A 144,179-nucleotide genomic window follows, 5' to 3' on the forward strand; every position below is an offset into this window, starting at 1 on the left:
TCATAATCACACTAGGACTAACTTGTTTTGAATTCCCTTCTTCCACTAATGACTATGTTTTGTAGGTTATCCCATCTTTTTGGAAAGAATATGAGTTCTTTTCTCATTGTCGTGTGCTTTCCTATCAAATTGCAAAGTCCTTCCAAGAAATATTTGGCAACACCCATTAAAAAAAAATCTCATAAAATTATGCCCTTATAGGCTCCTATATTGAATTCTACCCAAGTTTGTCCATTGACCAACACATGTTGCCCTTTATTCAACCAAGACACCTTATAGGAAAGCCTATGAGGAATTATTTCCAATTTTAATTTATTTGCAACTTCTAAAGATACCACATTATTAGTAGATCCTAAATCATTTGTGACTTTAAAAAGCTTACCATGTATCTTCCAATTAATTATGAATAATGCTCCTCCATTGGAGTGGGTCATTCTTGGTCAAATCCTTGAGTATGTTTCTTCCAATCATTAAGCTTTCTCCTTCTTTTGAAGTTCATTTACTTTGGGTAAGCCTGTACTCCTTGAGTCTCCTTGCACCAAATTAGTTCTCCTCTCTCCACCTTCAGAAGTTGAGGCTTTCTCTCGACACCTATTAGCAGAATGTCCCACTTGGTTGGAGTAGTAACACATAAAAGGATTAGACATTCTTCCCAATCCACCAAAGCTTCCTCTTCCATCAGGCCTCCTCCCTTGGTTGTTTCTTGTGCTACTTGAGTCTCCCACTTGTTCTCTATGGCTAGAGTCCCCCTGAAACCTTTTGCTTGGATTCCTCCATCATAGTTACCTATGCACTTGAATTTCTTCCTCATCTTCTTTGTTGTTTTGTTCACTCTTTCTATTCAATTTCTCTGCCCCTAGGGTTAATTTGTAGACATTTTGATATTGTAGTTGGTGCTAGTATCCCAATTTCGTCTTGGATACTCATACTTAGTCCATTCATATACTTAGGTACCTTTTTTGGTTCTCCTTCTTATCTCCTTGATTTGAGACTTAATTTATGCAATTCCTCAGTATAAGAACTTACATCAAGATCCTTTTGTTTGAGGTTTTGCAACTTCTTGTATATCTCAACTTTATGGTCCACTGGTAAATATTGAGCTTTGACCTTTGTGGTCAGCCTCCCCCAAGAGGATATCATATTCTTTCTCTCGTTTACCCTTTCTCCTTGTATCGAGTTCCACCATGTGAGGGCAAATCCCTTTAACCTTGCTTTAGCCAACTTAGCCCTCACATCATTTGGTACTTCCTTGTATTCAAAATAATTGGTTAGGGCCTCTATCCAATCTATTATCTCTTTTGCATTCATACTCCCATTGTACATTGATACACTAGCTTTGGAAACAAAATCTTATTCTTAGAATAAATCAAGTTGCTAACAAAATCCTTCGTGTTACTTGTGTGTATCATTCTTCATGTTGAATGTCATAAAACCATGGATATGAAGAATTAAACAAAATAATTTGCAAATTCTTGTTGGCAAAATGGGTCCTTGGAATTATATCTTGTTATAGAGAAAAGGGGTCAATTGATTGCAAGGATCTTGTCAATTATAGATCCTTGAAATTATAGATCCCAAAACCCAAAGAATATGTCTAGCTACTAAATGGATTACTAGATACATATGATACTTGGAAAATCTTAGTTTGACATCAATTATTGAGGCCACATTTAGAAAGAAATGATGAAATGTCAATTGCTTAGAGAAATTACTTTTCTCCTTCCTTTATAGTCAAGGTCTCATTGTTAGAGTGGGGTAGTCATTGCACCAAAAGACCGATCTGTCAATGCCTGATACAACCACACAACTTATAGTACATAGGAGACGGTTAAGCCCTTGTCACAAATCTTGAGGGAAGTGCTGAAAAAATTTCCAACAATCTCTCTACCGCCCCCCCCCCCCCAAAGCGTTACCAAAGGATCTAAGGATTTGACTCTGTCACCAAGCTCTGATACCACTTGTTAGATTGGGGTTGGCATTGCACCAAACAACCAATCCATCAATGTCTGATACAACCACTCAACTTATAGTACATAGGAGGCAGTTAAACCCTTGTCACAAATCCCAAGGGGAGCGCTAAACAAATTTTCAACACTCATTTCCTTTCCATTCAATATGGAAGGCTTGGTAGAAAGCTTGTAGGTTCTTGAATTGGAATGGCTCTTGTTTACATGGGTTTTAGTTTTGATTCACCCCCAATATGGTGGATTAAACTCATCACATATCATAATCAACCTCAATATTTGTTTTCCAAAACATACTTCTTATTTATACAAGAAATGAGTTGAGAAATTTAAGGATTTATAGAATTTTAATGCATTCAATTGAGTCTCTTGTGAGGTTATCAAATTAGATTAGGGGATAAACAATAAATATAAATATTTTGTGATATCTCTCAGGTCTCTAGCTCCTCTTGAATTATCTATGAAGATATGCACCCCAAAAGGATTGAAGTTTCTTTAACAATTGCAATGGTTGTCATTCAACTATTTAAATCACATTCCCTCAAAAAGGTAATGTATGTATACTCTTCCTAAATTGTCCTCCACTCCTTGGCTTAATTGTAAATGGAAGTACAGATTTAAGTCTAGGTTTTGGAATAGGTCAAATGCCCAGGTTTGAAAATCTAAAACAGATTTTATTACTCGAGTGTTGGCTTGGAAAATAATACATTGCAAACTACCTATTGGGGGAGAATGAAATGTATCAAGGTTCATCCAGCTATCTGTCCATCTTGCAAAGATGTTGAAAGTATGAAACATGTGTTTTGGGACTACTCATATTAAGTGTCCAGGTTTAAAAATCTAAAACTGATTTTATTACTCAACTGTTGGCTTGGACAATAATACATCGCAAACTACCTATTGGGGGAGATTGAAATGTATTAAGAAAATATACATTGCAAACTACCTATTAGGGGAGATGTTGACAGTACGATATATATGTTTTGGGATTACTCAGATGCTAAAATCACTGGATTGTTTTGCTTGGGGAATTTTGTGCAATTTCTCATCATGATCTGGGTTTGGAAGAAGCAGCCATTTTGGGTTTTGAATACATATTAGCTTTGGTTGAAGACTCTATTAGATGAATAATTTTTAAATATATATGGCATAATAGATGTACAGTCGTGTTTTCTAATAATTATCACCATGGAATTGATATACTAAGACTTTAACATACTCTTTCAGGTAGTATTTGTTTTTTCCTAGTCATAGAAGTTTTGCTAGAAGAATCCTCAGATTTTGGAGCAGCTTTAGCAAATCAAGTATCAATTTTTGCAATCCAAGCATGAATATAGGTCATCCCAATGTAAATGTGCTCTAAAATGCATGTAAATATATCTCAATCTATATTCACTCGTTATTAAAGTGTCTTGTACTCATATAACAATTATGTAATCAGTTGCAGCTAAGTACTTGTATCAATTGTGTAATCAGTTGTAGATAGTTATGTAGTATTTTTTATTTCTTTTGTCGACTATAGATAACTATTTTGATCATTCTATTTTTGGGCAACTAGTTGCCTCATTATATGTAAATTAATTTTTCGTATCTACATTAAAAAAAGGTATGCCTCGATATATTCTCCTACTTATCACCTCAATACATATCCACTTCAATCCAGAGGAAGAGTGGGCAGATAGAACATGTTTATTTTGTAATATGGGAATAGTTGAGACAGAGCAGCACTTTGTCAAGGACTGCCTGGCTTACAATGACATCAGATCTGGTTATACAAAAATACTGCAGAACAAGGACTTCAACTATTTATTCGAGGAAGATCAAGTGAAGAGAGCAGCGGATTTGATTACCAAACTTCAAAGAAGGAGAGACAAGTTAACCAAAACTTTACAGCTGACTAGTTCCGCTCCTGACTCGGGAGGGTGATTGCATGGGTCCCATAGACTACTTTAGTCTCGTGGACGTCATTAAAATCTATCATATCATATCATATCATCCAAATATTTATTTGAATAGTTTATCTGTAACGGTGACATAGTATCCCACCTTCCATTTCCCAGTACATAGTTTTATTGTTTCCTCTAACCCAAGATACTAATATATTTATTCAATTTTATAACTATTTCAATTAAGCATTGTTAGAACTAGTAATTGCACCTAAGGAGGTTCAACAGATAAGGCTACAGGAAATTATACATAGACGGATAAACTTAAAATGTATTTTATTTCTATCTCTATGTGGAAAATAAAAGATTTGATTTCTATATAAAAATATAAATTTCAATTAATGGTTATAATATTAATAAGACTTCTTGTGGAATCAAATGGCAATGACAAGGCTCTACATGGTCTCTCATGGCTTGGGCATCCATGCCCTAACTGAGTCTTATTCTTGTTTCAGTGTAGATGGGGGTTTATTGCCTGTGTGCACCCAAGGGAAGTTGGATTCGTGAGTGCAGAGACTAGGAGAATAGTGGTGTTTTCGTGTTTGGATAGTGGCACTTGGAGGAGAATCGACTGTTTCCCTTTTTTTACTCATTTTATGTGTGTTCCTGTGTCTGGACAGTAGTGTTCAGAGGTGGCATTTGAAACATATTCTATGTTTTTATTCAAGCTTTGATCACTTTCTCTCCTTCGCTGGGGTTTGTATGCCCTTGGTTGTAGGATTAGAATGTGGGAGTGGTCTACTCAAATTCCTGTCCATTGTCCTTCCTCCATTGCATCCAGCCTTATTATAATCCCTTTCAATATATCTGACATGTCAGCTGCCCTTAGCATCCTCTGCCTTTCTCCATGTGCCATGTCTCCTAAGCTCTTTTCTGTTGGTCATTTTCCTCACTCACCCACAACAAATTTATTAGAGCCTCTGTTGATAGAACTCAACAATTGTTACCACTTAGTGCAGATCTAGGCTAGGGGAGCTTGTTTCAAACTGCCCAGTTTAACATCTTGTAAAATATAAACACTCTTACAAGTTTTAAACAATTTGGAGGCCATATTGAATTGGCAACTTCATTCGAATTTTTCGTAGCTTCTTGCATTTGACAAAAATACTTCTGTGGAATACAAATTTACCCGTCACAGCTCTTTCACATGCACAATGCATCCAAGAAGACTAAAATTCAGACAAATATATAACTTTGTTTTCTTATAATTATTTGCCAATATCTTCTAGTAACTTCCTGCTTAAAGGTCATATTTATCCATCATGAGAAGTTCCTACAACCGTCACAAACTATGATTTGATTTATCTCGTATGCTTCTTCTTCTTTATTGTTCTCTTCAGGTTTTGCCCTCTGTTATCTGCCTTCTCGATCTTACATTCATTCATTCTCTTCATTGTTCCCTCCTATATATTTGTTCACTACTCTCTCTCAATATGTTTTCCTTCACTTTTCAGCATACAACTGTTTGCATACAATCTCTCCTTGTCATTGATCCTCAACGAATGCACGATGCCATTAGCAACAACAAAAAACCTTTTCTTAATATATCAAAACCAATCATTTCCCAATGTTGCTAACAGAGAAAACATGGCCTCCAAATCAATTTCAACAGCCAAGAGATGACATCAGTATCCTAATGTTTTGACCAAGAAACCGTTTTTCTGTTCATCAAGGTCAAAAAAAACAGTACACATGGCACGACTCTACAGAAAAAAGTTACGGTCAAGGAAAAGATAATTTGTTCAGAATGGACAATCAGTATTTTGCAGCAAACAAGCAAAGAAAACTGCGACCAGACAAGAAAAGAAAAATATAGGTAGTGTCTCAATTGCCATTGGTTGGCTTGAATAGATAGGAAAAAGAAAAATATTAGTTCCTTCAGAATTGAATTACCGCTGGCAAGAACTGAAGACTCAAATTCCTATACTTCTGACCGTCAAATTTAGTGATGCAATAAGCAATAACCCTATCATATTCTGGCCCTGCACATAGAAGATTGAAATGGCAATATGCATTATTTTCCCATACTGTTGATAAAGATGGAGGCTTTAGGCAGTGTAACGATTGATTAAAAGGTCAAAGCAGCTCCTAATGCCCTTCAAAGCATTTCAAATATGCATTTCTAACACCACTACAGATGCTTAAGATTCTTCCTGAAGTGCTTCACAAAACTCCAAAGCCACTAACACCCCATATCAAATTCATATAACAGAACAGGAAACTCGATAAAACTCATAAAATGTTTTTAGTTGTGCAGGATTGCATTCGATCCTGGATGCTCCTGCATTGCTTAACATGCCTTTTTGGATCCATTTACCATTATACTATTATAGAATATATTTCTCAGACATGGTGCAAAAGCACTATCTTCATTCTTCAAAGAAAACCAAAACATACACAACCACCATTCTCTACTATGCACCTTCTTGTTTATAAAGACATAAACCTTGGAACTAATGCAATGTGCACACAGTACTGATTTCAATAGAACCTTTTTCTACTTGTGAACAAGTATTTGTTGTTAGTTATTTTTAAAAACAATCAGCAAACCTGGAAAAGAAATCATTTTGCATTGAAAGATTGTTCAATCAAATTGTATATCATAGACTAATATATAATCTAATAAACAAAACTATATACAATTTGATGCATTAGAGCCACAAGTCTGGTAAAGATGATAAAAAAGGCAACATGATCCTCATTATAATTTCAAGTGTCGAATCATGAATGAAATTATTGGACACTTGTAATTAACGTTTTCTATCCTAACCAACAACATATAGTTATTACTTTTGTAGGTAGACAACTACACAGAGGAGTCAAACCTCTGAAATGTATGTCAGAGAAGTCTATCTATCAATTGGATTTCTCACATAATTTTATTGTATGTACAATATGTCAATATGTAAAGGAAAAAATCAGCCAGTCACTGCTGTTGATTTGCATTGCGTCTTTGAAGAACAAATGATCCAATGATGATTGCGATTCCTGTGATTGCCAAAGTGAAAAGAAATTTGCGATGTGAAACATCCCGTGGTCCTTGTGGTCTATCCCTAGGGATTCTTTGAGATAGTTCTGATGAACTATGGCCATTTTCTGCATTCTGATCTCTGATGACACAATGAGCGCTCTCAGTATTTGGAATCAAATTGTAGATGATTAATGCTTAGCATGCATTTTACTAAATCACTTGCATCATTAAATTTATAAACTCATACACAGAGAAGCTACTTTTGCTCAGATGGAAATCAATTAACTATGAATGGCTGTCTCATTAATTTTAATATTCCTATTTTGGTATTTCTTTTATTATACTGTATTAAATAATTCTTCAATCTAGTGCAAACCACTTCAAGGAAAATGTTGACCTGCAAACCAGAAATTTATCAACCAGAAATTTACGGTAAAAATTCACAACTAGATTTTCTTCTCTAAGGTATACACAAAATAATGAGCAATAAAAATAATAGTTCAACTTCAAGAAGTGTTAGAATGTTCATTCCTAAGTTTGTTGTGGAAACCAGCACGAAACAAAACTGTAACATTATAAGAGATGCATGCAAAAATACAGAGTAAGCAGCATAAATTCACCTAAATAGCAAGGTATATTGTCAATAATTTAAATACCATGAGTACCAAAAATTGTTCATTTTTCTCTGATTTGACATACAACTCATATCAGGACAGGTCCAGCATATCAGATAATTTTACAGAGAAAATGTGTTTACACTTTACACATCTGAAAGAACTGCTACATTGTCATATTTTATAGGTAGGAGTCAAAATAAGTGTTTGTGTTTTCATGTGCTTGATATAAAATTCAAATAGCTTTGTAAATAAATAAATCCGTAAACAAAAATTGTATGTATTTTTATCATTAGGAACATTTCTATGTTCATTAAGGGCACAAAAAAAGTAAATTGCTTTATAGAAAAAATCACCACTCCAGCTATCAAGATTATAACTTTTCATTTTTCTAGGGATGGATCTTTAAGATGTGACAACAGAATGTGATTTTGTATTAAGATTCGTTAAAGGTACATCTTAAAAACTAATTAATCACCTTCCACAATGACATTCTAAGGACAAATACAGTAAACGCCAGTGTAACTTATACTGAACAATCAGGTGTGAATTTCTGTTTGGGCAAGTATTTAATTTTAGTTCCAACTATAGTAAAGCTATACTAGAAAGGGGCGCAAGGCATCCTTCTTTTAAGCGAACTTCCAACCCTACAATAATATAAAATCATATTCATTAGCTTTGGTGGGTGATGTAACACTCACTAGTTCTTTGTGAGCATAAGGCTTATATGGGCTAAAAGCTTTATAGCTATTATCTAAATTTAAAAATTGATTGGAATACACAAGTGCACAAACTTTAGGTTGCAGCACAATAGTCAGGAACATTTCAAAGATAGATCCCATCATAGTATAATTTGCAATGCCAATGTAGTCTGCATATTGGAGATAACTGCTAATGATAGACAGCATTTGTACCAAGTACTTCTCAGTGGCTCTTTTATATGAAATAGATCTTACATGTACAGAGAGCGATCTTGAAGGCAGACCTTTTATCACAGTTAATGACTGCATAAATGTAAAGGCCAAGGCCCATTTCTCCAATAGTTTCAGGACCCTATTTGGAGCAAGAACAATGCTAAAGGTCATTTACTTCATAAATGTCCATTTTCAAATTCTTGGTCCAACTAGAGGAAGTGAGGAACAACATTGGTTTCGAAGGTGATTTTGGGAACAATGCTAAAAGCCTTGATATTGACACAAGGGCATGCATTTGTATTACATTTACAAACATATAACATCTATTCAAATCCTTGTAATCTTTCCTGATTCATCAACTCTGGCTGGTCTCAATGGGTTGATAAATGTATCATTTATATCTCTCTCGAACTTTGCCAACAATTGACAAATGATGAAATTATGTTCTACCTAGTTAGTTTCTAGACATCGATCCATCACTCTTAAACTCCTGATAGGGAAAACTACCTAATCTTCCCCATCACCTCTAGGACGATAACACACAACTACTTAAATCAGATTCCCTAGCAAATTTGTCTTCATGTCAGGCAAAATCAAATGTAACAAAGTTTGAAAATACCCATATACTTGATATGTGTCACGAACATAAACAAGGGTATCCCAAATGAATAAACTTTTTGCAACAAATCTCCAGGCATTTACAATAGGAACATTTAAATGTAGGATGCAGGAGACAAAAATGCAGATCTTAGAGATATACTGCTAGTTTTTTAAGTCAGAAGATACAAGGAGCAAATGTTGATGAGGGAATCTCTGATTCGGAAAAGAAAGATACTTCACATGAAGCTAACTTCCAAAAAGATATCAGAACACAATGTGAATATCCATGAAGGAACAATCTACAGATAGAAGAGAATAGAAAGCTTTGGCAAAACATATTTCAGATTCAAGTTCTAGGCAAAAAAAGATAAAGAGATCATTCCAGTCAATATGGAACTGCCCAGAAAAAAATTTGAAAGGAAAATTTTCGCATATTTGGTCAAAATTCTGGATGAAATCTTTGATTCTAGACTACCTTTCATCCTTTACTATAGGCAGTTTGCCTAGCCTTCAATATTTTACCCCTAAACCTGGAAATTGAATCCACAGCTGCATGGATGTTTTAATTTTTTTACTTCCTAAATATTTCCTTTTAAATATAAGGAATGAATCAAAGCACCAAAAATATGATTCTAAACAACTGGTTTACCTCGACAAAACCCCACTGGCTTCAGAATTCTCTTCGTGAAATTGTAGATCATGGGCAAGCTTCTCACATAATCTGACATATTTGCCGCAAGGGTGACATAACTCTGTCCTATTCCCACATATTTCCTGTAATAAACTAAGGAGTGCTGAGTTCATTGAGCCCTTATAGGTTATAAACACATTTTCCTAAGTTAAACCTATTCTTTTGTACCAGTTACAATGGATCTTACCAGATGTGTATTCAAATCTACTGCTGGAAGAGGGAAATCACAAAACCCACATACAACAAGCCGCTGAAGACACTTATCACGTTCATGGATGAGCAATAATTCACGTTCTATGGACTCGCCACACTTTGAGCAAGTTACCTACAAATATTGATCATGAAGATTAGCTCAACAGATGCCACTAGAAGTTATAACATAGGATGTATCAAAATGCTATTGGTAAAGCCAGGTAAGTGTTTGATGATTCTCACTTTAATCAAGTCTATATAAAGTCTACAAGATAATAAAGCTATGACAAATCATAAGTGAAAACATCAACACCTTCATATTTCAAATAATAAACTGTTGCTTCTTAAGAGGAAAATCATCATTTGACAACATAGTCTTACAAATGCACCAACTGCTTCTTAGGAACAAGAAATGCAAAAATGTTTATCACCGCAAAAAACAAACTAATAAATAGCCACTAATGTACCATAGTCAACTCACACGATGAGCTCAACCTATTACTTTTCCCAAATGTTTTACCTGCTTTTGTCTTTCCAAATCAAGAGAATAATTGCAATTTGCAAAGAACTATGCCAATTTTGAGTTATTTCATGTTGTTATTTCATCTTTCCTAAAAAAAAGTGTAAGTTTTACGCCTTATGAAATCTAGCTTATCCCAAGCATTTACCTTGAACAGCCAAGCATTTGTTTATGTGCTGCCAAGTATGTAGACAAGACCTCAAAAACAAACAATAGAAACCATAATCTTCTTTAGGTTAGAAGTGAGAACCATTGAAGAAGGTAGTTCAAGAAGAATATACTAAAAACGACTCAATTTAACTCCCCGAAAAATGGACCAAATATATCCATATCCATACATTTTCCTCTCTAAATGGTTGCAAACATACCAGCATAATCTGGGACTGCGTCCCCTGCCTGATTTCCCCTGCCTGATTTCCCCCATCCCCATACCAGGGATATTTCCTGGATGGTCAGAGGATGTCCCCACCCCATCCCCGAAATGTGAAAATCAACAGGTGATGTCCCAGAAACTTGGGGACGTCACCCTAATCTTTTGGGGCCGGATGGCAGCCCCAGGATGATCGGAGATGCCATAGCTATCCCCCAACCATCCTAGGGGTGGCCATCCATCCCCAACGTCAAAGCCATGAAAAAAGTTAAAAAGAAAAATTGTTAGTTGGTGTGGCTTACTGGGGGGTCGTTTTGTGGGCCCCTCCTCCTTCCTTGCCCTAAAAAGCCAAAAAAATGGCATATAATTGCAATTTCTCACTTGTTTTTACATTCATAAAATTTCTAAGTTTCTTACTTCTATTCTATAATTCAAAGCAGCAGCAAGAGTTTGAAGTTTTCAGTTGAAGAAGCAGCAGGGTCTTTTGGAGTGATTTTATCATCTTAGAATGCAAGAGCATGGACGAGGTAAGTTTAAACATCCTTCCATACTTGTATTTTCATTTTTCTTCAAAGGTTAAGCTTTAACAAGTCTGAACCTTTTTTGCATTGTTTCAGTCTTCAATCTCAAAAAAATTAAAAACCAAAATGAGCAGCAGTGAGAGTAGTTGTAGTAAGGAAGAATTTGAGGGTGGTCAAACTCTAATTCAAAGTCATGATGTTGAAGCTAGTAGTGGGCAGCGACAACCTGATTTGTGTAAGTACCCATCAACAATCTTGAACAAACACATGCAAAGGGCCTTTTCAAGGGAAAAAAAAGTCTCGTCTCCAATATGTTACTCCTAGGGGACAAAAGAAAAAAATGCAAGAGGGACTAGGGGGTGGACTTGTCATGATTGTAAGGGTGACTCTAGTAGCAGCTATACAAGGATGAAGTCAAATTTCTTGGATAATGCATGCCATGGGGTTATAGCTTGTCCATATTTAACTAATGTTTATCAAGTGCTATGGTTTTGGATCATTACTATGATGTTTAAATATTGCTGTTACTAGTAGATATTGTAACACATCTATTTTGAAGAGAAAATATCAAAAATCAAACACCAAACTTCTGCACTTCTGTCTACTCTGTAAGAACACTTAAAAATTGCAGGAGAATTCTATTTATTTAAATAAAATTACAGCAGATCAGTGAATCAGTCTGCTAGGGATATTTCATTTATTTGCAACCACCACACCTCATTTTCCCTTTTTAGATCCTTCTTAAAGTAGTTCCACAAAACAGCTATTGATAGAATGTGATGGAGCTCAAAAGTTTTTGACCTCCATTTGAGAGATAATGCTGGAGACTTGATGAAGTCTTACCACCTACAGGTGTAATGGATGAGAATATTAAGATGGACAGAGTGGGTGTGATCATAGACCACGTATCAATTCCAATGTCATCAATACTTACACAGTTGGATAAGCAGAAAAATCAGTACATAAAGAACAAAGGACTAGATAGCTCTTGCATTAAGATGTTTTCTTTTGCTGGGGTAGACAATTATGAAATACACCAGGAATGCATCATGAATCAGATCAATTAATTCTGAAATGAATGTGCAGAGCAACTCATTTCAGAAATATTTTAGTAGCTGATGGACACTATAAACAAACCCTATGGCAGGAGTTTTCATCATAATCTTATGCAATCATTTGATTGAAGAAAGATGTGCATTTCAGTATTTCATAGAATTTATCAAAAGCATCTGTGCAAAGATTTGAATAAATAATTTATTCTGAAGCAATAAGATCTGTATATAGGAATTCAGAATGTGCATCTCTATTCTCAAAACATAAAACCGATGATCTACAACTAGATAGAATAAGCACAGACTATATCAACGATGATTTATTACAGCAATACCAAGCTCCAGTTAACAAGAGCTAATGATATTAACAAAGAGTGACCACATGGTGACAGTTCTGAAATCAATTCCCATACATAATATGCAGAAATGGTCAGTGATAAATATAAGAAGTCCTGTTATTATGTCAACAATGGTGAATAGATATCCCATGCACATCAACTATATATATTCTATGCAGAGACAAACTATACAGAAGCCTTGAAAGTGATGACTATGGTAGAGGGGAATGGTCTGTCTGCCCTATATCAGGAACAGGGACAATCTAATACACATAAGCTGCAACTTTGAAATATCATGTGAGAAGTATTTCACTCACACTCTGCCAGAGATCCAATTATTATACATAAGATAAGAGGTTTAAAGATTATAGATGGACGGAGAGAAATATGATCAAGTTTGTATTCAGGAAAGCCAATACTATATTCCTACAGATTTCCAGTCAGTGATATAAAAGTCTAGTCGATAAATGAGCCACTAAACCTCAGATATGTGCCCAGCCTCAAAATTAACCAGCAGAAGAGATTGTAATGGATATATATATATCGATTATGATAAAAAAATACAACTGCAATTGCTTGGCACCTCGACGCCTTTGTTTGTTGGTAGTGTATGAGTCCATAATGCTCAGATCGACAAAGCAAGTGCCATGTCATGGTCAATGAAAAAGAATCATGTTATACAACGATAAGCACCCAGAACTGGAGCCATTAATGTTGTGGGTTTGGAATGTTGAGAAGTATTTGCATAGAACATGTGGACCCGATAAGGATCAAATTTTTCATGCTGTAAATGAACAAAGTTGCAAAGTTTGGAGGATTTGTCTCCCAGTCTTCGTAGGGCCTCTTGAGCGGGAGAGATATGTTGTCTACTACCAAGAATTTTTCTTAATAGTTTATTCCTAATGTGAGTTTGTGTTTTGTTACATATCTGTGAGCATATTTGGAAAAGTCACTGGTAACGTCTGCAAGTTGGAGACAAGAAGTCAAGCAATTCCAACAGCAATCACAGAGATCAACTCAATGCACAAAGGTGGCATCTCCATTTGAAGCACGTGCATATGACCAATGGATTTGGAAAAGACCAAGAATCAAGGAGATTTGATTTCCATGCCAGTCAACTTCACAAAGGGTGCACAAACAGAATATGCAAAAACAGTACAATGGTGTTGGCAACAATTATTGGAAAATTGATCCATATCCACACATGAGCTGCACTTAGGAAAAACATCATCACATGAATAGTGTGGAAATAGAAGATGGATGATAATCTTTGAGATTGATGTTTAAAGAAAATCCTCATGCGGATATGACCTCTTTGGAGCAGGAGTTCGCAGGAATGGACAGGGGCATACCCAGATGTCCCTATTTGTTTATATCATATAAACCAATTAGTGCCCCGCTAACATGGGAATTTAGTATTTTGAGTAATTGCATAAGGAATTATTGATTAGTTAATAGCTGCGAAGGGGTGTGTATTTTTGAGGAGGGATTCGCATCCTTTGGTTTGTTATAAATATGTAATGAAAAACCAAAGGATGGACAATAGAGACAATTCATATTCCTAGAAGTTTTAATACGAAAGCAATATATGCACTATGATATATTGGTTTTTCATTAGCAAAGAGATGGATTTTTAAATTAACCCTGTGGATTTGGATCATTGAGTACGATTTTTCTATGCTATTTTCGAATCTAATTGCATTGGATGGATCATCTGTAAGGGATGGATCATCTATAAGGAGTGTCTTCATTGCAATTTTAATTCCGGCACAACCAATGAGCATATTTATTTTAATTATTTGCATAAAGGTTTTAGAATTTAGATTATTATTAAGTTGTGTCCTTTATAAATATTTTTATTTATTTTATAAGTATTTGAATATTCGGACAAGTGGATTGGATCGTTATTGCATTTTAAACTTGATAAACATAGATATTGTGAAATATTTAATTGTTTCCGTATTTATGTCTAGTTTGTCTCCATATCACAGGAGTTAAAATGCATTCTAGACTAGTTTAAAATTGCATTTGTATAATTGGTCCATCACGTCTGGATTATAATCTGTTTATATTTTACATACATTGAACTTTATAAAGTTGTACATTTCAACTTATAATATTGACTTTGTTTATCCATTTAATTAAGCACTGGTCTTTATATTACTCTTGATTCATAATCCATATGCTGGCAATTGTTTCATATCTTTCCTTTGAAGAATTAATATATTTATTTGTTGCATTAATCCATACTTATTTAAAAAACATTCATATATTCATTTATTATTCTCAGTCCATAATTTGCAAGTTAAAAGATTTATATAATTCTTGCCATTTTGGAAGCTTTCATTATGTTTGTATTCTAACCAATCTACTATAAAGCTCATGGATCTAAGTTGTTGTCCAGGATCAGGTGCACCCACCTTGGCCTTGCAAAGCCAAAGGTGCAGGGAACTCAGACTACAATGTTCAGTTCCATCAAGTTGGCCATAACTAGTTGGATATCCCAGCATCGAGTTGGCAAGACTCATAGGATTCCAATCTGCAGTTTTGGGAACCAACAGAATGTTTTCAAAACAGGAGGCTTCCATACTTCGCGTACAGTTCCTTGACTTCACAAACCTTTATGGCCCAAGATTGAGTAAACCATAGGCGAGGTTTGACAAAATCATATTGGCACAGAAAGATCCTATTGAGTGTTGGACATGGCATGGGAGAGATACACCATAGTTGAAGGTGCTTTCCACTCACCTCCTTGCACAGGTTGCTAGTTTCTCTATTACAAAGGGGAATTAGTCTACATATGGCTTTATCCACTCCCTCATCAGGAATAAACTTACCTCTACACGAGAAGAAGCTAGTGGTGGTGCATAGTGCTCTTCAACTTCAAGATCATCATAATCTAGAGTATCGGCAGACTTCAGCTTTATGATGGGATGTTGATCCTAAAGATGTGGCCCAAGTTGATGAGGAGACACCACCAAGATTCTTAGGGTTCCATTAGATAAGGTTGTACTTGCAGTGGACCACGACAGTGACGATTCAAATGAATCTAATTCTGATGCAAAGTTGGCAGGAATTGGAATAGGAACAGCATTGTGTTTTGCTTTTATGTATTTTGATTTTTATATTGAACATGAAGCTATATGGCAGCACTTTAACCTTTGGGCATTTTGATTTTGTATATTAATCTTATTTAAATATTTTTTTGTTATCACATGCATTTATGATATAACCAATGAAGTCTGATTTCTAAATTATGAATGCATACTGAGTAATAAAACAATGAAATGGTGTAAACTTGTACATTAAAGTTCTGTGATATTTAAATGGCATGCTTTATCCATATTTTCATGAGTGACATATATTTGCAAATTTCTCTTTGTCATCCCTTTGCCATCCCCAAACTCGGGAAAAAAAATATCGTCCCAAAAACTTGTCCCCCCATCCCCATCTTCGAATCTTGAGGTAATACTAAAACTTACAACAAATAAATACTGCATATTAACACATCTGTTCTGAAAATCCATATGCATTACCAAAGTGCTATTTCTACAATAAGGGATAACCAATAAAGCACGACACAGAAGTCACTTGTCTTTTGTATTGTCAATTGTGAAAGGCATGTTTAAAAAGCTTATCACAATTGAGGAGAATAGTGGGTCAAAAAAGATTGTAAGCTTCAATTGGGCAGCACTTCTCTTCCATGGCATCACCTATTGATCGTGTCTTTAAGATGTGAAAAGCCTTGAAGTCTTGATACACTTTGTTACAAGTGCCTCGTGTTAGCCCACCATTTATAACTAATCTAAGAGATTCCAAGTAGGTTTTCCCTTTGTCAAAATATGTTGTGCCCTTTGTCATCCTTTTTGTGCTTATCAATGTGTTGGAGGTTGTATAATCTTGAAAAGCTTAAGTGAAATGGATTGTACTAATCAAATTCTTAAGCTCGTGCAAAGTTGTCTAACTTTCAATCTTTCAATCTTTAACTTAAATAGAGTACCATTTCTACATCACCCTTTGTCTCCAAACCCCTTGTTATTTACCTTGAGTTCCTTCTAGCACCAGCATTTCAGATATTCCCTTCCCTTGCTACCAAGCACGCCTTTCAATCCTAGAAACCACAACTATTTTTCCTTAAAATCTTTTATAAGCTAGATTTTCAGATATTTGGTTGCCAAAGTACCATTTTCATGATTTCAGCCCTCCCCTAATCTCTAAAATTCTAACCCCTTACAAAATTTCCTTGCAAAATTTCCTTGCCACGTTTCGAGCTTATCCATATTCGAGTACCATTCCCATGTTTCCCCAAAACTCCAAAGACAACCACTTTTTCAGGTTCGATTTTCTTTTGTTTGAGTAATGTTGTGACCTTTTCATACCATTGCCCCATTGTAAAGGGGGACCCCCTGTTTTTGCTTTAGCAGTAGGATAGGGGTCTTATGTGGCCCTAGGTGGTAGCAAGTTCTGACTCTCAAAGTCTGAAAGATGAGATTGGGCAATTTTGGTCTGCAAGGAGGTCAAGTCTATCTGGGATGTGACTGAGAGCAGGGCTAAGCTAGTCAAGGATAGGGACTTGAAACCAAGTGATTTCTGATGAAATGAGTTAGAATCATTCAAGAATCCTTGTTTCAATTTCAATTTGAGCTTAGAAAGTCAAGTAAGGTGGGATGTAATACTATTGAAGGCTAGTTGAATCCTGAAATTTGGCTAAGTCTAGAATTTTTTGAGAACTCCCGAAATCTAGAATCTTTATTATAACTCCTACAAAGCTAAACCTATCTCAAATATTCTGACAATATTTATATAAAATATGACTTAAAAGTATAAGCTTGTAACTTAAATGTTATAATTTATATAAGTACTCTCACTCTCTAAGCTGAAGAAACTAACTTGCAGAAACTAACTTGCAGAATTTGGGAGTTTACTTGCAAATGAAAAATTCTGGCACTAAGTCAGAATCCAACCATGTCCTAGGATTCATAATCCTCACAACCCCCAAATTCTGCCCTTTTAAGTGAGTTTAAAGGGTGAATCATGGAAAAAACTGAAAGAAAATGTAAAAATGTTTTTTTAGGTGATGTTGTAAACCAAAGATGAACCCTCAAGAGGTGCCAGAAACCACCTACCTATTAGAATTCCCAAACCTTTGAGGGGTGAGATTTCTGCTCCTTAGAATATGATCAGATACAAATCAGCCTCAATCACAGTCAAGACAAGATCAAACAAGGGTGAAGTTATAGAGTTTGAAGGGCTGGAAGAGGTGTGAAAAGACAAAATTTTGAAACAAAACAAAAATCCTTTGGAGATAGCAGACTCCACCATCCTCCAAGGATTAATAATCCTCTCACCCTCATGCATGAATGATGAGAACACTAAGGCATGAGGCTCTAATTTGCATTATCGATACGGAATGAAGAATAAGAACATGGAATGACAATTGAAATCGGGTATGGACTGAATGCCTTAAATAATGACAAGAAGTTATTCACAATCCTCTAGCAACATCAAATTCTGCCTTAGGATAATTGAGTTCAAAGCTTGTCTTAGTCCTCCAAACGTATAAAATGAGAATGATAAACAAAAACAGTCTTCGCAGAAATCAATTAGAAAGTCATTGAGCTTGAGGAAATCAAAATCAAAGATCTACAATTCTTTAGTATATCCAAATTCCGCCTAGCTTATGAGGACTAAAACAAATATGTACAGCCCCCAAGTTCACATGGAAAGAGAAGAAATAAATGCTGAATGACATGATGGTTGAAAGTGAATTCAACCAAATGATCAAAGAAAATCCTTAAAGGGCGCCTTGAGGGCATCGTCCCAATTAAGGCTTAAGGGTGTGATCTGTAAACTTTGAGGGAGAGCCTATTGGGGATTGACATCCAAGCAATCTGATTTTATCCAAAGCACCCTTCTTAAACTAAGATAATAATAAGGTTAGCATGAATTTAATGATAATGGATAGTAAGCTACCTAATCAGTGTTAATTTGGACTAAACCCAATCAAGAGATATTACAAATGGTATTGCTATTGATAACTAAGTCAGAATTATATAGATATATGTATTGATACTCAATCTATTGCTATTTGAATAAGAAGGGAAGGTTGTGATGTTACCAAGGAGGGGATTGTATGAATTCAAAGCAATGGACCTTTATCCCAAGGTAAGGTGGGGATCAATGACCCTGAGCCTTGTAGGCGTCAACCTAAGAAAGGCTTAAGGGCTTGGATCTATAAACTTTGAGGGAATTCATTGATTTTGGAGTCTAGGCAAACTTGGATAACATCAACTCCTTTCTTTTTGAGCTGAATTAGTTATAAGGTTGGTTATGAGTGTTAAAGATGAACAACTAATCCTCTCAGGGAGCATTACAATTGGTATTAAGTCGGAGAAAAGAGAACAAAGGTGTATTCAAGGAGACGCAAGTGTAGATCCAACCAATGAGTTATTCCCAAGATAGGGTAGGGATCAACGACCTCGAGTGCCTTATGGGCAAGTCTAAGAAAGGCTTGAGGGCTTGGATCTATACACTTTGAGGGAAACTGTTTAGTTTGGTGCCTAAGCAATCTATTTACATCTTGTCTCATCTTGGAATGGAAGCACCCATCATTTAAGAACTTTTAGCTCCCGCCCTTCAACAATTTTATTGACCATGCGTGCATTTGTGTTCAATCAACTCTTTCTCCCACTCAATTCCTTCTTTTCCGATTTCATTTGTGTAGTTTCTGAGACCTTTGGTTAATAAGCATTTTTTGGTCCTGGGGCCAATTTTGTCTCAAGGATTCAAATTGGAAAATCGAGTGACATCATTGGCTTGCTTTGTTTTCACGCCTGAAAACTAATATAAAAGGAAGCCTAGGCACCAAATTTTCACATCCAAGGACATCACAAGCCATCAATACATACATGAAGGACATTTAGGCTAGCAAATTTAAGGCATTCATAAAGCTTTCAATGCAATTTTTAAGCTTTTATTAACATTTAAGGATACTCTATGAGTGTTTCCTCTTCAAGTTCTAGCATTTTGTTGGCCCTCAAGGTAGGAGATTTACATTGTGGCATTCATCTTCTTTTTCTTCCCTTGTGCACATCTGCATCCATGGCTCCATGATTTGGTATTGGTGAAATTCATTGCATTTGTGGAGATTTCTTACATCCTTCATTGAAGATTCAACATCAACAACATTTAACCATTTCAAAATCCTTATTGACAAGGGTTTCATCAAGTAAGATGAATATTTACATTTGTCTTACTTCTTTACATGCTTTTACAAACTTGTCTCTTTCAAGGTTAGTTCCTAAGTGGGGGCTTTAACCAAGGCAAGCCCCTCCCCCCAACAGAAATCATTTTTTCTTGTGTGCAAGAACAAGTTATCGAAATTGCGACTTCTGATATGAAAACTACTAGCCGATGGCTTTCGGGAAAGTTTGGGTAGACTCTATTACAGTGCCCCAAGAACATGTTTGTCATCCTGTAAACCTACTAGTAGACATTACCCAAATTGACTTGTACCTAGAGATCGGGATTTTTGGGGGTTTTCTTATCTAATTGTAAATCTGTAGTCAAATTCTCAATCACAATTGGTTGGTTGGTAAAGTGCAAGGCACTATTGGTTGGTGTATTAGAATAGTTTTTACAAGTACTTTTGGGATTACCTCTATCAGTTATTTAGATCTGAAGTACTTATTTCTTAATTTCTTTCCAAGTGTATTTAAATATTTCCTAATCTATATTTTGTCGGTATTATCATTTCCCAATTCAAAATTACAAATTTAGCAAAAGACCATTGTTCCATTCATCGCTTAGGTCATCACTTGAGCCTAGTGGGACATCTTCCTTCCAAATGTGCAGTAAGGAGAGTTGATCTCTGAATTTGCATTGTTTCCCTTTTCATATTGTACACAACTAAGCCTAAGTATCATTAGGAACAAAGAAACTCAACTGCTACATCAATGAAGGTATGATTCTTCTTCTTCATTGTTGATAGTGTTGGGTGGATATTTTGCAACCGACAATTTTGGGTAAAAATCCAGTCGCAAAATAGGATGACCAGCCACAACGTGTGAGACAGAGTCTCTCCTATCTTAAAGGGAAGGCTCCCCCTTCTCACCATTCCTTGGTTCAACTCAAGGTAAGCAAGAAGTTAAGAGATTTTATAAACAAAGTGTTACTAATATCCTTTCTTCTTAACTTTAAAGAAAAGATCCACTTACTCATAGAGCGAATAATGGAGCAAATAATGGGCGAGGTGAGTCTCTAACTACACTTCTATCAAGAGCTGGAAACAATGATACCGATAAACTTTAACTAACTCAAAGGTTAGCCAAAATGTACCAATTTGGCTCTGTCCGGTCGTACTTCTATATGGAAAAAACTTTACAATTAGGGCACAAAGACTCCTAAAAGTAAGAATAATGAACTATTTTGTGAATTAAGAAAGAAGTATAAGCTATAGACAAAGCTTGTAGTTATATATTTCCACAACCGCTCCTAGTCAAAGCTTCGGCTCCGATTGCTTCTTAAATCACTATGCTCTTTTATTGAACACACAATAATAACATGAATCAAGACAATAGGCACAAATTACAGTCAAAGCTTCTAATTTGCTCTATCACAATTGTTTCTAGTCAAAGCTTCGAATCCAATTGCTTCTTTTATTCACTTTTCTCCCAAATTTGTACTACATAATCAAAGTTATGCTTGCACAAATGTGGCAAAGCTTTCTTGCATACAAAAAAAGATGATTTTTACAATGAGGGAGCATTCCTTTATATAGGCACAGGAGTTGAGAAAAAGATGGAGGAAAAAGTGAGAGCAACTCAACCAACTTTGACCTAGTCTAACTACAGGAGAAAATATAGGGTTACATGCAACTGCACATGCAACTCGCATTACATCCTTTTACATACATGTAACTCCCATTACATGTAATTACACTTTTTCATGTAATGCATCCTCTCCAACTACAAATATGAAAGAAGACGGAAGAGAAGAAAACAATTTTGAAAGGCCTTGTACTTGATGATGCAATTCAGGATGATCACAGGATCGAGAGTTCCTGTACTTTGTACCACTGCATTCATCTTGATAACCATTGTGTTGCATCTTTTGATAACCTCTAACTTTGATGAATTGTCCGCTGTCATTTGAAAACTTGATGTGATCAAACTTTTCTCATTCAAGTTGTCGTGAATTCTCCTTTGTAGATCAGCACAAACTGGAGTCTTTGACACTTTGAAAACCTTCTTGACAATGTCTGGATGTACACTCGGAACAACTTTCCGTCAGCACCTTTAATTCTTTTTTTTTTTTTCCTATAAAGTGCTTGATGCATGGGAATGCGTGCAAATGGAGATTGCTGATTTCCAAAATGTGACTTGGGCTTTCAAGATGTCATTGCACGGAAAATGGATTACATGTAAATGCAACATGTAACAAGGGATAAAGGATGAGATGGAAAGTATGGAAAGATGCGGAAACATGGGAAAGAATGTATTTGCTCGTGGAGGTGTGAATGCATATGGAGAGGCGAAAATGGAAGCGAAAAATGGGATTACATGCATATGCGGATGGTGAATGAGATGAAAAACATGTAATCGCATTTGTCGGATGAGATGTGAAGTGCTGTGACATGGAAAATGGAAGTGGAATGTGATGATGCTTTCACATGAAATGGAAAGTGGAGTGAAGTGAAATGTGCTCAAGTTCTTGAGAAAGAACTTACAATTTCTTCCAAAATGGAGAAAAAACCGAAATGCAAACAAACAAGACACAAAAACAAGCACATGCCTTTGGCAAAAGACTCAAATATGTCAAGATGCAATGCACTTCAACATGTAATTTCGAATTTGGAGTTTGGGGAAATTCCAAAAGTGTGAAAATGAGTTTTCATCATTTTTAAAGGCAAAATGCACTTTTCATGGCATATATATGGACAAGTGGCAATCATCAAGTAATAATATGCATGGAAATAGCAAGATAAGCATGAATTGATGAGCAAGTTAGAAAGATTCCACTTAAATGAAGATTAAGTGCCAAAAATGAAGGAGAAAGAGCCAAAATAGCAAGTGTTATAGACTTAAGACCAATTCTCCTTTAAATCCAAATTTTCAAACAACCTTTTGACTTTTTCTGCACATGTATGTAATGGACATTCGATGGTCGAATTTGACATGAAAGTGCCAAATAAATGATCTCCAAAGACAATATCATGCATTTAAAACTCAAAAACAATCCCTCTTGATCAAAGGTATGGGCTGGAAATGCATTTTTTTGAGTTTTTTGAACAAAAACATGACTTTTTAATACAAAAATCTAAGCCGTTTTTTCAAAAACGTGGCCAAAAAATGCATGTTTTTTAGTCGATTTTGACTTGTGAATGCAAAAATGAATTCCCCAAATGCATATACATGGATCAAAATGCAAAAAAGTGGCTTCAAAATGCATACAAGTGGATTTAAACCCCAATTTTCAGGGCATTTTAAGCAAAAACGTGATTCATCATTAAAGTTTCAAAAACATTTTTGAGGCAAATGAATCCATTTTAGAAGCAAGGAAACTCATTGCCATGCAAAAACGTTTCACATGGAACAAATCTCATGCAAATCCATTGAGTAAAACTCAAGTTATGAGCAAAAATGAAGAAATTTGAAATTTTTCTTCAAAAACGTGCCCTAGATTTGGACTCCCAAAAATGTTTTTCAGCTCATGAAACTCATTTTTTATGAGGGCAAAATGATCACCACTCCAAAACGTTTTGAATGCAAGTGATTTCATCCAAATCCATGGAGAAAATCTCTAGTTATGATCAAAATCGGAGGTTTTTGGAGCAAGAACATGTTTTCCTCACAAAATAGGACATTTTTATGTTCATTACATATTTTAAAACATGTTGCAAGGCAAAATCAGACCTTTTGGAGTCCATTGCATGTTTTAAAATATGTCTTCATGCATAATCTCACTTTTTGAAGCTCATTGCATATTTTAAAATGTGTAAGACTCCAAAATCAGACCTTTTGGAGTCACTTACATGTTTTAAAAACATGTCTCACCTTTTTGATGCACAAGCACAAAAACTCAACTTTTCATGTCATTGCATCAAAAAGGTCCACTTTAACAAGCTTTTGATGTAATGGCATGAAAACTATCCTCAAAGTGAGTTTTTATATGCAATAACATGAAAAGTTTCTACTTTTCATAGATTTTTACATGCATTTGCACATAAAAAGTCCACTTTGAAGCTTTTAAGTTATGTATTTCACTTAAGTTTATAAAAATGTCATCAATATGGGTCAAAATAACATTTATGCATCATATTATTCAATATAATACATAAACATTATGTTAAAGTGACATTTAGATAAGTATTTAATTTTAAAATCAAAAATTTAAAATGCAACTATATAGTTCTATAGTCACTTTAAGTGAAAAATTAAAGAGTAACTCAACTTAAAATTATAACATAAAGTGCACTATAGTCACTTTAACTTATAATTTCAAAGATAAAGTAACTTAAAAACATAACAAAAAGTGAGTAAAATGTTATATTTTCAAAAAGTGAATGTCAAAATGAAAATATAACATCATTTTTTTAATTTGTGATATTGCACCTAAAATGTCCACTTTTGAGCACTAAAATGATCATATCTCTTGATTGACAACTCCGATTGACCTCTAGGTTAGACCGAAACGATGGGAAAAACAAAAGGCATGACATGAGAAAATCCAAAGGACTAAAAACAAGCAAACACAAACTCAAAAGCAAAGAACAAACTGTGAAGGCTTCAAAAATCAAGCAAAGGCTTGACAAAAGCAAAACGAAAACGACTTGACGAAGGCCTTCAATAAAACAATTTGATATTCGAATTGAAATGAATTGATTGATCAACACTAAGCAATTGAATATCAAATTTAAGGTTAGAGAAATGCGAAACTAGCTTGAAAAAGTTTCGTGCTGTTACCAACATTTTGTGGTGACAAAATGCAGGACAATAGATAGTCCAAGAAGAATTGTACCTTCAGATTGTATAATTTCTTTTAAGCAACATTAATCTGTTCTAACAGTTATAGGATCAAGTTGGGTCATTAGAAGCACTTTGACATAAGTAGGAAGTTAGTGAGAGAAAACTTTAAAATGTGCAAGTTTTAAAGTATTATGGATTGGGGATTGAGTATACCTCATCCATCAGCCTTGTTGAGGATCAAGGTTTAACAGTGTTGCATACTTGGTAACATGCTGAAGATTTCCAAACCTCCAACTTTAATAAGAGTTATGTAGAAATTTATTGGATGTCGAGAATTAGAGATGCCAAGGAGAACGTACTCAAATAAGAGAATGAGAAAAATCCCAAATCTGAAATCGTATACGAGGAAAATGACATAAGTCAGCCTTTAGGGATGAGAAGGAACAAGTACCCATGTAGAAGTAAGCTTGAAAGATCAACTCTAATAGAGTAACATGTGAAACTATTGAGTTAGGAGTCACAAGTCGAGTTAGGAGTCACAAGTCGTAGATGACCCTTATGAGGTACTCATTGATGTGAGCTTTGTTCCACTACAACATATAGAATTGAATAATAAATATCTTAGGATGAAACACCAAATCTTCAACTCTCTCTTGAATAAGGATGCTCATATGCTAAGCAATGCAAATGAATTGTGTGATCAAATGAGACAACCTCAATGTTCCTTCTTAAATGTGGGCTTCACTTAGTTTTATGATCTGATATATTGGTTATTACAAAAGGACTTACATTGTTCAATCAATGGATATCAACTTGACTTTAACTTCTTTAGTCATTTCCAACTAAGTAAACTACGACAAATTAAAAGCTAACTCTAAGAGAAAGACAATGTTGATGTTGGGGTGAGCCTCTAACCAATCTTTGCTTCATTGTATCAAATAGACATAGGACAGTGATGTCTTCTATGGATACAGAAGTGATCTTCACATTGTCGATATTCATCCAAATACCCTATGAATGTGAAATCTAAATAAACATCTCCAATAGAAGTTAAACACTTGCAATTTAGGCCCAGATCTAACCTTGCACTGTTACTTACAATCAACAAGTACCTAAAGGTATGGGCAATAGCTCTACCATTAATAACCATTCAACAATATCCGACACTCATCTGCTTCTACTTAGTAAGCAATAAATTCTTAAATGAAGAATTAAAGAAACCATGCAACACTTCAAAGCAACATGCAGTAAGCCACCATGAAGACCAAAAATGAATCATCAATTACTTTGATAGCATTATGGAAACAATTTCACGAAGTCTCCTCTCCTACTCTTCTACTACTAGCTAACTATTTGTTACAAATGAGAAGGCCTTGGCCTTTTATATGTGTTCAATTACAATGAAGGACCAAGATCAATTCAAGATTTATCCATTACAAACCCTAATTAGGGTTGCCAAAATATTGTCCAGTTACATGAAGGTGACACCTTGTAGGCTAATAAGAAAAATACGATGCTTCTAAGAGCCAATGAGAAAATTGTACAGTTGGCATATTATGATTTGGTGTGCTTGAACTGGTGCAGCTAGAATTTTCTGATTGGTAGAAGACAAGTGGGCACCACCTCAACTTCCTTATCTTGTAGACAATGTCTCTTGATACTCAACATTGGCAAACCTTTACTTGTGATGAAATATTCCCAAATTGCTTCTTCTTCTCAATTTTCTCCGTCTTCTTTCATGGAATTTTTTCTCATTGCCATGATTTGAACTTGATTGTTTTTGCAAACTTGAATCTTGAACTTCTTGAAGTGATGAAGTCCTTCATGTAGCTAGACCCTTCAGAATGAACTTGGATTTCCGGAGGAAATTCAAGTTGGTGATAAATTTTCTTTGATTTTCTCTCTTCTTGTTCTTTGTTTTCTTAAACACCATCTCGATCTTGCCTCGAATCCTTAAACTTGGCAATCTGATTTTGAACCTCCTCATTTGAAGTCTTTGAGCTTGAGCTTGTTCCCTTCTTGCTTGAAGACTTGAATTTTCATGTTTACCTTTCCAAGCCTCTCATTGCTCCATATTTACCTTGCAAAACAAAGGAAAGATTTCATTAAGCTTACCCAATTGGTAAGAAATAAACAAATTCAAGGAAATATGAGATGAAAGTGCATCTAAATTCCACTTTCTTCCACATCAAAACAAGGAGGCAAAAGGCGTTTGACCAAATTTCTCTTTCTTCATGCGAAGTTTGAAATGATATCATGTTAAAATCTGGAAAAGAAAACAAATGAATTTCACAAGATCGTGTACCCAGAGCAGATTTGGAAAAAATCTGCTCTTAATGTGCAAAATTGATGTTTTGAGGTCTCCAAATGGTTGGTGTTGGTGAAAGATGCAATTTTTGCCAATATCAGAATAAAATCACTGCTAACTGCCCCCTTTCAAGCTAACCTACTCGCTCTTCTTAGATATTCCACTTCCCTTTATGATAGTTCACTACTTCCATGAGGAGAATTTCTACTAAATCAAGAGGAGTTCACTTCTAATTATGGAGTTTGCTCCAGAAGAGATAGATCTGCTTCCCATGTGACATTAAAATGATTTCTGTTCCTCCTTAAACAGGTGATGATTATCAACTTGAAAGGGCATGTCTCCAATGAAGGCTGACCTGGTCCTTTTAGTAATCAAAACATTTAATTAGATCAGCTTTTCTTCTCCCTAAGGCTGAAATGTACAGGGAATCAAAGACATGATTCCATCCCTAAACATTAAGAAACTCACACCTCTTCCCATTCATCTATTCTCCTTTCATCATAGGCGGAATTCAAGCATGGTAGAGGATTATTAATCCTTGGGGGATGGCAGATTCAAGGAGTTTTCCCATTATCTTCACACTCAAATCTTTTTCATTTGCTTCTCATCTCCTTTTCTTGGCTTTAACTTAATCAGATTTTTTTCCCTTTTGTCAACTTTTATCATCTCATTTCCCTTTACTTCCTCATTGAATTCGACCCCAACCTATTTGATTCTCCACTCTTTTCTCCATCAGATCAACTGGAGAGCTTAAATGCTTTTCAACCCTTATGAGGATATGGTGGAAATTAGGGGGGTGAGAAGATCTTGATCCTTTACTTTGTTCCAACTTAACTTCTCTAATTTGCCTCTTATTATGCATGTTTTAACCTCTATTAACCATGGTTACCAGGAGACCCATCTCCTACACCTGGAGACGCGTCTCGGAGACCCCCAGTACCGGAGACACGTCTCTAGGTACCGGAGACGTCCCCAAAAATGTTTGGATGCAAAAGGTTTTGGTTGCCATCTCCAAAGTCCCCCAACCAACAATTGATGTCTCCCACCAAAAATATTGAGCATAAGGCATCATAAAACTCCTAAATCTTATCCTCTATCATCACCCCTTAAAAAATTGTTATTACTCATGGTTTCCAGGAGACCCGTCTCCTACACCTAGAGACGCGTCTCGGAGACCCCCACTCCGGAGACACGTCTCTAGGTACCGGAGACGTCCCCAAAAATGTTTGGATGCAAAAGGTTTTGGTTGCCATCTCCAAAGTCCCCCAACCAACAATTGATGTCTCCCACCAAAAATATTGAGCATAAGGCATCATAAAACTCCTAAATCTTATCCTCTATCATCACCCCTTAAAAAATTGTTATTACTTATATCATATATGTTAGTAAATATAATGATAGCCACTATAGTTTTCCAATCAATTTGCTTAATTGCCTCTAGAAAGACTTGTCAATTATGTATAATTATTTCTTTATTAAACAAATTAACGTCTCCAAGTACCCCCGTCTCCTATTTTTGAAAATTAGCCATACCAGTACCAGTACCAGTACCAGTCTCCAAGTACCCCAGTCTCCTGGTAACCTTGCTATTAACCCTTTTATGTGCTGATTGATGCTCAATGACTGTTGACAGCACCAGTGCAGGCAATTCCTTAGCACAATATTTTATGTGGAATCTCTCTGTATCCTTGATTGCATTCAGCCCCTTGTTGTATGTCACTTGTTTTTTACTACCTATATCCGCAATGAATCCCTTTACAAATGTTTTATCTTATTTGAAAATGATGAGATAAGCTGTATAAATCTCTTAGGTTTAATTTCTCATGTCATACTGATATTTTGGATCGATCTCCTTTAATAAATTGGAATTCTACTGCTTGATCTGCTCCCAAAAGCCGAATAATACACTTTGTTGTACCCAAATTACTTTGATGTAATACAATAAGCCTAGTTGCAGTTGAGTGTTAACAGCAACAGCTTCTTCCCGAACTGACTTAGTACAACATTCATAAGGTCACTGGGATTGTTATTATCTTCTATAGGTCTTCAACAGTCAATATATGAATCAAAAAAAATTAAAGAAGAGTCTTTTTATGTACCAAATCCTGATAGTGTAGACACTGCTGAAGTGGTGATTGTGTCAGGTTATAATAGTCTCCTACGTAACTCAACCGATCCTATCATCCACCCCAACAGCATAAACTTGAGCTTGGCTCCTTCCAATAATAATATTTTTTGCTCCTCAAGTTATTATTGCTCCAGTATAACCCTATACTGCAGACTTAGGCATCCAGGTACGATATGCTCTCTATTTTCTGGTAGCGAATGTATCATATTCATATTCACTGCTCCGTTTAGTTGTAGCCTCCATCCTTCTATATTACTGTATAATCCACAGAATAGACCATGTTCCATGCTTATTAATTAATAATTATTTTCCAACTATCTACCGCTAACTGGATTTCATTTGTTTTCTTTCACTGACTCCTTCAGACGGTTGCTGCTTGCTGACTGTACAAATATTGCTAGATAATAATGTCTTTGATAACTCTATTTTGTGCTTCCTTAATTAATATAATAACCTGCAGCTATATTTCTCCTTTTTTCCTCCTTTCTTGATGTCAATGTCTTTGTCTTTTTCCCTGAGGATGGCAGGATCAGGTTCTGATACCACTCATAATGTCCCCAATTGGGTACTCCATATTTTATGTTTTATTTTTCTTTTGGGTAAAATGCAAATTATGTTCAAATGATTACCTCCTCTCTCTCTAGTGATTTATTACAATATATCTTTTCTTTTCTAGAGTCACGCCTTTTGGAAGAAGGTACGATATTGTTTTATTAATAATACATTTATATTGATATTATTGTTAAGTAATAATTAATTAATCAATCAACAAATCTGTTTATTTACTATTTTATTCTATATTCCATATTATGGTTACTATTATACATAGTTACACCACCTTGTGGGACAGGGGGACAAGTTTCCGGGACATGTAGAGAGAGGGGGCTTAATTTGGGGACAGCGGGGGAACGGTGGAGGAGAACCGAGGGGGTTGTATATACTATACATATGGTACTTAAAATGCTAGTTATGAAAAGATGTATTGTAATAGAAGATATAAAGATGTAAAATACTTGAACATCGCATTGAATTGAAACATCGAACATTAAACATAAATAGTCAAATCAACAAATAGTCAACACCGAGACGGCCCCCCATCCTCAACGAATGATGGTGGAACCTAGTGGCGCTACTAAGGACAGGGGAACAGAGTCCCCAAGTCCCTGTCTCCAAGACGTAGGGCAAAAAAAAAGCAGGGGGAAGGGGGGGCACGTCCCCATGTTACTGTGCTATTATATATTATAATATTATTATGTATGTATAGTATTATTTATAACACATTATACTTATATCTAAAATAACAATAATATTATTATACATGATAATACAGTGTAACCTAGGTGTGTGACACACCCAGGCTAAAACCCGAGCACACCAAGTGAGGGTACATCGTGCTCCGCCTCCGCTACCTGGGCGACACCGCACTGATCGGAGCACCCGTAGGGGACACAAGGACGCAGGTGCGTCCTATTAGTTTTTAGAGGATCATTGTACTATAATCTCTAATAGCACTGCCATAATGTCTAATATGTACTTTCCAAATGGCAACTTCCTCTTGTATTTGTATGAGGAATAAACCAAGAGAAGAGACATGTCCCTTCATGGGACATGTCTATTCATCAATATAATTAATGTAATGACAAACTTATACATACATACATACATATATATATGAATCATTATTGTTATACTAATTTCTCTTTGATCTCACAGTTTTATCCTACTAAAGCTGCCAAAACATCAACACTCCCTCTTAGCTAGGGAGGATAAACACGGGACACATATTACACCATAATAATATTAGGAATGGAAAATTTTAAAGATATCTTTGATTACAAGATATCCACCATTTTGATATCACATATGATATCACAAGTATTGACATTCAGAATATCAACATAAGATATTCACCAAAACTCTAAGTAATCGTCTCCAGAATATCAACACTTGATATTCACCACATACTCAATAAGGTAATGGTCTCTAGAATATCAACATATGATATTCACCATTTTGATATCGCATTTGAATATTGGTCTCCAGAATAACAATATATGATATTCACCAAATACTCTTTGAATAATGGCCTTCCAAATGTTGAGATGCAAGATATTCACAAAGTACTATGAGTAATGGTCTCCAAAACATCAATTTGCATTACATTCACCATGTACTCAAAAAATGTTTATAAAGTATGTGCACACACATTCTCATAATGCTTACCATATAAACATCTACCATGCAAAGTATAATCTATCATGATCTCCATAGACATCATAAGATATTCATCACAATAGAATATTAAGCTATTGTAAAATCATCACCTTTCAATAACTTTTGCAAATACAAGTGACATCATTTGGAACTCATCATTTCCCAATGATGTATATAGGGGGTAGGCCCATTAAAATCACATAGTCACGAGGTATATTCATGAGTCGCAATCCTTTTGATTGCTACAATTCATTGATCACTGGAGAATCCATCTCAACATGGTGTGCTCCCTCTGAATCAATATGATCAAGATCACCGAAAGTTGACTAAGTCAGACTCCCTCTGAAAATCAATCTTCTGAGCCCCTTTACCTTTGAAGAAGTGTCAAACTCCCTCTGAATATCAGTCTCCCTTTTCCTGCAATAACAATCTTGGAGGAAAAGACAAAGGTACATGAGCCTTATCAAAAATAAAAATAAGAGACGGAGGCTACAATAATAAATAGTTTGCATAAGGTCATTTCAATAACATAGATAAGTATAATATATATTCAATATTTTAATGTCTCCTATTTATTATTTTCTGATTAATAAATATGTCCTTGATGCTTTCTCAATATACCAATATTCATTAAAAATATATTTTACTTCATATAATGTTTGTTACCACCTATATTTTCAGTTATACTATCTCATATAAATAACTACAAAAATAATTATTAATAATGATACATACTTATACTTAGCAGATTAGTGCCCAATGTCTCTTTCTTTTATTTTACAGATGTTTAGAATTTTTTGCCTAGCCTCTTTTGGTTAAGAACCAAGGACTAAAGGGTATCTATTCTGCCAAATTTGCCCGAAGCACAATCCTGGCCTCATCCTTTTTAGATGTCAGGGGCCTTGCACTTAGCAACACATGATCCTTGGTGGGCTCTTTGTGAGCCATGATGTGGGCACACAAAAACCCTTTTTTTTCAATACTTCTTAGCATCTATAATCACTACTAGGTCAAATAGGTACTTATAAAGCTCCAAGGTTTGGCTAACCGAACACTGAACAGTTGTGTTTGGTTACAACTGCCACTGTTCCCAACATGTCCTTTCAGCTGCTAACTTCCGCAACTTCTCTAGTTTTAATTTTTGTTTTGTGGAAATCACAGACCAAAGGATATATTATATTTATTTAGAAATGCTGACATCTGCAGATTCAGTTCTCATTGATATGAACAAACTACTCACATGAACTCTGTTGAAGTCATGTCCTCCAAAATAACTGTTAAACACAAAACAGGTCAACTGAATTCAAACCATTTTGTAATGCTGAGTCAGTACTTATTGTGGTGGAACAGCCAAATATACAACCCGACAAACATAGACAATATGTTGAATATCACGATGCTAAGAATACAGATGATTTAATGTCCTTCGCTTTTCCATTGTCTAATGCAATGACACCGCCATCTATTAGTTTGCAGACCTGTCACTATTCTGGAAACTACAAATATTTTGTATTCAATTAACCATGATCAGATTTGAAGATAATTACTGATATTGGCCAATATGGGCTGATCTCTCTCTCCTACACTGATTTTAGTTTTATCTCCATGTGTACATGGGCTGATCTCTCTCTCCTACACTGTCTGGATATTTGCAGGAGAACCAATCCGTTTCACATGAGGTCTGTTTGGGTGCTAAATCAATTGTATCATAGTCAATAGTATGTTCTCCCTCCACAATCCATGACTCTCTGCTATTCTTTTCATATCATTGTTCTGGGAATTCCTGTATTTAGATTATTTTCTCCTAATCAGTGATTATCAACCTCCCAAAATGGAGTTCCCTGGCTATACATTTATAAGTCATTATTCCTTCCATTGGTTCTATGTTCTTCAGTCTGCCAGTCTACTATTGATAATTGAGATGCTTTGCCAACCCTTTCTGCCAATCTCTGTTGGAATATAGTTCAAGAACTGATAAAATGTTGTGTCCAGTTATGTTGGTGTCTCCATATATTGATGTACACATAGCTGGCTTATTTGTTACATAGATATTATTCTCCCCTCAAAATTCTGCGCTCCAGATCTACCTTCCAATTGGTAATACTAATATGAAGGAACTTGCCCTGATACCTATTGTGAGGTTTCCACACCATCGCCCCAAAAAAAAATTTGGGGACCCCCTTTTTTTTAATCGCCTTGGCAAATTTTTGAGTTGTCCAAAAAAAATTTTGATTTGATTAAGTGATAGGACACCTTCAAGGCCAGTGGGGAGAGGGTTGGATTTATTTTCACCCAGTTTCAACTTAATTTTCCAGAACGACCAATTTCATCCTTAGGCCAGACAATTTCAAAGAACGACACTTGGCAAGATAAAATTGTAAATTTTGTACTTGGACGATTTGTTCGAAAATTTGGATGTAATTGTATAAATTTGGATAATTTTCAAAAAATGAAATTTTGTTAGATTTGAGTTTTTTGGAAAATCTTCAAATTCTTTGGTGAGAAAAAAAAATTCTTTTGTGAAGATGAAATCAAATGGCAAGATCGATTTTAGACTCTAGAAATGATTTTATTTTTGTCAAAAACTAAAATTGCTTGGAAAAATTGATTTGAATTGAATTGCAAAAAATTGGCTTTAAATGGATTAAAATTGTCTGGAAAAATTTTAAGCCTTTAATGAAATTGGTAATTTAATATTGAAAAATGACTTTTGGCTAGCCAAAATCCGATTTTAATGACATATTAATTGCTAAATCATCATTAAATGGAAATATTTAGCATCTCCAAGGCATTATATACTTTATTTTTGCAATTTTGGTCTAATTGGAAATTTAAAAAAGTAAATTTCATCTTGGCAAAGTTAATTTTGGGCTAAGCATTTAATTGGGGGCCATCTCTTGTGTTCTAATTTATTTATTTTTGCTCCCAGGGTCCCAATCGGCCACCTAGGGAGGATGAGCAAGTAGGGTATAAGAGGAAACTCTTTCCCCTCATTTCCTCATTCCTCACTCCTCTTGGGTGCTTAGGCGAATTTTTAACTTGGAGCAGATTTAAGCGATTTTGAAAGGGCATATTGGCATTCTTTTTCGTGATTTTCCTTCATGGTAGAGATCTCCTATGCTTGGCAATTTTCTTTGTGGAGCAGATCTGCACTTTATATTGGTGATTTTTCATGATTAAAGGGCAAAGTTCTCATGCATGGCAGCTTCTCTAGGGCAGATCTGAAACTTTCCATTGCTAGGCATTTTTTTTGCAAAGTCTGATTTTGCCAAGAAGCTGCGATTTCTGCCCTAATTTAGGAGATTTTATTTGGAAAAGGTGATTGTGATCAAAGGTCTAATTTTTTGGGGCAAATGGTGGGCAATTCCGAGAGAATTCTAATTTTTCCAGCTAGGGCATCAAGGTTTGCAAGGGATTTGAAATTCTCAAGTTTGATCCTAAATTCCAAAAAGAAGACCTGACTATTGGTAAAGGTAATTTCAAATCATTTAGAGTTGAAAGGGGTACTTAAGCGGATTTCTCTCTTTCGTTCTTGTCTAGACATTGTCTCCCTTGGTTCTTCTCGCATTCATCATCCACCACTTCACCATCCCATCATAGGTTGACAAGATGGTAGATGTTAGTGCAAGTAAGAACCCTAAGGGAACAAACACTAAAAAAGACAAAGAGGATACGATGCCCAAAACAACTTCTCGAAAATGAGGCGAATAACCGATACCAATGTCGGTACAGTAAACATGATACAAGTAAAGGATAGACTAAAGGAAGGACAATCCCCATTGGCAAAGAGGGGATACAGAAGGCAGTTGCACATCACAGCCCAGGCGTCGACACTTCCATTACAACTATGATGAGCGACATCAAAGCAGCACTTGATTTTGAAGATATCAGAGAAAAGGACATCAATGAAACAAAGCTTGGATCAAGACTGGATGAGCTAGGAAAGGCTACTATCAAGAAGAAACATTTGGGCACCCTTTCCTCTCTCAACACCTTTATTGGATACACAAAAGAATATGAGAAGGAACATGAGAAGACGCTACAAGTAGCAAGCAGCATGGTGAAATCAACTAAACTCAAGATGAAGTATACACCTTGTCCTCCCATGAAGGAAGTCAATGAGAAGTTAGTTAGGTTCATTGCCTTAGCTAAAAGAATGAAAGAAAAAGGGAGATTTATATTAGAAGATCGTTTGATGTAAGCCCAAGTGGCAATTTCCCTTTCTTCTAGGATAGGACAAGTGTCTATTTCTGATTGGCTACCATTTTGGTGCCTTCTCATTGGTTGCCACTTTTCCACTTTTTCCATTGGTCCATTGACGAGGTGGCATCTTCTCATTGGCCGATGAGGTGGCAACCCTAATTAGGATTCCTAGGATTCAATCTGGATCATTGATTTTTCTTTTGATCTCTACCGTCAGTTGTAATTTTGGCCTCTATATAAGGCCATTTTGCTCTCATTTGTGAAGGAGTTATGTTGGAGAGTTGCCAAAATACTATCAAAATTGTTCTCTATTCATTGTTGTGGCTTGCATGGTGGATATACATAATCATTTTGGTGTATTGCATGGTTCTTCTCATCTCTCAAATTAAAGTAGGATTTCATTTCATGTTGTTAGAGTAGAAGTAGATGGCTAATTGTATGGTGATGTTAGTGAATGTTTGATAGGGATCTACAACTAGGCCACTAGCATCTTAGCCGTTGGTTAGGGAGCCTTGTGTGGTAAACTAGTTCTCTTTTCCTTTGAATCATTACATCTATGGAGGTGGAGCTGCTGGTTAGCTTTCATTATATTCGATCCCCATCCATTTGCTAATCTTTCCATTCGTAGGAGTAGGAGTAGAATAGCAAGTAGTTGAGTAGTCGGAATTCACTCTAAGAAAGTTAGGAAGGTAGAAGTCATTAGAGGCATTATTGCCTCCTCGCACAATCAACATTATCTGGCGCTACACCCTCCACCATCACTGTCACCATCAACATCACTTGGCACTCATACAAAATCATCGCCATCTCACCAAAAACCCAAGTCATCCTCGAATGAATAGCGTAAGGCCGCCTATGTGATTACCAGCAAATCACATTGATATACTGAGTTAGTATCCACAGGTGTAAGGAACATTGGAGATATTCTCATTTCCCATGAGTATTAACTTTTCAAGAGAGGAATTGTGTGTTTGATACTCCGTATCAGATATTCAATTGCTAATATGTTGTGGTATAAAAACTGACATCAACATTATCTGGCGCTAGAAGGAGGGCTGAATGACTTTCATTCTCGGATCAACTTGGAAATTCAGAGTAGAGATTGAGGAGGGATGAGCTTTCAAAGTTAGATTTAAGATGAGAGATCTCTTTTAAAGTGAAAATTAAAAAGTAAAAAACCAAAAAATTCAAAAGAAAGAAAGGTTTCTCAATGGTAGGCAAGTAGACGTTCTTCCCATTTGGTTTGATTTGAACAAAAGGTTACCTCCATTAGACTTGTCTCAACTTGCAGCATCAAGGAAGTGTAGGATACATGGTACTACGGATCATGAGGAGCTGGATTGTTTGGTGTTTCTCTTAAGAGTGGATTTGGCATTAAGAGGAAAAATTTCTTTTTCACAAATACATGAGCCTGCGGTCTTTGTCAATTCAGAGGAAGATTTTCATGATTACAAAGAAGATATCAATAGGGAACCAAAAAACATATATGGAAGAAGTTCTTGGTGCAAGGTACACGGTGTCTCACATTCAGAGTCTACTTGGCCATCTTGCCAAGACACCATTGACTTGGTCAAGTTTCAATTGGGTTGGTATGAGGAAATATCAGTGGGGGGTGGTAAGGATTTCTTTCAAGTTTTAAGTTGGACACCAAAGAATGAAGAGGGTGAGATATATCAAGATGATATGGTTGATTCTAACGTTCAAGATAACCAAGTGGATGAACCTTCACACATTATATCACGAGGTGGAGAGGTTGACAAGAAAATTGAGAAAACAATTGAATTTATCCAAGAGAGAGACAAGATGGTAGGCAAAGGTCAACATGTGAGGGCACAGGAAGAACTACAAATGGAACATCAAAAGGTGGACAAAAATGACATCTTTGGTAAGCCTTCACGCATAATTCAAGGGGTGACTCTTGAGGATGCGTTGCAAGAAGTTTCAAATATCCTTAAAGAAGAAGATAATCAAGTGGGTGAGTTGAACAAGGAATTACAAGATATCACAAGAGAGTTCAAATATGAGGAAAATATCTCCACTACATTCTTTGGGGGGATGCTTGAAGATCCTATAGAAGAAATACAAAAGGAGTCATTGCCCAAAGCCTTTCAAGGTGATCAAGTTGTTGCAAGTGGCATGATTCACCATCAACTTCAACCTCCAGAAATTTTGCCACTTGAAATGGAAGTTGATGGGCAACTCACAAAGACGTATGATGGTTCTCCTACCAGTCTTGAAGGTGCTATGTTTGGTAAGAGTCTATATAAAGGATGGCAAGATGTTCGTAAAGAGAGTTCAAAAGGAAATTACATGCTAGATGATGAAGCTTCTATTGACGAGGATATGCAAGGATTGTTGAGTGATGATCAAGTTGTTCCCATGGAAAAGGAAAATAAAGAACAGTTTGGGTTGATGCTACAGTTGGATATTGTGTTCGAGCAACTTGGAGTGGTGTTCGATGGGGAGAATATCAAACAATCCTTGATTTTTGAGGATACACTTGAAGAGATTCACAATCGTGGTTCACTGTTCACAGGGACAAGCCCCCAAAGACAATATTTCATGAGCTTGATTCCAAGATTGATCCTGCCTGGACTACCAATGAGTTTGGTGTTGATGTTATTGGGATGGTTCACCACCAACTTCGACTTCCTGAGGCCGTGGAGAATTTGTAGGTTCCATTTGAATGAGTCATGCCAAGTTGTTTCTTTTCCTACTCTTAAAGATGAAAGGTTTGAAAGTTTTTATTTTGATTATGGAAATTTTGGATAAACAACTTGCATTTGGACTAATCATGGACCCAATGAGTTGCCTCAATTGTTGGTCTTGCATGATAATTTTCTAGAGTTTGAGCTCGAGGTGACAATTTTTTTTCAGAGTATAAGGATGAGTTTGCAAGATTGAGAACTATCACCCAAACCTTGTTACTTTTGAACATCTTGAGAAACCATGTTAGATCTAGTGTATATATTAGATCAGTTACTGTTGTCCCTTTAGAGTCTTGTACATAGTTAGGGTAGGTTTGTCTTGGACCATTTGGTTCAGGAGAGTAGTTTAGTTTCCTTTCAGTTGGCTAGATTAAAGTTTCCCTTTCAATTCGTTAGAGTAGATTTCTTTTAGTTGTTTAGTCTAGGTGTTGTAAGGGAGCTTGAGCTTGATTTGCATCAAGTCATTTGACTTGAACTTTTTTTTTTTAGGTTTCCCTCAGTTGGGAAGTAGATTTTGGTTTTGGGCCTTTGCAAGTGCAAAAGGGGCTCCATGTTATCACTCATGGGTGAGGTGTGTAGGTTTTTCATTTCTTGAGTATATTTAACAAGGTTCAAGGATTAAAGGACGTGTTTAGTCGTTGGTCTATGGTAGGACTTGTACTAAATTTGGGTCAAATTCGATAAAAGTTATTGAGTTATCTCTAGCAAGGTTACAACATTCTACTCACACTTAATTGCTCTAAGTTCTTGATGTTTTGAAGTGAAATTGGACCTAGTAAAAATCATACAACTGCTTCAGCACCACTGTGGTCTTCCAAACCCTTCACAAGCTTCATTGCCTACAAACCAAACAAAAGGATTGAAAAGAAAAGAAAGAAAATGAGAAAATATCATGAGAAAAGAGAAAAGGCAGAATCAAAGCGAAAATAAAAATGAAATTTGGTTCGAGGGTGTGCAATCATCTCTACCAATGCTATTAAAAAATCACTAAAGGCAGAACCATGATTGTGGTGCCACAACAATAACTCCATCAGGGCTATAAAGGCCTGACTGGCAGCGAGGCTCTATCCAGGTTGCTTTTGAAGTGAGACTATTATAATAAGCTAAGTTTGATGGATCTGAGAGATTATCAAGTTCTTGCCGAGTGGGAAATAAATCATTTGCACACACATGGGTAACTTATGGTCAGGATGCTTAGGTTCAACTTGAGAGTTCTTTTCCTTGTTGAGTGCTCATCCTTAAGTAGATTTTCGGATAGGTCATCCTGAGATTTTTGTTCTAAGTTACTTATTTCTTGAAATGTTCATGAACATTTCTTTCTTTGAGTTGATGCTAGATGTTGTGAGGTTTTCACGCCATCGCCCCAAAAAATAATTTGGGGAGCTCCTTTTTTTTAATCGCCTTGGCAAATTTTTGAGTTGTCCAAAAAAAAAATTTGATTTGATTAAGTGATAGGACACCTTCAAGGCCAGTGGGGAGAGGGTTAGATTTATTTTCAACCGATTTCAACTTAATTTTCCCGAACGACCAATTTCATCCTTAGGCCATACAATTTCAAAAAACAACACCTGAAATTGTAAATTTTGTACTTAGACGATTTGTTTGAAAATTTGGATGTAATTATATATAAATTTGGATAATTTTCAAAAAATGAAATTTTGTTAGATTTGAGTTTTTTGGAAAATCTTGAATTTCTTTGGTGAGAAAAAAAAAAATCTTTTGTGAAAATGAAATCAAATGGCAAGATCAATTTTAGACTCTATAAATGATTTTATTTTTGTCAAAAACTAAATTTGCTTGGCAAAATCAATTTGAATTGAATTGCAAAAAATTGGCTTTAAATGGATTAAAATTGTCTTGAAAATTTTTAAGCCTTTAATGAAATTGGTAATTTAATATTGAAAAATGACTTTGGGCTAGCCAAAATCCGATTTTAATGACATATTAATTGCTAAATCATCATTAAATGAAAACATTTAACATCTCCAAAGCATTATTCACTTTCTTTTTGCAATTTTGGTCTAATTGGCAATTTAAAAAAGTAAATTTCATCTTGACAAAATTAATTTTGGGCTAAGCATTTAATTGGGGGCCATGTCTTGTGTTCTAATTAATTTTTTTTTGCTCCCAGGGTCTCAGTTGGCCAGCTAGGGAGGATGAGCAAGTAGAGTATAAGAGGAAACTCTTTCCCCTCATTTCCTCATTCCTCACTCCTCATCTTGGGTGCTTAAGCGATTTTTAACTTGGAGCAGATTTAAGTGATTTTGAAATGGCAGATTGGCATTATTTTTAGTGATTTTCCTTCATGGTAGAGATCTCCTATGCTTGGCGATTTTCTTTGTGGAGCAGATCTGCACTTTATATTGGTAATTTTTCATGATTAAAGGGCAAAGTTCTCATGCATGGCGTCTTCTCTAGGGCAGATCTGAAACTTTCCATTGCTAGGCATTTTTTGTACAAAGTCTGATTTTGCCAAGGAGCTGCGATTTCTGCCCTAATTTGGGCGATTTTATTTGGAGAAGGTGATTGTGATCAAAGGTCTAATTTTTTGGAACAAATGGTGGGCAATTCCAAGAGCACTGAATTCTGATTTTTCCAGTGAGGGCATCAAGGTTTGCAAGGGATTTGAAATTCTCAAGTTTGATCATAAATTCCAAAAAGAAGACCCGGCTATTGGTAAAGGTAATTTCAAATCATTTAGAGTTGAAAGGGGTACTTAAGCGGATTTCTCTCTTTCGCTCTTGTCTAGACATTGTCTCCTTTGGTACTTCTCGCATTCATCATCCACCACTTCACCATCCCATCATAGGTTGACAAGATGGTAGATGTTAGTGCAAGCAAGAACCCTAAAGGAACAAACACTAAGAAAGACAAAGAGGATATGATGCCCAAAACAACTTTCTTCTCGAAAATAAGGTGAATAACTGATACCAATGTCGATACAGTAAACATGATACAGGTAAATGATAGACTAAAAGAAGGACAATCCCCATTGACAAAGAGGAGATATAGAAGGCGGTTGCACATCACAACCCAGGCGTCGACACTTCCATTACAACCATGACACAAGGTCGGAGGTTCAGCCCTCCTTCTAGCACCAAATAATGCTGATGTGAGTTTTTGTATCACTACATAGCATATTAGCAATTGTGTATCAGATACACAATTGCTAATATGTTATGTAGTGATACAAAAACTCACATCAGCATTACCATGGTAGCTTTTAGAGAATCGTTGTAATGTAATAGCACTGCCATAATGTGTGGTATGTACTTTCCAAATGGCAATGTCCTCTTGTATTTGTATAAAGAATAAACCAAGAGAAGAGTCATGTCTCTTCATGGGACATGTCTATTCATCAATATAATTATTATAATGGCAAACTTATATATATATATGAATCGATATATATATATATGAATCGTTGTAATTATATTAATTTCTCTTTGATCTCACAATTTTATCCTACTAAAGCTCCAAAACATCGACACCTCCCGGGTGCACGTGGGGTGCGCCCAAGGGGCGCATGGAGTGCGTCTGACACCCAAGTAAAAAAGTCATAAAATTTAAAGTTTTTTAATATTCTTTTTTTATTGTTGTTTTTACATGGGAATCCTAATTGGGTGTGGGTCCCATGAGGTCTCTTTCAAGTCTTAATAATTGAGTGTGGGTCCCATGGCATTTTGTAGTTAGTACTCACTTTGATATGGCCATGATACATTATTTCATTTCACTATTACATGCTACTCTTATCATTGTAATCATGAGCATCTTTAAGAAATACTATATTTGAACAATGAATTTTGAATCTTTCATATTTGTCATTTGATAGTCAATGGTTAACTTACATGGTACTATGTATGATTTATTTTTTTCATTTATCATTATGCTTAATGTTATTAATGTTACAACTTACTATAAGTATGTTACTAACTTCACTGGTCATTGGCAATGGTTATGAAGTTTCAAGTTTCAAGTTTGAACTTATGATTCGTAAATCGTGTATCAATTTTCTATATTCAACTATATTTGGTATGTTATATTGAAGTATCATTTAATAATTAGCATTTCAAGTCATATATGTCATTGGGGATTTATTAATGTTAAATTTAGGATCGTTCCAAATGTAATAGCACTGCATGTATTTTTATGTGTTTTTCAGATGCAGCAATCTCTCTTGCATTTATATTGAGGATGAGGCAAGGAGAGACATGTCTATTCATTATTAAGCAGTGTAACATGACTTGCCGCGAGTCACATGAGTCAGGCGAGTCAGCGAGCCGCGCTGACCTCGCCGAGTCACAATGACTCGTGACTCGCGAGCGGCGAGTCACGAGGCGTGACTCACGTGACCCGGCCTTCTTGACTCGACTGCGACGGGCAAGAAACCGGGCCATAAAAATATTATTTTTTGCATTTTTTTTTATGTTTTTTTTTTACATATCTCACTCATATAACCCTAAAAGGGCTCCCATAACAATCTATAGTGAAAAGAAAAAAGAGAGAGAGAGGTAGAAGAGAAATAGAGGTTTCTTGTTTTGCAACCAGCTGAAAGGAGGAGGAGAAAAGCTTGCATTTGTGAAATTGGAGCTTGCATTTAGATCATCAAGGAGTTTATAGGAGCTCTTCTCAACACTTCCCAAAGCATTTGAAAGAGGTAAGAGTTGATTGTTTAAATTTTGATGATTTTTTTGTCTATGCTTATGGGTTTTTTGCATGAATTTTTTTTGTTTGTTTATGAGTTTTTTTTTTACTTTAGATCTTCATAAAATGCAATGCTGAAATGGTAATATTTGGTCTAAAATGTCTTATTGCAGCAACCTTTACATTGTTCCTTAATTAAGTCATAATGGCTTCTGGAGGTAAAAATCCCAAGCTCTCTAAAGGCAACAAAAAAGATGAGTGTTGGAAGTTCACCATAGATTTTCCGGGTAGAAAGAGAACTCAAACAAAATGCCTATTTTGCAAAACCATTAATAGTGGGGGGATAAATAGATTAAAATACCATATTGCTGGCTTACGTGGTCATGATATTGAGCCTTGTGGAGTTGCATCTGTTGAGGCTCAACGTTTTTGTTATGTAGCCTTGGAAAAATATGAACAAGAAAAAGAATTTAAAAAAAAAAAATAGAAGAGTTAGCTTTGATTGGTTCTAGTTCCTTTCCACACTCATCTGCAAATGTTTCTGAGTCAGTAGGCTGTGTTGGAAAAGGTTCTTCCCGTCCCCCCTATCGTCCTAGTGCTTCTGTTGCTCGTGCTTCTTCTACATCTATTCCTTGCACTTCTAGTGATGCTACTGCTGCTGCCCCTTCTAGTAGTGCTGCTCTTCTTCGTCCTAGAGTCAAAAAATCTAGTAAGTTGGACAACTTTTTTGTACCGCGTACCACTCCTGGTGCACAACCCTCACTTGAGAGCATGGGCTGGAATAGGGAGATACATGAAGCTGGAGTAAGAGCAATTTGCAAGTTTTGATTTTTCTGCGACATTCCATTTATAGCAGCCAGGTACTTCAAGTTTTCAACTTCATTTATATTTGATTGTTTTACGTTCTAAGTTTTAAAATTTATATTCAATTTTATACTTTTAACTTGATGTTGAAAATTTGAAATATGCTAATTAAAATGTTTTTATAAATGTAATAGGACTCTTTATTGGCAGGGGATGATTGATGCAGTTTCCATCTGTGGTGCGGGGTTCAAAGCCCCCACTGAAGATGAGTTGAGTGGCCCCCTCTTGATAGATATAGTTGAGGAGATGAAACTTGAGTTGGAAGACCACAAAAAGATTTGAAGCCAAAAAGGGTGTACCATCATGACAGATGTATGGACAGATAGGAGGTCTAGAACCCTCCTAAATTTTCTTGTTTCTAGCGGAGGCAATTCATCATGCTCTACTTCTTGAAGTCTAAAATTTAATGTATACTATTATTGAATAACGAAAATTTTGTTTTATTGAGTATTGATTCTTGATTCTTGAATGATAATTATTTTGTTTAATTTTCACTTTCAGGATCCACCATGTTTTTGAGGTCCATAGATGCTTCCTCATGTGTGAAAAATGCAAAATTCTTATGTGAGACTATTGAGGAGGTCATAAGGGAGGTGGAGGAAGACAATGTTGTCCAAGTGGTGACAGATAATGCAGCTAATTATGTTGCTGCAGGTAAAATTTGAACTTCTAACTTTCTAAGTTCTACTTCTAAAAAATTTGTTTTAGTTTTTCATTAAATTTTGAAAATTAAAAGTTTTTTAATACATCAAAAATTTTCATTGTTTACTAACTAATTTAAAATTGCTGCAGGAAAACTATTGATGGAGAGACACCCAAAAATCTTTTGGACTCCATGTGCGGCCCATTGCATCGACCTCATGTTAGAGGATATTGGCAAGCTTGTATGGGTGAAATCATGTGTTACCAAGGCCAAAAATCTTTGTAAGTTGATCTATAATCATGCCTTGGTCCTCAGCACTATGAGGAAATACACGAAGGGAAAGGAGTTGGCTCGTCCTGGTATCACAAAATTTGCCTCTAACTTTATCACACTAAAATCCTTGCTGAGTTCAAGGTTAGAGTTGAGGTGCATGTTTGTTGGTCCAGAATGAAGTTCCTCCTCCTTTGCGAGTAGCCCTGCAAGGATAGATGCAACAAAATGCATTTATGATGATGATGATTTTTGGGAGCCATGTTCGAAGATTGTGGAGGTAATTTAAAATTTAAATTTTAAATTTTAAAAGCTTAAGTCTTAAAATTTTATAAATTAATTTGTCTCATACATATTTTTGATTTATATTCATTGTGCAACTTTGCAAAGTTTCATCATTCACTAAATTGTTTTTTTGTTTAATTGTTTTGTAGATCACCGAGCCCCTTGTAGCCCTCCTACGAGTTGCTGATGGCGAGAAGCCCTCTATGGGCTACATTTATGAGGGCATGGATAGGGTCAAGGAGACTATTAAGGCCAAATATGTAGGAGTTGAGGAAAACTATGGCCCTATTTGGGACATAATTGATAGGAGATGGCAAAATCAGCTTCATAAGCCCATCCACGCAGCAGCCTATTACCTCAATCCGGCATACCGTTTCCTTGATGATTTCAAGGCAGATGAGGAGGTTCTTAGTGGCCTATACACAGTGGTATCGAAGATGTCTCCTAATCCCACAGATATATTGCTTGAGATGGATGCCTATAATAATGCATCAGGGCCCATTTTTTCAAGTCAAATTTGCAAAGAAGGTCATACAAAATTGCAACCAGGTAAAGATTGCAGCTTAAGCCTTATACAATCTAGTTTATAAATTTCTAGCTTTAAACTTAAAGCTCAAATTTTGAAATGAGACTAATATTTTTTTGTTTTTCTTTTTTCAAAATTCAGATAGATGGTGGCAAATGTTTGGGCCTTCAACCAAAAACCTTCAGCAAATCGCCATCCGCATTTTGAGCCAGCCAAGTAGCGCTTCTGGATGTGAGCGCAACTGGAGCATGTTCGAGCACATCCACTCGAAGAGGCGTAACAGGTTGTCTGTGCAGAAAATGAATAGTCTAGTCTTTGTGCACTACAACCTGCGCATTAGGATCAGGGAGATTTTGGATAGTGACACCTCTTCGATTACTCTAGAGGAGGTTGATCCAGAGTCTGATTGGATCACTGAGGCTACTGATCTTGTCTTTGATGATGAGGACCTACAGTGGCTTGACCAGGCAGATAGAGAGGGCCAGGCTGAGGCTGTGGCTATGGTAGCAGAGGACCAGAGAGCTCCAATTGTTCCTAGTGGCAGCTCACAGAGATTGGCAGAGCCAGAGGCAGAGAGTACAGTTGATCCTAGAGGCACCTCACGAGCTGATGCTATGGCTACTGAGACATCCAGGACCTACCTTAGACGCCTTACTAAGAGGCATTTTGTAGATTATACTGAGCCTGAGCCTGAGGTTGAGGCTGAGGTTATGGATGAGGATGAGGATGAAGATGATGATGAGGATGACGATGAGGATGAGGATGATGATGAGGACTCCGACTAGGAGCCATAGCTGTAGACTTATAGTCTTGTTTTAACTTTTTGTTTAACAGTTTAACAGTAACTTAATATATGATCAGCATTTGGAACATCTGAATTTGATGATGACTATTGAATCTTGATGTGTTGGATTTCATAATGCATAAATGATAATACATATACATTTTGATGGTTTGCATGGATTTATCTTAGTTTGACTTTAATTACTAGTAATATAGTATTTACTTTTAGCAATTTACCTTTGTAAGCTTGTAACTTTGTAGTTTGTAGTATTGTACATATGTAATCGATGTTTGACTTTTAAGTTCTAAGTTTTTAACTTTAAGTATGTGGCATGTGCATTATAATTTATGATCAAATTATCTTCTATTTAATGATGTTATTGTGTCTTTATGCTTTATTCAATAATGGGTGCATGGAATGTTCTTTAAATCTTAAAAAATCTCAAAATTTCGAGGTTTTTTCACTTTGCCGAGTCACCGCCGAGCCGGGTCACGAGTCAGAGCCCGGTCACGAGTCAAGTTACCCTTGCCGAGTCCGAGCCGAGTCCGAGTCTCGTTACACTGTTATTAAGCGATTAATATAATGACGATTATGTAACTACATAAATATACATATATAAAATTTTTTGAATCATTATTATATTAATTTTTCTTAATAATATTTTAGACATATATCTATAATATTATATCTCACATAATAAAATATATATTAATGTATATATATGTATATGTGTATATATGTGTGTGTGTGTGTGTGTGTGTGTATCTTCAATACTTTGGTCTCATAGGATTTTTATGACTTAGCTACAAAACATCAACACTCCCTCTTAGCTAGAGAGGTTAAACACAGGATATGATATTACCTTGGCATAATATCAAGAATGACATGTTTAAAAATGTCTTTGATTAAAAAATATTCACCATTAGATATCATCTCATGATCTCAAGAGTAATGGCCTCAGAATATCAACTCGCATGACATTCACCAACTACTCTAAGTAATGGCCTCCTAAATATCAAGTTGCATGATATTCACCAAATACTCAAAATGTCCATCAAGTATGTGCACACATATCCTCAATAATGTTTATCATAGGAACATTATATTCATGAAAATTAATCCACCATGCAAGTTATAATCTATATAATAATCTTCTTAGACATCATAAGATATCCATCATAATAGAAGATTTAAGTTATTGTAAGATCGTCACCTTTCCATAACTTCTACAAATACAAGTGGTAGTCATTTGGAAGTCATCACTTCCTCATGATGTACACAGGGGGCAAGCCCATTAAAATGATGGAGTCGCACACATGAGATTGAAAGTTGACATGAAATCACCACAGGTACTCTCATGTGGTGGTGTCATGACATCCACCATGAACCATATCAAAGAATAAGGGTTTTCACCTCAAACTTCTCTATCATAGAGAAGAATGCATTAAGAAGATATGAATTTCATCCAAGATTGCTTATGATAAACTATCATACTCCCTCTGAATCTGATATCAATCTTTTGAGCTCCTCGTTCAAAGTTACCTCTTGATGAAGTGTCAAACTCCCTCTAAATCTAATATCAATTTCTTTTTCCTGCAAGAACATCCTCGAAGAGAACGAAAAAGGTCAAGGCAAATAGCTCTTATAGTACATATAGAAATACAAATAAGAGAGAGACTACACTAAGTGGATAGATGTAATACATAAAGATAATGAATACTTATCTGTGCATCCTTGATACAAGTTGCTCCAATGAGGGTCCTTATGCAACAAATCAGAAATGTCTACATATGAGCATTTGTCAAACAATGGGAATGGAACATTGGTTATCATTCCCCCCACAATGTTAAATGCCAATTCTTATATCTTTAACAATTTTGACTCATATCAAATATGGCAAAATTCTTATGAACTATTCCATCCTTCCTTTGGATTAATATGCATTTTATGATTACCTTCTTCTACTTCAACTTTGTATGCCTGAACGCAGTTGTGCTGAATAAGAACAAGCAAGCAATTCTTAAACTGGGCAAGCCTAAGCTTAGTGAAGCAAGCAATTTCCTATAATGTGAGGTTTCCTTTGTAAACAAGGAAATTGCATGCTTTCCCAACAAGCTCACCAAATTAGGTTGTAATAAGGTCATAGGAGAGCATTTCGGCATGCCGAGAAACCATTTTGAGTTTGCTCCGTTTGAACTTAATCAAAATAAGACCTCTGTCTCAAACTGCAAATCACACAAGCATGCGGTGCTTAAACCTACTTTCTCAAGCAAGTTAATATAGGTCGGAGACATACTGTTAAGATCGCATCCAGGTGTTTTCCTTGTACCACATCTTGCAAGTGACTGGTAATGCTTATTGCAGAGTTTGAAGCCTCAATATAGACATTACACATCAAATGAGAAGCTCACCTTTATCTCCTGTCCTAAATGCTACACGAGTCCAACCGAATACCTCCATCAAAAATGTTGAATTCCCAGAAACCTTGGGAAATATGATGTTCATAAATGGCCAATACCAGTCCAATCATATATCAATATTTGCTTATGTATTTGGAGTCAGTCATCAATCATGGCATTTATAAATTACTATATTTTTCGACCAAGGGGAACGGGTGGAAGCATGTCTATGCCACCTTCTATGCAGGCAATGTCACATCGGGAACAATGGTATGTAGACAGTTATAAATTGTTAAAGATGTGATGATTATGCCCAAGAAAGAAATTATCCTTTCTTTGTGTCCAGTCCTTCAGTTGCTAGTATTTTTTTTCATAAATTTGTTCCTTTATATGGCTATCATGGCACAATCTTCTCATCTCTGGCACTTCAATTGACTCAACTTTTGTTATTAGAAGGTGGGAATATTGTGCTGAATAAGCATCACGTCTATTGATAACGAATGGTGATCTCATGCTATAGTAAATAATGTAGTGATCACAAGCACCAACATCTATTTTTCTCTGCAAAATATCCATGGCAATGGTTCCAACAATTTCTGGAAGTGTGAACTACATAGCCTTTTTGGTGGAGATTTGACAAGAATCCCACATGACCATTAGGAATTGCTTATATGTTCTCCCACACAAAAGTATACGATATATAAAATAATGCTCGATCCTACAAATGTAGGGACAAAAGATTGTTCTCAAGGCCTTCATCACAAGCAACTCTTAACTATATTTTCTTTTTGTTCACTATAAATGTCATGGCGGAATAGCTAAATTAAGCTTCATAGGCTAGTTGGAACCTAGCTCTGATCCCATGTTAAATTTAGGATTGCTGCAAATGTAATAGCATTGCTTGTATTTTTATGTGTTTTTAAGATGCAACAATCTCTCTTGCATTTATATTGAGGATGAGGCAAGGAGAGACATGTCCCTTCATGGAGATGTCTATTCATCATTAAGTGATTAATATAATGACAATTGATTATGTAACTAAATAAATATATATATATATATATATATATATAATATTTTGAATCATTATTATATTAATTTCTATTAATAGTATTTTAGAGATATATCTATATATATTATATCTCACATTATATATATATATATATATATATATATATATATATATATATATATATATATATATATATATATATATATATATATATATATATATACATCTTCAATACTTTAGTTTCATAGGATTTATTTGACTGAAGCTATAAAACATCAACAATTAACATCTATCATCACCCACCATTCACTAGAACTGATTATTGTGAATCCCTAATTTGTTATGATCAAGCACTCTCGTGTAATGTAAACATTGAACGATAATAATTAAATAAAAAATAAATAAAAGAATTTTAAAAAATTAGATTAAAATATAATATAATTAAAATTTAGTTAAGTTTTTATGAATGGCCAAAAGGCGTGAAATGAAAAGTTGACTCCCTCAAACATGAGATATTAAAGGGAGAAGAGAACTTCGTTTCAAAGGGTTATGGAGGAAGGAAAAAAATGGAAAATAATAACTATGGAAGGATTAATGTAAGAAGAAAGGAATGAAAAGAAAATAAGGAATTGACTCTTTCAAAGGACAGCAATGTGCCAATGACAAATGGTTGTGACTCTTTCAAAGGATGGTACTTATGAAAGCTTGCGACTCTCTCAAAAAGCAAAAATGATGAAGGGCTGTGACTGTTTCAAAGGGTGGTAATTGTGAAAGGTTGTGACCATTCAAAAGACAGACATGATGAAGAGGTGTGACACTCTCTCACATTGGAAGATATAACGGGGAGAAGGTTTCATTGGAGGAGGATATCCAAGGGGCATCAAATTGGGGGATAATATATTAATCTCAAAGGTAACAATGAAAAGTGGGGACTCAATTTTTATGAAAGGTGGCAACTCTTTCACCATAAAGAAGAATTCATTCCAAGCATTGAAGCATTTATCAATCATCACTCATTATTCCATCCAAACAAGTCCCTTATTTGTCCATCAATCATCAATCCTTCAAGAAATCAAGAAAGCAATCAATCCACAAGATCAAGCAAACAATCATCAAATCCACATCAATCATCACTTCATCTTGAAATAAACAATTCAGAAATCAATCATCTCTCTATCAAATCAACATGCATTCAATCATCACTCCCTAATGTAATAAATCCAGAATTCAAGCATCATTACTCATCAAATTAATCAATAATCAGGTATTCATCACTCATCCATACCTCAAATCATACAATCAAAATGAATTCATTCAATCAATCAATTATTCAGAGAAATATCAATCATTGAACAACAATCAAACAATCAAGTCTGATTTGAATATAATTCAGAAAAAGTAGATCAAGGTAAAATATTAAGGAAAGTGATTAGTATGCAATATTATTGTATTCACTATTTATTTACATAATCTGTTAGGAAGATATGGCAATGGTGGTCTTCCCTCAATTATGTAGACACCCATTCAGTTGGTTGCTTGTGGGCTCTCATTGAGTTGATGCTTGATTAAGGAAGATAATCTCCTAGCATCCTAACAAGAAATATAAAATTCTTAATTATTTACCTGATTGCCGTCAACCAATCACATCTCAAATTAGTGAGGGAAAAAATTAAAGGGATGGAGTTCAGGTCCCATCCATTAGGTAGACGCCCATTGAGTTGGCTACTAGTGGGCACCCGTTGAGTTGGTTGCTTGTGGGACCCCATTGAGTTGGTTTCTTGTGAGCCAAGGGGTCAGATTGAGTGGGTTGCTTCTTCAGCACTCTTGGGCTTCAATGTGGAGGATAGTCTCCCAGCATCCTATGGTGTATTCCCCTCAAATTTCTAAAAATGGTTGAAGATATAGTGTGCATGTTTACAAATAAGAATCTTCATTACCATTTTGTTTAATTATTTATTGACTATTCTCCTAAATTCAATTGCTATTGTGTAATTTAGTGAAAGTGGCGCTCCTGTAAATAAGCTGTATTTTTTATTTGTTATTCTTTTGGGCAATATTTGGTGTATCTAAAAGGGGGGCATTACATCCCAAGACCCATGGGAATGTTATAGTGGGCATCCATTTTAAGTTTTGAGGATGAGTTGGGGACATTACACAGTTCATGGGCCCATGCTGCATGCTTAATATCCGTCAACCAACCTCTTTATCATTTCATCATTTCTTACAGTAAAATAGACATTGATATTCATATCAAAAGCCATGATAGAAACAAACTCCTTGCATAACAATTTGGTAGTCATGCCCATTTATAAATTGGATTGAATAAGAATTCATGATTGGTACACTAACATGGAATAATCAATTCCAATCATATTAGATGCTAGGAAAACACTGAATCATCAGATAGTCAATTTTACATTGTCTGCTACAGAGCTACATGTCATCTATAGAATTATGTGTCACATGCTTGCCAACAGCTTAGATTCCAAAGTTCTGCTAACAAGAAAACTTTGTTTAGGGCACAACTTAAGGCTCACCGAAGATGGCCTTATAAATAGACATATGTATAACTCGGCTATGCTGATGTTCTTCCAAAATAAATTTTCCTCGCCAGTAAGGGGTATCACCCTTATAATCTACGAGAGAATCAAAATTCTCAAGCATCTTTGTGCTATTTTTCCTGAAGCTATTGTTTTATCCTGACTATCTTCAAAGGTTAACAATATGCAAGGAATGGACAGGATATATGAATGATGATTGTGTGCTCCTGTAGTTACTAAACTGTCTTCTGCTACCATTAGTTTTAGTGTAACTACAGATATTATACAATTAATGGCATTTTGTCTCTAAGCTTTGGCCACTTTTAGTATGCGAGTTGGAGTTTACCAATTTGCCAATAGTCACTTTTGAATAAACATATCCCAAATGACAGATCTCAGTTTATGTGATTATAAAAGAATTTACTAATAGCCAGTGCTTTATTAATATGCAGCTAATTGAAAACAAATCTAATTGCAATTGAGGCTTCCAGTTCCAATATATTAATTTCTTGATAGACAAAGCCCAAGATGATCTGTCTCTGTGTTTGACTTGACTCTCCAAGATTCTTGGTTATCCTTGTTATTCTATGTAACAGGTGGAATATTTTTTTCCTTGCACTCTATACAAACAAATCTGAGCATTGGAATCAGATGTGATAAAGCTCATGTAGCAAAGCATCATATTTTAATGAGAGTGCCCACAATTAGTATCACAATAGATGATAAAGTGTTAACACCCAGATTTGTCAGATGCAAAATAACCCAACTACAAGATCATATCTGAGTTCTGGATCTGACAGAAGATAATACACCTTGGTAGAGGCAACTAAGCTTAAGGTTGCCTCCACAGAAGGAGAATTTATCAAATCAAGAAAGATACAGATTGGATCATACAAGTCTACAGGAATAATACGCCATGAGGCTGTAAGTGCAGTGTAAACAAGTTAAATGATGAAATTCAATCTTGGAGAAAAAAAAGGTTAATTTTCACAGGCAATGCCAATAGTCAATGACATAATAAAATCTAGACATACACATGATCACCTATGCTCTCAAAACTACATTGCTTTGTTGGATTGTCTTAGATCATGAACTCCTTCCGATGTAGCTAGAATTGTTTCCCGTGAACAGAAGCATCAGAAAGATTTCAATTTCCTAATTATTGTCAAATATATATGAAAACTTGAGTTTTTCTACTATAGTTTACAATCAGTGACTGGGATTCTACTAGCATTTCTTCATTATCATGCTGCTGTATTAAACTGCAATATCTGTTCCAAGGAAAGATATGTGTGCTTCTGGAATGTTCTAACAAATGCTTAAAAGATAAGAATGGGGAATCTCACCTCCTTAGAATTGCAATGTTCAAATATGTACCAAAAAATACAAGTAGAGTCAAACTTAGAAAGGAAAATAGCTAAAACATATCTGCATCTCAAACAATGCAACTACTACCAAAGTAGCTTTCAAAATAATAATAATCCAGTGGAGAATAACTTTCTAAAGCAGTATGGGAACATACTGGAGCGTGAGTATCCTGGTAGTGTTCCTTTGCACGAGATTTTGGAATCATGTCTCCACAAACAGTGCAGCGCTCCAAATTTCGTATACAGTGAGCATGGTGAAGGTCAAAATTTGAAGTTGGCACATCTCTTTCACTGCATTGAGATTTACAATGTCAAAAAATGTGATACTTATGAAGCTTTGAATCTAGTTATTTAAGGTAGAAAATATTACCCATTATCTTCTATTTTTTACAAGATGCCACAAAATCTATTGTTAATAATGTGCCTAAATAATATTGCAGATTTCCAATGCCCCTGGTCAACTACCTACAAATCTACATACTTGGACAGACTATTGTTTTATTCGGCACATAGGTATTCAATGCACAAATCCCATTATATATTACTTTATCATAGAGTTCAATAACGTTTTACACTTATATCAATTGGGGATTTGATGTGAAGACACTGAACTTCATATGATTTAATGTGTTGAAGTCCACATCATTGATTGGCATCTCCAATGTTCTTGCCTTCTGGGTCTTCTAATCACCTACATTTGATAATATGATATACACTAGAAAAGTCAAGTTTCACATTCATTTGACATGTCACCATTAAGGCCACTATGCAAATTAATCAAGTTAACATGCATGTAAACATATTGCTAAGGAGCATCCTTTCTCCAAGGCTGATATAAGCAATTGCATATTGAGACACACCTTAAAAGATATATTGCTTGGTTAAATAATACAGATCGAGTCTCCTTGCTGATTAGCATTTGATTCCATTCTATATATTTTGCACTTTCAAATAAAATAAATATATTTTTTATTTTTTATTATAAGCTTCTATTGGGTGAAGGCAAGCAACATTTATGTTAGTGGTTTACTCATAAAATATCGAGTTCTAATCCATTTCAGCATTTAATTCCATTCTACATATTTTACACTTTCAAATAAAGTACATATTTTTTTATTTTTAATTATGACCTTTTATTGGATGATGGCAAGTAACGTTAGTGTTTGTGGTTTACTCATACAACATCAAGTTCTAATCTGGTTTAGCCAAACACACTACCAGTCTGAGCCAACCAGGACACACCATTTGCAAACATTAACATCCAATTGACTGCTCTCACCCAAACTACTCAATTTGCTTAAATTACATGAAGCTTCACTATTATGCAATAACTACAACTATATTCAGCTTTCATCATTCTAACAATTAAAATATACGAGCTGATATAAACAAATATTCACGAGTTCTTGCCCAGTTGCTACCCTTAATTTGGCATCATAGAGAATAATTGAATTTGTAGCTATCTACTTATTCATCAAAGGATGGTCTCCAGAGGTAGGAAAATAAAGCTTTGGGATATAATAACCATGTTTCTTCATGGTTCTAACTCCTAAGTGTCAGCTTTGTCAGCTTTCTCTATACTTACAGCACAAAAAATAAGCATTAATCTATTCAATACAAACAATAGTCAGGTCTCAAAGGCTCTAAAAATGAATTTGTGATATAATTGTTGTGTGATAAGATGAGGTTACTGTAACTCTAGTCATGTCATGATAGTAATTCACAATTGAAAAGATTTAATGACCACCGTAAACTCAACCAAGATAATTTTTTCCTGAAATATCAAAATTATAAAATGTGGCATTTGATTGCTGCAATACCCAAAGGAGGTTCTCTCTTCCAGATTCTAACACGCACAAGCCAAGTACAGATCTGGAAGTTCAAAATCGGTCTAATCAATTTCAAATAAAATGCACAAGCTTCTACAGACTCCAGTGAGGGCATGCATTTAGGATCGAATCCCACAATTTAGCAAAACATAAGCCACAATTTTTCATCTCTAAATGAGTTTAAATTATTTGCAGAAAGAAAACTAACACCTTAAATATGTTTCAAGTGAACCTGAACTGTAACAAAAAAATGGTCTGAAACTAAATCTATATCAAAGTCTCCAATTTGGCGAACTCAAATTGTGACAATCAAATCCAAAAAAATGATTAAGCCATCCAAATGGAAAAGTTAAATCAATTAATCTTTAACATGTGTCACTTGTTCATAAGAATTTTTATGGCATAAATCAAGCATGAACATAGAATTGAAACAAACTAAAAATAGATCCTTGTTCCAAATTGCAAGTTGGCATTTGCCTGAGCTTGCTGCAGAGCACGTAAACATAAAGGAATGTTGAACATTCTCAAGACACCATAAATGATAGACACTAGAGCAGCTAAAATACCTTTAAATAACAGTTACAGCCCTCTGCTTCACGGCAATATAAAAACTTGGAAGTTTTCATAAAAACTGACAAAATAAGTGGTTGATGTTATAGCTGTCGGAGATATCTTTTCTCTCCTGTATTCGAAATAAATAAATATATTGTTGAAGCCAACTCAACACATAATATCCTCTTCATTGTAGCATCAAGGAAATGAAGGCTCAAGACATCAAAGTGTCTACACTTTGTAATGGCAAGACAATGAAGGGTCAAGACAATTTTATATATTCTTCTAGGAGCAATTTGTATAAAGATAGATTGATATCTTTTATTTTCTGCAAGATTGCTACTAAAGGATTTATTATGATCTACATATTAATAGATGCTATGATCATCTTAGCCTAGTATTTGGGCAAATTGTAAAGTTGCCTTCTGCTATTTCATTATATATAAGTGGCGCAGGAGCACCCCTAGGATGAATACCAATCCTAATGCCACTTTTTATTTGAAGACTCAGGAGTGAGTCAAGGGTACAATAAGGCCTATTGAGAGCCTAATTGTGTGTTTTACATGTTTTTGGAAGTACTTTCAATGTTGTCTTCATCATCTAGAGTTTGGGAATCATTGATGCCAAAAGTGGCCAAGGAAGCCAAACTTGGTCAACAAGTCAAACCTTAGGACAAAGGTCTAGATTGGTCTCAAATATGTCAAAATAGTCTTAATTTATCGTTTGGCATCATTTTGTATCACATCTAGGCAAGGAAGCCAAAATTTGCTTGAAAATGTAAAAAGTTGCAAAAGTTGTCAATTTGACAACTTTGCAACATTGCAACTTTGTGACAACTTTTTGCAAAAAGATGCAATTTGTGTCTTGGAAGTTGCCACCCACCAAGAATCGATTGGGCCACTTAGAGGAGAACTATTTAACACCATCCCAAGCCATTGGCAAGGTTGGATGGTCAGAATTGCTTATGGTGTACGGCATTTGCAGTATTGTATGTATTTTGGATTGAATAAGTATAGTTTTGTCTGAAGTAGTTAGATAAGATTGTTTTGAAGTTTTCTACATAGTTTAGGTGTTCACTGATCAGTTTGAAGTGTTCCAAGAAATTCTTTCAATCACTGCCAGTTTCTGGCCATAACTGGACAGTGTCTTGAAAATGGGTTATAGCTTCCATTGCCACGGTTGAAAATTACTGAAACTAGGGGTGATGGAGCTATACTCAATGTATTATAGTCCTAAGAAGATTGGAGGTAAAAACATGCTGTTTGCCATTTTTGCTAGCAAGCCCTAGGCAAGCCAGAGCAAAGCCCGGCTAGGTTGCAGAGTTGAGAATTTGACCAAACTAGCAAAATTTGATGAATGGATTCGAGTTTGGTGTTGCAGGAGGAGTGTTGAAGAGGTGAGAAGTTTCCATGATGAGCTTGCGTTCCTAGCAATCCATTGGGTAAGGTTTTGAAGGTAGACAATACTGACAGGCTGGTGAACACCTAAAAACCTTTAAAACCCTAGGTATTTGGTTCAGTACTGTATGGATGTGACGAGGGAAGGCCTTGAGAATCTTTTGAGTTTTTCAAAAGGGCATTAGGAAGTGGAGTTTATTTGGTAGGTCATTAAGGGAAGTTTGGAGAAAAAGCCCAAAATCTGCTTTAGGAGGCCTAATTAGGGGCTAATAGCGCTACTAGGTGTTCAAGAGCAAATCTTGAAATCGGTAAGAGAGGAGTCTTGGAATGGATTCAAGTTGCCATCCAAGTCAGTCTTGGCTCAATTTTGGTCACCCTAAGTGCTCACAAACCCACCAAGGACAGAAGAGACATCAAGTCCAATGAAGGCCTAATGCAAATAAAAGCAAAGTAAGGAGTGAGGAACATTTTGGAGAGTTTTACTTAGTAAATGGATAAGTAGAGTTGGGAAGTCAGCCAACTAATCATAAGTGATCTTAGGGGACCCTTCTAAGGTTCTTTCTCAAGTTTAAGTGCAAGTGCCAAGTTTAGGGCTTTTCCCATGAATAAGTGATATATTTGTGGCTGGGTTTTTCTCCTTCAAGTTGGATGGTTTTCCCAGGATAAATCGTTGTGTACATTATTGTATATATTGTGTCTTATTGTTCATTATTTTTATTTACAATTTATCTTCATTTCTGATATGAAACATTAACAATAAAAACCCTTAGAGTTCCACAGAAAAATAAAAAGCTTTAATAACAGTAGAAATATCACAGAAATATCACAGGCAACACACTCAAAAGATGCCATAAGGTAGCAGATACAATGGCATCAACGATTAACCTATTATACTCAACCTCACAATAATCAGCAGATTACAGAATCCCAATGTCACTGGAATCATAAAGCGGGTTAGACATATAATCTAAAATGCTGCTCCACTAGCTTCCACAACAATAGGAATGTCAACAAAAGATAAGATAATGATATTGATGTCGAACAAAAGACCAAAAAGAGATCTCTGGGACTGAAAGATTACAACAGTTAGGCTAACACCAGTAGGAGCACACAAAGTGACAAAAGTGTCCGAAAATAAACGAATACAACCAAAGCAATAACAACCAACAAAGAACAAAGAGAGCGCTAAGAGTCATTCATGGGCGAGAAGAAATCAGTCACTGAATGATACACATGCCAATGTGTAGAGGCACTGGACTGTCTCTGGCTACTCACAGAAGAGTGTCGCTGGTGCAAATATCCAGAACGGGATCTGACACATCTGGAAAGCCCATAAGAACGAACAAAGCTGGAAGGCCTTTTTACACCCCGCAAAGGAGATAATGGTGTAAAAAAGGCAATGATGAGCCGAGTAGACGAGTGCTAGTGAGGAAGCAGTGACTGGATCGTGCTATCGTGGAGTGTGGTGGCCTCACAAAGATAAAGTGCAAGGCATCTCTGATCATAGTACCTAAAAATTTGTAGAGAGAAAAGCACTCCCAGAACAAATAGAAGAATCTCTCTCTGATCTCATAGTAAATAGGGCATCGAAAAAGGAAATGAGCCTCATTCTCCACTTCCCCTAAAGTACAGAGCATACAAATCCGCTCCCCACTAACAATATGATGATCAGTCTGTGCTCGAAGACAGTGGGAACCAACTCTGAAAGAACCTAAAGAGATTCGTAGGGCATGATACCACCTCCGTGAAAGGTAGCTAGGACGGACAATGATCCCATCAGAAATCTCCAAAAACTACTCCGCACAAAAAGACATCCACAAGCGTAACCCGCCAAGAGGGTTAACAAAGGTAGTTGTAATGTAGCATCTACAGATATCAAGACGAACATGCTCATTCAACTCCTGCCGTAAGGGGAGAAGATGAGCAGGAGCATCCAAAGAGAACTGAAAAGGGGGTAGATGCTCAATGTCAATCCCAATCAAACACAATAAGAAAGAAACCTATGAATACCAACATCGTGCATGAGAACGAGACTCAGCATTCGCAGTAGAAACAAAAGAACAGAAAGCTAAGTAGGAGTAGCAGTTCCGGCCCCTAGTAGAATCCGCAAACCCACGAAGACGATGAAGGAACCAAACCAAATCAAAAATGGTCGCGAGTCTGAAAGGATGAGCACCAAACTCAGCAAAAATGATATTATGAGGAGTGAACCTATGACATCTGATGATGCACCTCAAGAATAGAGTCTAAACCCTCTCAATTGAGGCCCAATCAGAGCTAAGAAGAGAAGGGCCCCAGACCACAAATCCATAAAGAACAGTCGGCCGCACAAGAGCATCTAAGAGAGATAGCTTAGATGGGGTATCCTAGAAGTGATGCCTGAAACACTGTTTCTTGAGCAAAGCAAGAGAACCCATACCCTTATTAATTCTAGGTTGAATAGCTGGTCTCATACTAAACCGCTGACTGGAAAACATAACCCCTAGATATGCGTAGGATGAAGTGATCTCAATCTCCTAGCCTTGAAAAATGAAGTGAAGATGAGAACTCTTTAAGCCATTGAAGACCATGACCCGAGTCTTACCCAAGTTAACCACAAGTTGTCGCTGATCACAAAATAAAGCTAAGCCATCAAGAATTCTCTGTAACCTGTTAGGAGAGGAAGCAAGAAGAACCACATCATCTGCAAAAAGAAGGATAGAGATCAAAACCTGATGAAGATAACAACCATCTCCCGAAAGTGAAGACTTCAAGAGGAAATCCTCAAGCTTGTTTACCGTATGAGGTAAATAGATTAATGTACACTAACAATAGACAAGAATAGTAGTACTCCTTTTATTATTCGCATATGCCAAAGAGATTACATAATGCTTGGAATGATGATCACAATGATGATCCAAAGTTGTACATATACCATCCCGAAGAACCTTCCCAAAGGGGTCCGTCAGCTACATAACAATTACTGACGACATCAACCCGTCGGCTACATAACAATTACCGACGACATCAACCCGTCGGCTACATAGCATTTACTGACAACATCATCCCCCCCAAAAGAAAAAAGTCATCTCTGGACAACAATTACAAAATATTCGAGACAGATTAACAAAACAGGATACATTAATTGACTAACTATAACAAGATAGATTTGTTTCTGTCACACAACTTTCACATTCGTCTTGTGCTTGCACCAAACTGGTCTCCAAACCACATTGCATCTGTAGCCTCTGCTAACACAACATTGTCTCCTTAATCAAGTTGACCTTGATAGCCACCCGTGCTGCTTTCTCTGCTTTCAACTCCTAGGTACCCTGAGCCAAGCGTCGCGGTACTGCCTTCAACTGGATGATCGGCTCCTCCTGAGCTCTCTATGCATCCACCAAGATAGCTTCACGTCTGTTATACTCATATTTTTCTTCAGCCTTAAAGTCAAACATTTAAGTCATGGGAGTGCCCAAGTTGAAGTTGAAGTTGAACCTTCAGGTCAGTTCAACTTCAAGTTCAGTGATTTCATAATATACTTTCGAGTGTCAAAGTCGAAGTTGAATCTTCCAGCCAGTTCAACTTCAACTTCAAGTTCTGTCATTAGCACAAAATGTTAAAAATAGGCCAGTCATTCTCCTATTTGTCAGTATTCCTATTCACATATGGGAAGGTTGAAGTTGAAGTTGAAGTTTCAGGTCAATTCAACTTCAAGTTCATGTTGGAATCGGTGCAAAATGCAATGTTCAATTTGAAGTTTCAGTTTCAGCCTTGGCAATCAGAAGTTCAAGAATCATTACGATTCAATCAAGATTGGGAGCTTCAAAATTGTATTTGAAATGGTGAAGCCTGAAAAGAATCCACCATTCTTAAGTTCAAAGCTCATGGACAGTTTCAAGTATGCAGTTCACAGATAAATGGCCCAAATTCAATAGTTGGAATTTGTGGCTCAAATTCAAAATCAAGCTCAGATCCTATTTCAAGGTTCCAAGTCTAAGACCCAAGGCCAGAAGAGGATGGTGGATAATGAGATGAGATGGAAGTCAAAGGAAATCATTGTTATTTGCCATGAAAGATGCATTGATGATAATGGAGGATATGAATTTGAAATCGAGCCTTATTTCATTATAAGTAATATGTTTTGGCTTTCCAGGCGCTTGATAAATTCGTAAATGAATATGGGCATTTACGGTGGAGACATAATAGGCAGGCTAACACAAATCTATATATGCTAGTGACTGTGAGGTCATAGATCTTTGCGTGAGCTTGAAGATGCTCCAAACCTGACAATAAGAGAGGCAGCACTGGAGATTATTCAGCTAATAAAAGATGCAATTGAAGTTGATTATCCTGAAGTTGTGTCAAGCACGGGCATCTTAGCATTAGCAGGCTCTCATGCAACTTACAATTATATTCCAACATGTGATTTATGTTTAGATATTGGTGTATATACTATTATAAATTTTAATACAGCATGTAACCACAGATTTCTGACAGCATTAAAATAACAGTAACAATGTGGGGGGCATAACTTTTAGCTCCACCATTGGATCTGATTAAATTTTGGATATGTTGCCCAAAATCAAGTTTTCTAAATCTTCACCGAAGCGATCTTCAAAATTTGACCAAGGTCAAAAGTTACAATGGACTGTATGCAGGTCTGTCAACGTACCAGCCAATGCAAATATTCTGCAGTCAGAAAAACAATCATGTTGTGGGGCCCACAACTTTTAATCCGACCATTGGATTGAGCTGAATTCCGGATATGTTTGAGGAAACCTAACTATCTAAATTCTCTCCAAGCCGTTTTGCAAGATTGATTGCAATCTGTAACCAGCACATGCCATCTGTCCAAGAATGCACAAGGGATTCATTTTAAATTTGGTAAAAAGATTTGTTATAATTTATGAAACTTTAAAGTGGCTCAGCTATTAAAATTTCAAAGGGGTAGGAAGAAGATGAGTCATGAGAATGATTAAACTGATTTTTCAATAAACGGTTATGGAAACCAAAAGACAACCCAAAATGTTATTTATTGCAAGATTCAGATGTAGTGAGGGTTCTTCTCTTCACCGGCAGTTCTACAGCTACAGGAGAGGGAGAATACATTTTTTATGTGCAGTGATTGTAACAGGGAGGGGAATAGCAGTTTTATTTCTATTTTTCTGCAACTTGATTGTAATGACAGAGATAAAATAATATTGTTATTGTTTTGTTATGCATCTAAAATAAAAGAGAGTTTCATACATCAGATTCTGAAGTCTGAATATGGTTTTCTTGGATTGAAAATGATTTTACAATCATTTCTTTCATGTTTTAGGTGCAGTTTTGCATTATCATTCATATTCAATAAAATAAAATAATGCTTCTTTGTACTTCCCCTGAGATATGAGAAACTGGATAGGTAGTCCTATGGCTATTTGTTCATTTTCTTTCTTCATTGTACAGCTTTTAAATCTTATAATCGTATTTATCCCATAGTGATGGGTAAATGCTAGAAAACCTTTATGTTAACCAGTTATTTAAATTCTCTGAATATCTTTCTAAGAGGGAGCTATACCTCTCAATTCAGAGGAAAGCTATCAATCTCATGATAGTATTTCCAATTGTTAGTGGCAATTGTTCTTCTATTTGGGCGTCTTGAGTCATTCTTTGTATTTAATTTCGGAAGGACAAAACTGTTTACTAACAACGTCCAACACCTACTCCAAGTGCCTCAAAGCGTATCACCCCTCACGAAAGGCTTGCTCTAGTGCTCTCTCTACCTTTGGTACATAGACACTCTATGCCTACAATAGCTCCAAGTCTCATCAACCAGTCACACTTTCCACGACTGATAACTGCACCGGCTGGGGACCTACAGGGCATCACCCCCAGTGGAGTCGAGGGGTAGTGCCCTCGCGGGGTCCTGGAGTAGCGCCAAGACCAAATTAGCACTCTCAAAGCCACACAAAACTCCCTAGAACACACCATTTTTGTGATTTTCTTTCAATTTTTTCAGCCAACCACTTACATTTTACTACCTTTTATGTCTTTCCCTTCCCTTCGATATCATACGTTACTCATTCTAAACTGTTTCAATTTGTCATTTTTTTTTTTTAGAAAACCTCCTATCACCCTTCTGTATCTGTACAATAGTCTCTCTCTGTTATGTTACGACCTCGCTGCCAATGTACAACTACACGATGGATTGCTTCTGCCATAGCCGTACCGTCTTCCCACTACCGTACGGTATGGTTCTCCTACTACCGATCTCTATACGAGTAAGCCGTACAGTCTTTCTCCTCCGTCGTACAGTCACCCAACCTCCAAGCAACCTGATCGTACGGTGCTCTTACCTTTTCTGCAACTTTCCCAACCATGGCCGTACGATGTGTCCTAATTTATTCCCCTATGCTCCAAGTTCGTATGACATATCCTAGACTGGATGGTCATATGACGTACCCTCCTTTCTGCTTTCCTTAAGCCATACTCGTATGACTGTCGTACGGTGTAATGCTTAGACATGGCTTCCCCTTCATCTATTTGTCGTACGTTACACCTCTTTGGCCGTACAATACTTATGTCCATACGGTAGGCATTTACATGGCCAAACAGTGGTGGCTCCTTGTCCATATTGTATCATACAATATCTTAGCTGGTTCATACAGTCCTTTCCTAAATTCATACGGTTGCCTTGTCTAGGTCGTATGGTACTTCCTTGCCTACTTCCAAAAGGTTGTACGATGGTAGCTCCTTGTCTGTACGGAGCCTCCAATCTGAACAGTATTTCTCCCTTATCCTATGCTTGCCGTATGGTGCACCTCCAAGTCTATTCCTGCAAATTTCCAGCCGTACGGTGTATTCTTCTCTTTTCCACATGGGTCAAAGCTCTCTCTTCTCCCACCAGTATGTTTTTTGGTTCAATATCATCTCCGAGGTTCATGGTTTGTACTGTGGCCTCTTCATATTTTATCGGCTTATCTTCACTGAACGTATGGGCTGGTGTTTCATCCACCTACACTTCTCCTTCCTTTAGTTCACTATATTCCTCTGGGAACTCGTTTCTTCCTTTTTCTTATTCAACGCCCAACATGTTGCAGCTCGGGAAGAGTTCGTAATCCTCCATCTGCCAGTGAAATAGTTCATTCACCGAATCTAGGTCATCCTCATTTGACCCTCCTTCTAGTCTCAATACTACCTCTTCCTCAAGTTCCATTTTCTTCTTCCCCTTGTCATCCCCTCCACCTTCGCCTTCGAAATCCAACGACACTGCCTCCTCGCCTACCATTTGTGTGTGTAGATCAATTATGAATCTTCTTCCTCTGCACTCCATTGATAGGGTATTTTGTTTCCAGTCATGTTTTACTTTTGCTTGTACCAACCAACTTCGTCTAAGAATAGCGTCATACCCTCTTCTTTTCAATGGAATGACCACGAAATCTAATAAAAATGGCTGCGTTCCAATAGTTACTGGTTGTGCCATCAGGACGTCGAGAGGTTTAATGCCATGTTGGTCCGCCATCAGTAACTGGAATGTTAGTGGCCACAGTGTATGTTGTCCTAATTTTTCCCATACATCTTCTGGTAACACATTCACGCCTGACCCTCCGTCCACAATTGTGTCTATCAGAACAGTTCCCAAAATGCCCATTTCGACTACTGTCGGATGCTTTCCCGTCATAAGCGCCAGTAGCATTGAGTCTGTTGTCATCATATCACTACTGTCCCTTCCTGTTTCCTCCGTCGCTTTCAAAAACGATGTCATATTCAGAATGGTCATCCATAACTGGGGCATTGTGAGAAGGTTACTTAATTTGATCGGGACTTCCATTTGCATCACCTACCTTGTTATGTTTTGCTCAGCGCAGTTCCTCATTGAGGTACCAATAGTGTCCTTCAATTGTGATTTCTCTGCCTGCGTTGCTTTCTCAATTTCCACCCGTGCTTCTTCCAATCTCTTCTTTTCTTTCGTCGAGGTACAGTTTTGCTTGTTTACGGGTGATTGCCAAGACTTCTTCGTCTGCATCGATTCTGATCAAATTCACTCCTGATTTTGGGCACTTGGCATCTTCATGATCTCCAGGATCGCACCATCTGCATAACAACTTTGGTGCGTTTCTTGATGTACAGTTCCGTGCAAAGTAGCCCCACAAATTGCATGCTCGACATTGAACCATCGGGCGGCCGTTCGCATCGTACTGAATTCGGCTGCGGCCCCCATTATTATTGTTGGTATTGTTGTTGGTACTATTGTTTTCCCCTCTGCTATTATCTTTGTACCCACCCGAAGTGGCATCATCAATGTTTGTGTTTTCGTTCCCTCCTGACGTGGAAGCTACCTGTGTCAGGAGCACTTGTTGATGTCCTCTTGTCTTCATATTGAACGGGCATTCCTTTGTGGAATGTCCCATAATTTGGCAAATCTCATAGAACTGGTTCTTCGAACAGGATCCCTTCGTGTGACCTTCTGTCTTGCATTCTATGCACCATAGCTCGTTTCCCTTCGTCTTTTTCTACATATTTTTAAATTACTACATCATTTTGATCATATCCTTCTGGAGAGCTCGAACCTTCTTGCTGCCCTTTTCGTCATCACTACTATCTTCTTCCGAAGACGCGTCATCTGAGTTGAATGAGCTACTTTTCTTCTTCTTTTTCGTTTTTTGTTCACTCTTTAAGTCCATCGCCCGATTGTATGCTTCGGTGTATGATGATGGCAACACAATCTTCATTTTCTTCCTTAACTCTGGGCGTAGTCCCTCAATGAACCATCGCTTTTTCAGCTCATTTGCCGGCTTACTTTCCATTTTATTTATTAATTTTTTGAGCTTTCTGGCATATACATGGACGGTTTCATTTTTCCTTGCTTTGTGGTGTAGATTTCTGCTACGATTTCATTGTTGTCGCGCAACAATTGAAACTCGGTGATAAACTCCTTTTTAACATTCACCCATATAGTTAATTTCTAGGGATCCACGTCGGCAAACCAATCAACTGCTACACCCCTTAGGGTTGCTGGAAATTGTCGGACCCATTCATCTGTGTCAATTATGTCATTTGCCGTCCAAATTGTTTCGCATGTCTTACAATGTCTGATTGGATCGGTCGTTCCATCACCATCAAACATTGGCAACTTCTCCTTTGATCCTACCATTATTACTTGACTTTGTGTACAAGCATTGTTCAGTGCTACGACACTAGCGTTGTTCGGCACTACAACACCAACGTTCTGCACTCTGATACCAACACTTTGCACTCCAACGCCGACGCTCTACACTCCGACACCAACGCTTTGCACTCCGACACCGGCGCTGTTTTGGGCAGTCATCTTATTTCCAACAGCTACTTTCTTTGGTGGAGAAGGGTCTTCGTTAAGCAAGATTGTTCATTCCGGAAGTGTATCACGGACGAAGAGTTCACTCCACGCTCGTGCTCCCTCGACACTCCGAGCCATGCGAGTTAATTCCCTTCCATCTGGATTCTCTTTCCTCGGCATATACAGGTTCAAAAATTCCTCCCTTGCTTATTCCACCAAATCCAATCGCTATCGAGTCTCTTCTAACAATTCTTCAGTGCTTCGATGTCCATCGGCAATCTGCTGAAACCTCCGTCTGCGCTCGGCCTGTTGTGCCAAAATTAAATTTTCTCATGCGGTGCATATTCCATCTTTTCTCTTTATCTTATTTCTATCCTTGTTAAGCTAATTTGGCATTAGTCTTCATTTCTCTGCCTTCATTCCAGGTCCATTAGGCAACGATGCCAAATGTTTACCGTATGGGGTAAATAGATTAATGCACACAGACAATAGACAAGAACAGCAGTACTCCTTTTATTATTCGCATATGCCAAAGAGAATAAATAATGCTTGCAAGGATGATTACAATGATGATCCAAAGTTCTACATATACCATCACGAAGAACCTTCTCGAAGGGGTCCGTCGGCTACATAACAATTACCAACGACATCAACCCGTCGACTACATAACAATTACCGACAACATCAACCCGTCGGCTACATAGCATTTACTGACAACAAAGCTCATTGATATATAACCCAAATAAAGTAGGAGAGAGAGGACAACCCTGCTTAACCCCAATGGTACTATGGATCGGACCCGATAAGCCCTTAAGAGTCCAAAATCTGCCAACCATAGTCTCATACAATCTCATAATAGGGATACGTAGCATCTCAGAAATGCCAATCTCCCTAAGTCTCTCAAACAGAGCCACCCTAGGAACTGAATCAAAAGCTTTGCGGAAATCAACAAAGCAACAATAAACTTTCTCTGATATGTGTCTGGCCTCCTCAATAATAGCTTGCAGTGTGAAGATGTGATCCATAGTTTGATAATCCGCCCAAAAACCAGCCTGCCCTCTAGCCCTACAACCATTTCTGTCAAGCTCTGCAGATAGCATAGCATTAAGAGTTGTCGCATACAGTTTGGCAAAAGTGTGCCCAATCATGATGGTTATGTAGTTCCCCAGATCCGAGTCTATAGTTCCCCAGATCCGAGATAGGGCTGGTCTTGTGAATGGGATAAATCAAATTCCTAGACCAGGAAGTCAAAAACCCAGTGTGAATCACTCTATTAAAAAGAATAGAGAGATAGGGACCCAGAACTAAGGCACCAAACTTGAAAAGTTTAGTCTGGAAACCCTCTTCATTAGCAACTCTACTACACTTCATGGATCTTATTGCCTCATAAATATGGGAAGGGGTGAAAAGGCATACATAAGGAGGCAAAGAGGGATGAATGGAAGGCTGCCCAGGAATGTCATAAAGAGCCATGGTGTGTAAGGTAAGGGAGCAGATGTCGAGGGTGGAAGATGGAGGGGAATTACGAGGGAAAAGAGTGCGCTAAAAGAGTTGGGGATTGCGGATCAGCGTGGAGCAAAGAGATTTGCACTTAGACGCGGCAAAGATATGCTTCTTACTCCGAAGAAAGCGGAGATAAGACGAGTGAATACTGACAAAGTCAGTCGAGTGAGCCTCAAAAGCAGAGCACATAAAACAATGAAAAAATTTGCAGTCCAAATCAAACCACTGGTTCATGGGGCAAGTATTACGACGAGTGCTGCAAAGGAGCAATGGAGGACAATGAGGAATGGAAAGGGAAGCAGACTTAAAGATAGCAGACGCAAGTAAATCAAACATGAAGGCGGCCTCGCACGAGTCTGAGAAGCACAACGGACTAAAGAGTCTCGAAAGATGAGCGGAAAAGAGCTCACAATCACCATCGAGAAAATGGAAGCGAATGGGCGAGTGAGCCGTGACAGATGAGAGATGAAGCAACATGAGAGGGGTGAGGCAAAAATGAATGTTGAGAAGAGCATGATCAGCCAAAGGAAGGTGCAAAATGGTAAAACTATGAATGCAAGGGATGAAGGAAGGACAAGCAAAAGCATAATCAACAACACTAGCACCACCACAATGAGGCCAACAAGTGAAGAACTCAGAACTAGGGAACCAGGAAAGGTCGTTCAAAATCACCAAGCCAGAAGACTCACAAAACCGTGGTAAATGTCTACCATAAACGGATAACGGCCCAGATACATCCTTGAAACACCTCTGAAGCCTTAAAAAAGTTGGATCAATCTCAGTGGAGCATATGGAATCTTAACTGCGATCATATAGTGGAGTCTGGAGTATTCTAGTTCTGGCATTGAAATCCCCGAGGATAATAATGTCTCCAAGAACAACAAACTAAGAAATAGTCTCACAAAGATCGATAAAAGAGTCCCCGTCATCGGTAGCATGAATAGCATAGTGACAAGAAGCCAATGGAAAGTAGCAAGCAGCCAAACAAAAATCTCTGACGATGACACTTACAATCAATGCGGACCCACATAAATTTGGCAAATGAGTCTAAGTGTATAATAGAAGTGCTACTGAAAATATCATCCTTAATCAAACAAGCAACACCACCAGATCCCTGTACACCGCCAAAAACACAAACCTCCTCTCTGCAAATAGACAGCCACTGAAAACCGATAGCACCTGGGAGAGGAGGAACAAGACTCTCGTGAGTCTCAATTATGACAAGAATATCTGCAGATCCCACAGCATCACGGAGCAAACCAGGTAATGACCATAAAGATCCATTACCATTCCAGCAATTAACAAGAAGGGAGCAAGTGGGGTTCTCCCCCTCTTGTCAGACTATTGGCGGGGCCATCATTTGGCCTTAGGGGCCTGTCTCTCTATCCAACCACTGAGGGGTGAATCTCTAATAACTACTTTCAGATTCCTGATAATTGCCCATTTACCATCTCGTCTAGCATTTGCAACAACACTGCGAGCATGTTTGAGCTCTACAACCTGAGCCTTCGTGAGATCTTCATCTAAGAAGATCTTGGAAGCAAGAGAAAAAAGCTTCCTCTTAGCACGGAGAGCTTGGAGCCTATCAGCAAGTGAAAGGAATCTAATAAAATAGGACATCCCCATGTCCAAACCAGCACCTATCCAATGTGATGTCAGTAAGACCAAGTTGGTCACAAAGAAAGGAGCGTCCAGCTACGAGAGGATCATGAGAAGAGGAAAGTCCACAAACCCGCAGGTTAAGCTCACGAACACGTCTCACCCTCTTATTCTCGATCTTACCTTGTACCATTTTGTCAATATTAGCCAGAGGTTGAGAGTCTGTGTTACCACAAAGAGAGGCCCAATATTTGACCTTCAATTCAGTTTCAGAAACAAGAGAGGAGTGTTTAGCTGCAATGATGGATTGTTGTTCTTTGATGGAATCAAGTCCTTCTAGTTGTGAAATAATAGAGCTGATACTAGTTTGTAGTCCAGCTGTTTCAGTAGTGAAAGTATCTGAGAAACTTTGGAATCGAGCCATATTGGAGGTTGTGACATTCTTAAGTTCAGTAATGGTATCATTTAGAGAGGTAACCTGCTCTCTCAGTTGCAAATTGTCTAATTCAAACTTGGAAATCCTGTCGCATAACCTCTGATAAGTGAGAATTTGTTGTCCATTGGTTGAAATTGAGTCAACACTGTCTGCCATATCCAAAGAGCAAGAAATACTGAAGCAAAGCCCACCAAAGAACCAACAAGGGACATAGAACTGTAGACCAACCAGCAGAAGAGGGGCAGAATCAAATTGTACCCGGCAAAAGTCACACCAAACCAAGAACTTAAGCACGACAAAAATAGCAGTAACTGAAGTCGTAGACCCGCAGTTACATGTAGAAACCCCGTTCTCCAATGGTCATAACAGTTACAAACTCGGCAGAAGAAACAACTGGCCACTAAAATAAACCAGCCCTACATGCGACCAACACAGCAGATGACTACACATAGTGCAGGAGGAGCACGACAAGACGAAGAAGATAAATCAACACCCCACGCAGCAGATCGAAAACAAAATCGTGAATAGGCGAGTTGAAAAATTGCAAATTGAAACTGAAACCAAAACCCACGAAAATGAATATGCGGAAGGGAAAAGAAAAATCGGGGAAGGCAATCACCCAATAACCAAAAGGCTCAAATTGAAGCTTACAATCGCAACCTCCTAGTGAGATCATCCTACCAAGTAAAAGTGGTTGTTTCATCCTCGAGCTTGTAAATCAACAAGTCTTTGATCTTTGGTTCTCTACAAATCTGAAGGTTTTTGGCCTCAAATCTAGAATTCTAAACAATGTGCGATCTAAGCAGCATTTGCTAGGGTTTAATGCATGGACAACAATTCACCGGCACATCCAAGTAGAAATATTATGAAGACCCATGACTAATATGAGATTCCATCAAAACAACAGCTAAGATGTTAGTTGTTGGGTTAACAAGTCTCAGGCCCTAGTACTGGTCAAGTTCAAACCAGGCAACGTTCGACTTTGGATCCAACCAAGGTTCGCACCCGAGCAGCCCAGTTTGTCTGGGACAAACCTAGGACGAACCTATGACAAACTGGGGCATGCCTGAGTGGATCCACAGAGAATCAAGGCAAACCGACCGACACAGATAGGCATGGAATACAATTCTTTTTTGCAATTTTAACTTTTGGAGGAAGCCGTGAACCCTCTTTGCTTTTCTTGAATACTGTTTTCATGGAATTCATAAACACAGACCATTTAAATAAGTTGTTAAATGTAAGCAATTGTCTATGGAACTAGGTCTACTCGAGCATTTCGTAAAAAAGCTCCAATGTTTTATTTTGGAGCTTCATATTGTCATTATTTTTATCTAACAATTAATTATGTAGGAAACCACTCCTTGTCCACCACGCATAATCGTTACAATTCACTGCCAAAAAAATTAACAGTACCAAAGATCTAAGAATTATTTATGATGTGATTTTACCATCTTCCTCGTTTCTTCCCTCACAAGAGACATTGATTTTAGGTAATTAGTTTCTGATAAAGTTTATCTAAGAATTGTGAAAGATGGATGGTCAAAATTATAACTGGTATAAACTATAGATGTCTTGAATGTGTATATGAATATCTGAAAAATGATGGGAGATGCCAGTCCAGGCTAACTCTAAGATTTTAGACAACTTCTCTAGAGTTTGCTCATGTGTGATGTAACAATAACCACAGTACTTAACCCTTCTCCAATAGCATTGGATTTAATTATCTCTACCTTGTCACTTGCTAAATGGTCCAATATTTGAAGTATGTGATACTATGATGGTATGATCATGATGCTAGGATTACAAGTGTATGGTGTTTTTGTTGTTTATATGATACTATGTGACATTATAATTGTAATTCATGCTTCTAGGCTACTAATTTTTACATTGTTTTTGTACTATGAACCCAAACTCCATTTCAAATTTTGCTGTACTGGTGAATGGTTTCTTGAACCCAAACCAATACTAACAACTTCAACTAAGATCTATGCTACGACCATGGGTGGCTGGTCGAGCAATGCAAGCAAACGGCTCCCTTTTCCACAATCAAGATTTATTTCACCTTCATCTTTGGTTTGAATTTATGAGAGTATGGACCCTAGAAACTTAGGTGAGGTAAACAATGCGGAAAAAGTTGAAAAAATTGAAGATCAGAGGCTTAAGATCTTGTGTGACTCATGCCATTGGTTTGGTCAGAGTTTACAAAAGGTATGCCATAAAGAAAGCTTCGATACTCTGACTAGAATAAAGGAAAAAGGCAAAGTTGTGCAGAAAAGCACACAAGGATGGTAAGTTTGATATGTCGATAGCTTGCATGCACTTAGGAGATTAGTCATGCTTCCACAGTTTATGACCTTTGAGAGCTTAGATAAGTATATGGGGGATGAAGAAGGGTTGAACTTGTGTAATTCTTGGCCAAGGAAGTCACGAAAAGTAGGAATTATGCCTTTGGTCTACAAACATAAATTAATTGAAAAGGGGACATTGAAAAGGCTGATTTGATAGGGTATAGGGTGTAATGTTCCCTTTTTGGACATTAGAAAGATTGAAGTCTCATTATATTTAATGTTAGATTTGACTAGGAGAGCATAGAATCAAATTATAAAAAGGTCAATTTAATGTTATAAAGAGGGCAAAAGGTCAAGGAGGAATAAGACGAAAAGCCAAAGGGAAGTTGAAGAGTCACAAGGAAATAAGATGAAAGTTGGGGAGTCAAAGAGTCTTAGTTTGTGTATAAAAAGGAAAATAGGTTCATTCCTAGGTATGCTTGAATTATTGATTCAATTTCAATTTTCTCTCTTGTGAGAGTTATTCAGGAACCTTCATCTTTCAACTAGTATGAGGACGTAGCCCCTCATGCCGGCAGACAGTGGACGCAAACCCATTGTCTAGGGAGACATCGGTTCAGGTGTTTCACATGCACTTATAGGTTCTTATTCTAGTATTCCAATCTGACTGTTACTCTGTATTTAGGATTGGATTTGTTAGTATTAGTTTTGTTAGGGTTGGATTTGTTAGGATCTGGAAAAACCTAGTGCTCACATTTGCACTTTTAGAACTGAGATTCAGATTGATACATCGATCTGCAGAAGGTGGGAGTTCCACATCAAGAAGAAGAATAGTGACTGAAGAGTCTTAGCTATTTGTAACCCAAGGAAGTAGTGCATCGAACAAGTATTAACAATTCATGAGATTCTGGTAAAAATAGGAGTCAGCATCAAGTATACTCGTTCTCAATTGGTAGAACAGACCCGTCATTTATCACCATAGTTACATGGGTACCAATACCGTCCGGACAGAAAGTGATTGGTGTGAAGGATATCAGACTTCAACAATTCCTCAGCAATAAAGGAACCGACGACAAACTCTGGTGTGGAGGCAAGAGAACTCAGTGGATGACTTGAATTACTCTCTCATCGTGGTTTATATACTCTGTTAGTGGGTGTGGAAAAGTAGTGACCAGCTTCACTTTAAGTATTATTTGAACCAAGTGCGAATGGTGAAGAGTAGTAAATAGCTTCAGTCGAGCCATTTCAGTAGAGAAGATATTGATAGTGGAAGTCGATTGACAGTTTAAAGTCAGTTCAAATCAGCATGAATGGAGGCAGCTTGCGGTATTAGCCATTCACAAGATGATGGCACAATCACATCTGGTTAACTGTGAAATCAATAGGCGACACCAATATAGTTAGGAGGGAAGTCTAAACATACGCAAGGGGAGACTGAGGATAGTCGAGCTACGCAAACCAAAGTGGATTGACCAAGATAGGCAGCAGTTTAATTATTAGGACACCGGAAGTCAGTATGGGTGTGAAGACCTAACGTGGGCCGCAGCAATAGGCGAGGTCATTGGAAGTCAACCGTCCAACACACCCTGAGAATACACTCAAGGGGCCAATGAACAGTGAGCATCCTTGATGACAAGTACTCAAGAAAGCACGAACCTCTCTGAGAACAGAAGTCACTCCAAAGCAAACTGTGGGGGATGGCAAAATTAACGGCAAGAATCCCATATGACACATGGAGTAGAAAATCGAAGGCGTAATCAGTTATTTCACGCATTAAAACTAAACTGGTGAGGTGTCAAGTCCAAACTGGACGTAACCGTGGATGTAGTGGGAGTTACATAATCACACGAAACGTAACAACTAAAGGTATGAATATTTGGTAACAATATTGTATGCAGGAGGAACATCGCAGAAGAATACGCTTGCCGTTAAGAATTTGCAGAAGGAAAACATTGAGTTTTTGTACGGGGATGGATAAAGATGCGTTAGGTAAATACAGAGAAGTATCGAACTTCTACAAGAGAGAAATTTCTTTTAGTGATAAAACGGAGTACAAGCTGGAAATAGTTCCAATTAACTTTTAATATTTAGTTGTAATAGGAGTTGGACTTATCGGAAGGCTTCACTATGATAAGACATTACCAATCATAGTCACATGTGCTTCATGTTGATATCAAATAGCACACTAGTTGTAACGCCAGCATTGAAGCCTTTGTTGCCATTATACAGGAATTCGAGAAAAATTTGGATCGTGATAAATATGCAATTATAATTGTGCCCCCGAATTTCATGTTTAAAGCCAAGATCTTTTCACCTTCCAAATTATGTGCAGTATTTAGAAGAGTTGCAAATTTAGCTATCAGTGAGTCCTAACCAATCTTTCCAGGAAGATGACTTTGGTGATGTAGAATCTTTTGGCAACAGATTTTGGATACTACTTGATTTGAATGATTTCTAGAAAACAAGCACTTAATGGCAATAAAAAACAAATCATCATATCTTCTCAACATTTTTTTATGACAAAGGAAAATCCTCCCATCGTAGGGTAAAAAAGGTTGCTGGCATTTATAAGTCCGAGAATTCAGAATTTGATGGGTGACTAGATCTCTTCGCATAATCGAATAGAATGTCTTTACATTCATATGAATCATCAATAACTGAAAAATAGTCTATTTGAGTCTGTTACTGCTCTAAGTAAAATATGTATTTAAAACAATGGAAGCTTGTACGTGCAGCAATAATTTCTATTAGATCACGATAAGTGGAAAATGTAGCAGGTAAATGCAGGTTCTGGAATACAAGCTAGCTTCAGCATTGTTTAGAAATTACTTACATATCAAAATACAATTAGGGAAGACCCTTAGAAGTTAAAAATCAGGAGGTTGCGCATTCAAATATTCTTGTGGATTGCAAACAAACTAATGTGAATTCCTGTGAGCCAAATCAATTGGGCCCTACTACTATTGTTCGAAGAATTGATAAATAGTCTAGTATGTGAATGAAGGTAGAAGAGGGGTGTACGGCTGCCTAGCACATACAAACGTCACCATTAAACCAGTAGGAGTTTCATTACTAGAGCATCTCTATAGCATTGTGCGTGGTGTACCGCATCAGAGTTAACAGGACTTTGTAACATGGAAACAATTAAAGAGGTGCACTTAGAGTGTGAGTTGTAGCTACAGTCAGAAAGGTTAGCAAATTTTGGGCACAACGTAGCAATTGCAGCTTAACAATAGATTGAGCAAAAAGGTCAGATATCAAATTTTATCGCAGTCAGATGTTTTCAAGCTTCAGGTTGAATGTTGTAGTCAAAAAGTCAGGCCACAGCAGCATTGATTGAAGATCTCCGCACATCGGGTTTCTATTTTATTGAAAGAACATTCATCTTGACAATTTGGAAAATATAGAGTTTGATAAAACCAAGGGAGGTACTATGAAGCGACAAGTGCAATTAGGCCAAAATTTTGAATCTGATATAAGAGTAGAAATAATCAACATTTACAGAGACTATAAAGAACTTCCTACCCGAATTTAGAATGATTTACCGTTCAGCGATTACTTAGAACTCCATCTAGAGCAGCAAAATAAGACAGATATGACAAAAAGAAAGTATTTGGAAGTGGTTCAGGATCTCCTTGCAAAAGATCAATGCAAGAATGTGTATGAAGAATTTCCAGTAGACCAAACCATCTAATAGAGGGTCTTGAAAAAGTAGAGCAGTCAACCCCCATTGATTTGTAGCCTTCTAGTGATCACGCAGAAGAGGTGATCACGCAGAAGAGGTGATACAGGGTGCAAGTTTCTACGTTGGTGATTTGGAGCTTAGCTTTGACAAGCAAGTGGATGAGATCGATTGCACACAAAGTAATAGCAGGTTGGGGACTTTGTGTGATGAACCCTATATTTCCTATGCCCATGACAAGACTTCAGAAAAACAATCCAAGATAACACTACAAGATGATGAACCGCTTCAACAGGACAATAATGTCTTACATATCTTAAAGAATCAGTTGAAGGTTAGTAATGAAATGGTTGTGGCATCGCTGGTTCATTATGACAGCACACACATGATGGTTAAGGATCTCTACAGGAAGGTTCAAAAGGGAATGGAAGAAGAATGGCTTGTTTCTGATTTGCAAGTGATCAAAACAGCTCTTGAAACTACGAAATTAGAATATTTGTAATTGCTTTCCGAGTGGAATAACATTCTTAAGATTGCAGAAACACATGTTGATCAGCTGAATAAAGAAAGGAATGAGATTGAGAAGCTCAATAGAGAGCTTAAGGAAACCTAGGAGGCATTAAATGATGTTCGGATTTCCCTTCAGGAAGCAGAAAAACAGATTAGGAACACAAATCACTCTCAAGAACAGAAGGATAAAGAGACACGGGTAAAGGTAATTGATGAACTTGATAGCATTCAGCAAACGTATGCTTTAGATAGTTGCACCACGCGATCGAGTTCCAATACTTCAGAACACATTCAGCTTATAGACAAACCTCTGTTTGAGGTAGATGCTATTTGGATTTCCGATAACCCACTTTTTAAGGTAGAGGAGAGAGTTCCTCTTGGATTCTAAGAAGAGGATGATCTTGACTTAAGAGATTCAGATCAAGCTACAGTTCTTAACAGCGAAACTTGGTCACAGGATGGGAGTGATGATTTGACTACGATTATGCATCATTGGATCTGTCCACCTAGGGTTCCTAATTTCACACCATACAAGAGTTGGTTGGATTATTTACATCAGCCTTTGGATAGTTTTTGGTGTAGCATTGAGGAGAGTTATGTGTTGATCATAAAGAATGCTCTTTCAACTTCATTCTTATTCATAGTACCTATGTACTCGGACGTTCTCCAGATTGAAGATGACAGTATGGTATTTGTTGTGCCCAGGATGTTACCTTCAAATTTTAAGCGGCTTGTTTATTACATCATCTATTTAGGCCGGGTTGTCACCATCCTCTGGGTTATGCATAGTTCTCTGATACATTTCTATCTTATCATATCGGCTGGTTATGACAACAAGGTTAGGGATCTAGGTGTTGATCATATGTATTTATGGCTTGTTGAGGACCTTCTTGTAATTCTATTCACTTTGACGTTGGATACAGTGATGATCAAAGTTGTACAGCTTACAAGTGCAGCGTCATTGCATAGAGTTATATGGAATCTAGGGATCCAATTGCCAGATGGATTGCAGAGTGAAACTTTGCTTCGCAGGATGGCCGGATTTGTTTTTAGATTGGGCTACAGGGCTACATGCAAACTCATATGGGATCCTCGTACTGATTTCTTGAGACAAGCAATTTTAAAGGGGGAGATTTGTAATGTCCCCTTTTTTGACATTAGAAAGTTTGAAGTCTCGTTATATTTAATGTTAAATTTGACTAGGAGAGCGTAGAATCAAATTATAAAAAGGTCAATTTAATGTTTATAAAGAGGGCAAAAGGTCAAGGAGGAATAAGACGAAAAGCTGGAGGGAAGTTGAAGCGTCACAAGGGAATAGAACGAAAGCCAAAGGGGAGTCGAAGAGTCTTAGTCTATGTATAAAAAGGGAAAGAGGTTCATTCTTGGGTATGCTTGAATTATTGGATCAGTTTCAATTCTCTCTTGTGAGAGTTATTCAGGAAGATTCAGCTTTCAGCTAGTATGAGGACGTAGCCCCTCATGCCGGTAGATAGTGGACGCAAACCCATTGTCCAGGGAGAGATCAGTTCAAGTGTTTCACATGCGCTTACAGGTTCTTATTCTAATATTCCAATCTGACTATTGATCTGTATTTAGGATTGGATTTGTTAGTGTTGGTTATTGTATTACTATTGTACAATGCAATAACATTGTTTAAGGAGTTTTATGAGACTTTTCTAGTTTTATCATTGTGGCTCTGTAATGCATTTCAATATGCTTGAAATCCTTAATATTATTTTGAAAAGAACTGGTTATTAATCTTGTGGAGAATCTTCGTGTTTTATTATCATATCATTTTACATTTGCCCGTGTTTGAGTTTGAGTATTATAATTAGGAAGAAGCTAGTTAAACATCTGTTGGATTTTGTACCGATTTCGATTGTGCTCACAATACACCTGCATGTGTTTAGTTTTGAATATAGTCAAAAGGGGAAAAACGAGTAAATACCCAGTTAGGGATATTTCATACGGCAGCTTCTTGGCATAAGGCTGAAGTCCAGCAACAAATTATCAATCCCATTGTAGCGAGAGCAAGTAAGATGATTTGAGATGGAACCAACTTATTTGGGCTTATAAACAACAAATCCTATAGCTGAGGAAAGAAGTTATAGTAAAAGGTTGGTTCTAGCTCCTAGTAAGCTTAACTTGAGCTCAAATGATCGGAGAGTAATTCTTTAATTGCCAATGAAGCATTACAAACCAAGAAAGGTAGCTGCTCACTCTTAAAAGCTGTACTGAAAGAAGCCTTTACAGCCTTTATTCTCATGCACAATTTCCATAAGATTTGACTAAAGCATTTGCTATTGTCAGGCAAACAAAATTGTGGAACATCTTCCAAAGAAAATGATATAGAAGTCCATGTAAGATCATCAAGAAATCACAATGGAATATGGGCTTGTAAAAGTCTTCATTTTCAATGGTATCCCTATGGGGCCTCATCTGCCACAATCAAGGTATCATCATTTATTAGTGATTAATAATAATCAAAGATTGGGTTTGCTAGTGAATCTTCACCCCACTGTAATGTAATCTATAGATGGCCTGGGACAAGAAACTTTATTTTGGTAGTTGGGGTTGAATTCTCAGTTTGGTGAGAATTGTTGATAAAATATTTAAATCTATTATCATTATGAAGAGGCCAAACCCTTGTGGACCAGAGTCTTGGGAAGAAACAAAACCAAAGGAGTAAAGTCTTCAATTCTCCCCATGTTGATGTTGATGCCACTTCCAAATCAGGTGTACTAAGTTACACTGCAACAGATTTAAGATCAGAGAGAAGGAGACAACTATATGAGCACCAAGTGGATACTCACATACTGAAGATTGAAACATTCTATTCTAAATTGGAGATATGTACCAAGTCTCATAATATAGAGCCTAACCAATTGAATACAAGAAATTTACATCCTAAGAAGAACGAAGTGACACGGTACATTGAAGATTGTGGCACTTTATGATTGTGTGATTACAACATAGCCCATATAAGAGATTATGACGATGACACACATTTGAGAGCATGATAAAGCCATGCCAAAAAATATGCCCAAAGTAGTTGACCATTGAAGACACCTCCAATTGGACTGTTGCCAAGAAAACAAAAACAATTGACCACTAATGGTTGTTGCATGGAAGATCGGAAAATTGGTCGATACGAGTTCAATAGGGTGGTCAAAAAAGATTTTCAATTTTGCTTATTTAAAAAAAGATATTCATTTTTTAAAAACTTTCAATGATCTTAAAAAAAAATTATTAAATAATAAAGTTTTTTTTGAACTTTTTCTTTTAATGATTAAACTTGTCAAAATCAAGCTATAACAAACTTAAGTTGTTACATAAAAGGCCAGATAAGATCTATGCATCACAATTGCAAAAGAATACAAATAAGGCCATGTGTTGAAAAATATATGCTCTTTCAAAAAAATTGAACCTAAAAAAGAATGTATGAGCTCGAATGAGGCCCCAGGAGTCATAAAAATGGGAATTACTCAACTATTTGAAAATTCACGCACTCGAATTAGAAATTACATACCCCATTGTGAGAGCATGAAATTCTAGCCCAACTGAAAAAAATGCTCAAAAGACTCTAGATTACTAAGATATCATTGTTAGAAAATCATCTCCAAACCGTAGAGTAATTATGAGTCTCGTACGACCATGGGGGCAAATTTGTTTATGAGGGCTCTGAGCAACAAATCCAATTTTGAAAGATTGTAAATTGGTCTTAGCTAATTTGGGGCTTTAGAATCCAATGGTGACCTCATCACACCAGCAAGTTCTTCACGAGATAATTCCAGCCACAGAATCCATCAAAAAATGCACTCAAATTGTTTGCCATACACACGCCAACACCTTATATCCAACTTATTGTTTGTCATTCTTGAAAAATTAGGTTTCAATTAGATAAATGCAAGAAAAGATTTATAATTTTGTGCCTTGTAATGTCCCCTTTCAGAAATAAGATTTAATAATAAATAAATAATAATATTAAAACATAAGCATAGAGTGCAATGGTGCTCCGGTCTGCCATCGCATCTAGAGTTTTGCTGCAAGTAAACAGGGTTGTGTTTGCTTTTGGGTCCCTGGGATATACTGCTGTGAATGGTGACAATCTAAAGGCCTGCCACGCCTCACTTACGGAAAGGGTTTTCAAGGAAGGAGAATTTCCCCATACTGGCCCCCAAAGAGCTCATTGTTGGCCTGTGGAAGGAATGGGCTTTTCAAGTGTTTCTCTGCAAGGCTAACACTAGAGTAAAGTTGTCTCTTGTTGTTTTCGAGATGATGAGGACAAATTGATAAAAGAATGTTGCGAGAGGATTTCAAGGGTTTCAAATTCAGGGACTCTTCAACTGCCCTTGGATGTATGTCAGGGTTCCAAGGACATTCCCATGGCATGATGATGGTTCCTTTGGTATCCAAGAAGGAAGCAAAAGACAATTTTGGGTAAGTCAGCCAAATTTTCCGAAAGATAGGTACTGTGTTTTCTAATCGAGGCATGTACAAGGAAGCGGCAAAGGTGGAGAAGAAATATTTTGAACCGCTTGCCAAGAAATGAATAGTTTGTCTAGGCAAAAATGTTGAGGCGGAGGTAGCTAATATTGCAAAAAAATTCAAGGAGACAGATTTAAGGCTGTTTAGCCCACCCTCAGAGAGCTGCACAATTGGATTTTAGAGAGGTGGGGACCTATTTTGGATGGAAATGTTCAGATTTACCCTCAAGCTAGGGGTTTCTTTGCCATAACCTTTGATAACAAGCAAGATAGGAAGAATATCTTTCATGCTTCCATTTGGAGCTGGGAGAACAAATTTTGTTGCTACTAAAGCCATGGTACCCGTCTTTCAATCTAATCACCGAATCCTTCAACAAGATCCCCCTATGGGTAAGATTTCCAAACCTAACTAGTTTGGATCATGTCTGGAAGCAATTGGGAACACTTCAAGTAAATTTATGAGTGGAGACGAGGAATCCTAGAATTTTTTTCCATTCTAAGCACATATTTTGGTAAAGGTGGATGTTACAAAAGCCCTAGCTATGGATTTATCGCTGAAACTAGCTAATGGCAAGCGAATACAACCACTGGATTATGAAGGCATCCCTTTCAAATGCAGGAGATGTTTTCAAACAAAGCATGTGGCTGTAAGTTGACCAAAAAAGAGAGTGCACAAGCAAGGGACATGGTGGAAGGATAACTTGTGTAAATTATATTCAATGGAGAAAGAGGAGATGGCTCCAGAGGGGGTTCCAAAATAAGCTGCCAAGGCTCCCAAGCAAGTTTTAGCTTTTGATTCTTTGGGTAATCATAAGGGAGACAATTCCCTGGGAGAGAAGTATCGAGAGGAAATGTGAACTAAGGCCTCGAGAGTCGTGATTGGAGTTATATCTTGTGGTGGGCCCAAAGAAAGATAGTCAGCTACTCAAAAGAAAGTGGACAAGGTTGAGCCTACTGCTCTACTAGAGGGTGTGAGAAGGGGACCTATTCCTAAAGCTTGTGAAAAGGATTTTTTCTTTTTTGTAGATGGAAGTTTTGGAAATGAGGAATAATTTCAAAGGGACAACCTTGGCGCTACAAAAGGGTGGACAAGCCCTTGATGTGGTAGAAGAAGGTTGGAAGAAAGATGGCAACTAGTAAAGGGAAAAATAGACAAGAAGGCAACGAAAGAGGGAGGATTTGATATGATTTTAAGATCACATTTGAAATGTGGGGCAACTAAAAAACTTAATCCTCAAACTTGTTAATAGGTCCTTTTAAGGTTGCTTTGTTTTCTATGGAGAAGTAGTTCTCTTTTGTAACTACCACTAGTTCAAGCCAAGCTTAAACCCGATTTACTTATAATCAAAATATAACCTTATCACCAATCAAAATATATATATATATATATATTAGAATATAAATTAGAATATAAATTTATATTAAAATTTAATAAAGTTTAATGAATGGTCAAAAGGCATGGAATAAACGGATGTGACACTCTCAAACATGAGATATAAAAGAACTTAGTTAACCAGTTCTCCCCTTGGCCCTTCGAACCAAGGGAATTTCAAACCAGTTCTCGATCCTAGTCCCGGTTCCCTTGAGGGTTCCACTTGGGTTTGAACCCAAGCAGGTTGGTTCCTTCGAGTCAAACCTAGGTTGCACTAGGGCAGACCCAAGTAGACCGATTGCAAACCAAGTATAGTTCCATTGGGAACATTTTATAATTTAGTGCAAAAAACAATTAATACAGAATTTGAATAAAGATTTTTAGCATTACAAATAAAATTTTCTGAAGTTCAAATATTTATTACATCAAATTAAACTAGCCCTCAAGATTTCTTCCATTGAAATATTTATATCAAATTGTTGATAATGGCCCCTATCCAAATAATTGGACGCTCTATATGGTGATAAATCATATTTTAAACATTACACAATGTCTTCAATAGGTGAAGGGAGTTGCAAGCTACTTATATAACATTTTTCAAATGCTAATTACAAACAAACAAGCTCTTTGTACAATGAAAAAGTAATAAGCGTTGGACAACTTAGAAAGCATGCATGTTATTAGTGCAGTTAATCCCAATAACATTGACAATGTTTGTGAACCAACTAATGCCTTTGATGAAGAAGAAGAAGAAGAAGATGAAGATTTAGCTAATCCATTAGATGAATGAAACTTAGGATAAGGTTCTAATTGTTGAAAGTTTAAACAATGATACTTGAACTCGATATTATTTTAATATTTTGGTGTTGCTAATAGATATGACGCTAAGATTACAAGTTTATAGTGTTTTTGTTCTTTTTATGATACTATGTGGCATTCTAATCTTAATTCATCTTTCTAGGCTACATACATATGTATATGTGTGTGTGTGTATTACATGTTTTTGTACTAATGAACCCAAACCCCAATTCAAGATTTTGACGTACCAGTGAACCGGTTCTTCGAACCCAAACTTGAACCTGAACTTGAACCGGTAATTTAGTAAAAGAAGAAAAGAATTTCATTTGAAAATGGGATAAGGAGAAAAGATGAAAGAAAGGAGCATGGAAACTAACAAAGGAATAATGGAAGATTGGAATGGGAAGAATTGATGAAGACTTAGGATTCTTTTAAAACGTGGTAATTAAGAAAGGTTGTGACCATTTCATAGGACATGAATGATAAAGAGTTGACTCATTCACAAGGTGGTGCAAATGAAATGTTGTGACTATTTCAGAAGGCATAAAGGATGAAGGGTCGTGACTCTCAAAAGGGTGGTAGTTATGAAAGGTGGTGACTCCTTCATGAGGCATAAATAATGAAGAGTTGTCTCTCTCTCAAAAGGTGGTGACTATGAAAGGGTGTGACCATTACAAAGGGCAGGTGTCGTAACAAGATGTGACTCTCCCTTCCATTAGAAGAGATAAAGAGAAGGATTCATTTGAGGAGAACATCCAAGGGAGATAGATAGATAGATAAAATTTTAACGTCCACGAGGCTAAAAATAGCCTATGGGACAGCAAGACAACTCAAGCAGACTTAAGTAACAATGTTCGTTGCTTGTGTAGGATGATGATGAGTCCACCCAATTGCTCAATGTACTCTTCGTTGAATAGGTTATGCCAAGAACTGTCACATATAGTGTCCGCAAATTTATCTCTACTACTCTTGTAGGCTTCACATTCTAAAATAAAGTGTTGTTCAGTTTCCACTTTCCCAGAATTGCAGAATCTGCAAATTCTTTCTTCCCAAGCCTCCTTTGGCCTCTTCCAACGTCCGGTCTCACAACGAAGTTGGTGAGAGTTGGTTCTCAGCTGAGCAATAAGAATTTTAGCCCTCCAAGAAATGTTGGCTCCTATGTATGCTTTTTGGAGTTGATCACAAGCGGGGTTGAATTGATTTATATAATATAATTTCTTCCTTCCGATCTCGCTTCTCCAATTTCTCTTGTAGAATTTCTCCATGACAAAGACCTTTATTTCTTTATTATTTGTGGGGCACATATTGAATTGAATATTCCATTTACTCATCCATTTGATGTTTTGTTGCATCCATGTCCTTTTTCGCTGACATAGTGTGTCCCTAAAGACCACTTTAGGCCATCTATCCTCTTCCATTTTTTCGATTCTTTTTAGATAACTTAGAAGGCGAACCATAGCAAGTGCCTCAATAGGAGCAGCCCCCATTTCACTTAGCATGATATCATATGCATTTGGAGAATTATTTATTATTCTTAAAAGCTACAAGGAAAAGTGGTGACTCAAAGCTTATGAAAGGTGGTGACCCTTTCACCAAGAAAGTATAAAGGAAGGCACATTCCAAGCATTTAAGGAACACCTATCAATCATCACTCATGAACCATCAAGACAAATCATTCATTCATCCAGCAACCATTGGTCCCTTGCTATATCAATCAATCAGCAAGATCAAGCAAACAATCATCAAATCCATATCAATCATCAATTCACCTTGAGATCAAGGAAGCAAACAATTCACCAATCACACATCAATCTATTAAATCAACAATCACCTAATCATCACTCGCCAATACCTCAAGCCATCAAAGTAAAGGAATTCATTCATTCAATCAATCAATCAATCTTCAAATTGGAATATAGTATTTTACTACATGATCTCTCAAATATTAAAGGGAAGAAATAATACTTACAAGTGTAAATTATATTGATTGTGGTCTGCATTTCCATACATAATGGAATGGAAGGGAAAAAGCAGATATTGGTAATAGATTAAGGCATATAGCAGTTCAATTACATAAACTCAATTCTTAGTGTGAGCATCATGCGATACATATATTGCTTAATGAAAATGTTTATGATTATGTGTATACAGTTCAGGACTATGATTGCTTATGTGTGTGTAGATAAATACACCTCTGATTTAATATACATCTCATGATTATCTGTGATAGTATCATAGATATATTACTGATTCAAGAATATTTTGCTATAGAAGGTATGTATCAAATGCTATGTATGTTTATACTCTCTGACTGTTGTGACCAGCCATGGTAGGGGAAATGAGGGATTACAGGCAAAGGAATGGTGACGGGGGCACCTTCTAGGCACACCGCCTCATCGTATATGACCAGTGAGTCCCATGGAGACCAAAGGGGGGCAGAGAGAACTGCCTTTGGACTTAGGAAGGATGGACTTTCTGGAGACCCCGTTCTGAATACTCATCATGACCTCTGTCATGGAAAACAAATGCATAAGGATGTTCAATCACTGGAATTAAGATAGAAGTGGCAAGATTGAGAGAACAGTAGGACCCTTCACTAGGTACACACCCTCCCACCTTATATGGATGGCACGGGCCAAGAGAGATGGTACATCCACTTTTGGGCCTATGGTGAAGAATCTCTAGGGCACCATATCTTATCTCTTCTGTGGTTGAGTTATCTTAAAATTGATTTGAGCAATCTTGACCTACACAATTTAATAAGTGTTTATTTCTAACTCGAAGAAATTTATTTATGAATTATGATTATAAATAATTCCTAATTTTCTTGCAGGATCTCGATCGAAGTGAAACATAAACCAGAGCCCTACTTGTTCTTCTGAGAACAAATTGTAACCTAGGCCAAAATTGGGGACATTACATGGATCCTTCTATTTATGCCTGCCTCTGGTCGCAATTTTCAGTTACAAATTACAATTGTGAAGGATGCATCAATGCATGAGACAAGATCTAGATGCACGTAAGCCATTTGAAAAGGGGCACAGCTATCCACAACGCTTCCATGCATTCAAGAAATGCCCTGAAAATGTTCCAGCAATAAGAGATGTATTTAAATTTTCAATACTTATTTAACAATTATTATTTTGTCAGCCTCATTTGAAGTGTGGTTTCATATAAAAATGAAACATTGTGAACTCACTATAGGGGTTAAAAAACAACTCTCATCCTGTTTACTGTATATGGCTTTGGAAACACATAAGCAATAACAAAGAACTGAATAATTGATCAGAAAAACATAAGCCTTCACTTTGAGACAAAATCATAATGCCAGATACTAAGGATGCGTGAACACACCCGAATAGCTATATTGATATCAGGTAAATTGCATCTGAGAATGATGCTTTTATTTCAGGGCAGAATTTTGCACATTTGGAGGCTTAAGTTTTATGAATCAGCAAGGCGAAGTTTGGAAACTGGAAGTCAAGTTTGATGGTAATATGGTTGGAAGAAACCGGCACCTATTTGTCACTGCAGCCAAATGATGCTATGATTCACCTACATTGGCATTCCTCTAGTGATATCAGACTGGGCGAGTTGGATTAGAAGGGAGATGATTTCTAGCTGGTCTCTGTTGCCTAGGAACTTCCATTTTCAAGCAGCAATAAGCTAGCATATAACCATGCTGTTGTTTTATTATTTTGAAGAGATACATGAAAAGTAAAGTGAATTCTTTCTGGCCTACAAAACATTATCAAGTCCAGCTTCCTAGCATTGACGGCAGTATAGGAAAAACAGACTTAAAGATCAGTGGTGTCTCAGACAATAGAGATAAAAGTGCAAAATTAATAACTTCAAAATCTTAACTATTTGATTTATAGCACTGGGCTCTATAAAAAAACATTTCAAAGCTTGAAAGAAGGGACAACAAATTGAACCCCATTGGATTGCACAATGAGAAAAGATTGTTGTTTCTTATCCATCAGAATATGGTTTAGCGATATGCTAGAGCACTTCCTATAATGATGACCTTGACAGGTGTGTCCCTATCATTAAAATTGTCTGTCTATTGATGAGTCATGAAGGAAATACCAGAGACACCGGCACTGGATGAATCGTTGACCCCAGATCAGTATAACAAATATGACTGCTCTGATGACTATACTAATGAATCAATTTCCTACATGAGAAAAAGAGGTATTGTTATTTCATTTACATAAGGTAAATTGAAAAATATTCCATAAGGGAGGTATCATGCACCATATTGATGTTGTACATGGCTGGTACATGAAAAGCAATCATTGCCTTGCTTCACTTTTCACTGGTGACATTTTTCACATTTCACCATTATCTTGAGGCTACAGATCGGCCACCAACCCCACCAGAAACATCTACTTGGGATTGAATTTCTAATTGCTTGAGTTTTTCTTGCTCTTCTTGTAGCAATTGCTCTCTAAATATCACATTTTTGGCCAATCATCACACTCACATAGCAAACAACAGTTATCAAGGAAAAATTATTACATTTAGAAGTTAAGACAATTTTCTTGTCAAATTAACCTATATCTGTTGAGCCTCAATATCATACCCTTACTGAAAAAAGGGCTATGTTGTGATTGTGAATGGGTCAAGCTCATATGCAAAAACAGCCGAGTTCAAAACTCCACACCACATTAAGATAACCTCCCCTCCAGAGTATACCCAATCAGGGATGTTAGTATGCTAAACTCCACCATAGTACACAGTGAATTAAGGCAAAGCATTAGTATTAACACATTCAGTCTGTTGAACAACTGAGAGTTTAGAAAACGGGCTATTCTTAACCTGCACCCAGTTTGGACAAACCCATTTTTTTGTCTTTGTAAAATAAAGAGGCTATTTACCACATTTAAGTGCAGATGACATGATAGGAGGATTGGTAAAGTAGGTGGCTCCAGGTTTGAATCTCATTTAATCACTTCCAAAAATTGTCATAAAATGTTCGACCATTGAACCGGATGCATATTAAGTAGAAACAATGTAACACCAATACTGGGGTACGTCGGGACGGCGGAACGAGTTTCCGGGATGGGGGAAAATGGGTTTCATTTTCGGGATGGCGGGGAGATGGCTAGGGGACAGCGGCAAGGGGAGAACGGGGCAGGGAGGGGCGTTGTATATTATACATATAGAACTTGAAATGCTTGTTATGAAATGATGTTTCAGTAGAACATAACAAATTAAAATACTTGAACATAGCAAAATTACAATATGAACTAGAAACATTCAACATTCAACATAGTAACATATTACATACCCAATAGTAACATTCAAAAATCAAAATTCAAATAGAATCCAAATCCCCATTCCAGCGGCATCATGGTTGCGAAATGGCAGAGGAGGGGGTACTTGGGTACGCAAGTACCCAGTGCAGGGAAGTCTCAGGGACAGGTACTCCGAGGTTTGGGAGGGGGTGCAAGTCCCTGTGTAACACTGAGTAGAACCCAGTAAATATAATCAGTATTGATGACGGATGAGGCTAAGGATTTAGCGCACCCATATATGTCCCCAATTCATCTACGCTCTATCGCGTGTCTGTCATCAGTAAAGTTTTTTTTTACTTTTTTAAGTTAAATTAAATTCAGAATAAAAAGCTCATATTGCAAATCGCCTAGGCTTTCATCAGAGAGCTCCAACTTCAAATTCGGAGCAGCCATGTTAAGCATTGAAATGGGATATAAGACAGCTTCCACCTCGATCACAAGAAATAAAGTTTTCCAATTTGAATTATATTAAAACAAGATATGCTCAGGAGACCAGGGTCTTCACCTCTAATAGAGAAACATTAAATTTGACTTATATACATAAACACGACAGGCCCTTATTCTCAATTTCCAAGGCCACACAGGCTCAAAACAAAACATTTCGAAGGTAGATCAAATTGTACCAGACAACTACAATACGAACAATAATTGAGCTATAAAAGAAAGTTACCAATGATTACAGAGCGTGCTCGTGCTGGTAACAGTCGAGGGCAGCGCCATTGCAGCTAAAACGAAACAAAGAAAGCCAAAAAGAGACAGCAAATCCTCGCTCCGAAGTGATTTGAGCGATGATATGTATTATTAAAGGCAAGTTACTGTCCAGATATGGCGTAGAACTGCTTTTCGATGGGCAAAGCGTGGACTTCAAAGTGAGGGAGTTGAATTAAATAAACTCGGATCAGAAACTTTAAAGGCCTAATTTTATGCCATCTTCAAAGCCAAGTTATTGTAGCTTTTTGTGAAAGCGAAAGTGTGTGTCAACCTACCTACTTCCCGGTTGGGGATTTAATATTTAAAGTAGGAGAAGATGGATTATAATTGTATTGGATGGTTTTGTTGTTGTAGAGAGTCAATTGGAGATTTGATTAAGGAGGAGTAAAGTTAGTTTTCAATTTATCATTAACCTATATATACACATATAAGAAATTTGATATATATATATATATATATATATATATATATATATATATATATATATATATATATGAGAGTAAAGTTAGTTTTCAATATATCATTAATTTATATATACACATATAAGAAATTTGAATATATATATATATATATATATATAATGAATTAAATTAAATTAAAGTATTAAAAAACAAGTGAAATGTGTGGAGTACGAATAGTGTTTTATAAGTGTAGTTTAAGATGAATAATATTTTAATTGTTCAAGGTTCAAAAGTACTATAGTAATAGTAATTGTAATTGTAATTATGAGGAGCACTTGTATCATAGGAGGTGCAAAGGAACAATTGATAGGCAATTTTGGATGAGATGACTTTGATAATTGTTGATTTATTATTTTTGAAATTCTTTCAATAATTGAACTAATTAACAATAATTTTTAAAAATAAAATATTTATAATGTGTGATCAATATGTAAACATTGATTGATGTGTTGGAGTATTTTTAATCTTTGAATAGAATTGATGTTGTTATTTTATGTTGTACAACTTTGAAGGAAACGTTATTATATAATTAGACTAAGATTTTAGTTTGCAATTATAATGTTAAGTAAAACTTTGAAAAAGTGAGTATCATTTGAGATTGTGATATTTATTTTGTTTACATATCTAAATAGTAAACATTAATTTAATATCAAAGCACTTGTCATAATAATTGGAATGTTATTTTAAAATTGTAGTATTTGGACATGACATTATATGTTATCGTCAAATATAAATTCAAATATATTTGTTGTTAGCTACTAGATTATGCAATAACCTAAATCTTATAGTAATAGTTTGTATATATTCTAATTGAATACACATAATATTCATCATTGTACAAAAAGAAGTTTTTGAACAATTGTATTACAATGGGTTGTTGTACCCAATATTTGCAGAATGTATCAATGAAAACTACCTTTTTTAGATTCACGGAATCTCTTTTTTCTTACATATTTGTGCAATCCTAAGTCTTGGATGGAGAAATATGAGGTGTGAAAGGGCGAGGCAAGCATGGGAAGAAAAAAGTACCTGCATTAATGGAAAATCAAGAAAGTTTAAGAATTGTGGCATAGAATGAAAAGTTGAATGGTTGTACAAATGAGGTGAAGAGTGTGGTGGTAACTACAATGCATAATATTTGACAAGCCTAGTGTGTAAGATTAGTAATAGCATTGCAAGCTACAAATTTTTAGATCAAGAGGTAGATTGCATATGTCATTCCATCATAGGAGTTGAAATGATCATTCATTCTAATGTGTACATGTGAATTAAGCATTCCTCTTTGGAGAGAGCATGGTCTAAAATCCATTGTCATAGTAATCTATGTAGTTTAGTCATTCCTAATATTAAATTAGATAATGTTTTATTGTCATAAAGGCAGCTGTAAGCCTGAGGAGTATTGTCTCAATTTCTACATGGCATTGCTCTACTAGTAGTCAAGTGTCCATAACCCCGATAGAGTTACTTGCATTACTTGATTTTCTCAACCTTTCCTTGTTTAGTTAGTTTTCTTGTAGAAATGCAGATATTGAAGTCATTTCCAAGTTGGAAACCATTGTTTTGTCAAAAAAATGACCTTTTGATTTTTTATTTAGTATGATTCTGTAGATCAATGACACAATGACTCGTAGAAGGATTTACTATGTATTTATCTAAAGATGTAATGAATGATGCCCATTAAATTTGACGTAACACATAATAAGTCTACTCAAATGATGTGAGAGTTTGTAGGCTAACAATGTCAAACAAAATCCTATGTCATAAACAATCTGACAAATGACACTTCTTTAGTGTGCATAGCTTGGAGGAAGGATTAATCGTGCACATTGTAAAGATAATCCAATGCCCAATTTGGGTATGAAGGAAGAGATTTGTGTGCTTAGGTACATTCCCCTAGTGCATGAGGATTACTCCATCAATGGATTTGCAATAAGACAAGAATTTGTGCATGTAAGATGACTTGGTGAACTATAATTGAAGGAAATATTACAATAGTCATTGTTTAGTTTTATAGTTTTATTTGTGAATGACTTTATGGTTTGTTTGTGTAAGAATTTGCCTAAGGGGAAAATTCACCCAGGAACTAAGAACTCAAACACAAGCACACAGTAGACCAAAGAGAGAGAGAGAGTATGATCAGAATGACAATGCATTCAATAACTGGTTGAGAGTACACCAGGAGTGCATGAATGTAAAGGCCTCAGAAGAGCTTCTAGAATGTCTCGTAATCAGCACCATGAAGTGTCATACAACCAAGCACATGTTCACCAGATATGGGTTATCCTCCATTAAGCACAGAAGTAAGTGCAGTGATGTGAAGATAAGCCTCCAAGGGTGTGACACGCAAAATAGTGTTGTAGACACCATGTGCTTAAATAGAGTTGTGTACTCCTATGTTGTCTACATGACAACTCAAAAAGGTGCGCAAACTCCTAAGTATCTCACAAATAAAAATAATAAAATAATGCAAAATAATTAAATAATGCATTAACCTAAGTAAACTTAAGTAAGTGTAATAAGTAAATACTTATTTACACCAACACCCCCCCTTAAGTGCAACTTAGGGGAATGCCCTTAAGCTTACGAACAAGGATGAAGATGCATAATGGGTCCTGGCTACTAGGCCATGTTAGGTACCCATGTACATAATGCAAATGCAATCTCCCATAAAGCGAGGAAAGAGGGAAAACCTCATGGGAAAAACCCTCCCCCAAAAAGAGAGATGAAAGAGGATGCATCAATGGAAGGAGTAATCAAGACCCCCTAATTACAACATACATCCAGTATATACATAAGAGAATGAGAGAAGGAAGAGAGACAGAATAGGCTCCCCCCCCCCCCCCCCCCCCCAAAAAAAAGAAGAACGCCAACAAGTGAAAGCTGCTCCGATGAAGAAGCTAGTCCAAGAATGCAAAAAGGTGTTCCTCCCCTTAGGAAGAAACAGAGGCAAAGCTAAAGTCCTGAAGATGTATGGTGGCCCTGAAACCTGCTCAAGTATCCCTGTACTAATGTTGAAGTTTACCCCTTCCAACTGTGTTGAAAAGAATGAATGCAGATCTGGCAAGGATGTCTGTTGAACTTGTTCCACTAAACCATCTGTCTCCTCAATTGACAAAGAGACCTCCATGAATTGTTGTTCATAAGGATCCACAATCACACCAACCTATGCAGATTAATCATGTAGAGAATGGACATGAGGGTCAGAGTGAGCCCTCACAACAATTGTAGAAGTATTACCTTCATCAATGAAAAGATGTAAGTCCTCAAGTCTATCTCCCAAGTCAACTAAAGCTGGAGGTAGAAGATGAGATGTACCATGATGTGTTGGACCTTTCACTATGGCAATATAAGCACGTGGACTGGACTGATGTGACCTCTCACTGTAACTATCGACAGAACCCCAAGTGTCTGAACATGTTGACACACTATCGCTGGTGTCACTATCAGTTTCCATTGTGTATGAAGTGTGGAGAGGAGTAGAGGACAAGCTGGGAGAACTTTCCTCAAAGTGAACATCCTTCTCCACAAAAATCTCATGTGTCTCTGGATCCATCAGTTTGTAAGCCTTCACATTGTCTTCATAACCGATAAAGGTACAAGGCCTAGGTGTCGGTGCCTTGCAACTCCTGGAAGATAGAGGTTTGCCCATGCTGGACAACTGAAGACTCTAAGGTGACTCACAACCAGTTTTCTATCGCACCATGCCTCAAAAGGAGTCTTGCCATCTAAGGCTGGATGAGGAGACCTATTAAGTATGTGAGTAGCATTGCTAATGGCTTCAACTTCTAATGTAGTATCGAGAGACTTGGCCTTTATCATGCAACTTGCCATGGTCTTGAGAGTCCTAATCCTCATAGCTGCAACATTTGTCTTATGCGGACTGAATGTTGGTGAGTTCTGAAGATCAATGCCCTCAATTCTGCAAAAGTTCTTAAGCCTTCTGTCAACATATATGTTCTCATTGTCCACTCTTAGTACCTTGATGGCTTTCCTTGACTTATGTTCAACATGAGTCTTGAAGTCTTGAAGTTTATGAACTACTTCATTCCTATGATGAAGGAAGAAGACCCAAGTGAATCTCGAAAAGTCATCAACAAATGTGAGTATGTAGCAGCCTTGGCTGACTAAAGTCATTGCAAAGGGTCCTGTTAATTCCACGTGAACTAGCTAAAGAACAACTGGCCGAGCTCGAGAAGACTTCCCTTTATCATACTTCTCCTTGAGATTCATATCCACTGAACAAGATGAACACTCTCCCTTAGAAAATTTGATATTAGGTAGACCTTTGACCATGTGTTTTGTGCAAAGTTGCCAAAGAGAGTGGAAGTCGAGGTGACCAAACCACTCATGCCATAAGTTGTTTGAAGTAGAGTGAGTTAACAAGGCTTGAGAAGGACTCTTAGGCACAAAGTGGGAGAAGGAATAAAGCCTCCTGTCATCATTGACTTTCCCCACTGCTACCAATGAATCATCTTTAAGACTTTGCACCATCACTAAATCTGGAAGGAACTCAACCTTATTACCATCTCCAAGGTGAGTGATTTGGTAAACTGATAGGAGATTGGAGCTTAGATTTGGAACGTAGAGAACATCTTTGAATTCCCCATCTTCCATTTTGACATGTCCTTTCCCTTCAACTTCCATTTTAGCATCATCTCCCATGAAGATGTGTGGTACCTGTGACTACTTTAATGAAGAAAAGTCTTCCTTTGAAGAACCCATATGGTAAGAGGCACCTGAGTCAAGTATCCATTTCGAAGAACTTGAGTTTTCCATAAGTGCTTGACCTTTACCTTTTGAAGAGGTAGGAGTAGAATCCTTGGAAGTACCTGGCACTTGAATCTTGTTCTTCTTGAGTAGAATTTCTAACTCATCGATTCTTTTTGTCTTGCAATGATGCTCGTCATGATTTGGCTTTTTGAAGTATGCACAAAAGAGTGTGTCCTTCTTTTCATTACTTCCCTTCTTGTTTGAAGAAGAACTACCTTGTTGAGAGGAGTCATGTTGTGTCTCAAATTATGTTTTATGCTTCCACTGCTTCTTCTTCTTGTTGCTTTTCCCCCCTTGACTCAATTTTTTATCATCACTAGCCACCAAGGCCTTGGTCTTAGATGACTTGAGGAGTCCAAAATCCACCAAGTGAGATTTTTCAACAATCAACATGTCTGCAAATCCAACAAAGGAAGGCTTCTAGTAAGCAGATCCCATGGTTAACTTGTGAGTATTAAAACTTGAAACAAAGTTGGCGTACTCAAAAGGTAGCCGCTTTAGGATGTGATGTATCAACCTATCATCCTTCATGGGATTTCCACAATCTTTTAGAAGTGCCCTATACTCATTGACTTTAATAATGTAATCCTGAATTGTGTCATAATTCTTAGGATCCAAGAGAAGTAGATCATCTTCAATCTAAAATCCCTTTTCTTCATCCACTTTACCATACAACTGTTCAAGTTTATCCCAAGCTTCCTTAGATTCTGAACAATTTTTAATGTGAAAGAGAAGATTCCCATGTACACAACTCCTAATTACACCTAAAGCTTTTCGATCTTGTCTTTGCCAATCAATGAGTTCTTTAGCATCAATAGGTTTGGTAATTGTACCATCAACATAAAGACTATATCATTTTTCCATTAATCTACTCCATGCAATATCTTTCCATGTAGAATAGTTGCGTGAAGTTAAAAGAGGACATTTAAAACCCATGATGCAGAAATGAAAAGAGCACAATAGAGAGACACAAAAACACAGTACACACCCCCCCTTTTCACTCAATCAAAAGATCCCCCCAAAAAAGATGCTTTTGGCACTTTATAAGTAGTGTGTTTACAATGGGCCACTTGTCAAAATGAACAAAGTGGACTTTCTAATTTTTCTTTTACAACTACCTTATGAGGCTAAAATCTATCACTTAAGCACTTTAGCTTAGTTTTACAACAATTTTGAAAAGAATCAAAGCATTACAATGCCAAAGAAGGCCTAATTCTGAAAGTGAGAAATTGGTCTACACAACCCTAGAATTTGACTTTAGATCTAAAAAGTAGACAAAAAAATACACACTTTCAAAAAAAAATAGAACCTGAAAAAGTGACCAGATGTGCCCGTACGGAGCTTCTAAAGTTGTAAAACACAGGATTATGTAGGTACAGTCACCAAAAAATGCAAATTCTAAAAAATTTGTGCACCAAAACTAGAAAACAACACCACCACTAGAAAATTCAAGAAATTCTACACAATTTCAAAAAAAATTGCACTTGAATCGGAGTCTGGATGTCCAAGTTATGGGCTCGCAAAGTCAGGCTGCCAAACTGAAAAGCAATCTATAGAGGGGTCTGGAAGCGAAACTGCGAGTCTAAATTTGACGGTCAAATGGTCATCACAGTAGTTGTAAAATGCCTGGAAATGACGTCTTGACGGGCATCAAATTTAAAACCAAAAAATGATGATGTCAGCAAAAATTTGCACGTGTCTGTTGACTATATATCCGTACTGTACGGAATGTACGGATGATGATGTGCCAAAAAATTGGTTGTCCGCTGGTGACGTGGCAATACCGGGCTTACGTGGCAAATGCGTGTCAGGGACACGTGGCAAGTAGTAATTCGTTGTCCACGTGTAGAAAGTTGGCACACGAGGAGCAATTAAAAATTTGCTGCATGTCGGACTGTTATACATCCATGTGGCACAGGCTTTTCTCCACAATGGGTGGGAGAGGAAATCTGCGGTCATGAAAAATGTGACAGGGTGTCGAAATTTGATTTAGAAAATGTCAAAAATGCTGACGCCAAATTTATCCTGCCATCGGGAACCTTAAATGATAGACACCGAAAAAGGTGCTATTCACGTGGCCGGGAGGGAGGCAATTACGATGTCAAAAATTGAAAATTGACGCCTAGATCCCTGTGTGGGTGGAAGGAAATCACAGAACGGGGTCGAAAACTTGTGACAATGTCAGAAAGCGCAAGTCGTGTCAGAGAAAACTTCGCAAAGAAACCACTACCGAAAACTCACACGCGCTCAAGAAATAAGAAGACCCTGCTGGAATATGTAGCAGCGATGTCAGGAAGTCTTCCACCCGCCTGCGCCAGAATACAATCGTTGTGCCAGAATATTTTATTTGGTCACCGGAGTATGGGAATTTAATCCCACATCGGTGGGATAGGCACTTATTGCGCTTTTTAAATACAAACTCCCAATACCAATATACTAAGAGGAAGCCTGCCGAATTTTCGGTGTGTTCGCCATTCGTGAGGTGTGGCCGGCAGAGACTCTACCGAAATTTATTGAGGGTTAGAATTGGCAGAGGTGTATGCGAGTGCAGTATGGCCTGCAACTAATAAAATAACTCTTGCAACAAAATAGAAAACCCTCTACAAATGGCAAATCTGGGGCATCACTGCCCGGGTCTGCTAAAAAAATTTCTCTGCTAGTGCCCGCAAGGGCAAAAAAATTTCAAAATTTTGACAAAAAATATGACAAAAATACGGAGAAAAATAACATATCCAAAAATGAATTAACTGAATCTGCGAAAAATGATCATACAAATACCGCAAATCGGGGCCTCCGGGTTCTGATTTGCAAAAAAAATTTGCCTCACAGTCGACTTGGGCCAAGGTAGCCAAGTTTACAGTCGATTTTCATCGGTTCAGTGTTTCAAACGCAATGGCAAGGTCAGATCTGGTGCTGGACACTCCCAATTTCTATAGCACTCTGGATGCGAGCTTTGGTCAGATCTGGTGCTAGACACTCCCAATTTCTACAGCACTCCGGATGCGAGCTGAAGTGATGAAGCAAGCAAGAGGTCTCAAACGACTATGTGATGAGAAAGTCTCTATGCTCTGATACCATGTAAGAATTTGCCTAAGGGAAAAATTCACCCAGGAACTAAGAACTCAAACACAAGCACATAGTAGACCAAAGAGAGAGAGAGTATGATCAGAATGACAATGCATTCAATAGTTGGTTGAGAGTACACTAGGAGTGCCTGAATATAAAGGCCTTAGAAGAGCTTCTAGAATGTCTCGTAATCATCACCATGAAGTGTCATACAACCAAGCACATGTCCACCAGATATGGTTATCCTCCATTAAGCACGAAAGTAAGTGCGGTGATGTAAGGATAAGCCTACAAGGGTGTGACACGCAAAACAGTGTTGTAGACACCATGTGCTTAAATAGAGTTGCACACTCCTATGTTGTCTACATGACAACTCAAAAAGGTGCGCAAACTCCTAAGTGTCTCACAAATAAAAATAATAAAATAATGCAAAATAATTAAATAATGCATTAACCTAAGTAAACTTAAGTAAGTGTAATAAGTAAATACTTATTTACACCAACAGTTTGCAATAGAGTCAAATTTTCCAACTCATATCCATTTTTTTGACCAATAAGAAGCAAGATTTTTCGTCATCTTTGGTGATGCCTTCCTTTTGTTAGTCTTGTTCAAATTACTCTATTTTTTAAAATCAATGTAAAATATTAGAAATTATGCATATGTAAATATTAAATAGGCATTAACATAGCTACAAAATATACCAATTTTTCTTCAAGAAGCAAACTATACCTTCATTGCTTTTCATTTTGGGAGACTTAAGAGTTTGTATGGCCATGTAGATTGATGTTGAATTGTGGGAGAGTTAAGCTCTTTTAATTTTTGTTTTTTCCTTTTTTTATAAGTTGTGTTGAATTATACCTACATCGAAAACAAATAAATTTAATTTTAATTCTTGTTTTTATAAATATACAGTAGACATTTAAGTGTGAAGGATATATACCTCTCTTTCTAAAGGTACAAAGTAGATCTCTAGTATTTTCCTTTTTTATTATTTTTATTTGATCTTTAGGAGATTCAAATTAGTAGTTGATTAGCAGTAGTAACTATTAGGTAATAAAGAAGCCAAAAATAAACAAGCTTGTCAATATGAATAATACAACAATATTTTTCCATACTTGGGCGACCTTTTTTAAGGTACCTTTGTCTCCCTCAATGTGTTGTATTTGGAATAAGTAAAATGTTGTAAACATGGGATCATTTCATTTGGTATCCTGTCATTCTCAAGCATGCCTTTTTGTATAGTGGGTTATTGCCTTACTTTTGTCATTCGCCTCAAAAATGTTTCTTTTAAAAATAATTCTAATAATTTTAAAATAATGTGTTGGGTGGATATTTTGCAATTGATAGTTATGGGTAAAAATCCATTCACAAAATAGGATGACCAGCCACAGCGTGTGAGACAGAGTCTCTCCTACCTTAAAGGGAAGCCTCCCCCTTCTCATCATTCTTTGGATCAACTCAAGGTAAGCAAGAAGTCGAGAGATCTCATAAACAGGGTGTTACTAATATCCTTTTGGCTTAACTTTCAAGAAATGATCCACTTACTTGTAGAGCGAATAATGGGCAAGGTAAATCTCTAACTACACTTCTCTCAAGAGCTGAAAACAGTGATACCGATAAATCTTCACTAACTCAAAGGCTAGCTAAAAATGTACCAGTTTGGCTCTAAGTCTGGTCATACTTCTATATGGAAAAAACTTTACAATTAGGGCACAAAGACTCCTAAAAGAAAGAATATTACTATTTTGCAAATTAAGAACAAAATATAAGCTACAAACAAAGCTTCTAGCTATACACTTTCACAATTGCTCCTGGTCAAAGCTCTAGCTTCAATTGTTTCTTAACTCTTTTTTATTCAATTCACTAGAACAATTATCAATAACACAAGATAATGAATCAAAGACAACTTGGATGAATTATAGACAAAGCTTACAATTCACTCAAATGACAATCTCCCTTAATCAAAGTTAAGTCTCAAATGCTCCTTTGTATTCACTTTCTCTCAAAATAGTGCTTACACAAACAAAGTTATGCTGACACAATTTCTCCAAAGTTTCTTGGCATAAAGATAATGATTATTTTACAATGAGGGGGGCACTCCTTTGTATAGGCAAAGAAGTTGAGAAAAAGGTGGAGGAAAAAGTGGGAGCAACTCAACCAACTTTGACCAAGTCTAACTATAGAAACTAAAGGGTTACATGCAACTGCACATGCAACTTGCATTACATCTTTTGCATACATGCAATTCGCATTACATGCAATTACACTTTTTCATGTAAGGCATTCTAAACAACTATGAAATAAAAACTATACAACAATCTTAGAGATTGCTTCTTAAGGCTTTGAATTTCACAATGTCGTCACACACTATGGAAAGATCAACAATCTCCATAGTCTTTGATATGGCTTCAATTCTCACTGCATTTTCATATGCTGATTGCACAACTTGGGAGTTTGTTGTTGTATTATCTAACAAGTGTTTTGTCAAGGATTTGTACAAAACAAACTTGTTCATTGTGTGTGAACCAAAATCTTTGGAATCTACATCAGCATTGATCCTGATTGTATATTATGAATTCACTCTCTCTACTGCCAAAATATTACCAAGATTATCTATAACATGACATCCTAATTGCTCCAAATCACAAGTAAGGCTTATTTCAACTGCTTGACAATCTTCAAGAGCCACTTGCAATTTTCTGGTCAACTTTCTTAAGGTGTCTTCCTTGTAACCAATGAGTCCTTGAAATCTGAAGAACATTTTACATGACAAAAGAATGTCACATGAGACCATAGCATCCAGATCAAATTTTATCATTTCATCGCAATCCTCAAGGATTTTCTTCAGGTTATCTGCTTCTTGAGTAAAAGAAGAAATTAAGCTTAGTTCCATTTTGTTCATCTCTTTGACATGTCTTAGAAAAACAATTGTCTCTGTGATAGCTCAAACTCCTTCAGCAATGATTTCCTATATCCAAGACTTAGAAACTTCAATTAGCCTTCTCTCTTTAGATGTTTGTGATGTAAAAATAACATTCTGAGAAGATTACTTCTAGATGATCTCATTCAAACGAGATATCTCCTATTTCAACTGATTCTTCTTTTCCCAAATCTCATGATTACTTTTTGCATCTTCTAAACAACTCAAACAAGATTTCTTTCCAACTTCAAGCTTAGTAAAGTTGTAGTCAGAATGGGTAAGATCTTCAATAGGTTTATCTACTAAGGGCTCAGCAACCTCAACATATTTGGTTTTGTCAAAATCAACCAAAATTCTAGAAACAACCATGTCTTTCAAAGATTTAGATTTAGTCTTCTTTATAGGAAGATTGTCAGGAGGAACAACCACCTTCCTTCTCTTTGTTGTTATTCTACTCAACCATGTAGGCAAGCTAAAAACTTTCATCTATAGAAGTAGGCACAATGGAGACCATTAGCATTGATCCATATTGTATATCTGTAGTGACTTAGCATGATTTAGTTTGTACAGTTGAAGGCATAGAAACATGTTGAGAAGACTCTGTCATGAAGTGTTCAAATCATGTCAAAGATGTATCAAGTTGAGAAACATGACCACTGGTAAGAGTCAAAAAATCTTCAAACACATTTGCTAAGTGTTCATATTGTTCATCTGCAAGAACACGAGGAGTAGCTGATGAAATAGGAAGAGTCATGGTGTTAACTTCTGAGACTAGAATGGAATGAGTGGAAATAGTAGAAAATGAATCTACATCATCATCAACCTCATGCAAAAATGGCTCTTCATGTAGAGAAGACATGCAGGCTTGTGTAGGCTTTGAAGGAGATGTGATCCTAATTTCTCCTTCTTCATCTAAATCTTCTTTCTTGAATTCTATTTCTAATTTTTCTTCTGATTCTGCCACTGATTCTTGAATTGGTTCAGGAACTTGAGATGATTTTGTTTCTTTTCCACCCTTTAATTTGAATTTGAAGGTATTCTTGCCATTTGAAGATGAGGCACCATCTTTCCTTGTAATTTTTAATTGTGATTTCCTACTAGGAGGACCAAAAATTCCACAATCCAGGCCCATCTTAGGATTTACTCCTTTAAGGCCTTTGATTTTCAACCATTTCTTAGTGTTTACTAGGATAGATTGAAACCTATCCATGATAGATGTACCTTCATTTTGTTGCCATTGAATAGGGAAAGGGCACTTCTTATCAAAATCGGCTTGATGGAATTCTGGATCAAGGATGTCGCCATCATCTTCAACTTAGAAATATGGAGGGATTTCTAACATATTAAGATTGATTATTTGTTTCAAGGTTAACCTCCAATAATCCATCTTCATAATGTCAAGTTCTATTCTCATGTCAATCCAAATATCTTCAATGCGATGAACATGAGTGTAGGCCCTTTTTATCTGAGAATTCATCTCTCGATAATCAAAACCAAATCTAGCCTTGAACTTCTTCAATGTAATCAACTACAACTCTACTTCCATATTCTTTGCTTTGGGCACAAAAACAATTGAATAGTTGCCAATAGATAAAGGCCTAATTGAGGTAATGTCGAATTCGGGTCTATGTGAAGCATGTTGATCACTTTGCACTTCCATGAGTTGTCTTGCTAACTCCATTAGAATGATTTGATCTATAGCATACCTAGGTAGGGTATACGACTCTCCCTTGAAATATCCAACTGTCAAGTATGTGAAAGTGGGAAATTGGAGAAAAATGTAGTCGTACTGGTTTATCTTTTCCCATGCTGCATCAGATACTCTTTTGATAGACAATTGTTTATCAAACAAACACCTATAATGTCTAAAGAAGGCATCTTGGACTCTTTTGTAATGGAATTTACTATTAGCCAAAGTGATTTGGTCATAGTATTCCCAAATAGGTACTTGAAGACAATCTCCTTTGGTAGAAAGACCCAAAAATGATCCCATGGTAGCAACAATGTAAACAAGATAAGAATTCATGTAAAAAGGTATTGATGTTCCTACATTGCATATCTGTTGGAAAAGTGCAGTACTGATAAGCTCTCCCCAAAAGATGTGTTCTTTGTTCTCTATGATTTGAAACATAAATGTATACATCCATGGCTCAAAATTGGAAGAATCTTTAAGACCACAGATCCTGTTGAGAAGGATGATGAGATCCTTGTATTCCTGTTTAAAATTTGACCGATGAAGAGTCTTTGGCCACCTAGAAAAATTGCTTCTTTTTTCGTCTTACCAATAAAGGTTGACATACTTCAGATAATTGCTCTTTTGCTCATTCCAACAAGCCAATGATAATTCTTTGGTCAAATCAGCACATTCAGATTTGTGAGGAACTTTGAAGATTTGCTTAATAATTTTAGGATCAAGGCTAATGATAACCTTGCCATTAGCATCTTTGATAGTCCTTATTTTAGGAGTGAACCATCGAGCACATCCATAAACAAAATCAGGTTCTATAGCCACCATGGGAAACATAGAAACCAAATGGATGTTGCTTCTTCTAATATGTTTCATTTCATGAGTAGTTGGAGCTTCAATCCTTTATAGAAAATTAGCCACGTCTACATGACCAATCTTCGTGTCCAACACATTGTCCAAGACAGGTGTAACTAAAGAAGGAGATGCATGAGCCAATTCTTTATCATATTGATATTTCATTTTACCCTTGGATTTGGATGGTGAGGACATATCTTGTGCTTGTGCTGCAACACAAAAATCCCAAAACATAAATACATCATCAGAAGAAATCTCCATGCAAGTGAATTTCAGAGTAGTACTGAAGATTCAAAAAAGGAGTAACTTTCAAACAGGAGACATATGTATATGCAATGGAATGGAAAGTGAAAGTGAAATGAATAGAATGTGGAATGAAATGATATGAAAGTTGAAAATGGAAAATAGAAAGAAATGGAATGGAATGAAAATGTGTAAAGGTGAAATGCATCGAAATGTGTGCAAAGTGAAAGTTGCTAATTTCAAAAGTGACTTAATATTTTCAAAGCTTTATTGTATGAAACATGTGTATATGTAAATGCAACATGTAACGAAAGGTGGAAGGTGAAATGAGATGCAAGTGTGAATGAAAGGTACACTTTACGTGTATATGTGGATGAAAGATGGCATGTAAAGCATGTAATAAGGTGAAAACATGTACTTATTCATGTAAGCATGAATGTGTATGAGAAGATGGAAATGAAAAATGGAGGTAAGGTAATGAGTTATATAGTCACTTTTGGAGGAAATAAGAAGTCAAAGTACATGGAAAGCAAAAATGACATCTTTTTGTCTTTTCAAAATATGAATTTTGATCAAAATCGGACCTTTTGAATGCAATTACACGTAGGACATCTCATGTAATTGTGTTGTGCGAATAAAAGCGAAAAGTGAGATGGATGAAAATGGAAACGAAAAATGAGATTACATGCATGTGTGGATGGCAAATGAGATGAAAAACATGTAATCACATTTGTCAGATGAGATGTGAGATGGAATGACATGGAAATGGAAAGTGAAAGATGACAGTGCTTTCACATGTAATGAAGGAAAAACAAGTTTTTGGGAAAAAACTTGTAACTTCTCCAAATGGAGAAAAACTGGCAAACAAGCACACAAAACCAAAACAAAAGAAAAAACATACCTTTGAAAACAACCCAAAACATGCCAAGATGTAATGCACTCCATGTTAGAATCTGAAAAGATTAACAACCCAGAAAACTAGTGCAAAGAGTAAATATCTAAACTGTGAATGCAGATGATACAAAATCAAAATAGCAACACAGAGTTAGTCTCCAAGAGAGTAATGCAAATGCTGGAAGCAAAATAACATTAAGAGGATGCAAAAACAAGAGATGCAAATACAAGCCAGGTAGCATGCTTATATAGGCTAGGAAGAGGGAGGAGGTGGCAACACCAACCAATGAGGAGCAACCATCTATCGGACTAAAAATAGCAAAGTATCTTCCCAAGATAGCTAATGGATGCTTACATGTAGGAAGGTGACACCTCACAACCATTCACCTAATAAGACATGCTTTATTAACCTAAGCGAGGTTATTAAAAGTGTAGGAAAAACCTAGCAAAATAGGAAAAATAAAAAACTACACTAACACCCCCCCATAAGTGAAGCTTAGGTGGATGTAGAAATGGGTCCCGACAAGTCAAGCCTGATGAGGTACCCATGTACATAAAATTCCCCCAAAAGAGAGAGAAAAGAGACTCCCCAAAGAAAATTAAAATTAGGACTCCAAGTGAGAGGAAGAGGCCCCCCCAAAAGATGAAGCATCCCACACCCCCAGCAAAGCTTGCAAATTTTGTCCGGTAGATCCACTTACATCGAACAAGTTTTCTTCCCTTAGGAAAATGAACAAGATCCCAAGTGCGGTTCCTCATCAAGGAACTATACTCTACCTGCATAGCTATATCCCACTCAAAAATACCAGAAGCCTCATGAAAGGACTGTGGATTTGAGGCAGTAGCAATGAAGATATGTAGAGCATCCTTGAATTGTGAACGAGTCTGCTTGGTGTTTGATGGATCCCCAACCCAATCACCTGCAAATTGCAAGGTCTGTCTAGCCCAAAGTGGACTAGAAGATGGAGAATCTAGAGGAGAATCATCAACCTGTAAATGATGACTAGGAGAGGAAGGAGGTGAGTCCTCTGAATCACTCTCTGCATCAAAAGTGGAGGTAGAAGACTGCTCAAGTGAATCTGACCCATCAGAAGATCTATCATGTATTCCAAGTGACTCCAATGTCAAAGTAGAAGGGAACCTTGTGACCATGCTCTGCTGGTTAAACTGATGCAAGTAGTGGAAGTTAAGATGGCCAAACTGCTCATGCCATAATCTGCTCACATCATTAAAGTGAGTGAGTGAAACAGTCAAAGGAGGATCAGGAACAAAGTGAGAAAACAGATAGAGTCGTGATCGATGATCTGCTCTCCCGACTGCAACTGTAGAATCATTGTGCAACTCACATATCTCCACTAAACTAGGAGTGAACTCAACCCACTTGCCTAAACCTGTGTGAGTGATCTGGTGTACCGATTGGAGATTAGTTGACAATGAGGGTATATAAGGAACATCATGGAATGTACCATCCCCCACATCAACAGACCCTCTCCCACACACCTCAACAAGAGTGTTATCACCCATCAAAATAGAAGGCATAGTACACGGCTCCAAGGGTGCAAGTTCTTCTTTAGATGAAGCCATTTGGTGTGAAGCACCCGAATCAAGAACCCAAGTGGATGGTGAGGAAGCAACTGCAAAAAGGGCCTTGCCCTTTCCTTTCCCCTTGCTTTTTTCTTTTTCCTTGTTAGACCCTTCATTAGAACTTTGTTTGATAGACTTAGGAACACTGATATTATTCTTCTCAAGAATGTATGTCAAGTGATCAAGTTGTTTCTGCAAACATTTATGTTCATCATGACCAGGTTTTTTACAATAAGCACATTTGACCTTTTCTTTCTTAGGCTTATCGCCCTTGGAAGATGGTGTATCAATAGTTGCTTTTGAAGAAACTGGCATCTGATCCTTCTTCTCCTCGCTATTCTTTTGTTTCTTGTCTTTACTATTGTTGTTACTACTTTGTCCTTGTTGTTCTTTTGTGCCTTGGTTGGCAGCCAAGGCATGTGACTTAGAGGACTTAAGAATGCCCATCTGGATTAGCTTGTCCTGTTCTCGAGTGAGATTGACAGCAAAATCATCTAAAGATGGCATGGTGAATTGAGTACCAAGTGCACCCTTAGTAGCATAGAAGGTACAGACAAATAGAATATTCTGAACTTAGCTTAGAGAGAATACTAAGAATCAGTTGTTCATCTTTCTTTTCAACTCCACATTGTTTTAACTGAAGCCTTAGTAATTTCAATTTGGTGAAGAAATCTTGGATTGTGTTGAAATTGTTTGGACTCAAACTAATTAATTCATTTTCCAACATATGACCCCTCATTGAATCTTGTGTGCCAAATAGTGTTTCTAGCTTTGTCCATACTTCATTTGGTGTATCCAAAGACTCAATGTGAAATAGCAAGTCAGGAGAAACAGACAAACACAATGTTCCAAATGCCTCATCACATTTGTTAAACCACTTAGGCTTATCTTCATCTTTAGCAGGTTCAGTTTCAAGTCCATAGTTATCCTATTTAATCCAGCTTTCCTTAAGTGAATTGTCATGCGTGATTTCCACTCAAAGTAATTGTATGCAGTTAGGATCGGCATATTTGTTTGATCCATGATGAAGAAATGCTAGAAAGAAGAGAACCCAGCCACGATAATGCCCCCCCCCCCCCCCCCCCCTCTTTACTCAATCAAAGAACCCCCCCTCAAAGAAATATGATTTGGCACTTTATTTTAGTGCGTTTACAACTATCACTAGAAAGAATTACTTAGTGGTCTTGATTTCAATGCATTACAAACCCTCATGAAGAGCATATGCTAGAAGTGAAACTTGGGCACAATAATCAAGGAAAAAAATAGCACCAATGCGATCTACTCAAAAAATCATGCACTTTCAAAAAAAAGAATCACCTCAATACGAGGTCGTATGAGAAAGTTATGATCCTCCGAAGTTTCCAAAACAAGAACTGTGCACAGTCACGGCTGAGAATCTGCAATTTCTGAAGAATTCATGCATGAAAATAAAAAAACAACTCCACTAGTGGATAGAGCACAAAAAAATAGCCAAGTTCATAACAAGAATCATCAAAATCAGAGTCTGTATGAGCAAGAACGAGACATTTGAAAACTGCATTCAAATCTGCGACTGCCAACGAAGAGGGGTATGGCTGTAGCTTTGCATGCTCGATTCTGCAAAATATACAGCTTGCATGCAAAATCTAAAAGATACCCAAATGGTTTTTCGGCGCTGCGAACAAAATTCAAAATTCATTTTTCTTGCTAATGTACAGAAGATGCTGCTATAGTGTAAATTAGATGCCTTTAACAGTAAAAAATGGCTCCAAAAATCAAAAAACGACCCCAGCAACCAAAATATGACATGAAAATGTTGGATCAGCTTCCTAAGTCCATCAATGGCATGCTGGAACCTGCAAAACTGATTGAAAATTCCAAATATGCAAGTTGGTTGTCAGATTTGAGATTGAAACCCCAGAGAAAAACCATTTTTGTCAAAACTTTTCTGATTCTCAGGATCATCCAAAGATGCAAGAGAAGAGCATACTTCATTTTTCAAAAAACTACAATAAAGTTTATTAGCCCCCCCCCCCCCCCCCCCCCCCCCGAATCTCTCAAATAAGGAAACTAAAATCTACTCTTGCACATAGAAAAGCTCTAATACCATGTTAGAATCTGAAAAGATTAACAACCCAGAAAACTAGTGCAAAGAGTAAATATCTAAACTGTGAATGCAGATGATACAAAATCAAAATAGCAACACAGAGTTAGTCTCCAAGAGAGTAATGCAAATGTTGGAAGCAAAATAACATTAAGAGGATGCAAAAACAAGAGATGCAAATACAAGCCAGGTAGCATGCTTATACAGGCTAGGAAGAGGGAGGAGGTGGCAACACCAACCAATGAGGAGCAACCATCTATCGGACTAAAGATAGCAAAGTATCTTCCCAAGATAGCTAATGGATGCTCACATGTAGGAAGGTGACACCTCACAACCATTCACCCAATAAGACATGCTTTATTAACCTAAGCGAGGTTATTAAAAGTGTAGGAAAAACCTAACAAAATAGGAAAAATAAAAAACTACACTAACACTCCAAAGTTTAAATTCGAATTTGGAACTTGGGAAAGAACCAAAAACATGAAAATGAAAGAAAACTTCATATTTAAAGGAAAAATGCACATTCTAAGGAAAAGATTTTTACAAATGGCAACCATCCAATGATTTCATACATAAAATCAGCAAAGATAAACATGAATTAAATTGCAAGAAGTAAAAAGTCCACTTACATGAAAAATAAGTGCCAAAGATGAAGGAAAAAGATGCTCTTTGTTTGAAATCTTCTTCAAAAATGGTGAGAACTTTTCCAATCTTGTAAATTTGAATGATGGAGGGCAACAAACAAGGAGATTAATATGCAAGATGCCAAAATGTGCCCTAAATCCTCTCCTTTTTCCAACATTTTGAATATTTCAAGCTCTTGAGACATTTTTTTGCAAAAACATGTTTCTTCAAGATTTCCAAGCAAAATGATTTAGTGTTTAAACACCAAAATAATGATCACAATGCAATGTAATCAACTAATAAGGCCAAAATGACTTGATTCCAAGCAAAAATATTTTCACAATTTGAAAATTTATGGAGTTTTTTGCAAAAACGTGCCCTAGCTTGGGAGATTTAAAAATGTTTTTTGGCTCATTAAACTGATTTTTTATGGAGGCAAAATGATCACCAATCCAAAATTCCCTGAATGCAAGAGATTTCATTCAAATCCATGAAGAAAATTTAGAGTTATAGACCAAATCGGATTCTTTGGGAGCAAGAACACATTTTCTTCACAAAATAGGACATTTTCATGACCATTACATATTTTAAAACATGTATTCATACAAAATCGGACCTTTTGGAGTCTGTTGCATGTTTTAAAATATGTCTTTATGCATAATCTCACTTTTTGAAGTGCATCACATATTTTAAATGTGTTGATAGGCAAAATCAGACCTTTTGGGGTCACTTACATGTTTTAGAACATGTCTCACCTTTTGACGCATAAGCACAAAAACTCTACTTTTCATGTCATTGCATCAAAAGGGTCCACTTTTACAAGCTTTTGATGTAATGGCATGAAAAGTATCCTCAAAGTGAGTTTTTATATGCAATAACATGAAAAGTTTCCACTTTTCATAGTTTTTTACATGCATTTGCACATAAAAAATCCACTTTGAGGCATTTAAGTTATGTATTTCACTTAAATTTATAAAAAATGTCATCAATATGGATAAAAAATAACATTTATGCATCATATTATTCAATATAATACATAAACATTATGTTAAAGTGATATTTAGATAAGTATTTGATTTTAAAATAAAAAATTTAAAATGTAACTATATAGTTCTATAGTCACTTTAAGTGAAAAATTTAAAAGTAACTTAACTTAAAATTATAACATATAGTGCACTATAGTCACTTTAAGTTATAAATTTAAAATAAAAGTAACTTCAAATCATAACAAAAAGTGAGTAAAATGTCATATTTTTGAAAAAATGAATGTCAAAATGAAAATATAACATCATTTTAAAAATTCGTGCTATTGCACCTAAAATGTCCACTTTTGAGGCACTAAAATGACCATATCTCTTGACTAACAACTCTAATTGACCTCTAGGTTAGATCGAATCGAAGGGAAAAATGAAAGGCATGACATGAGCAAATCCAAAGGACTAAAAATAAGAAAATACAAGCTTAAAAGAAAAGAAAGGACTATGAAGGCTTCAAAAATCAAGCAAAGGCTCGACAGAAAGCAAAACAAAAAAGACTTGACAAAGGCCTTCAGTAAAATAATTTGATATTCGAACTGAAATGGATCAATCAATCAACATTAAGCAATTGACAATCAAATTCAAGCTTAGAGAAATGCAAAACTAGCTTGAAAAAATTTCATGTTGTTATCAACATTTTGTGGTGACAAAATGCAGGACAATAGCTGGCTCTGTTTGGGGAATGTTACTCGTTTGTTCTTGGAAACAAAGAGTGACATAGAATCCAATTCTCTAAGTGCCTTTATCGATTCCATTGGGCAATAGAGTCAGGTGACAAAAAGAAAACAAAAAACTAAGCTAAAGACTCAAAAACCAAAAACTATGTACAAGGGGTACTTATTTGTTAATTATTGGAAGTAATGTTTCAGATGCTGTCCACGGTATGCGAGCCAAAAATTGTTTTTGCCCACAATCTGATGAATTTTGAAAGGACCTTGCCAAAGAGAATCAAAATTTTCATGCATTCCTTTTCGTTCTCACCTCGTGTCCCAGAGTAGGACAAGATCATCAATTTGAAATTCTCGATACTTGGCCTTTTATCAAAAAGAAATTTCACTTGTTGTTGATGAGCAGCAAGCATATCAACCACTTCTTTTCTTTGTTCCTCCAACTGTTGAAGAAACATAATTCTCTTATCCAGTGCATCTGAATAAGTTTCATCTTCAATAGCATGCACCAACTTGAGAGCGGGAAGCTCTAAAGTTATTGGAATCTCAACATTGATCCCATACAACAATTGAAAGGGTGACATTCCAATTGCTTGCTTCAGAGTGATCCAATCTGCCCACAAAGCATCAAACAAAGCTTTGTGCCAAGTTCACCGATTTCAATCAATCAAGTTCTTCATGATATTCACCAAATTTTTGTTGCTTGATTCTGCTTGACCATTACCTTGAGGGTAATAATCAGATGCATGTGCCAAGGTAACCCCATGATTGAAACAAAATTCAATAACCTCCTTAGAAGAAAAAGTAGCTTCATTATCTGCGACAATCTTATTTGGAACACCAAAATGTGAGATGATGTTCTACTTCAGGAAGCCACAAATAATCTCTGATGTAGAGCCTTTCATTAGGATTGCTTCGACCCATTTGGTGAAGTAATTCATTGCTGCTAATATGTAAGTATGACCTTTTCTTGAAGGTGGATTAATTGTACCAATGAAATCAATTCCCCATTGTTGAAATGGCTCATCAGTTACTACTAGCTTTAATGGAAGAGCATCAAGTTTTTGCTTACCAACAAACTATTGACATAACTCACATTTTCTTACTCACTAATATACATCTTGAAAAAGTGTGGACTAATAATATTGTGCTCTCAAAATCTTGTGAGCAGTGAAAGGTGCTGAGAAATGTCCACCACATACTTGATTGTGAAAATAATCCAAAGTCGGACTTGTTGACTTTTATCAACACACCTTTAAAATGTTCCATCCAATGCTCGCTTGAAGAGACCATTTTCCCAAAGAACAAAACTAGAAGCTTTCAACTTGAGATTCCTTTTCTCTTTTTATGTTAAGTGAGGAGGGCATTCACCATAACTTAAATAATAAGCCATGTCAGAGAACCAATCATCTATTGTACTAACAAAAAATACAGTTGGAAGTGAGGAGGAATTCTCATCTTCTACTTGTAATGGTTCATTTTTAGCCATAAGCTAACAAAGTCCCTTACCATGAACTAACTTGGTAGGGCATATCTCCATATCATACTTTTGGATCTTAGCAATCCAGTTCCCTCTTTTTGTACCCAAATTCTACTGAGTCAAGATAGTCTTGACTGTAGTATCGGGAACTAGAGTAATGATATGAGAGTTTAAAATATAGAATCTAAAATGCTTTACTGCCTTAACAACAACATAAACATGTTTCTTTATTTGGTTGTATTTCAACTCATGAGCTTTCAGAGGACAACTCATAAATGAAATAGGTGATTCAACACCTTTATTACTTTTCTACATTAGAATAGTAGAAAGGGTATTCTCTAAAGCATAACTATACATAATAGAGCTTTTAGTGTAATCAGGGCATACCAACACAGGAGCATGTGCTATAGCGTCCTTGATTTCTGCAAATGCTTTCCTTCCTTCTTGATTCCAATGGAAAGTAGTCTTGCCTTTCATCATCTCAACAATATGATGCGTAAGTTTAGCAAAATCTAATACAAATCTTTTGAGAAAATTCACTTTTCTGAGGAAAAAATGAACTATCATCTTACTTGATGGAAGTGATAGGCTTTGAATTTCTATCACCCTCTTAGAATCAATCTTAATGCCTTCCTTTGACACGACGTGTCCTAGGATTTTTTCCTCCATCAAAACAAAAAAATGACTTGTTGGTATTTAAAGACATACCATGTTGTCTACACCGTTCCAAAACCTGTCAGAGATGAAAGAAATGATCTTGACATTTCTTGGAATAAACAATCAAGTCATCTAAGTACACAACAATACTATCATTGATTAAACCATCAAAGGCAAGATCCATTGCTCTTTGAAAAGTTGCTCCAGCATTAATAAGACCAAAAGGCATCTGCCTGTATGCAAAAGTACCCCATGGGGTAGTAAATGTTGTCTTATATTGATCATCTTCGTGGACCTCAATTTGATTATATCTAGAAAAATTGTCAAGCATAGATAACATCTCAAACCAATGACAACTTGCAATACTTGGTCCATGACAGGAAATGGATAATTATCCTTAAGAGATGCTTGATTAAGCAAAAATCCACACATATGCGAATCTCGCTATTCTTCTTTCTGACAAGAACAATACTGGCTACCCAAGATGAATGATGAGTAGGAAAAATGATACTTGCTTCAAGCATCTTTTGGATTTCAGCCAGAATGGTACCTCAAATCTTAGGATTGTATTGCCTCTTCTTTTGGCGAAAAGGAGTTGCACCAAATTTTAGAGGAATATCATGTTGTACTTCTTTAGGACAAAAAGATTTCAGATCTTCATAAGAATAAGCTAGGAAATCTTTATATTCATGAAGAAGAGTAATGAACTTTTCTTTTTCTTCCTTTGTGCACCAATTTCCAATGTTCACCAGCTTTGGGTCTTCATCCATTCCAATGTTGTGTTTCTCATAATGTTCCATAGACCTGGTTCTTTCCTTTTGTTGTTCTTTGATATACCTATCATGTTTATCAAACAACTTTTCCAAAGAAACCAAACCTTCAGGAATCTTGATCCCTTTAAGTTGAATGACTTCATGACTGGTTTCTGGATCTACCTTAGAGAGCACTTCATTTGGATGACACTCACCTCCTTCAAAATACATTTCGTCAAAACCTTCTTTTGTTTCAAGAAAGTTGATAATCTGATTATCATCATTGAATACTTGCCAATGTTCACAATTATCTAGAATACTTGGTCAGTAGACCAATTGTATCTCATAGATATTGTCTTCGAAATTCTAATGTGGAAGTAGAAGAGTAGCTGAAACATCAAGTGTATCAGCTCTATCATTTAATTCTCTAGGGATGCCTGAAATGTTGAAGGCATAAAAAAGCTTGATGTAATCTCAAGCTAAATCATGATAGTATCTAAGTTGGTCATTTTTGGCTTGATATTGACCCTTAATTTGATACACTACCAATTCAACATTAACTTTAACATGCAAATTCTGAATTCCTCTAGCCTACGCCATTTTCAATCCCAATATCAAGGTTTCATATTCAACCATGTTATTGGTGTTAGGAAATTGCAACTTGTATGAAAAAGGGAAGAATTCTCCATCAGGAGAAATAAAAATGACTCCAACACCAGATCTCATAGAAGTACAACTTCCATCAAATTCCATAACCCAAACAATAGTAGAACTACTTGTTCTGGCACTAGAATCATTTAGAATAATTCTTCCTTCAAGAGAATCAGTAGAATCACTCTCAGAATGCATCTCTTCATCCTTAAAACAATCCATAGGATCATCTTTAAGAATAGATTTTTCATCAGGAATAATATCTTCCTCTATGGCATCAGCAAATCTCTCAGTATCTAATAATAGTGAAGAGCTTTCAGAATCTGTCTAGTCTTTAGCAAATTCAGATATTTCATTAGCATGTAGATAATAATTTTCCATCCCTGCTGATTCAAAGAGAATTTGAGCATGTGGATCATTGGATTTGACTACCACATACTTTGTTTCTCTTTCACAATATAATTTATGTATGATACCTTTAATAGGTATTCTAGCTTCAGTCATATCCATGTTAAGTTCTCCTCCTACATCCTTACAAAAATTGCAACCAAGTAACATACCATAAGAAGCTGGTACATCATCAACTAAGACCATCATTTTGATCTTTTTGTCTAGGAAGGATGCAAAGGCAAATTGAGCATCTTTGATTTTCCCTTTCAGAGGCACTTGTTTGTTCTCCATAGAATAGCAACTACCAAAAGACTTAGTTAAGGTCAAACTTAAGGCATCTGCAACCTTGGTAGGCATGACATTATCAGAGGCACCTGAATCCATGACACAGTTACTTAACTTAAAACAATTGATCAAAAGAGAAAGAGAAAAAGGCTCAATCTTCCTCGGAATGGAGGATGGAATGGTTACTAAGTTATTTGGCATACTCTTGACTTCAAGAATGACCAAATTAGTTTGAGTAGGTTAGGATTCTTTGACAAATTTAGCAAGTCTATCCATCTGACTTGGATAAGCTTGTAGGTATTCTACCTCAAACATTTTAATCTTGGTCTTCTTAGCATGATCTATGATATGAAAAGCTTGAAAGGAATTTTCTAAGGAAGAATTAAAAATTTCAGCTTGAGATTTAGGCATATTGGGCTTCAAAACAGTAGATGTAGGAATAGTTTGATCAACACTTACTTTATTTTTAGCTCAATCATTAGGTAGACTGGGCAATGTTGTCGCCCTCTTTGCAATAATAATAGGCATTTAAGGAACATCCAATTTCTTTTCAACCTCTTCTTGTTGTTGAGCCAACTTAGTTTGTGAACATGTCATCATCGCATAAGCTTGTACAAAATCAATTTCGTGATCTTCTGCAGCATTGTATTGCATATAACCAATAGTGGAGTTGTCAACTACTTGAGTATCATCATGATATAGAGCAACATTATCCTCAAAAGGATATTCATCTTGATTGTCATTCAGTGGATCAGCTTCAAAGTAACCAGTAGCTATGTTACTTAGTGGTGCTTTGAGCGCAAGCTTCTCCAGAGGAGGAGGAAGCTTATTTTGATTCTTAGCTGCACAATTGTTTGTAGCATTAGGATAAGGTCGCCTTAGAATATCCTTATATGGTGTTCCATATGAACCTTGAGATATTTGTTTCTTGAGAGCAAGAAGTTCATTTTCCAGCTTTTGAACCAGTGGATCAGATGTACCCATGAAGATGATTCTGAGGAGGAATTATTGTTGAATCGGCTAGCATCTTTGCAAATCTTTCCTGCATGGATCAGATCATCTTCAATCTTAGTTGCCAAATATTATGCGAGAGCCAATGTTGTAGAGGCAGCCCTTCAAATTAAAAAGCTAACTTCAGGAAGTTGAGTGTTGATAAAGAAACACCTCAAATTCGTGGCAGTGGGTTGAGAAGTAATAGGAATTTTGTTAGCTAATTTATTGAACTTAGCAATAAATTCTTGCATTCCATCATTTGCCTCCTTCTTTATTTGAGTGAGTTGTGCTAGGAGAGCATGCTCATCTTCTATAGGCTTGAACCTTTACAAGAACTTAGTATGCAGAGATTTGGTTGAATTTGGCAAAGAAACAAAAGGTAATCTATTCTATCTAGATCTTAGTGAAAGTTCATATTTTATTGCTCAAGTAGAAGAAAGTTGGTTATGGCACAAAAGATTATGTCATGTGAACTTTGATAACTTGGTCAAGATAAGCAAATACAGAAGAGTAAGAGGTATTCCTAACTTGAGGAAACCTGATATGGGTCTATGCAAAAATTGTCAAATTGGTAAGATGGGAAAAACTAGTTGACCTATTGGAATAAAGAGTTGCAATGGAGATAAGTTTTTCATTCTTTTTTTTTATGACTATTCTAGAATGATGACTATAATGTATCTAAAAGAAAAATCTGAAGCTTTTCAAAAATTTAAGTGGTATTTGGCAAGAGTAGAAAAAGAAACTAGAAAGAAGTTGAAATCTTTAAGATCAGACAGAGGTGGTGAATTCATTTCCAATGATTTCAATGAATTTTGCATTGAAAAAGGAATTAAGATACAAGTATCAACCCTTGGTACACCTCAAAAGAATGGTATAGCTGAAATAAGGAATATATCCATCATGGATTGTGCAAGAACATTGATGACAAAAAAGAATGTTGCAATCAAATACTGGAAGGAAGTAATCAGCACTACAATGCATACCTTGAACAAAGTACAATTGAAGAAAGACTCAAATCAAACTCTTTGTGAACTATGTTATGGCTAAAAACCTAATGTAAGTTACTTGAAAGTATTTGGTAGAGAATGTTATATCTTGAAAGAATCTAAGAAAGGTAAATTTGATGTCAAAGGTGATGAAGGCATGTTCCTTGGATACTCCTGCAAAAGTAAAGCATACAAATGTTTGAATTTGTCTACTTATAAAATCATGGAAAGTGCACATGTGAGAATTGACGAGTTTTCATAAAAGAGTGAAGAAGAAAGCAACAAAGAGCCTAAGGATTACATAAGATTTGTTTACTATGAACTTGATACTCTACCAAATCTATCTGGAAGAAAGGAGGTCTCACCTCTTGAGTCCCCAAAATCTCCAAAAGCTACTGAGTTGCAATTAGTGCAACCTGAGTCATAGTCTAAAGGAATTGAGATGCAATCAAAAGCTACTGAGCTGTTACTAGACCAAACCGAGTCTGATGGACCCGAGTCAGAGACAGTGGGACTCAAGCTTATCATAGAAGATCATGAAGAAATCAGTGAAACAAACTCCAAATCCAAAGTACATGTGTTAGCAAAATATGTTAACAGGCATCATGCACCTGATCATATCATTGGAGATAAGGCAGATGGAACAATGACAAGAAACAAATTAAAAGGTACATGTTTACTTGCTAAATTTGAACCTAGAAATATTAAAGATGCTTTGGGTAATGAAAGTTAGATTGAAGCAATGAATGAAGAAATAGAATAGATAGAGAAGAAAAACACTTGGACTCTTGCCCCTAGACCCAAGGATAAAAATGTAATTGGCACAAAGTGGTATTCATAAATAAGTTAAATGAAGATGGAGAAGTTTTCATAAACAAAGCAAGGTTAGTATGTAAAATTTACTCTCAAGAAGAAGGTACTGATTATGGTGAAACCTTTGCTCTTGTTGCAAGATTAGAAGGTGTTAGAACTTTACTAGCATATGCAACTCATAGAGGATTTAAGTTTATCAAATGGATGTAAAATTTGCATTCTTGAATGGAATTCTTGATGAGGAAGTCTACATAGAACAACTTGAAGGTTTTGTAGATCTTAGCAAAAGAGACATGGTCTGCAAATTACATAAAGCATAATATGGTCTCAAGCAAGCTCCTAGAGCTTGGTATGAAAGACTTCATAACTACTTGATACAATTTATTTTCAAAGAACAAATGATAACAATAGTCTGTATATCAAAGAAGGACCAGACAAGAAGATTGTGTTGGCAGAAATATTCATGGATGACACTTTATTCACAGGAAATGATGACTTGTGCAAGCCATTTTCGAAAGAAATGAGTAAAGAATTTGAGATGCCTATGTTTGGAGAGAAAATTCTTTGGTGGATTGCAAATCCAATAGAAGAAAGATGGTATCTGCGTTACTTAATCTAAATATATCAAGGAGATACTAAAGAAATTTGGAATGAAAGAATCAAGAATAGTTGGAATCCCTATGTCTATTGGACATAAGATTTCCAAAAATGATGATTCTAAAGAGGTAGATCAGACCACATACAAATCAATGATTGGAAAATTGTAGTATGTAGTGCATGCAAGGCCTGATATTGCATTAGCAGTCGGTATGGTCACAAGATTCTTAGCAAATCTCAAAGAAAATTACATGATGACAATCAAAAAAATCATGAGATATCTGAAAGGTACTGAAGACTATGGTTTATGGAAAAAAATAAGAGGCAATTTGGATTTGAAGGTATTCATAGATGTTGATTGGGTAGCAAGTACTGATTACAGAAAGAGCACCAGTGGTGGAGCATCCTTTCTTGATAAAAGACTAGTGTCTTGGACAAACAAGAAATAGAATTTTATTTCTTAGTCCATAGTAGAGATAGAATATGTGGTAGCAATAATTAATTGTTCTAATATTGTTTGGTTCAAACAATTTTTGGCAGGTATGAAGATAGAGATCAAGGATCCAGTGGTTAAATACTGTGATAACACCAGTGCAATTAATATATCAAAGAATCGAGTGATGCATACCAAAACAAAACACTTTGTTATAAAATATCATTGTTTGAGAGAATCAGTACAAGATAAAGAAGTAAGATTGGAATATGTGAATACAAAAGAACAAATTGCAGACATATTCACCAAGCCATTACCTAAGGATGCATTTTTGTATCTTAGAAGTAAGCTAGGGGTCATTCCCCTATCTAAAGCTTACTAAAAGAAGTTTAGTAATGCATCAATTAGAGCATGTTGAAGATCAACCAATTGGTGTGATATTGATAAAGGGCATATTGCAAATGAATTGGTACATGAGGTACCATGATATTCATTGAATATTGTCTTTGGAATGAGATGTCAAAGAGAGAGAATTTTACTATCATATCTCATAGAAATTTTATAAAGATAAAGAGAAAGAGATATCAAAAGAGAGAATGAACTTGGTTTGATATCAAAGATAGAGTTTTCTATCAGAAGAAGATATTGAAGGTAGAAGTTTTCTGATAGAGGGAGAAACTGAAGATAGAAAAAGTTCACACTAATAGAGGGAGTTCTTGTGGATGATAATCGAAATGAAACTAAGGATATTTTCCTTACTTTATTCTTTCTCTAAAATTTCATTGCATTATGACATGTTGGGTTGCCATCGATGCCAAAGAGGGATATTATTGAATACAATTGATTAATTGTGTATTGTCTTTAATGTTACACAAATTGCCATATCATTGCTAGACATTATATTTCAAGCTCACTTGGGCATTAAAAACAATTTCCTGTGTCTATTGAGCATTCCATATTTTGCCTAGTTCAGAAGATAGTATCTACCGAGTTCACTCAGGTGTTAAAGGAGAGTTTGTAGAAGTTGAGTGTTAACCGAGCTCACTCAATTAATGACGAAAATGTTGGATGGAACTAGTGTTAACTGAGCTCACTCAGCTACCAAAGGAACTTTGTGAATACGTAGTGTTAACCAAGTTCACTTGGTTAATACAGAAAAATCATTTTTGAGTTAGTGTCTACCGAGTAGGGTCGGTTAATGAAGGATTTTCTTATTTTGGCATATTGAGTTCAATTGAATTGTCTATTGGTTCTATCCAACTAAGAAGATGAATATTAATTATTGTAAGTTGTATTCAAGCTGACTTGACAACATGAAAGATATAAATATAAGGTCAAGTTGAGGATTGAATGTGTAGAACATAATTGAAGATCTGATGATGCCAAGAGGAAACAAATTAGAAGGATAAGCAAAATATCGTTGTTGTGATGCAAAGATACATTTGATAAAGAATGATCAAATATACAATCTAGAATTGAGATCTGTAATCAACAATTTAGTTGCATTAGGATTAGGTCATCTCATTGTTACTCTCTAACCATTGTAGCAGTGATCTAAATCTCTTAACAGAGTTGGATTAACAACTATTTGTAAAACCTCTAACAAGGTGGCATTTCTATTGAATTGTCTAAAGACCTCTAACAAGGCCATTCCTAACAGGGTGATTAAATCCTCTAACAAAGTCAGACCTAACAGTGTGTTTTGTAACATTTAACAGGGTTGGTTCCTAACAAGGCTCATTTCAAAAGAGTGAAAATCAGTAACTAGTTACAATTGGTGTTTTTTCTCAAATTGGGTTTCCACGTTAAATCATGGTTTCAAGCGTGTTCATGCTATTTCTCTTATGCATTTGAAACTAAGTTAAAATAATATTAATTACAGATAATATCTTAAGATTTTCATGTTAAGCATTTACCAAGCCATTTCAATGTTTATCGAGTTACAACATTTTTCTATGTGTTTGTCGAGCTTCAACAGAGTTCAATTGTCATTAGAGTTTGTTTTGTATTGAAATCTAAGAGATATGGGATTTATTTTAGTGGTAATTGATTCACCCCTCCCCTCTCAGTTACTCCTCTTATATTTCCAACAATTAGATGACTTAAGATCATTCTATTAGAATATCACCTTGATTAAAGGATCTCAAAATGATACAATGGTTAGAAAATAACAACAGGTTGATTTGAATAAATACAACTCACTTTGAAAATATAGATCATAATTTGGTTCAACAGTTGATTCAATTACTGGCCTCCATTATCATCTTCATCACTGATTTTCTTGGCAATTCTTCAAGCAATCACTCTTCACCTCAACTCTTCACTATTCATCCTTCTACTCAAATTTACCAATCAACTAAATCAATAACTGCTCCAACCTCTTCTAGGTTAGGCCTTATGCCTCCTTAAATAGGTAGCTTAGTCTTTTTTTTCTTAAACACCACTATTGATCTTAGGGTTAGGTCAGATTCATTGAATCCTTCCATCTTTTTGTTTCCTCCTTCATCCTCTAGAAACTTCTCCAAAATTATCCTTGAATCCATGTATAGAAACACACAAACATGGTTTCTCATGTTCTAAATGTTCTATTTCATCAATACTTATCTTCAACATGCTTTACATATTCCAAGAATTTAACTAGGTCAGCCAGGAAATGAGATTCCTTCACAAAATAACAAATGTTGACACTAAAAAAAAACTATGTTCTTCGGTCTTGGTCATCACTACACTAAGTTATTTGGCTTATATTGTCTTCACTCAATCCATATACTAGCACTTGGTCCAACTTCTCAGTTACTTTGTCTTTTATTAGCACTCGGTCGATACTAAATTTTCTCGGCTTCTACTATTTACTCAGTCTATACTAGTATAGTTGGACTTCAATTATAAGTTCCTTAATCTTTTGCATTGAAGCTCAGTTAAGCCTAAGTATCTATTCTTTATTGATCATCTCTTCTAGGCTTCAACACAACTATCTTCATCACTAAGTGTTATGATTAAACAACACATTATCTTGTCAAAGTCCATCTAATCAAGTGCCCATTGTAATTCCTCATAACTTAACTATTTCACTAGGTCCTCTTATTATCACTCCTTCTCAAATCCTCCTCATCAATCATTTTGATGTGACACTCTACTCATGTAGCAACTATCTTAGTGATAAGGTTTGACATCAATGACAATATAATAATTTTTCCAATTATAGTGTCCAATAATCTCCCTCTTTGGCATTGATGGCAACACCTCTAGTTACCATGCAATCCAAAATGCTTGACTTGCTTCAATTAACTCCCTTTGTGATTAGTAATAGATATTCATTAATATCCTTAGTTTCATTCTGGATCTCATCTTAGTATCCAATAATCTCCCTTTTAGGTTCATTTAGATTCTCATCTATGTAGCTCTGATATGAAACACATCTAGTAGTGCTCCTAATAGCTTCCTCTATCATATCAGATCATGAACTCATGAATATGGTAACTATCTCTTAATGGAAATACCTCTTTCTATCTAATTGCTGCATAGGTAATTATTTCATACGTCTCCCTCTTTTGTGTGTACTTTTCTTTATCTATAATTTCTCCCTCTTTGCTTCTTCATATGATAACTGTGTCTCCTTCTTTTTTACCATTGATGGTAACTATATAAACTCTCCTTTAAAAATATTGCGAAAGACACTTCCATACCATCTAAAGAACACTTCCATACTCAAGTATCAACAAAATATTAAGATGAATAGAGAGAAGAGAAGAAGAAGAGTTTGTGGAAGACATAATAATCCAAGTGAGTAAAAGATCATATATCTAAATAAGAAAAGGTAGTTTCTATTCTTAACAGATCACTTTATATTGTCATTATTTAACCATTGTAGCAAACAATCTCAAAAGCACTGAGTGGACCTAACAAGTCTGTGAAATCTTATATGGTAACAATGATTAGTGGTGTTTCTAAGTCTTTTAAAACAGACCACTCATTTTAGTCCTAACAGAGAGTGATAAGGTCTAGATGATCTTTTGGTGAAATACTTTAACAAGGTCACTTTAACAAAGTGTATGTAACCTTAAACAAGCTAGTCTCCTAACATATATTGCTTTAGAAGAGTGAAATTTTTGGGTTGTAGTCCCAGGTAGTTTTTCCCTTAACAAGGTTTCCATGTTAAAAATATTGGTGTTAATTATGTGAATGTTATTTGTAATGGAAGTTCATTTACATGTTTTACAATATACTATAACTCAATAATAACTAAGATATCACTAGGTAATTATTGGAAATTTACTAACATAGGGTAATGCAAAGAATAATTTGATAATAGTTTGGAAATAATTTGATGTATGAGTTAAGTATTAAGTTGGATATGTCTATCTAGTGATTGGACATATTGAAGTTATTATTGTTAATGTTTATGTTGGTTTGATGATAATGAAAAGTTTGAAGAGACTGTGAGATTACTGGATATAATTGATTCACCCCACCCCTCTTAGTTATCTAACAATTTGGTATTGGAGTTGAGTTATTGAAGAAAGAAGTTTAAAGGAACTTAAGAAAAACATCAAGATGTATAAAAGAGAGCCTCCAAACTTGAACAAGGAGAACTTTTCCTCATGTCAAGACTAAATGAAGCTACATCTTTCATGTATAGGAGATAATGTCACACATTGGTTGGAGAATGAAAATGTCACACCTACTGGTCCTCTAACTGTGGATCAAATGAATGAAAAGATGAATAATAATAATACGATGATTGATATTGCATCTTCTCTCAATGATGTTGAATTTGATGATGTCAAGAGTGTTGCCCCACTTTTAATCCCATAGAAATTTTGCAAAGTGGAGATCGGAGTTCCGTCATATTTGGTCCTGTCAAGTCAATAGGTCTTCCCTCTTTAGGTGATGAATTTCTCCATCGGGTTTCCATCCTTCCCCCTTCTCGCACATTGTATAGCCGGGTGGGTTTTCTCATGGTCATGGTTCATTTGGGTAGTCTAGATCCTTACTCGATGGAGATTCTCAAAGGATACTACCTCAGATGAATTTACTTGCAGATCATTCGGATTGAATATGAAGAAATATGAAGGGGCGGAAATTTTAGTTTTGCCTTCTCCTTTTACGGACTTTCGTACCTTGAAGGTAAAATTCTGCAATGAGTTATAAATACGATTTGCAGATTTCAAAATAGAAAGGTGAGTGAAGTTATGGACAAGTCAGTTGATTATCATCATATTCTAGCATGGGAATCATTCAGAAATTGCCAAAGTGATCAGAAAAGGCATTGGCAGAAAACTCAGAATTGACTTCTCCTCCTGCGGACTTTCGTAGTCAGAAGGTGAAACTCTGCCAGAAATGTAAATGCAGTCTACATGATGAAATTTAGAAGGAAGAGTTATGTTTTGCATAAGATCATCTAAATTTTGAGATGTTTCAATGACAAGAATGATTTAAAACCTATTGAGATGAGTAAAAGAAAGATTTTAAATAGATTAATGAGTTAAAACAGAAAAGACAAAACGGAGGCTTCGCGAAAAATTGGAAATTGCCTTCTCCTTTGCGAAGTTTCTACCTTCAGAGGCAATTTTCCGCATTGTCCAAAAAATTAATCTTGCAAGCTTGGTTATGTAACAAATTAATCACAAGAAGCCTAAAGGATACAAGGAAAGTGAATAGACACATCTGGAAAGGAGTCTAAATGCAGAATCGAGCTAAGCGGATTTCCACCAACAAAGTACTCCGTTTTGGTTTTTTCGAAAACTTAAAGTGAAGGTAAAGCGGAGAAATAGAAATTGATTTCTCCTCAGCAGGTTTTCTACCCTTGAAATCTATTTTCCACATCTGACTGAAAATCATAACTGCGAGCATGATCACAAGGTACATTTGGAGAAGAAATGGAAGCAAATTAGCTAGAATTATAAGGTTGTTTCAAGTGGAATTTAGCTAAGTAGATTTCGCCCTAGGGAGTACTCTGTTTTGGTTTTTCTGAAATAGGGTTAAAACGAGAAAGTAAGTTAGTAACAAAGAAAGTTACCGTTAAGCTAACGAAAAAGTGAAAAGACACGAAGGAATCTGTTATAACCATCAGTCTAACGGATTGATCATTTATTTTGCTTGTGTGGCGCGGATCTTGAAAACCTAACGGGTATATTGAGGTTTCTATATAAAGAATAGTATAACCGATTTTCAAATTACCATTTTCTTGCTTTGAATCGTTATCCTATTGAATTGAACATTGCTAATACAGTACTTGCAAAGCTATTTCTCGCAATCATTTACATTTTCAAGTTTCATATTCTACATCTGTTTGATTAAATGGCTCGATTCTCTAGATTTGATGGTTTGGGTGGAGTCCAATCAACATGGAAGAACATCACAAATACTTCACTCCACTTCTATGATGTTCTAGATTTTCAGAGAAGGATAAGGACTGAACCAATTCATCCTATTACTGAGAAGCTCTGCGGGAGTGGACTGGTGGAGGCAGCTGGATTTCCTGTGGTAGTTCAAGCTCAGGAGTTGATTGTAGAATGTATCAATCATTATAGTCCAGACACTAAGCAGATTTTGTTGCCTGATCAGAGTGTATTGATTTCAGTTGATAGGCAAGCAGTGGTGAACTGTCTGTGAATCCTAGAATGTGAGGAGTTCTCCACATTAATAGTTGGAGGAGCTATGTCAGAGTTCTCCCTGAAAAAGATGGTATGGAGGAAAGAAATCATGAAGTCTTGGTTCTAGAAACCAAGGGGAGCCAAGAGTAAGGTCCCTAAAACCTTGTTTGGCACTGATCTCAAGCCAGAGATTGTGGATATTTTGGTTCTTTTGCATCGACTCAAAGGTGAGGTAGATGCCTTTAATTTTGTAGAGCAATACTTTTTCTTGGTGCAACTTATTTGCTCAAATTCGTAGTATATTGACTGGGCATTTGAGGTCAGTGAGCAATTATCTAGGGCTCTTAGTGCAGCCAAGTTTTATAATTCATTTTATATGTCTTCCTTCATGATATATATGCTGGCTTCCTTACAGTTATGGCCAGGCCTTCCTAGAATTAAGGATGCGCCAAAAAATGTTAAAAGTTATGAATTTTATCCATGCTTGCAGCTACAAAACAGTTATGCAGATTTTATTAGAGTTAATGATGCGTTCACTATGAGAATTTTTGGAAAACTCCAAGGGTGTCCGGAGCGATGATTCAGCCCAGAAACAATGGCAGTAATCAGTCAGTTTGGTTGGTTCTTTATACAATTCTCATCCTTCTCCTATTTGCGTCTTGTAGCATTCGATGGGTTTCCCTTGGAGATGCCCAGATACCCGGATGACATGATCGTGTTGATGGAGATCATGAGATAGGCTCTCTAGGTGAACGCGTTGAGTGCTGGACTGCAAAAGAAGGGATATGAATTCCCTATAAAGGTTGGAGCTTATAGCTGTGAATCCAGGTTAGATGCTAAGAACATGGTGAAAGCATTTGAAGGAAGGTTCAAATTACAAGAGTACAAAGTTTTGAGACCCATGTTTGACCCGAATGGGTATGCTCAAGATGTGCTTTAGATTGGAAGCACAATCAAACATATCACCACCATAGAGGACTACTAGGCAGATTGTAAAAATGAGCTGGAGAGTAGAGATCGTGCCTTTGCTAGATTCACGGTGGATCAAGTAAAGACTTATGGTATCAATTTGGATGTAGAAGGGCTAGAGGATGATGGCCATAATATGTATAGCAATACATATTTAACAAAGTTGAGAAATACCCCAGTAAGTTCAGAGCCCTACACTAATATAGATGAAGATCTCGATGTTATGGTGGCTAGGATCATCAAAAGAATAGGAAAATGGGTAGAGTGGACAGCCAAGAAGGGCCAAAGTAGGGGCAAAGCTTCTCAACAGTCTCCAGCTGCTGCTACTCCCAGTTCTTCTCATAGTGCCACACCCAATGTATCAATAGAATCCACTCAAGGACCAGCTATGCCTGTAGGAGGAGGAGATCAACCACCTGAGAAGAACATTCCCATATCTTCAACATTTCAAGGTGGCTCTCTGCCAGTTATTGGGACCCAGTCTACTACTGAAGAAAAAGAGACTGATAAGGAAAAAGATAGTGGTTCTCCTTCAATCTTCATTCCTCACATTTCCCCATCTCCATCTCCACAAAATACACCTGTCCCTTCTCCTCATACTACACCACCTCCATCTCTTCATCATAGCCCTATTCTATCTGAGAAGGCTCCCATTTTGTAGCCACCTGGTTCTCCAATTTAGGTAGTAGAGATTGGATATGGAGACTCTAGTAGTAGTGAATCCACTGAATTGGACAAGGTTGAAGGAGGAACACAAGAGGAGGAAAAAGCTCCAAGCTCATCTAGACTCCTTTCTAGAGATTCAAAGAATCCTTTCTCCTCAGAAACAATAGTGAAGACTCCAGTGAAGAAGAAGGTGTTCAACATCAAATCATTAGGAGAAGCTTCTAAGGTAATTCGAACAGAGTCCTGGCTTGAAGACACACTGGAAAGAAAAAGGAAAATAAAGGATGAAAATGTTCCTGCAAAGGACATTGTGTCTCAGGCAGTTCATTCTGGTTCTGCCATGGTGAAGGCCAAGAAGCAGAAAACTTTGTCAATTCTGGGACAAGATCCAGAAACAGGACATCTGACCATGGAGATTGCCAAACCCAGTAAGGCAGGGCAAATTGAAGACCTGACTCCTGGAGATTTTACTCTGCATTCTATTGATCTTGGAGAAGCCAGGCATGATACAAAGGTGGGCCTATGGAGATCGGGTAATGAGATCATAGAAAATCAATTGGAGGATCTCAAGTTGTCAAAGATCAGAATGAAGTATGAGATAAAAGAGCTTAAGAGGTTCATTAGGCAGCTAGTTGTCCCATTGGCAACTTTTACTGATGTACCTGCTGCTAAAAATCCCATGGCAGAGGAAGTACAAGCCTTCATCTCCTAGCTGCAAAAGGACTAACATTTCGATTAGATCGAGAAGGAATAGATTGACAAGCTCAATTCGGATGGAGCTATGTTGATTGATCAGATTGGAAATGTTATCATTCAACTAGAGACTGAGAAAGATAACCTCACATCTAATCAACATACTCTGGCCATAGAGAGAGGAAGATGTGAAGATTGTGTTTCCCTTCTGAAGATGATCATTCAGATGAAGGCAAAAGAAGTAGTTGAAGTGAAGATTCTGAAGAAAGGTAATGAGCCCCTGTTTGAATGGCTTCAAGGCATGCAATTCAAACAGGAGATGATTCAAGAAGCAGAAAAGGGGCTTAAGGAAATGAAAGATAAGGTAAAGAAGACTCAAGACAGAGCTTTCAGGTTGGTGAAAGGACTGCATTTTGAACTGCAGACTACTGGTCAAGGAAAGGCTCTGATTGGAATAGAAGTGATGAAGAACAACTTCTTTGTATATTTGAGTAACCTATCAAGCATCGCTCCTAATAGTCAAAACAGAATGACAGATTTATAGACATTGAGTGGATGCATACATGTGGCAGCTGAAGAATTAACAAGTCAGATGAATTCTGTAAAGGAATTAGCTCGAGAGCATTCAAAATGGCTCTTAAGATTCACAAATGTACACGTGTCTAGCAATGATGAGCTAATTCCTATTATAGTTGCTGCCAGGGCATATAGAGCGAAAATGGAAAAGGGGAAGAAGTCAAAATAATGTCTCCTTTTCATTTTCTTTTGTTTTATTCTGTAAATTTTGTAAATGAAAAATTGGCATCTTGCCATTTGTCTTCTGAGAAGATGAACCGATTGGTATTCCTATTGTAACAGTCATCTCTCATTTCTATATGTATGAGGTTAAATGATTAATGGAAGGGTCGGTGAATTTTTGGTGTGAATCTTGTTGCAGAGACAACTGAGTTTTGTGCCATTTCTTTACTGTCTGCTTTCTTCTTCTGTATGTTATATTTCCTTAAATGTTAAGTTGAAGTAATTAAGTGAATAGAATTTCATTTTGTTATTTCATTTTAATTAAACTGGTAAATCAATCAGAGAGTTGAAACTAGTTGTGGGAAATATTTTCGTTAAGTGTTTCGTTCATATGCATTCCATTTTGTTTCTTCTTAAGCATTGTGATATTTTGTTGTGCGTTAGAAGTCATAAGATTGTGCGGGTTCGAACACAACAAGTATCTGTTAGTTGTTTCATCTGCATAGTTAAGCTTGCATTTCATTTCATATTTGCATCTATCATGATTGCTTTGTTGAGAAATTCATAAGAGTGTGAAGATCATAGCACAACATATTGCATTTAAATCTCGCCTGAGATTTCACTTACCTGGGTGAATCTTGGTTTTCCTTTACTGTTCTCTGGTAAAGAACTTATTTGTAGTAGGGATTAGATTTGAAACATAATTCACTAAAGATTTTCCATATAGGGAGCTGTACCTTAATTAAGAGGGAAACTAGATATTCTTAGAAACAGTTTCCCAACTGTTGCGTACAATTGTTCTTTATAACAAATTGGGAAAATTTAGAGAAGAATTAAAAGAAGAACAATCTGTTTACCAACAGATTTTTGGCGACTCTGCTGGGGAGATGAATAGTCTCTTGATTAAAAAAAACCTATCATGAGGAAAAATGGTACTACCTCATGAAAACATAATTCCAGTGCTACAACCTAACCTTGGTTTTCAAGATGACCAAGAGGACATTATTTCATCCTTGAATACTTTTGTTTGGAGACACAAAAGAAATATTGAACACTATCAGAACGCTAGCTAGGTATTAGAGGAAGAAGAAAGAAGAGCTGAAGCCTTAGAAAGAGTTGTTCAAAGGAGAGAGATCCGAAGGGCAGAAAGACAACTTAGACAATAGGCTCAGAGATAAACTAAACCCAACATCTTGGAAAGGTTCTTAAGAAGTACCAAGGAACAAGGTGGGCAAGACCCCATTTTTGATAAGCTTACAGAACTTGGCTTTCCCATCCTAGAAGTTCCAAAGTGGGGAGGTGAAAAGAAGAGTCGAAGTAGACCACCTTCCCTTGTTCAAAATTAGAACACTAGTGCTTCTCAGTGTACTTGTCAGGTATTGGCCTTACATGGAATCACCACTCCCTCGACTGTTGTTAATTTTCCTCCGTTCGTTGCCAGAACAATCATGGCTACTCCATGGGTCGCAACGATAGGACCATTAGCATTAAATGCTTATCATCCACTTCCATCTAGTTCAAGGAAGAATTTCCCTAAATTCTTGGGTGACGGGAAGGTTACTACAGATGAACACATTAAAGCCTTCTTTGCAGCTACCCATATATTAGGAGTGGGACATGAAGATGTTGCTGTAAGATTATTCGTAGAAACCCTTACAGAGAGTGCAGCAGACTGGTTCTACCATTTACCTGATATTCCATAACTGACTGGGACTCGATGAGAACTGAATCTGAGGCAAGGTTCAAAACTATGGAAGATGAACATGCGTTACTGACACAATTGACTTCGATTAAGAAGCAATCAGCTATAAGCATGAGGGATTTTGTTGCTAAGTTTAATAAGATTAACAATAGAATTCTCGCTGCTGATAGACCCATGGCTGGTAACCTGAAGACTTTCTTCATTAGTGCTATGCCTCCGGATATCAACTATGATCTAAGGAGAGCTCATCCCATAGATTTAGCAGATGCGCAAAGGAAGGCCATAGAATTCGAAGATGATCTTATTTCTGCGAGAAAATGGAAGCGAGAAATTCAAACGAAAGGAAGCTCTAGCAATACCACATCATCTGAGGAAATGATACAAAAATTATCAAACAAATTGATAGCTATGAAGAGACAATTGCTTGGGTTTAACCAGTCTTACCAGAGGAATTATTAGAATCCACTAGGAAGGAACAACGATGGAAAATTCCCACAGCTTCAAGGTGCACAACCTAGGTTGCAAATTGAGGCTGCAGCCAAAAAGGGAAATATGTGTGATTTTCATCTGACTACAGACCATGATAGTACTAGTTGTCCAGAAACTGCACGCATGATGCAGTTGTTATCCACTAATGAATTGAATAGTGCAAGTCCTAGTTCACAGCCTGATTCATACTCAAATGGCGACTCTGGAAATTTATTTTTAGAATATGAATCGGATTCTAAATCCAAGGCTAAGTGTTATGCAACCATTGATGGGACTTCGTACACAATGCTGACTCGTGAGCAAAAGATGAAGAATCAGACCTCTACTCATACTCACAAAGATAATTCCAATTCTTGTACGAGAAAGGCACATACTGATCAAGGGACATCCTCTGCTTTAATGGGTAAAGACAAGATATCTTTTGATTTTATTCAATTCTATGAAGAATCAAAGGTTCAAATTTCTACTATCGATTATTTGAAATCTCACCCTGCTGAGTTAAAAAAACTTGTAGATAGATGTAAAAATGATGTCCCAAATCTTAATCATAATGTGACAGTTGAGAAAGAAGAGGAGACCTTAACATCTAACCTATTCAATCAGGAAGATTCTACCATCTTAGCAACATTTCTCGGACAAAAACCTGAACCTTTTTATATCTCATTGTATATCAATGGATGCAAGCTAAGTAACTGCATAATAGATTCAGGTGCCTCAGATAACGTTATGCCTCAGTCTGTAGCCAAAGCCTTAGGACTTAATCTCAATAAAGTACATGGAAGGTGTTACTCCATGGATGCCAAACAGGTTCCCTTACTTGGGCAAATTAAAGATTCTCAAGTAGCCTTAGCTGCACATCCTAAGAAGAAGCTCTTGTTGACTATCCTGGTAGCTGACATCCCAGCTAGTTATGGACTATTATTGAGTAGATGTTTCTTTCAAGATTTAGGGGGTGAAATAAAGCTAGACTGGTCTCAAGCTGTGATACCCATTGGAAACAAGAAAATCAAATTGGAACCTAAAGAAAAGGCTAAATTCATAGTTTTAAAGTTAGACGATCCTAAAGCCCAGATTTTGTACCAAGAGCTTGAATTTGGTAATTACATGCTCTTTACTGAAAGTGATCTAGATGAACAAACAAATGAAGAGCAGGTTGCTAAGGTTTCCAATGAAAGTAAAGATGCGTTAGGCATTTGGACATTAGAATTCGATGGAAGCTGTGCTTCTACAGGATCTGGAGCGAGTGTGGTATTGATATCCCCAGAAGGAGAACTTGAACCTTTGGCTTTCAAATTAGAATTTGGGAATACAAATAACACTGCAGAATATGAGGCCTTACTTCTGGGAATCATGTCAGCAAAGGACAGAGGAGTAAAGATTTTAAAAGCTCGAGGTGATGCAGAGCTTATTGTAAAATAGGTAAAAGGACAATACTCTGTTAAAAATCACAAACTGAAAAATTATAGAAACAGAGTATGGGATGAAATTGAAGGTTTGCAGGCTTTTTCTATTGAAGCAGTACCAAGAGAAATGAATGCTAAAGCTGATTCATTAGCGGTCTCAGCTTCCCTATTACTCCCCCATCCAGACTTCAAAGACAAAAAGTATCAGATTGAAATTGTGTATTGGTCTGCTGTTCCAGATAACATGGAATCATGGCAAGTCTTCAGTGATGATAAAATTTTTTAGTTGTTCCTTAAGAATGACGAGCTCAGCTTTGAACATGAAAATACGGAACACCATCAAAATGGTGAAGTTCAGTTGAAAGGTAATATCATTCCCCCATATTTTGTGGCTTTGGAAAAATTGTTCAATAGGCATGATGCTTATATAAAACAAAAGAGAATAGAAAAAGGACCTACTACAGGTGAATACGAAGGAGTGAACATTGGAGAAGTTGATGATCCTAAAATGATTAATCTTGGAAAATGTTGTACTCCTAAAGAAAGAGAAGTTGCAAAGCAACTATTTGAAGAATACAAAGATGTCTTTGCATGGAGTTATGAAGACTTGAAGAGTTACAGAGATGGGAAAGTAAAACATTAAATCCCACTTAAGCCAGATGCAGTCTCGTTTAGACAGAAACAAAGGAATTATAATCCCAAGGTTGTAGATGCCATTTTTCAGGAAGTAGATAAAATGTTGAAAGCAAGAATAATATATCCCATCCACCACTCCACTTGGATAGCTAATATAGTGCTCGTCAGGAAGAAGAATGGAGAGATAAGGATATGTGTTGATTTCTGCAATTTGAACCAAGCATCTCTAAAAGATAATTTTGCTCTTCCTAATATGGACTATTTACTACAAATGGTAGCGAGCTCTGAAATGATGTCCATGCTTGATGGTTTTTCGGGTTACAACCAGGTTGAAGTGGAAGAGAAAGATCAACATAAAACAACGTTTACTACTCCTTGGGGTACATTCACATATCACAGGATGCCTTTTGGGTTGATCAATGCTAGAGCAACTTTTCAAAGATGTATGAGTAAAACCTTTGCAGATATGAAAGATCAGATCATAGTTATATACTTAGATGATCTCACTGTGTTCTCAAAGAAAAGGAAAGATCATATGGAAGATCTAAGGAAAGTTTTACAGAGATGCAGAGAACATGGGATATCTCTTAATCCTAAGAAGTTAGTCTTCTGTGTGATAGAAGCAAAACTCCTTGGTCATATAGTTTCCCAGGAAGGTATTAAGATTGACCCTGAAAGAGTGAAAGCTATTTAGAGATTAAGCCTGCCCTCAAGTAAAACAGGGGTTAAATCTTTCTTTGGTCAGGTGAATTTTCTCAGAAGATTCGTACCTGATTTTGTGGAAACCACTAAACACATAGTGGATATGATGAAAGGAAATTCAAACTTCAAGTGGAATGAGGTGGGAAAACAAGCGTTCCAAGATATAAAAACTACTATTGCCAATGCCCCTGTATTGTGTCATCCAAGTTATAAAAGAGACTTTATTATTTATTGCTATGCTTCTGAACATACATTGTTAGCTATCCTTGTATAAGAAAATGAGGAAGGAATACAAGCTCCCATTTCTTTCATGAGCATCCCCCTAAAGAACCATGAACTCAAATATTCCCCGATTGAAAAATATGCTTTTTCAATGGTTAAAGCCCTTAAAAAATTTTGGTTCTATATCCTGCATTCACGTTCAATAGTTTTTGTCCCAGACATAACAGTTAAGAGTGTATTGACTCAACATGATATAGGTTGCAATGTCAGAGGAGCATGGATAGCAAAGATACAAGAATATGACATAGAGATTAAGCCTACTAAGTTGGTAAGATGAAATGCTTTATGTAAGGCAATTGCAAAAAATAAAATTGCTGGTGAGTGAGAGGAACCAAGTGAAAAGCAACTAGTGTTAGTTGTAAGTCTCTATGACCCATGATTTGAAAACATCTCCTATTTCTTAACATATGGTGAATGTCCCGAAGGCCTCAATGAAAAATAAAGAAGAGATCTTAAACTGAAGGCAGCCAAATATGTAATCTAGGATGGTAGACTCTTCAAAAGAGCTATTGATGGCACCTTTCTTAGATGTGTAGATAAACAACAACAACAAAAGCTGTTGAAGACATTTCATGATGAGGCTTGCAGTGGACATTTTTCTTATTTAGTCACAACTTTCAAGATATTAAGACAATGTTACTATTGGCTCGGAATGTATAAAGATGCATATGCTTGGGTTTCAAAGTGTGAAAAATGTAAAATGTTCTCTAGGCATCCTCAGCTAGTAGCCCTACCATTGAGGCCTGTTGTAATCGAAGGACCTTTTCAACAATGGGGCCTTGATTTTATTGGTCCTATCAATCCAGTATCCAGTGCTGGTCACCAATACATAATAACTGCAACTGACTACTTCACTAAGTGGGTGGAGGCCAAAGCTACGAAGAAGACCACTTCTGAAGTTGTATGTGAATTCATAAAGGAGAATATTTTAGTCAGGTTTGGTGTTCCTATCAAATTAGTAATGGATAATGCTTCCTATTTTTATTCAATTGAAATTATAGATTTTTGTTTTAAGTATGGGATAAATGTTGGTCATTCATCAGATTATTTTCCTCAAGGGAATGGCCAGGCTGAGTCTAGCAAGAAAAACTTAGTAAATATTGTTAAGAAGCTAGTTTCAGATAATCAAAAGAACTGGCACAAGAATTTTTTTGAAGCACTTTGGGTAGATAGGGTGACACCCAAGAGAGCAATTGGTGTATCTCCTTTCGAATTGGTGTATGGAACTGAAGCAAGTTTACCTCTACCTCTGGAGCTGGCCACAAACAAACTCAGAACAATGATTGAAGATGATATCTATAAAGATGGCCTGGAAAAGAGAATGTTGTATTTAAGTAAACTTGAAGAGGAAAGAGAAAATTTTTTTGATCATATTACGCAACACAAGAGGCGAGTGAAAGAACTATTTGATAAAAGAACAAGACCACAAAAATTTATGGTGGGAGACAGCGTATTGCTCTGGGACAAGAGAAATGCTTCTAAAGGAATGCATAAAAAGTTCGACACTCTATAGAAAGGTCCTTTCACAATTCATCAAACATTTGAGAATAATTCCTTCAAATTGGCCTATGAAGATGGTGAAGTACTACCCCAGACCTACAATGGTCAGGATTTGAAGCTCTATCAAATTTTGAATTGAAAACAGGTAACCCCTGTATTGTATTATAGTAGGTTTAGTGTTTTGAGTGTGCTTTATTTAGCCTTTCCCTTTTCTGCTTTTCTTTTCCTTTGTTCTTTGTTTTGCTTTAAGTTTTGTTGTGTTGCAGCCTTTTATTTCCTTTTGCTAAACCAGAGATTTTGAGTCCCTCGCTTGGGTATTCTCTACCCAAGTCCCCAGTCAGAGCCAGCTGTTGCCCCACTTTTAATCCCATAGTAATTTTGCAAAGTGGAGATCAGAGTTCCGTCATATTTGGTCCTGTCAAGTCAATAGGTCTTTCCTCTTTAGGTGATGAATTTCTCCATCGGGTTTCCATCCTTCCCCCTTCTCACACATTGTATAGCCGGGTGGGTTTTCTCATGGTCATGGTTCATTTGGGTAGTCTAGATCCTTACTCGATGGAGATTCTCAAAGGATACTACCTCAGATGAATTTACTTGTAGATCATTCAGACTGAATATGAAGAAAGATGAAGGGGTAGAAATTTTAGTTTTGCCTTCTCCTTTTGCGGACTTTCGCACCTTGAAGGTAAAATTCCGCAATAAGTTATAAATACGATTTGCAGATTTCAAAATAGAAAGGTGAGTGAAGTTATGGACAAGTCAGTTGATTATCATCATATTCTAGCATGGGAATCATTCAAAAATTGCCAAAGTGATCAGAAAAGGAATTGGCAGAAAACTCAGAACTGACCTCTCCTCCTGTGGACTTTCGTAGTCAGAAGGTGAAACTCTGCCAAAAATGTAAATGCAGTCTACAAGATGAAATTTAGAAGGAAGAGTTATGTTTTTCATAAGATCATCTAAATTTTGGGATGTTTCAATGACGAGAATGATTTAAAACCTATTGAGATGAGTAAAAGGAAGATTTGCGGAAAATTGAAAAATAGCTTCTCCTTTTACAAGCTTTTGCACCAAGAAGTCAATTTTTTGAACAGGCATAACTAAAGAAAGTAAAGGAAGTCAGTGGGCCCCACTTCCATTGGTGAAGTACTTTTTCTATTTTTTGAAGGCTTAAAGAAAAATAGTTAAAACAGAAAAGACAAAACGGAGGCTTCGCGAAAAATTGGAAATTGCCTTCTCCTTTGCGGAGTTTCTACCTTCAGAGGCAATTTTCCGCATTGTCCAGAAAATTAATCTTGCAAGCTTGGTTATGTAAAAAATTAATCACAAGAAGCCTAAAGGATACAAGGAAAGTGAATAGTCACATCTAGAAAGGAGTCTAAATGCAGAATCATGCTGAGCAGATTTCCACCAACAGAGTACTCCATTTTGGTTTTTTTAAAAACTTAAAGTGAAGGTAAAGCGGAGAAATGGAAACTTATTTCTCCTCAACGGGTTTTCTACCCTTGAAATCTATTTTCCACATCTGACTAAAAATCATAATTGCGAGCATGATCACAAGGTACATTTGGAGAAGAAATGGAAGCAAATTAACTAGAATTATAAGATTGTTTCAAGTGGAATTTAGGTAAGCAGATTTTGCCCTAGGGAGTACTCTGTTTTGGTTTTTCTGAAATAGGGTTAAAATGGGAAAGTAAGTCAGTAACAAAGATAGTTACCGTTAAGCCAACAGAAAAGTGAAAAGACATGGAGGAATCCGTTATAACCATCAGTCTAACGGATTGATCATTTATTTTGCTTGTGTGGCACGGATCTTGAAAACCTAACAGGTATATTGAGGTTTCTATATAAAGAACAGTATAATCAATTTTCAAATTACCATTTTCTTATTTTGAATCATTATGCTGTTGAATTGAACATTGCTAATACATTACTTGCAAAGCTATTTCTTGCAATCATTTACATTTTCAAGTTTCATAGTCTACATTTGTTTGATTAAATGGCTCGATTCTCTGGATTTGATGGTTTGGGTGGAGTCCGATCAACATGGCAGAACATCATAGATACTTCACTCCGCTTCTATGATATTCTAGATTTTTAGAGAAGGATAAGGACTGAACCAATTCATCCTATTACTGAGAAGCTCCACGGGAGTGGACTGGTGGAGGCAGCTGGATTTCCTGTGGCAGTTCAAGCTTAGGAGTTGATTGTAGAATGTATCAATCATTACAATCCAGACACTAAGCAGATTCTGTTGCTTGATCAAAGTGTATTGATTTCAGTTGATAGGCAAGCAGTGGCGAACTGTCTGCAAATCCCAGAACGTGAGGAGTTCTCCACATTAGCAGTTGGCGGAGCTATGTCAGAGTTCTCCCTAAAAAAGATGGTATGGAGGAAAGAAATCATGAAGTCTTGGTTCTAGAAACCAAGGGGAGCCAAGAGTAAGGTCCCCAAAACCCTGTTTGGCACTAATCTCAAGCTAGAGATCGTGGATATTCTGGTTCTTTTGCATCGACTCAAAGGTGAGGTAGATGCCTTTAATTTTGTAGAGCAATACTTTTTCTTGGTGCAAGTTATTTGCTCAAATTCGTAGTATATTGAATGGGCATTTGAGGTCAGTGAGCAATTATCTAGGGCTCTTAGTGCAGCCAAGTTTTATAATTCATTTTATATGTCTTCCTTCCTGATATATATGCTGGCTTCCTTACAGTTATGGCTAGGCCTTCCTAGAATTGAGGATGCGCTAGAAAATGTTAAAAGTTATGAATTTTATCCATGCTTGCAGCTACAAAACAGTTATGCAGATTTTATCAGAGTTAATGATGCGTTCACTATGGGAATTTGCAGGTAACTCCAAGGGTGTCCGGAGCGGAGATTCAACCCAGAAGCAATGGGTTGCTTCTTTATATAATTCTCATCCTTCTCCTATTTGCGTCTTGCAACATTCGATGGGTTTCCCTTGAAGATGCCCAGATACCCGGATGACATGATCATGTTGATGGAGATCATGAGATAGGCTCTCCAGGTGAACGCGTTGAGTGTTGGACTGCAAAAGAAGGGATATGAATTCCCTATAAAGGTTGGAGCTTACAGTTGCCAATCCAGGTTAGATGCTAAGAGCATGGTGAAAACATTTAAAGGAAGGTTTAAATTACAAGAGTACAAAGTTTTGAGACCCATGTTTGAGCTGAATGGGTATGCTCGAGATGTGCTTCAAATTGGAAGCACGATCAAACATATCACCACCATAGAGGACTACTGGGCTAATTGTAAAAATGAGCTGGAGAGTAGAGATCGTGCCTCTGCTAGATTCACAGTGGATCAAGTAAAGACTTATGGTATCAATTTGGATGTAGAAGGGCTAGAGGATGATGGCCAGAATATGTATAGCAATACATATTTAACAAAGTTGAGAAATACCCCAGTCAGTTTAGAGCCCTACACTAATATAGATGAAGATCTCGATGTTATGGTGGCTAGGATCATCAAAAGAATAGGAAAATGGATAGAGTGGACAACCAAGAAGGGCCGAAGTAGGGGCAAAGCTTCTCAATAGTCTCCAGCTATTGCTACTCCCAGTTCTTCTCATAGTGCCACACCCAATGTATCAATAGAATCCACTCAAGGACCAACTATGCCTACAGGAGGAGGAGATCAACCACCTGAGAAGAACATTCCCATATCTCCGATATATCAAGGTGGCTCTCTGCCAGTTATTGGGACCCAGTCTACTGCTGAAGAAAAAGAGACTGATAAGAAAAAAGATAGTGGTTCTCCTCCAATCTTCATTCCTCACATCTCCCCATCTCCATCTCCATAGAATAAACCTGTCCCTTCTCCTCATACTACACCACCTCCATCTCCTCATCATAGCCCTATTCTATCTGAGAAGGCTCCCATTTTGCAGCCACCTGGTTCTCCAATTTAGGTAGTAGAGATTGGAGATGGAGACTCTAGTAGCAGTGAATCCACTGAATTGGACAAGGCTGAAGGAGGAAAACAAGAGGAGGAAATAGCTCCAAGCTCATCTAGACTCCTTTCTAGAGATTCAAAGAAGCCTTTCTTTGCAGAAACAATGGTGAAGACTCCAGTGAAGAAAAAGATGTTCAGCATCAAATCATTAGGGGTAGCTTCTAAGGTAATTGGAACAGAGTCCTGGCTTGAAGACACATTGGAAAGAAAAAGGAGAAGAAAGGATGAAAATGTTCCTGCAAAGGACATTGTGTCTCAGGTAGTTCATTCTGGTTTTGCCATGGTGAAGGCCAAGAAGCAGAAAACTTTGTCAATTTTGGGACAAGATCCAGAAACAGGACATCTGACCATGGAGATTGCCAAACCTAGTAAGGTAGGGCGAATTGAAGACCTAACTCCTGGAGATTTTACTCTGCATTCTATTGATCTTGGAGAAGTCAGGAATGATACAAAGGTGGGCCTATGGAGATCGAGTAATGAGATCATAGAAAATCAATTGGAGGATCTCAAGTTGTTAAAGATCAGAATGAAGTCTGAGATAAAAGAGCTTAAGAGGTTCATTAGGAAGTTAGTTGTCCCATTGGCAACTATTATTGGTGTACCTTCTACTGAAAATCCCATGGCAAAGGAAGTACAAGCCTTCATCTCCCAGCTGCAAAAGGACCGACATTTCGATCAGATCGGGAAGGAATGGATTGACAAGCTCAATTTGAATGGAGCTATGTTGATTGATCAGATTGGAAATGTTATCATTCAACTAGAGACTGAGAAAGATAACCTCACATCTAATCAACATACTCTGGCCACAGAGAGAGTAAGATGTGAAGAGTGTGTTTCCCTTCTGAAGATGATCATTCAGATGAAGGCAAAATAAGTAGTTGAAGTGAAGATTCTGAAGAAAGGTAATGAGCCCCTATTTGAATGGCTTCAAGGCATGCAATTCAAATAGGAGATGATTTAGGAAGTAGAAAAGGGGCTTAAGGAAACATAAGATAAGGTAAAAAAGACTCAGGACAGAGCTTTCGAGTTGGTGAAAGGACTGCATTCTGAATCGTAGACTAGTGGTCAAGGAAAGGCTCTGATTGGAATAGAAGTGATGAAGAAAAACTTCTCTATATATTTGAGTAACCTGTCAAGCATCTCTCCTAATAGTCAAAACAGAATGATAGAGTTACAGACATTGAGTGGATGCATACATGTGGCAGCTAAAGAATTAACAAGTCAGATGAATTCTGTAAAGGAATTAGCTCGAGAGCATTCAAAATGGCTCTTAAGATTCACAAATGTACACGTGTCTAGCAATGATGAGCTAATTCCTATTATAGTTGCTGCCAGGGCATATAGAGCAAAAATGGAAAAGGGGAAGAAGTCAAAATAATGTCTCCTTTTCATTTTCTTTTGATTTATTCTGTAAATTTTGTAAATGAAAAATTGGCATCTTGCCATTTATCTTTTGAGAAGATGAACCGATTGGCATTCCTTTTGTAACAGTCATCTCTCATCTCTATATGTATGAGGTTAAATAATTAATGGAAGGGTCGACGAATTTTTGGTGTGAATCTTGTTGCAGAGACAACTAAATTTTGTGCCATTTCTTTATTGTCCTCTTTCTTCTTCTATATGTTATATTTCCTTAAATGTTAAGTTGAAGTAATTAAGTGAATAGAGTTTCATTTTGTTATTTCATTTTAATTAAACTGGTAAATCAATCAGAGAGTTGAAACTAGTTGTGGGAAATATTTTCGTTAAGTGTTTCGTTCATATGCATTCCATTCTGCTTCTTCTTAAGCATTGTGATATTCTGTTGTGCGTCAGAAGTCATAAGATTGTGAGGGTTCGAACACAACAAGTATCTGTTAGTTGTTTCATCTTCATAGTTAAGCTTGCATTGCATTTCATATTTGCATCTATCATGATTGCTTTGTTGAGAAATTCATAAGAGTGTGAAGATCACAGCACAACATATTGCATTTAAATCCCGCCTTAGGTTTCACTTGCTTGGGTGAATCTTGGTTTTCCTTTACTGTTCTCTGGTAAAGAACTTATTTGCAATAGGGATTATATTTGAAACATAATTCACTGAAGATTTTCCATATAGGGAGCTGTACCTTAATTCAGAGGGAAACTAGATATTCTTAGAAACAGTTTCCCAACTGTTGCGTACAATTGTTCTTTATAACAAATTGGGCAAATTTAGAGAAGAATTAAAAGAATAACAATCTGTTTACCAACAAAGAGCTATGCCAATGCAAAGAAAATGTGGGATAAACTAAGGCTTATTGATGAATGAGATGACAATGTAAGGAGAGCCAAAGCTAAAAGCTTGAGAGGTAAGTAATATGATATGATAATGAAAGAAGATGAAAATGTTGCACAATATGTGAACCAAATCAAGGATATTGTGAGTGCAATCAGAGCTGCTAGAGGTGTCATTCAAGATTCTAAAATTGTAATTAAAGTCTTGAGAACTCTTTTGCAAATTTATGCTATCAAAGCTTCTTCTATTCAAGAAGTAAGAGCTATTTCTGGAAATGATTTGATATTTGATGGTCTAGTTGGTCGGTTGACTACATACAAGTTGAGCAATTATGATAGTAATATGGTTATGATTGGAAATGCTTTCAAGTATTCGCTAACCATCAACAATATAAAGAAAGAGAAGAAAATGAAAGAAGAAAGTGAATCTAAAACTAAAGATGATCTGGATGAGATTGAAGCATTTCTTTCAAGAAGGTTATCAAGAGATAATAGTAAATACAAAGGTAAATTTCCCTTGATCAATTTCAAATGTAATGAAGTTGGCTAGTTTGTTGCTAAATGTCCTAACTGAGGCAAATCTAATAGAAATGAAAAGAAAGATTTAAAGTACAAGAAAATAGCGATTAGAAAGACAAAGGAAAGAAGTTATACTACATTGTTGAAGAAGAGCATACTGAGACAAGTTCTAATGATGACAGGAAGTAGTTAAAATGGTCTATGTTACAATTAAGGAAGAGCCAAATGGTGAAATAAATGAGAATAAAATTGCCCTTATTTCACATGTTACAAAGAATGATTCATGAATTGTTGATAGTGGTTGTTCACATCATATGACTAGTGATCTAAGTAACTTTAATTTTTTTGAAGAAATTGATTATGGTGGAACAATTAAGTTTGGTAGTGATATTCCATATGTGGTAAAAGGTAAAGGATAACTAATTCTCAATGACAAGATCAGATGTGATGATGCATATTGGGTTCAAGGACTCAAATATAATATTTTGAGTGTATCTTAATTGAATAACTTAGGCCACAAGCTTGAATTTGAGAAAAGAAAGGTCAAGATGGTGATGAAGGCAATATGATTGGAAAATGAGTGCACACTGAATGTAACTTATTCTATCTTAATCCTACAGTTGAGACATGTTTATTTTGTATATTTGAGGATATATGGTTATGGCATAAAAAGTTGTGTTGTTTTAACTTTAAAAGCATGGTAAAAATTAGTAGAAAGAAAAGAGTTAGAGGCTTACCGAATCTAAAAAAACCTGATAATGCTATGTGTAAAGAATGTGAGCTTGGTAAGATGACAAAGTCTACTTTTTCTAGCAAGTCACACAATTCCCATGATATTATGGAATTAGTGCATGATGATTTATGTGGTCCAATTGGAGTTGACAATAACTATGGTGATATATGCTTTATATTATTTGCGGATGATTGTTCAAGGATGATGACTGTAATGTCCAGGAAAGTAAAATCACATGCTTTTGATATGTTTAAGTGGTACAATGCAAGAGTTGAGAAGGAAATTGGAAAATCTTTGAAATGTTTAAGATTTGATAGAGGTGGTGAATATGTCTACTAAATTCACTAACTTTTGTGCCAAGAATGGTATTAAGAGACAATTATCTACATCAAGGACACCACAATAGAATGGTATTGCCAAAAGAAAAAATAGATCTATCATGGACTTTGAAAGGAAATCGACGATTGAGAAGGAGGTCTCTCATTTATTCTATTGTGGCATCACAATGCATGCCCCATTTCTTCTAGAAATGTAGACCCCTTAGAATATTTTGTCTCCCAAACCCCTAGCTTGAGGCCTCACTCACTTTTGGACTCTCCCAGGGGTCTAGGTCGATCCCTGGTCTCTAACTGGGGAAGTCTAGAGAAGATGATCTGGAGAGAAATGGAAGTTTTTATGTTTTCATGTGCTAAAGTTCACACCTACACACCTTGGTGTGCACCTTACCAAGGTGCATAGGTGTGCTCAATGTGCAAGTGCACACTCATCTCCTTCCAAAGATGCACACATGTGCATGTGTGCACCTCTAGATGGTGTGCACCTATAAAGGTGAGCACCCTTGGAGATTTCAGGGTTATATAAGACCCTAGACTCACCTCATTCTTTTCACTTTACTCCACACTCTCCATTGCACCACACCTTCACACACTCCAATATGTGCCTCCTAGCTACTTCGCTCCCACTTGCAAATAAAGACCAATGTCAGCTAGACACCAAGAAGGTACATAGATGCGCACCTTCTCACAAACCTAAAAAAAACCTAAACCCTAAAAGACCTAAGGCCTATACACAAGAAGGTGCATACATGCGCACCTCCTCAAGGTGTGCATGACACACATTTTGAAGCATCAAACCTTTAACAAAACAACCCTAATGAAAAATACCTAATTTAAATGTAAAGGTGTGCAATGTGCACCTCCTCAAGTTAGGCATGTGCACACCCTTTTTCTTTAATAGACTAAGAAAAAATATAAAAAAGAACTTAGACATATTCCCCCATATTGCACTTACACAACATGTGCATCTATGCACAAATGACCAAATAGGGGCCATTTTAGCACACTAGCTTACCTGTAAGGGTGCACTAGGTGCTCTAAATAATATAGCAAGGTATTTGGGGGGAATTGACTTGGTATTGACTATTTTGGGTTGCCTTTTTCTAAGTTTTTAAATCTATTTAGGGTCAATTAGGGTTTGTTTTAGGTCAAACTTTGGGTTTTCAAACTAATGCCTCCTTTGTTGTGTAGATAAGATGGCATCATCATCCTCTTCAATGTTAGAAAAGATAGCTCCAAAACTCATTGTATTCAAGTACCAAGGTGCACTAAGGAAATCCCAATTTCAAGACAAGCATATAGAGATTAGAGATACCAAGCTTGGTCATATAGATTGGAATGCATTCATTACCTTCTACAATAAACCAAAAGAGATATTTTTGATGGTGTTAGGTCTTATTAGATTAAGACTTGTTAACACAACATCATATCCTACATCTGTTCAGTCCTCTAAACTTATAATGGCTCTTACAGAGAACTACATGATCAAAGAGAAGGTCATCAAGAGTGTCACATGGGAGATAGTCTTGAACCTCTGACCTATAAATATAGAGAATGTATTCTATCTTCCCAGAGTTGATCAATATTTAAAGATAACCTATGATCGAGAAGAAAGTTAGTATCGAATGAATGAAAAGGAAGCTAAAGAATAATTTAATCCTCCTTCCTACTAGATAGAACACCAATAGGCCATAGATTTGGCAAAGTGGACATGAACCAGGGTTATATGAAGGATGATATTGGGTATTCAATTATTCTTTT

At 36.5% G+C, this 144,179-nt stretch overlaps 1 protein-coding gene and 1 long non-coding RNA gene across 2 annotated transcripts; one reads left to right on the plus strand and one right to left on the minus strand.

The window, feature by feature from the left end:
* Positions 1–6,585: 6,585 nt before the first annotated feature.
* On the minus strand, positions 6,586–89,511 carry LOC149564772 (TRAF-type zinc finger-like protein). Its single transcript, XM_089818363.1, has 5 exons — positions 89,258–89,511; positions 53,710–53,845; positions 9,888–10,025; positions 9,659–9,783; positions 6,586–7,020 (listed from the first exon to the last, which is right to left on the minus strand). Exons 1-5 carry the CDS (start codon positions 89,305–89,307, stop codon positions 6,837–6,839), a joined length of 633 nt encoding a protein of 210 aa, XP_089674489.1. The 5' UTR covers positions 89,308–89,511; the 3' UTR covers positions 6,586–6,836.
* LOC149564773 (uncharacterized) lies at positions 44,170–45,452 on the plus strand. The gene is made up of 3 exons (XR_016361933.1): positions 44,170–44,382; positions 44,521–44,921; positions 45,076–45,452. It is a non-coding gene; the product is annotated as an uncharacterized LOC149564773 (long non-coding RNA).
* Positions 89,512–144,179: the final 54,668 nt, after the last annotated feature.

The sequence above is a fragment of the Cupressus sempervirens genome, chromosome 3 (genome assembly GCF_028749045.1).
Source record: "Cupressus sempervirens isolate cs-2001-9-10 chromosome 3, ASM2874904v1, whole genome shotgun sequence".
In the NCBI taxonomy this organism is placed as follows: domain Eukaryota; kingdom Viridiplantae; phylum Streptophyta; class Pinopsida; order Cupressales; family Cupressaceae; genus Cupressus; species Cupressus sempervirens.

Excerpts from the sequence above, each read along its gene's own strand:
- LOC149564772 (XM_089818363.1), bottom strand. The coding sequence starts at position 89,307 with ATGGCGCTGCCCTCGACTGTTACCAGCACGAGCACGCTCTGTAATCAT. Across the intron at positions 53,846-89,257 it reads AGCACGCTCTGTAATCATTG|TGAAAGAGATGTGCCAACTT; the intron begins GTAACTTTCTTT and ends ATCTCAATGCAG. Across the intron at positions 10,026-53,709 it reads ACCAGGATACTCACGCTCCA|GTAACTTGCTCAAAGTGTGG; the intron begins GTATGTTCCCAT and ends CAATATTTGTAG.